Consider the following 144179-nt stretch of genomic DNA (forward strand, 5'->3'; position numbering starts at 1 on the left):
TAGAAAAAGAGTTCTAAAATCATATGAAGATATAGAAACAATAGCCAAACATGATCCCAACAGCCAAGACATTTTAAAAAACAATTTATTGGACACATACTACCCAAACAGAAGTAATACTTTGGAAAACATGTGTCTATACCAAATAGCCCAAAACTACACATACAAAAATAATATGAAACCCGATGAAAAAAAAGGTAAATATAGAGTGACAGACTGTGAAGGCAGCTTAGTTAAACTCACTAAACCAAATTTAATTAATCATATCAAATTGTCATTGGAGACTCCTCAACATAAAGAAGTATATTACATGTCCCTGCTACAACTCTTCAAACCATGGAGAAAAGAAGAACAATTACTAGATAACTATGACTCATATGAGGATGCTTTCAAAGCAAATGAAAGCACTATAACTGAGGTAAACTTTACACAGTACAAAACAATGTTGCACAATGAACAGCAACATGAAGAAGAACTCCAAGCCCAACTAGATAAGGATATTTCTGACAGTAGTCAACCTTCTGTAACAGGAAGCCAAGAACCACTGGGAGAACCACTAATAACAAATGAGGCAGAATTAGCTATGATAGAAGTAGAAAACACCATGTGTCAGTATGAAGATAAGGAAGACTTAACTATACTACAATCAAAACTAAAAAATGAGCAAAGTAGCATTTTTCAAGAAGTAACAAAACAAATTGCACATGGTGTAAAACATGAAAATAAAGAATGTTCCTGCCATAATTATAAACCTATACCACTGTACGTCAGTGGCGAAGCTGGTTCTGGCAAAACATTCCTACTCAAAATCATTAGTAAGTTCCTTCAACAATTGACAAACAACAAACTGTCAGCTGTTGTCACTGCCCCCACAGGTTTAGCTGCCTACAACATAGGTGGTGTTACATTACACCGATTACTACTATTACCAGTAGAACACCAGAACAAATTAGACTATTACAAACTTTCTGCAGAAGCTGCAATGGAATTACGCAGAGTATTGAAACAAATGAAAATGCTACTAATAGATGAAGTGAGCATGGTCTCCAACCTGATGTTAGCTTTGATTCACCTCAGATTACAAGAAGTACTCAAAACAGACTAATAAGAGCTCTTTGCAGGAAAACACATTATTGTTTTTGGAGATCTGCTTCAATTAACACCAGTAAAAGGTGAACCTATTTTTAAAACATTAGGGCACAAACTCTGCCGTAAAACTGTTGGCAGCATTGGAAATGTCAACCTTTGGCAACATTTCCAATACAGAGAATTAACAGAAAACATGCGCCAATCTGCAAATCTAACTTATGCCAACATTTTAAAAAGTTTGAGAGTTGGTATACTTTCTAAAGAAGCAGAAGCAACATTGAAAACCCGGCACATTAATGCACTTTATGGCGATAATGCATGTGCTACAGATGTTATGGAACAATTAGCCCACAAAAATGTCAATTGTATGGCCTTAATGCCAACTCTTGCAAGCTGTTTCAAATTCAATGAAATCATGCTAAGTAAAGAAATGCAACCAATAATGGAAATTAGCGCCACAGACAAACTAGATGTACATGGTATGACACTACCCATGTGTGACCAAGCCACAACAAGACTAAATAATTTAGAAAAATCAATCTCAAACACAGCAGGCTTAGAAAAGATGTTACAATTATCCTTAAATTGCAGAGTAATGCTTAAACGTAACCTTGACGTGGACCAAGGACTAATTAATGGAGCACTGGGTACAGTTGTTGGCTTTGAAACATACCCACGTGACAACAAAATTCAGTTTGTCAATATACTCTTTGACAAACTTTCAGAAGTGAAACGGATAGGACGCTCAACAGCTAGATTCCTTCTCTTCAAAGATATGTATGCACACAGAGAACAATTCTCTCTAACTCTTGCATACGCAGTCACAATTCATAAATCAGAAGGTCTTACCCTAGACAAAGCAATGATAGATATTGGTAACACAGTCTTTAAAGAAGGCATGAGCTACGTAGCACTATCACGCTTACGTACACTTGACGGTCTATTTCTAATCAACTTTGATGCAAGTAAAGTAAACGCTGATATTCCTTGCATTTTAGAATATAATAGACTTCGCTCACTATACACTCCCCATCTAAACACATATTCTGTTCCACAAAAACTAAAACGTTGTAAAAGAAAACTAAATCAAACAGAAATGCAACAGGACGTCACTGCAAATCCTCCAAAGAGAGTAAAAGAAACTAATACTTCATCAAGTACCACAAACAAAAAAGAATCAATTAGAGAAAGTAAACCAGGTACTTCTTTAAAGAAGGAAGACAAACTCCAAAAAAAGCAGTTAGATACAGAACTACCTGGACCATTTAAATTCTCAAATATAGTTGGTGTAAGTTGCTATGCAAATGTAGCAATGAATATTCTATTTCAATCACCACCAATTGTTGACAACATTTACTCACACACTACAGACCCATTGTGTTTGCAAATGTTAGTACTTCACAGAAATGCAGCAAACAATCCTGACAACACATATAGTGTTTTTGGAATAAGACGACAATTGGACTACTGTGCTGGAATGGTGAAAATCACTATAAACTCACAGGAAGATTCACCAGAATTTCTAATGTACTTACTACAAGTACTGGAAAACAAAAACATACCTATAAATGAAATCTTTCAGATTTCATACATGTGGAAACATACATGCACTCTCTGCAACAATGTGACACAAGAAGAAATCCCCAATGAACGCTTCATATATATATCAATACCAAATTGTGAATCCATTCCATTTCAGCAACTTGTACAAAATGCAAACCATGGTAGATTATGTTCTACCTGCAATTCAGATAATCGCTCCACGTTAGTAATACAAACACATAGTAAATACGTTACGTAATGCTTCTACGTTACAATGCAGATGGTACCAAAAACAACTGCAAGCTGACTGGATTCACACATGGTCAAATATCACTTGGTAAGAAAACCTTCACAACAATAGGTATAATCTACCACGCAGGAGCCACAACCAATTCAGGGCACTACACTGCATACATAAAAAAGAAATGTGGATGGTTTGAATGTAAAGATAGTACCATTACTCTAAAGCAGAGATTACCAGCAAATCTTACAAACGCTTATTTGATGTTCTTAAAACCAAAATTTGATAAATAAACTGCATTTAAACCTTTAAGTAAATTTGTGTTACAAAAATATAAACTGTTAGAATACTCCAAAAGCTATCTAACTGCTCAAAGATTCTACAAACAACTAATCAGATAAATGAATACCACTAAATTAGACCAAAAAATACACAGTTAGAATACGCCAATTGGTATCTAACTGTCCCAAAATTATAAATTTGTGTTAAAATAATATAAACTTTTAGAATACTCCCAAAGCTATCTTACAGCTCAAAGATTCTACAACAACTAATGAGATAAATGAATACCACTAAATTAGGCCAGAAAATACACAGTTAGTATACGCCAATTGGTATCTAACTGTCCCAAAATTTAACAATATCCAAATAGGTAAATCAAAACCACTAAAATATATTAAAAAAATAGACAGTTAGAATATGCCAATTGGTATCTAACTGCTCCAAAATTTTATAATATCAAAACAAATGAAGAATCTGTTACTGCTCCAAAATAAAATACAACAAAGCAAAGTATAAAGCATTAGCCAGAAACAACAAGTGAACACTGAAAACAAACAAACAAATAAACTGTAGCATAACAGAAAAAGGTTTTTTTTTTAATCCAACATGGATTTTTTTTTTCTCCCACAGACCCGATGATTTTAGCAACAAATACAGAAACTGAGCAAATTGCACAGTACTCTGATTTGTACTCTACTAAATATGAGGGTCGAAAAAAATAAAAGTATATTGCTTATAAAATGTAATAAGTCATTACAAAATACTAATACTAACATGCTATTTTCTTTTATCACAGAAATGAAGAAGAAAAACATGGACTCCCATTACTAGACCAAACAGTAAGTATACAATAATAAGGACAACCATAGCAGCATATCACATCCATAGTATATAATACCTTTGTTCCTTATACATTTGTTTTTCACCCAAAGTAATAAGCAAATATGAATGTGATATGCTGCGGTGGTTGTTGCCAGGGCATAGAGTCTTGGGTGCATGGCCAAATGGCCAAATGGCCATGCACCCAAGACTCTATGCCCTGGCAACAACCACCGCAGCATATCACATCCATAGAGTCAAACATTTCACCTATGATCTATGGGAAACTTTTAATGTCCGCGAACAATGTGAGTGTTCTTAGAACACTTTGAACTTGCCAGCGAACAATACGGACACCGTTTTCAGGACCCCCCCTACGAACATTTCAGAACAACGCGATAGTTCTTACAACACTTTCAATTTAACAACGAACAATACGGACAGCGTCCTAAGGACACCGCCTACGAACATTCCAGGACACCGGGAGTGTTCTTAGAAGCGTCTTCAGAACACCACCATCTTGTTTATTTGCAAACATTTCAGGACACTGCGGGTGTTCTTAGGACACATTCAACTTGACAAAGAACAATACAGACAGCGTCCTCGGGACACCCCCTACGAACACTCCCCGGACACCGGGAGTGTTCTTAGAAGCGTCTTCAGAACACCACCATCTGGTTTATTTGCGAACATTTCAGGACACCGCGAGTGTTCTTAGGACACATTCAACTTGACAGAGAACAATACGAACAGCGTCCTCAGGACACCCCCTACGAACACTCCCCGGACACCGCAAGTGTTCTTAGAAGCCTCTTCAGAACACCACCATCTTGTTTATTTGCGAACATTTCAGTACACCGCGAGTGTTCTTAGGACACATTCAACTTGACAGAGAACAATACGGACAGCGTCCTCAGGACACCCCCTACGAACACTCCCCGGACACCGCAAGTGTTCTTAGAAGCGTCTTCAGAACACCCCCATTTTGTTTATTTGCGAACATTTCAGGACACCGCAAGTGTTCTTAGGACACATTCAACTTGACAGAGAACAATACGGACAGCGTCCTCCGGACACCCCCTACGAACACTCCCCGGACACCGCGAGTGTTCTTAGAAGCGTCTTCAGAACACCCCCATTTTGTTTATTTGTGAACATTTCAGGACACAGCGAGTGTTCTTAGGACACAATCAACTTGACAGAGAACAATACGAACAGCGTCCTCAGGACACCCCCTACGAACACTCCCCGGACACCGCGAGTGTTCTTAGAAGCCTCTTCAGAACACCACCATCTGGTTTATTTGTGAACATTTCAGGACACCGCGAGTGTTCTTAGGACACATTCAACTTGACAAAGAACAATACGGACAGCGTCCTCAGGACACCCCCTACGAACACTCCCCGGACACCGCGAGTGTTCTTAGAAGCGTCTTCAGAACACCCCCATTTTGTTTATTTGCGAACATTTCAGGACACCGCAAGTGTTCTTAGGACACATTCAACTTGACAGAGAACAATACGAACAGCGTCCTCAGGACACCCCCTACGAACACTCCCCGGACACCGCGAGTGTTCTTAGAAGCCTCTTCAGAACACCACCATCTTGTTTATTTGCGAACATTTCAGTACACCACAAGTGTTCTTAGGACACATTCAACTTGACAGAGAACAATATGGACAGCGTCCTCAGGACACCCCCTACGGACACTCCCCCGACACCGCGAGTGTTCTTAGAAGCGTCTTCAGAACACCCCCATTTTGTTTATTTGCGAACATTTCAGGACACTGCGAGTGTTCTTAGGACACATTCAACTTGACAGAGAACAATACGGACAGCGTCCTCAGGACACCCCCTACGAACACTCCCCGGACACCGTGAGTGTTCTTAGAAGCGTCTTCAGAACACCCCCATTTTGTTTATTTGCGAACATTTCAGGACACCGCGAGTGTTCTTAGAACACATTCAACTTGACAGAGAACAATACGGACAGCGTCCTCAGAACAACCCCTACAAACATTTCAGGACACCGGGAGTGTTCTCAAAAACGTCTTCAGAACACCCCCATTTTGTTTATTTGTGAACATTTCAGGACACTGCGCGTGTTCTTAGAACACATTCAACTTGACAGAGAACAATGCGGACAGCGTCCTCAGGACACCACCTACGAACACTCCCCGGACACCGCGAGTGTTCTTAGAACAGTTTCACTTTGCTTGCAAACAAAACGGACACATATTGAGTCCTTAGAACACCCCCTAATCAGTTTATTTAGAACATTTCAGAACACCCGTGATGGCCCCAAACAAATCGAACACAAAAAGAATATCTAACACATAAAAAACACAACTTTCATCCTATCTCATACACTCCCAACCTCCCCAAACACTCCTACACACCAACACACTCTACAAAATACACATTTTGAACAAAATTTCACCGCGCTGTCCGGGGACGTCGCGAATCCAATATGGCGGGCGCTACCGAAATATCTGACGCACTTCACGCTCCACGCCGTCCAATCAGCGAACACTTTGCATGTCTGCGAGCATCACGCAAGACGATTGGCCAATCAGGACACTTTCCGTGGAGCGAACAGGGAAGTGTATCCGCAAACCGAACACAGATAGCACTAATTTTTTTTTACCTACTTTTTGGTCATTTTAAAAAAAACTACTGGACGGATTTTCACCAAATTTGCAAAAGCACGCTTTCGGGACCAAGCCGCTGCTCCTGGTCCAAATTTGGTGGAAATCCGTCCAGCGGTTTGGGCTGTATGCGCGAGCAAATTTTTTTTATCCCATTCACTCTATGGAGAGTGAGTATAATGTATACAAATATGAGCATATAGAGGGAAGGTAGAGTAATAAAAATAAAACTATGAGAAAGTGCTGATAACCAAAATGATTATCTTCATGCACAGAAAGGATTGCTCTCTTTCAAGCCTGTATCTTCCACTATGTACATGTTTCATATGATTTGACAGGACCCTAAGTCTACAAATATAGTACCTTTTCAATTTTTACTTCCTGACTGTTACTGAAGAAAACTATGTGGCTTCGATATGTCAGTAAAGGATAAAAAGGGAGAGCCAGTCATGTGATGTCATCAGTTATGTCATCAATGACATTTGTGATGTCATCTTTGATGTCCTGGGTGTTAGTGTTAGCAGTGCACGGTGGTGCGAGTTATGGTTGCTTATGTTACCATAACTGGCGAATTTCAGGAGTTTTTCGGTTTTACGTTGAGCCATAACGTCCCTTTAACAAAGTTTTTTCACTGAATTTCATAGGTTTTTAATAGCGCAACTTAACCATAACGTCCCTTTAACAAAGTTTTTTTTAATATCACGCAAACAATATACAAACATGGCGTGCAAAAACCAACTTCTACAGATGGCTTACACAGAATGTTGCAAAGTAAGAATGTATGCTCGTTCACAGTGAAGGTCAGCTGCTTCCACAACTTCTACAGATGGCTTTACACAGAATGTTGCAAAGTAAGAATTTATGCTTGTTCACAGTGAAGGTCAGCTGCTTCCATTTTTTTCTCGGGCCCCGGAGAGGCTCACGAAGCGGACTATAAGGTTGTATTGTGTTTTGACCTTGACAGACAGAGATTGTGATGAAAGACTGCTCTTGAAGGAGTGTTGCTAAAACGTAAGAGAAGATAAAGATGACATTTCTGAAACGAAACCACTTTTACATATTATATCACTATACGAAAGATCGTTGGCACACGCTGAGTCGTATTTTGGGACTGCACCACTCGTAGACAATGGAAATTGCAATTGTACTGTAAGTAACCCTTTAGATTACTTTATACCAAATATAATTACAATAGCGTAGCATTAAAGACCGCTCAAGTTCAACTTGTTCGTTGAAAGTGGCATAATGTTTTCTACCGCGCACTATCACCGCCAAATTGATCCCCTGTCGTTTAGAGGGCTCTGAAAAAGGCAGACGACACAGGGTGGGTTAATAGAAATAATTTAACCGGTCTATAGGCGGCCAAGCGCTCTACTCGCTGTGCCACTTCACTGTAGCCTGTCAAGTGGCACAGCGAGTACAGCGCTCGCTTTGACATCCGTGCACAGCTTGCTAACGCAAGTTTGAATCCCGGCAAGGCGAAACTCAGCCTTTCATCCTTCCATGGTCGATAAATGAGCACCACACAACGTGGTTAATAATAAGCACAGCTTACATACCTCACGGTTCTTAGCGCTATATGAATGGGAAAATATTATTATTTTATTATTAACATACTCTGTTGCACTATCTTCGATAGCAAATAGTTTCACGCCCTAATAAATAAAATGATGATTTTTAATGAAGATCGGCTGGTGAGACTAATTTATGTTTTTTAAAACAGGTACGTGGCCCCATTTTGTCTATGTCACGATTTACAGACTCCAGCGGATGGGGTCTTCAACTGCCAGGTGCAAGTCCAAATATGCAACTTCATGACCCTCACCATTTTATGGGACAATTGCCAAGGACCAATATTCCCTTATGCAGTACTAGCGGCTACAAACAACATACCAACCAATAGGGTGGTCTAATGGCTCGTTGTTGGAGCAACTTTCCGATTATCAGAGCGACCATTTACTGCTTTTATCATAAACCAACAGCCTATCTACCGCAAAGGAACAACGCGTGGCTCCAAATAAACTTTTGCTGATCGACAGCAGAGACAATAGCAAATCGCTGAATATTCACTAAACATTTCATGTGAAATAAATGTACTTTACCAAATGTACAATCCTGCTGTTTACTTTTAAACCACAGTTTCATATTCCGAATTGCGGCGCACTGAGTTGTAAGCTGATCTAACACTCTCTGTACCGCAAAGGAACATCACGTTTCTCAACATGAACTTTTGCGGATCGACAACAAAGACAAATGCAAATTGCTGAATATTCTCTAAACATTTGATGTCAAATAAATGTACTTTACAACATTTACAATCTTGCTCTTTGCTTTTAAATCACAGTTTCATATTCCGAATTAGGGCGCGCTGTGTTGTGACATAATGTGTGTTGTCTTCCGGGTTCTGTGTAAAGTCGCGTAGTACTGGAGACGACTGGGCGCGTTTCATTACGCACCCTGTAACGTCACGGAGAAAGGCGGGGAATATGAATGCTTTGATAATATCAGGCTTAGGGGCGGGAGATATGATTTAGTGTCGCAAAAGCAAGTCAGCCAGGTCAATAGCGCCAGTCATAGGATTATCACATAATGTCGGCGCACACCAGCCGGATTTATCGTTTCTTTAGTGGACAAAAAGTCGGTTGACGCCCCTAGGAAATTGTACTATTAGCGAACAAAAGGAGTGCTCTTAAAACACTTTCACCCTGACAACGAACAATACAAACAACGTTCTCAGAACATCCCCATTTTGTGTAATTGCAACCATTTCGGGACACTGCGAGTGTTCTTAGAACACATTCAACTAGACAGATTACAATACGGACAGCGTCCTGAGGACACCCCCAGTTTGTGTATTTACGAACAATTAAGTACACCGCAAGTGTTCATATCTCATTTTTACCTTCCTTGCGAACAAAAATGACACATACTCCGTCCTCTAAACACCCCACCATTTAGTTTATTTACAAAATGTCAGAACAGCCGTGTTCTCTGCGGACAAATCGAACGCAACAAAAAGGTCTAGCACATAAAAAAAAAAACATTGAACCTATCTCATACCCCCCCACCCTCCCCAAACACTCTTACACACCAACACACGGCCCTAAATACAATTTTTTATCCACGTTTCACTGCGCTGTACGCGGTCGACTGCGAATGCAAGATGGCGGGCACCACAGAAAATCTGATGCGCTCCACGCCCCTCGCCGTCCAATCAGCAAACACGTCGCATGTCCGCGGACATGACGCAAGCCCATGGGCCAATCGGGGTGCTGTCCGCATCTGGAAGATTTCATTTATAGGTATGCTTTTGTTTTCCAGTACTTGTAGTAATTACATTAGAAATTCTTGTGGATCTTCTTGTGAATTTATAGTGAATTTCACCATTCCAGCACAGTAGTCCATTCTTGTCTTATTTCGTGAACACTGTACGTGTTGTCAGGATTGTTTGTTGCGTTTCAATGAAGGACTAACATTTGCAAACACAATTGGTCTGTACTGTGTAAGTAAATATTGTTAACAATTGGTGGCAATTGAAATAGAATATTCATTGCTACATTTGCATAGCAATTTACACAAGTTTCATTTGAAAATTTGAATGGACCAGATAGTTCTGTATCTGAGTGCTTTTTTTGGAATTTCTGTTCCTTCTTTGAAGATGTACCTGGTTTTCTTTTACCATGTTTTACTTTTTCTGGAACAGGATATTGTTTCAGTTAGGGGGTGTACAGTGAATGCAGTCTATTGTATTCTACAATGCAAGGAATATAAGAGTTCAGTTTACTGGCATCAAAGTTGATTAGAAATAGACTGTGAAGTGTACGTAAGCGTGATAGTGCTATGTAGCTCATGCCTTCTTTAAAGACTGTCAGGCCGATTCATGGAATAATTAGAGCGGCGCAAGTGGCCAAAAACGTGCGAATCGCAGTGGAATAGCGAAAATCGCAGTGCAAGTGCGAAAATCGCACGAAAAGCAGCTCACATCGATTCATGGAAGGCCGTGCGCGAGAAAACCATCGGATGTGCGATAAAAAAGTGCGCGGCGCACGTTGGCGCACAGGCCATCTAACTGCGTGCGCCAGGTCACAGCGAAAATCGCACAGGCCACAGCGAAAATCGCACATAGCGCGGCGCACGCAACAAAAGTAGGCGGAACACGGGGCGTAACACTCGGAATGGGGAACAACTTGCCAAAATGTGGGCGTCACGGGGGAAGTACAGGGTACAAGTGCGCAGAACGCCCACACGCTCGCCTACAACACGTATTCATGGAATAGAATAGGGCAAAAAAGCGCACGCTCAAACCAGCGCACAGGCACAAACACGACCGCCACAAGAAAGCAGGCGGTAGCGTCTCTGCGCCTGTAAGAAATGTGCGCCAAAAGGTGCGCCAACAAATAGCACCTATATACAGCCATGATGAATGTCCTATACTGTGGCCCTCCAGGACAAATGACGTGCAAAGGGGTACCCATAAACACGGACACCCGCTGACAAAAAATACGTGTGCGTGTATACCGGGGTGCGCGGGAAGTCTCACACGCGATTTGTCAGGGTACGTGGATTTCAGGGGTGCGCGGGAAGTTCCACACGCGATTTGTCAGGGTACGTGGATTTCAGGGGTGCGCGGGAAGTTCCACACGTGATTTGTCAGGGTACGTGGATTGCAGGGGTGCACGGGAAGTTCCACACGCGATTTGTCAGGGTACGTGGATTTCAGGGGTGCGCGGGAAGTTCCACACGCGATTTTGCCGGGTACGTGGATTTCAGGGGTGCGCAGGAAGTTCCACACGCGTTTTGGCCGGGTACGTGGATTTCAGGGGTGCGCGGGAAGTTCCACACGCGATTTGTCAGGGTACGTGGATTTCAGGGGTGCACGGGAAGTTCCACACGTGATTTGGCCGTGTACGTGGATTTCAGGGGTGCGTGGGAAGTTCCACACGTGATTTGGCCGGGTACGTGGATTTCAGGGGTGCGTGGGAAGTTCCACACGCGATTTGGCCGGGTACGTGGATTTCAGGGGTGCGCGGGAAGTTCCACATGCGATTTGGCCGGGTACGTGGATTTCAGGGGTGCGCGGGAAGTTCCACACGCGATTTGTCAGGGTACGTGAATTTCAGGGGTGCCCGGGAAGTTCCAAACGCGATTTGGCCGGGTACGTGGATTTCAGGGGTGCGCGGGAAGTTCCACACGCGATTTGGCTGGGCACGTGTATGACAGGGGTACGCAGGAAATTCTACACGCGATTTGGCTGTGTGCTCCCAGGTATTCCCTGTACACCCTCCACGGCCCCTGCAGGCAGCACACACCACAGGGGACTACCCTGCACACCTGCTCATGTCACCCAGCACCCCCACCCCCCCAGCATCCAGGGGCACCCTCCACCAGGCCCCCACTCATGTCTCCCACTACCCCCACCCCCCAGCATCCAGGGGCACCCTCCACCAGGCCCCCACTCATGTCTCCCACCACCCCCACCCCCCAGCCACCAGGGGCAGCCTCCACCAGGCCCCCACTCATGTCTCCCACCACCCCCACCCCCCAGCCACCAGGGGCACCCTCCACCAGGCCCCCACCCATGTATCCCACCACCCCCACCCCCCAGCAGTGCAGGGGCACCCTCCACCAGGCCCCCACCCATGTCCCCTATCACCCCCACCCCCCAGCATCCAGGGGCACCCTCCACCAGGCCCCCACTCATGTCTCCTACCACCCCCACCCCCCAGCAGTGCAGGGGCAGCCTCCACCAGGCCCCCACCCATGTCTCCCACCACCCCCACCCCCCAGCATCCAGGGGCACCCTCCACCAGGCCCCCACTCATGTCTCCCACCACCCCCACCCCCCAGCAGTGCAGGGGCAGCCTCCACCAGGCCCCCACTCATGTCCCCTATCACCCCCACCCCCCAGCAGTGCAGGGGCACCCTCCACCAGGCCCCCACCCATGTCTCCCACCACCCCCACCCCCCAGCCTCCAGGGGCAGCCTACACCAGGCCCCCACTCATGTCTCCCACCACCCCCACCCCCCAGCCACCAGGGGCAGCCTCCACCAGGCCCCCACTCATGTCTCCCACCACCCCCACCCCCCCAGCCACCAGGGGCACCCTCCACCAGGCCCCCACCCATGTCTCCCACCACCCTCACCCCCCCAGCAGTGCAGGGGCACCCTCCACCAGGCCCCCACCCATGTCCCCTATCACCCCCACCCCCCAGCATCCAGGGTCACCCTCCACCAGGCCCCCACTCATGTCTCCCACCACCCCCACCCCCCAGCAGTGCAGGGGCAGCCTCCACCAGGCCCCCACTCATGCCCCCTATCACCCCCACCCCCCAGCATCCAGGGGCACCCTCCACCAGGCCCCCACTCATGTCTCCTACCACCCCCACCCCCCAGCAGTGCAGGGGCAGCCTCCACCAGGCCCCCACCCATGTCTCCCACCACCCCCACCCCCCAGCATCCAGGGGCACCCTCCACCAGGCCCCCACTCATGTCTCCCACCACCACCACCCCCCAGCAGTGCAGGGGCAGCCTCCACCAGGCCCCCACTCATGTCCCCTATCACCCCCACCCCCCAGCAGTGCAGGGGCACCCTCCACCAGGCCCCCATCCATGTCTCCCACCACCCCCACCCCCCAGCCTCCAGGGGCAGCCTACACCAGGCCCCCACTCATGTCTCCCACCACCCCCACCCCCCAGCCACCAGGGGCAGCCTCCACCAGGCCCCCACTCATGTCTCCCACCACCCCCACCCCCCCAGCCACCAGGGGCACCCTCCACCAGGCCCCCACCCATGTCTCCCACCACCCTCACCCCCCCAGCAGTGCAGGGGCACCCTCCACCAGGCCCCCACCCATGTCCCCTATCACCCCCACCCCCCAGCATCCAGGGTCACCCTCCACCAGGCCCCCACTCATGTCTCCCACCACCCCCACCCCCCAGCAGTGCAGGGGCAGCCTCCACCAGGCCCCCACTCATGCCCCCTATCACCCCCACCCCCCAGCAGTGCAGGGGCATCCTCCACCAGGCCCCCACCCATGTCTCCCACCACCCCCACCCCCAGCCACCAGGGGCAGCCTACACCAGGCCCCCACTCATGTCTCCCACCACCCCCCAGCAGTGCAGGGGCAGCCTCCACCAGGCCCCCACCCATGTCTCCCACCACCCCCACCCCCCAGCATCCAGGGGCACCCTCCACCAGGCCCCCACCCATGTCTCACACCACCCCCATCCCCCAGCCACCAGGGGCAGCCTCCACCAGGCCCCCACTCATGTCTCCCACCACCCCCACCCCCCCAGCAGTGCAGGGGCACCCTCCACCAGGCCCCCACCCATGTCCCCTATCACCCCCACCCCCCAGCAGTGCAGGGGCAGCCTCCACCAGGCCCCCACTCATGTCTCCCACCACCCCCACCCCCCAGCCACCAGGGGCAGCCTCCACCAGGCCCCCACTCATGTCTCCCAACACCCCCACCCCCCAGCAGTGCAGGGGCACCCTCCACGGGCCCCCACTCATGTCTCCCACCACCCCCACCCCCCAGCATCCAGGGGCACCCTCCACCAGGCCCCCACTCATGTCTCCCACCACCCCCACCCCCCAGCCACCAGGGGCAGCCTCCACCAGGCCCCCACCCATGTCTCCCACCACCCCCACCCCCCAGCAGTGCAGGGGCACCCTCCACCAGGCCCCCACCCCTTTCTCCCACCACCCCCACCCCCCAGCCACCAGGGGCAGCCTCCACCAGGCCCCCACCCATGTCTCCCACCACCCCCACCCCCCAGCAGTGCAGGGGCACCCTCCACCAGGCCCCCACCCATGTCTCCCACCACCCCCACCCCCCAGCCACCAGGGGCAGCCTCCACCAGGCCCCCACTCATGTCTCCCTGCACCGAGGTCCTCACAATCACCAATCATGTGCGTAATGGTCAGCCTCCACAGCCAAAAGGCCCTACCAAGTAACCCATTCACCCACATGGAAATGGAAATTACATGTTACACCCCCAACGTACATAAAGCAAATGAACCCATGTCTGTCACACACAATGGTTGCAAATGAATTGGAAAACACCCAACATGACATGCATGAAACCAATGAGATGATACCACACAGTGAAGTATGAAAACAAAATTGTATTAAAAAAATATGAATGCAAATGAAATGAAACAAACTACAATGCCAATGAAAAAAAGAAAAGGTGCATGTCCGTCCAAAAAATTAAAAACACCAAATCCAAAAAAAATGTACTTCAAAGTCACATTAAAAATGAAATCAATCCGACAGAAAAAAATTAAATCCAAACACCATTGCATCATGGAGAAGAAATAAAAAATTAAAAAATGAAACAATCCATTGAAGTACTATGTACAAAATATCCAAGGGTCCATGAGCCCAACTGAACAAAGGAAACCTACAAAAAACCCTAACAAAAATGCAACTATATACAAAAAGTGGAGCTGTGTCCGTCGACTCCAAATCATAAGAATAAACAAATGAAACCTAAAACTAAAGAACTATATACAAAGGCGGCGGGCAAGTCCAGCGGCTCACTCTGTAGTGTTCCGGGCCAGAGCATCATCAAACTCCTCGTCTATGTCCCGGAGGCGGTCCTGTTCCATGGCCCCTAGGGTCCGCAGGGACGACGCCATCTGCTCCTCCAACCCCCTGCGGATTGCCTCGAGGCACTCGGCCCGCCTCAGGGCCCTCCGCATGGAGTTCTCCGCCCTGACCATCGTGAGCCGCTCCTCTTCCGCCCGCCGCCGCTCCGCACCTATCTGCTGGCCCAACCGCAGCCACACGGAAGACACTTCCTGTCCTGGGTCCTCCTGCCCCCCGGCCGATGCCTGCCCCTCTGATGTTGATGGCCCCGAGCCATGATGCCTCCCACGTTGACTCTGCTGCTGCCTCCGACGCAACTGCCTCTGCCAGCACGACGGCATCCAGGCTGATGGAATCCACCGACACCGTCGTGCACGTGCCCTGCCTGATGATGCCGGCACATCCTCCATCTGCTGGGGTACAGTTGCTGTGCTGTCCACCCCTGCTTGACCTCCGACTCCCGACTGTGGCAGGGATGGGATCCCCACTGAGCTGGCTGCATAGGTCAGGGCAGGTCCACAGGGGGCCCTGGTGGCATCTGGGCCGGAAGACGGCAAGGAGAACGACCGGCGTATAGCCTCCACAGAGGAGGAGAGGGCCGCCAGATTGGCCGACACATGCAGGAAACCCCCGAACATGGAAGATCCCAATTGGGCCACGTCGGCATGGTGCTCTTCGTGATGATGTGCGTGCTCCTCCCGGGAAGCACGCACGTCATCACGAATTGCACCCGCGCGCATCGCAACCCCAATCAGGACCTTCTCCATAAAGACACGGGTCCCCTCGTCCGCAGGTGGAGGGGAGTCAGGTGACATGGACATCCCCTCTACCTGCGGACGGGCCTGGGACGGGGCATCCCTGCTGGTGCATGGTGGTGCACTCACAGGGTCAGGGACAGCGACATGCACAGACCCCTCCACGGTGACCTGTGCTGCCTCCTGCCCCTGGCCCTGGACTGCACCACTTGCACCAGCAGGGATGCCCCCACCAGGCCCCATGTGTGCCCCTGTGGCGGCCTCCTCCTCCTCTGTGGAAACCACCAACCTGGATGGCTCCTCACCGTCTTCCACCGTAGCAGGCCCCTGTGGGGGCTCACCCACCCCTTCCGCTGCAGCCGTGGGGGCATCCCCGCCGCCTTGCTCCACAGCGCCGTCTCCGCCCTCTTCTTCACTAGCCGCTGCGTAGAGGGAGACAAAGAACACAAGCATCAGGGTATTGTACAATGGTCCCCTAGACAGGAAGCAATAGCAGATGAGTACCACTGTCAAAGTACACTTCCATCATGTCTCTCCACAACACATGGGTCAGTCCAGGCAAAACACACACAGTAACAGGCATGGTGCATGCCATGGACATTTCCATACATGTCCAATGGACTCTTGAAACATACAATGATATGGAACTCACATGCATCATGGTTCATGCCTATCACATGCACACACTTCACCTCAGTCACATCCATCTGGCCCCATACACCCCAAACACAGCGGATACAAGGGTAACTGGGCTGCATCAGTGAATCTGTACATTGTCACACACATGTGTCATGCATCCATGGCATGCACAAGTCACAGACACGCAGGTCAGGCACACAGACATGGCTACCATATATGTACCTGGCATCAGCACCCATCCCTCACCCCCACCCATGTCCAGGAACAGAGACTGGCATGCTCTCATGTTTAAAATCTGCATAGGGCTCCCCATGTGGCATTTAAACACATGCAACAACCATGTGGTTCACACATCACTGGTCGCACATGCATTACCATGATGTCCCTGCACACATACATGCATACATGGCCTATGTCACACATACAGGCAAGTATCAGAGAACCAGCACACCGCAACATGCCCTGTCTCACACAGCAATGCTTGGACACTTACCGCTCAACTCCAGACGGGTCTCCCTCTCAAGGATCTGGGCGTTGAGCGCTGGGCGTACGCGTTCCAGGACCAGGACCCTCATCTGGATGGAACTAATGCGGCCGGAACTCATGCGGCACCGGCCCCCCTCCACGAGGCGCCGGGCCTTCACGAGGGTCCTGGACCTCAAGTCCTCCCAGCGCTTCTTGATCTTCTGGACGTCGCGGGTTGCCACCCCCTCCGCGTTGATGGCAACCACACAGTCGGCCCAGATCCTCTCCCGTCCTTCCTTGCTGGCGCGGGACGATCCAAAGAGGGCATCATACTGCCCCAGGACATGCTCCACCAGGACACCAACTTCGGTGGCAGTGAAGCTGGTGCCCCTCTGCCCCTCTGGCCTGGGGTTGCCACTGGTGCCAGATGTGGAAGTGCCCGACATGGCAACCCCAGAGGCAGGTGTGGGTGGGCAACTGGGTCCTGGGGCTGGGCTGTGGAGCGATGTAATCCCAGTCGGGAGTCTTTAGTTCCAGCAGGGGTGGACACAGCAACTGGACCCCTGCAGAGGGCTGATGTGCAGGCACCAAATGGCAGGGCACGGTGGCAGCAGGCAGGCAGGCAGGCAGCAGCAGATGGCACGTGGGAGGCTGCTCGGGGCACTGGGGGGCAGTAACTCGGCCTTCTGGGCAGGAGCGTGGTCTTCCATGTGTTTTCGCGTGGCCAGCTTGATATGGAGTGATTTGGCTCGTGAAAATCCTGCACGTCAGCGTGAAATTCGAGGAAAGGCCTAAGCGCGTAAGCGCGTCAGCATGCATACGCGATTCTATTGGACCAAAGGCCCTCAGCGCGTAAGCGCGTCTGTGACGTGACCCGCACGGGTGTTTCCCACACAGCACGTGATGACAGAGCACACGTGGAAAGACTGCACGTCAGAGTGTCATCGCGTGTAATTGGACAGCACGTCAGAGTGTCATCGCGTGTAATTGGACAGCACGTCAGAGTGTCATTGCGTGTTATTGGACAAAAGTGCGCGTACACGCGATTGGCCTATGTACGTGTATTTCAGGGGTGCGCGGGCACTTACACACGCAAGTACGTCAGCGCACCTGTATCCCGGGGTGCGCGGGAATTTCCACACGCTATTGGACTGGGTACTGGATTTCAGGGGTGCGCGGGTCACACGCTCGCCTACAACACGCGCAACGCATAAATTTGCGCGCTAACAAAATAACAAGCTCAGACCCAGGATGAACATACCGTTCCTAGCAGCAGTGGCCGTGGGCTACCAAATGAGGAGGAGGAGGATAGTCAGGGCCAGAATATTTACACCCAGAACCAGCCTTTTCGGGATGCCTGATGACCAGGTGTATGGGAGGTACAGGTTTCCACCACACATAATACTGGACCTGGTGAGTGAGTGGGAGGATGACCTCACATCACCCACCCTGTGCTCCCAAGCACTCAGCCCCCTGGAGAAGGTCCTCAATGTACTGCACTTCTTAGCCACTGGATCATTTCAGCGGACAAGTGCCATAGTGGGTGGGGTATCAGAGGCCACCCAGTCACGCTGCCTACACCAGATCTTGAACATCATCACTGCACGCCCATCAGTCCGCAGGCACATATACCTGCCCAGAACACCTGCAGAAAGGCATGCTGCCGTCCTGGATTTTTACGGTGTGGCACGATTCCCCAAAGTGCTAGGTGCCATCGACTGCACCCATGTGGCTCTACGTCCCCCCAGGGCATCAGAGCACATCTATAGGAACCGCAAGCACTGGCATTCCATCAACGTGCAGGTAGTATGTAATGCCAAGGGAATCATCACCTCAGTATATGCCAACTATCCCGGGTCCACCCACGACAGCTTCATTTACCGAATGTCCACCCTAAGCCGGGACCTAGAAGCTGGGCGGCATGGCGATACATGGCTGCTTGGTGAGTATGAATGCCACTTCACATGCATACATGTCAGATACTGAGCAAGGTCACAACCCCACCAATGATACCCATCACCACCTCCACAGGGGACAGTGCCTACCCTCTCAGCCCCCACATGATGACGCCAATTCGGAACCCCACCACGCCACCCGAGGTAAGATATAACACAGCCCACATTACAACCCGGGGCATAGTGGAGCGCACATTCGGAGTGCTAAAGTCATGCTTTCGCTCCCTTGACCGTTCTGGCGGGCAGCTGTTATACGCTCCCCCAGTAGTGTGCAGGATCATAGTGGCAGCATGTGTCCTGCACAACGTTGCAACACGCCGGGGCCTGGCCGTGGACATGGTGGTGGCCCCACATCCCAAACCACATGCACAGCCGCTGCGCATGGGAGGGGAAAGGGCACGGGGGGAGGCAGCCCGTACACAGCTAGTGGCTAATTACTTCACATAGAAATCACACCCCTGTGGAGTGCACACTGCCCTGGCACATTCCATCTGACAATCAATGATGACTCAACCTGACACTGATCCTGAATGTCTGGAGAATCAACCCTGAAAACCATATCAGCCTGAGATTGTTCACCTGGAAGTGTTACAATGTGTGCATCCCTACCCACACAGACACCACCAAGGCAGTTTTGTGAAGAAACACATTCAAGCAGCTAAAATGAATACCCACTTGCAAAATGCAACAAGAGGACAGTGCCATGTCAGCCAACCCATCCCCAGCACCGCCACACGACACACCGTGCCATGTCATGCTATTTGCAGGTAAACAAAGTAATCCCCACAACATGACACAAGTGTCACAATGTACAGTGTCCCTAATTGAAACTTGCAATACCTGAAATGCTCACAGTAATGCAGGACCAACAACAAACTTGAGCAGGTACTACCATTAACATGACATCACAAATGTAATAAATTAGTAGTCTCACCACCTGGAAATGCCTGCACTCCCACCACTTCCAACTGTACAGTGTTGGCGCCATGTAGAGTTGTAGGTGCACTGCTGCCAACATGGACCCCATCTCCAAACTAGAGGGCCTTGTGTAGACATGAGGAAGGGACCTGCAAATTGGGAGGTAGACACAGATGATGAGTTACACATCAATGCAACATGCAGTGTACAACACAACAGCAATATGCACTAGGAATGTATACACAGTATTGACTACAGACTGCCCACACAGCTCATGGGAGTCCAACGTCACTGTGTAATTCACTGTCACTTGGGCACACCCTTTGCAAGCCCATGGAAACGGGAAGCAGGAGGGGTGTGTGTGACTCAAACCCAAGCATCTGAACCAAATACATGACAAGCCTGCATGTGCCCAGCCACAATGCACCGTATGCCCACAGGAACCACGGAAGGCAACAAATTATCCCAAAAAAATTGGGAAAAATAAAAATAAAAATAAAAAATAATAAAAAATGGCAATTGATGGGCCCGGGGGGGTTGGGGAGGCCACCCAGGAGGTCCGAGGACAGGGTGCACACCAAAACCCACATGTGTGGATCCTGGGAAAAAAAAACACCTCCATCGGCTCATGGCCCACACGGCTACCCTATTGTGGGAGTATCACTGCTGTCGCTATTATCACCCTGTGCAGCTGCATGGGAGGCAGCCCACGCAAGGCCCTGGTCTGCTCCTCCATGGCTGCAAGCATGCGGGTGTGGTAGGTCTCGTTCTGGAGGATGAGTGTGCGGAGGTCCCCATGCAACAACTCACGGGATGCCCGGACCTCCGCCCTCGTTGCCTGCATCTCAGCTGAGAGCGTACGGGTGAGACGCTCCAGCTGCTGTTCTGTCCTTTGGTGTGTTGAAGCCTCAAGCTCAACAAGAGTCGTCCTGAGGTGAAGGAGCTCCTGCCTCAGGGCTTCCCTGTGGCCCTGGGACTCTATGGAGATGGCCTCCTGCAGAGTCGCCAGTGCAGCCCGCCTGTCCCTGTTGGACGCCAACATGTCCTCCCTGTGTGACTGGCAGATGGAGTCGGTTGCCTGCTGTAGTCGCTCCATCAGCCTTTCAGGGGGGACAATGGAAGTGGCCACCCTATCCATGGCCTGAGCCATCATCTCGGATGATGCTGCCTGTTGGGTTGCCATACCGTAAATGGATTGCTCCCATGCGGTATTGCCAGGTGGCGTACGGCCACCACGTCGGCGGGCACCACACCTGTCTGGGGCAAGGCGAACTGCGCCTTGCTGTGCCGGCACTGCCTGAGGCTGCAGGACTGCATTCCCCCTCTGATCTGCTGGCCCAGGAACAGGATCAGATGTCGCGGAGTGTGACCCTGCATCCGTAACCACCAAAGGTGTAGCTGCCAACACTGACATCCCCATTGAGGGTTCTGACCCTGGTGCAGGTGGGTGGGACAGAACAGAATCCCTCCCTGGAACACTCACCTGCGACGGCACGTAGGTCTCATCATCCGAATCAACACCTGAGTACAGCTCGGGGGAGGTGCAGCCAGAGACACCCCTTGAGAGCACGACCTGCAGCACTTGTGGGTTCTCACCCACCACCACACCACGTCCCTCACTGGTGGTTGGTCGGCCCTCGAACCCCTCCTGGGTCTGCACCATCTCCACAACCCCAGCAGTATCAGGTGCGTCTTCCCCTGCAAAGACATAAAAACAAAGAAATGGAAACAGGCATTAGCACCATGGCACACAATGAGGGCTGAGAAGCAAGAGAACCAGTACTTGATTGACACATGTCCCACATGACTAAAACCCTCCCATGCATGCACCCTCACTGCATATGAAGGGCAGGCAAATGGCACACACTGATGACACCAAGATGGAAGATGAACACATTTTCTGCATGCTGCCTGGCAGTGGCATCACACATTGGCCTGTGATTGCCAGGTGAAACACACATGCCATCACACAGATGGAATGTACCATTGCTATTGAGTGAAGATGGAGAGGAGGGCAGCACCTATTCATTCAGTCCAGTTCCCGCATGTAATAGCTATTCTAATTCAAACAGGTCAGATTTTTCACCTGGAGCTGCCAGTCCAAAATGGTGCAATTGCACAGGGACATGTGTGAACAAATGATATCCAGGTAACAAAGTCACTCCACTTTACCAAAGCGATGTCAGCCTTGTGACTAGAGGACTGAGAAATGCCTAGTAAACGTGGTGGAATGCAAACAATCTGCCTGAATGAACAGAGAAGAATAAGCAACAATGTTGTGGCAAGGTGACACTTCAAGGGCGACTGGCGTGCTGTTGGGCTAGATGTCTACTGTTGGCAGAAGGGATACTGCTATGGCCAAATGCAGCTGCGCAGGATGTATTGCATGAAGCACATGGCTGACCCATACGACTCAGGCGCACACACTCTCACCTGGCACACAAACAGAAGCCCTCACACACACACCATGCACATGGATGACACACACATGCATGTGCACTCACCGGACAATGCCTCGTAATCAGGCAGATCTCCCACGCCTTGGATCTGTTCCTCCGTGACATAGGTCCCAGCGACTGACTCATGTGGAGTGAGTTCCATGTCCACTACTGGAGACCCACCTCCAGTCAGTAGAGTTGCGGCATGACTTGAGGCCAGCTTATTCTTTGCCCTGCGCTTTAGGTCATTCCAGCGCTTATAGCAATCATTGGCTGTGCGCCTCACGATTCCAAGGGCACTTACGATGTCCGCAACGGTCTGCCAGTGTGCCTGGCGTTGTGCAGGTGTGGTCTTGGATCCTGCAACAATGACCATCTCGTTATCATGTCCGGACACATGCTCGACAAGTGCATTCAGTTCGTCATCCGTGAAGCTGGGCTTCCTCGACGGGCCGGACTGTGTAGCCGTGTCTGGGGCATCAGCCTGTGCCGGACGAGCACTCTTCCTCTTCCGCTTGGAAGGTGGTGGTGATCCTGAGTGTCCTGCGCCGCTCTGGCACTAGGGGCAGGAGCCCTGGTGGACTCTGTATCCGGAGTGTGGGATTGCACACTCAGCATGGGAGTTGGTGCAGGCATTGGCTCAAGTGTAATGGTGTCAGGGGGAATGTCAGCAGGATGGGCTAGGACCGACACTGTCCTGGCTGGGTGTGTGAGAGCTGGGGTGGATGGAGCCGCAGCTGCCCCTGCAGCCTCTCCGCCCTGCCTACTTGGGGCAGCAGATGACCTTGCTGCCCCAGATCCACGTGGCATGATGACATCAACGTGCACCAGCGCACGTGTCATAGGCCTGCTGACCTGGAAGTCAGCCATGGAGTCAGCCAGGTCTGGTGCCACAATGGGCTGGTCCAACAAGGGCTGAGCATGGATGGTGTCAGCCACATCAGCCTCAACGGGAGGGGGGGGATTATGGGTGCCCTTGACTGATCCTCCACACATGGGGGGACAGGCTCACCCTGCAAGTAACGACCACGTCCCCTACCGGATCCACCACGGCCACCACTTGTGGCTCTTCCACCTTTGCCACCCTTACGGAATCCTCGCCTCCCAGGCATGGCACTGATGTTAATGTGCGTATGGGAGTGGCTGTAAACTATTGTCCTGGGCAATTGGGGGTCAAAGGGGTTGGGTACCAGATGGTAATTGTACCCTAGTGCTCTAGCAAGGCTGAATGTAACCCCTGGGGAAAGATGACGGGTCACGCTACGCACAGGAGGCCCAAAAAAGGGAGATGACGTGCATGCAACCCCTCCTAGACCACGTGTGCAGAAAGAAAAACCTGCACTACGCTGTGGCACCCAGTAACACAAGAATGAACGTATGCGTGTCACACGCAGCCTAGATTGACCTCTGAAGGGGTAGGCTACACACGGGGCAAGCACAGATGTTAGATACGTGCGTGACTCACCGTCTGCCAGGTAAAAGAGCGTGAAAAAGGAGCGCGTTTGGTTGGCAACACCCCCGCCAAAAGAAGATTTGTACGCTGTCTGAGGAGACAGGACAACAGTAGAAGGGAACACTGTTTGAGGGAACAGGGCCAGGTAAACCAGTAAAAGAGAAAAAAGAGAAAAAGCTGTCAGAGGTAACAGGGAGTACGAACTTGAAACGCTGTGAAGTAAATCGCGTGTGAAACGACAATAAGTACAGAATTCACCCACTCGCTCTCCACGAAAAGCACGTACAAGGAAATGGTGTTCTACACGTACCTTTTATGCAGGCCCACACGTCCAGCGTCATTTACGCGGCGTGTACGCGCTAGGGCCATTTCCACCAATTACACGCTTTGTCACTTCTGCGTGTAGGGCCATTTCCACCAATTACACGCTTTGTCACTTCTGCGTGTAGGGCCATTTTCACCAATTACACGCTTTGTCACTTCTGCGTGTAGGTCCATTTTCACCAATTACACGCTTTGTCACTTCTGCGTGTAGGTCCATTTTCAACAATTACACGCTTTGTCACTGCCACGTGTACGCGCTAGGCCCATTCCCACCAATTACACGCTTTGACACTGGGACGTGTCTTTCATTTTTTTCACACGCAACATTTTCCAACGTGTGCCCAATTCAACGTGCACATGACTTCATAGACGCGCATACGCTGGCGACGCGTTTATGCGCTAAGGGCCTTTCATCGAATTACACGCAGACGTGTTGGATTTTCACGTGCCAAATCACTCCGTATCAAGCTGGCCAGGCGTTCACACACGGAAGACCACGCTCCTGCCCAGAAGGCCAAATTACTGCCCCCCAGAGCCCTGAGCACGCTCCCACCTGCCATCTGCTGCTGCCTGACTGCCTGCTGTCCACGTGCCCTGCCATTTGCTGCCTGCACATCAGCCAGGGGTGCTGTTGCTGTGACCACCCCTGCTGGAACCAAAGACTCCCGACTGATTTTCCATCGCCCCACAGCCCAGCCCCAGGACCCAGTTGCCCACCCACTCCTGCCTCTGGGGTTGCCATGTCGGGCACTGCAACATCTGGCACCAGTGGCAACCCCCGGCCAAGGAGGCAGAGGGGCACCAGCTTCACTGCCACCAAAGTTGGTGTCCAGGTGGAGCATGTACTGGGGCAGTATGATGCCCTCTTCGGAAGGTTGCGCGCCAACAAGGAAGGACGGACTCAGATCTGGATGGACATCGTGACTGCCATCAACGCGGAGGAGGTGGCAGTCCGCGACTACGAACGTGTCAGGAAGCGCTGGGAGGACTTCAGGTCCAGTACCCTCAACAAGGCCCGGCGCCTCCTGAAGGCAGCGGATGCTAAGGGGCGCCGGGGCCACTTGTCGGAAGATCAGATGAGGGTCCTGGAATGCATATCCCCAGCGCTCCACATCCAGGTCCTTGAGAAGCAGACCCGTCTGGAGTCGAGCGGTAAGTGTACATGCATACTGATTGTAAGCTGTCCGTGTGGTGGTGTGCCAGGAGTGTGCAGGTTGAACATGTATTTTTATGTGGCCAAGTAGGGGGGTGTACAGGGCCGTGAGGGTGACACATGCGAAGGGTCTCATGTGTGACACATGGATGGTGCTTGTGTGTGTGGGCTTGCATGGCACAGGATGTGGAGGAATGATTGTCAGGTGTGACATGGATGTCGATCAAAACACTGCGACAGTTGGCGGAGGTGTACACATGCATGCAAGTTTGGTGTTGTGTGTGCATGTGTAGTGTACTCCCTATGTTGCATGTGATGTGTGGATGACCTTTGGCTGCTCATGCTGTTGTATGTGAATGGATGGTGCTGGCTGTTGCATTATGGCTGTGGTATGGCTCATGTGTGCAAGTTGAAATGACATGTGTGTTGGGGATTGTGATGCCATGTCTGAGGTTTACCAATGCCACTCATGTATAACTGTCATGTGTGTATGAGTCCATTTTACAGTGCCCTGATGCCTGTGTTTTCTTTCTCCCTGTCTGCAGCGTCAACTGATGAAGAGGGCGGAGAAGGTGCTGTGGAGCACAGCGGCAGGGGTCGCACCACCAGCCGGAGACGCAAGGCCCGGATCCCCTCCCAGGTTTTGATCTCGTCAGGGAGTGAGGAGTCCGGTGCCGCGTCCCAGGCCGCAGCTGCCGAGGGGAGGTCCAAGAGGCAGAGGTTGGAGTTGGACTCCTCGGCAGCAGAAGGGGCAGCTGGGACCCCACAGGGCCCAACGGGGGAAGATGGCACAGAGTCATCCAGGTTGGTGGGGGGTTTGGTGGAGGAGGAGGCCGTGCAAGCGACAGTGGCGGGGTCTGGAGGTGGGGATTCCACTGGTGCTAGTGGTGCAGTGCAGGATCAGGGACAGGAGGCAGCACAGGCCGCCGCGGAGGTGCCTGTGTGCAATCCTGTCCCTGCTCCTGTCACTGCATCATCTTGCACCAGCGGGGATGCCTACCTCCAGACCCGTTCTCAGGGAGAGGATTGGCTTACGACACCTGGCCTTCCACTCCCTGCGGATGTGGCTATCCTGCACCAGGTTGTGCCTGTCCAGGGTGGGGTGGCGTTGCGTCAACGGGCCATGCGAGCTGACCTGCAGTCTTTTCATGATGAGTCTGCACGTCTTTTCGCATGGCTCGTTGACCGCGTTGACCCACTGGGACAGCTCACCAGGGCTGGATTCCTCCGTTTCCTGGACCTTGTTCCGACCCCCTTCTCCACAGAACCCCCTATGCCCCAGTCGTCCTCCATGCCATCTTCCCACCCATGTGTCACCTGGGTGCCCTGTGGAGCTGCCTCCGACCGTGCGGCCAGGCTGGTGGACAACAGATCCCTGCCACAGTCGGGAGTCGGACGTCCAGCAGGGGTGGCCACGTCAACGACTGCACCACAGCTGGAGGAGGATGAGCAGGCACCGTAGGACAGGGCACATGGACAGCAGCAGCTGCAGCAGCAGGAGGCTGTAGGTGGGAGCCACGATAGCTCGGGGCCTTCAACATCGGAGGGGCAGGCATCGGCCGGAGGGCAGGAGGACCCTGGACGGGAAGGGTCTTCCGTGTGGCAGCGGTTGGGCCACACCATAGATGCGGAGCGGCGGCAGGCAGAAGAGGCGCGGCTCACGATGGTCAGGGCGGAGAACTCCATGCGGAGGGCCCTGAGGCGGGCCGAGTGCCTTGAGGCAATCCGCAGGGAGTTGGAGGTGAACATGTCGGCGTCCCTGCGGACCCTCGGGGCCATGGAACAGGACCGCCTCCGGGACATAGACGAGGAGTTCGATGATGCCCTGGCCCGGAACACCACTAAGTAAGCCGCTGGACTGGCCCGCCGCCATTGTATATAGTTATTTAGTGATAGGTTTCCTTTGCAGTTTATTTTTAATAATAATAATTAGGCTTTTATATAGCGCTACAAACCCTCAGGTATCTGAGCGCTGCTTATTATTACCCACGGTGTGTGGTGCTCATTTATCGACCTCGGAAGGATGAAAGGCTGAGTTTGGCCCCGCCGGGATTCGAACCTGCGTTAACAGGCTCTGCACGGGTGTCAAAGCGGGCGCTCTACTCGCTGTGCCACTTGACTTTTCTTTGGAGTCGACGGACACTGCTCCACCTTTTGTATATAGTTCCATTTTAGATAGGTTTTTTGGTAGGTTTCATTTCTTCTCTTGGGATGATGGACCCTGAATACTTTGTACATAGTTGGACTTTGGATTTGGATATTTTTTTAACTATGAATATTGTTTGCCATGGAGCAATGGTTTTCTATTTCTTTTTTACCTTCATTTACTTTTCATGGACTTGAACTTTGGAAGATATTTTTTCGTATTGTCATTTATTGATTTCATTTTGAAAAGAGACAGCCTGCTTAATTTTTTAATTATTTTACTTGTGTATTTTGGTTGATTTTGATAGCCATTGCTGTTGTTTTTAATACATTATTTTGATTTTTTCATTCTTCAATGTGTGGTTTCATCTCATTGTTTTCATGCATGTCAAGATATGGGTTTTCAGGTTCCCTTGCAAACATTGTGTGTGTGTGAGACACATGTGTTGATTTACATTGTTTCCATTGGAGTAGTATCATGGGCACATGTAATACTTGGTTGTGTCTTTGGGCTGTGGTGGCTGGCCATGAGGCACATGCTTGAGGATTGTCAGGGCCTGTGGGCAGGGAGACATGAGTGGGGGCCTGGTGGAGGGTGCCCCTGCACTGCTGGGGGGTGGGGGTGGTGGGAGACATGAGTGGGGGCCTGGTGGAGGGTGCCCCTGGTGGCTGGGGGGTGGGGGTGGTGGGATACATGGGTGGGGGCCTGGTGGAGGGTGCCCCTGGTGGCTGGGGGGTGGGGGTGGTGGGAGACATGAGTGGGCGCCTGGTGGAGGGTGCCGCTGCACTGCTGGGGGGTGGGGGTCGTGGGGGACATGAGTGGGGGCCTGGTGGAGGGTGCCCCTGGTGGCTGGGGGGTGGGGGTGGTGGGAGACATGAGTGGGGGCCTGGTGGAGGGTGCCCCTGCACTGCTGGGGGGTGGGGGTGGTGGGAGACATGAGTGGGGGCCTGGTGGAGGGTGCCCCTGGTGGCTGGGGGGTGGGGGTGGTGGTAGACATGAGTGGGGGCCTGGTGGAGGCTGCCCCTGCACTGCTGGGGGGTGGGGATGGTGGGAGACATGAGTGGGGGCCTGGTGGAGGGTGCCCTGCACTGCTGGGGGGTGGGGGTGGTGGGAGACATGAGTGGGGGCCTGGTGGAGGGTGCCCCTGGTGGCTGGGGGGTGGGGGTGGTGGTAGACATGAGTGGGGGCCTGGTGGAGGGTGCCCCTGGTGGCTGGGGGGTGGGGGTGGTGGGAGACATGAGTGGGGGCCTGGTGGAGGCTGCCCCTGCACTGCTGGGGGGTGGGGGTGGTGGGAGACATGAGTGGGGGCCTGGTGGAGGGTGCCTCTGGTGGCTGGGGGGTGGGGGTGGTGGGAGACATGAGTGGGGCCCTGGTGGAGGGTGCCCCTGGTGGCTGGGGGGTGGGGGTGGTGGGAGACATGAGTGGGGGCCTGGTGGAGGGTGCCCCTGGTGGCTGGGGGGTGGGGGTGGTGGTAGACATGAGTGGGGGCCTGGTGGAGGCTGCCCCTGCACTGCTGGCGGGTGGGGGTGGTGGGAGACATGAGTGGGGGCCTGGTGGAGGGTGCCCCTGCACTGCTGGGGGGTGGGGGTGGTGGGAGACATGAGTGGGGGCCTGGTGGTGGGTGCCCCTGGTGGCTGGGGGTGGTGGTAGACATGAGTGGGGGCCTGGTGGAGGGTGCCCCTGGTGGCTGGGGGGTGGGGGTGGTGGGAGACATGAGTGGGGGCCTGGTGGAGGCTGCCCCTGCACTGCTGGGGGGTGGGGGTAGTGGGAGACATGAGTGGGGGCCTGGTGGAGGGTGCCCCTGGTGGCTGGGGGGTGGGGGTGGTGGGAGACATGAGTGGGGGCCTGGTGGAGGGTGCCCCTGGTGGCTGCGGGGTGGGGGTGGTGGTAGACATGAGTGGGGGCCTGGTGGAGGCTGCCTCTGCACTGCTGGGGGGTGGGGGTGGTGGGAGACATGAGTGGGGGCCTGGTGGAGGGTGCCCCTGGTGGCTGGGGGGTGGGGGTGGTGGGAGACATGAGTAGGGGCCTGGTGGAGGGTGCCCCTGCACTGCTGGGGGGTGGTGGGAGACATGAGTGGAGGCCTGGTGGAGGGTGCCTCTGGTGGCTGGGGGGTGGGGGTGGTGGTTGACATGAGTGGGGGCCTGGTGGAGGGTGCCCCTACACTGCTGGGGGTGGGGGTGGTGGGAGACATGAGTGGGGGCCTGGTGGAGGGTGCCCCTGGTGGCTGGGGGGTGGGGGTGGTGGGATACATGGGTGGGGGCCTGGTGGAGGGTGCCCCTGGTGGCTGGGGGGTGGGGGTGGTGGTAGACATGAGTGGGGGCCTGGTGGAGGGTGCCCCTGGTGGCTGGGGGGTGGGGGTGGTGGGAGACATGAGTGGGGGCCTGGTGGAGGGTGCCCCTGCACTGCTGGGGGGTGGGGGTGGTGGGAGACATGAGTGGGGGCCTGGGGGAGGGTGCCCCTGCACTGCTGGGGGGTGGGGGTGGTGGGAGACATGAGTGGGGGCCTGGTGGAGGGTGCCCCTGGTGGCTGGGGGGTGGGGGTGGTGGTAGACATGAGTGGGGGCCTGGTGGAGGCTGCCCCTGCACTGCTGGGGGGTGGGGGTGGTGGGAGACATGAGTGGGGGCCTGGTGGAGGGTGCCCCTGCACTGAAGGGGGGTGGGGGTGGTGGGAGACATGAGTGGGGGCCTGGTGGAGGGTGCCCCTGGTGGCTGGGGGGTGGGGGTGGAGGGATACATGGGTGGGGGCCTGGTGGAGAGTGCCCCTGGTGGCTGGAGGGTGGGGGTGGTGGGAGACATGAGTGGGGGCCTGGTGGAGGGTGCCCCTGGTGGCTGGGGGGTGGGGGTGGAGGGATACATGGGTGGGGGCCTGGTGGAGGGTGCCCCTGGTGGCTGGGGGGTGGGGGTGGTGGGAGACATGAGTGGGGGCCTGGTGGAGGGTGCCCCTGGTAGCTGAGGGGTGGGGGTGGTGGTAGACATGAGTAGGGGCCTGGTGGAGGCTGCCCCTGCACTGCTGGGGGGTGGGGGTGGTGGGAGACATGAGTGGGGGCCTGGTGGAGGGTGCTCCTGGTGGCTGGGTGGTGGGGGTGGTGGGAGACATGAGTGGGGGCCTGGTGGAGGGTGCCCCTGGTGGCTGGGGGGTGGGGGTGGTGGGAGACATGAGTGGGGGCCTGGTGGAGGGTGCCCCTGGATGCTGGGGGGTGGGAGTGGTGGGAGACATGAGTTGGGGCCTGGTGGAGTGTGCCCCTGCACTGCTGGGGGGTGGGGGTGGTGGGAGACATGGGTGGGGGCCTGGTGGAGGCTGCCCCTGCACTGCTGGGGGTGCAGGGGGACATGAGCAGGTGTGCAGGGTAGTCCCCTGTTTTGTGGGCTGCCTGCAGGGGCCGTGGAGGGTGTACAGGGAACACCTGTGAGGACCCACCCAGCCTAATCGCGTGTGTAACTTCACACGCACCCCTGTAATACACGTACCAAGCCAAATCGCGTGTGATAATTCCCGCGCACCCCTGTAATACACGTACCTGGCCAAATCGCATGTGAGAATTCCCGTGTACCCCTGTAATACACGTACCCAGCCAAATCGCGTGTGATAATTCCCGCGTACCCCTGTGATACACGTGCCCTGGCTAATCGCGTGTAAAACTTCCCGCGTGCCACTGATATGCACGTTACCAGCTTTGCGTTCCTTGTTTGGCAGCCCTGTAAACTGGTCCAGGGTTAGCGCAGCCCTTTGCGATGATTTTTTGCGATTTTGATGGCTTTTCCTAGCGCGAGGGCGTTCTTGGGGGCGTTACTGGCTCTGCTGCAGGGTCGCTGCGATACTCTGCACCACGGCTGGTTTGGGAGCCTAAAATCCATGAATACGCTCTGCGCGGAAATCGGTTTTAGCGCACGTGCCTGGCGCCGACAATCGCACGCGGACGCTCTGCGCCAGCCGCTTGCGACACTTTTCTGCGAAATTCTATGAATTACCCTGTGTGTTTCTTATATACATCAATGATTGGTCTAGACCTTGGGATTTATGAATGGTGACTGCATATGCAGGAGTTACAGAAAATGGTTCTCTACGTACATACATGTCTTTGAAGAGAAGGAATTGAGCAGTTGAGCGCCCTATCCTTTTCACTTCTGAAAGTTTGTCAAAGCGAATATTGACAAACTGAATGTTGTTGTCACATGGGTATGTTTGAAAGCCAACAACTGTACCCAGTGCCCCATTAACTAGCCCGTGTTCCATGCCAAGATTACGTTTAAGCATTACTCTACAATTTAAGGATAATTTTAATATTTTTTCCAACCAATCTGTGTTGGCGATTGAATTTTATAAGCTATTTTGTCTTGTTGTGGCTTGCTCACACATGGGTGGTGTCATACCACATGTACGTCTAGTTTGTCTGTGGCGCAAATTTCCATTATTGGTTGCATTTCTTTATTTAACATTGTGTCATTGAATTTGAAACAACTTGCAAGAGTTGGCATTAAGGCCATACAATTGACATTTTTGTGCGCTAATTGTTCCATAACATCAGTAGCACATGCATTAACACCATAAAGTGCATGAATGTGCCGGTTTTTCAATATTGGTTGTGCTTCTTGAGATAGTACACCAACTCTAATACTTTTTAACATGTTGGCATAAGTGAGATCTCTCGATTTTCCGCATGTTTTCTGTTAAGTATCTGTATTGGAAATGTTGGCAAAGGTTGACATTTCCTATGCTGCCAACAGTTTTATGGAAGAGTTTGTGTCTTAAGGTTTTAAAAATAGGTTCAACTTTCACTGGTGTCAATTGTAGAAGATCTCCAAAAACGATAATGTGTTTCCCTGCAAAGAGTTCTTCGTTTGTTTTAAGTACTTCTTGCAATCTGAGGTGAATCAAAGCCAACATTAGGTTGGCGACCATGCTCACCTCATCTATTAGTAGCATTTTCATTTGTTTTAATACCCTGCGTAGTTCCATTGCAGCTTCTGCAGAAAGTTTGTAATAGTCTAATTTGTTTTGGTGTTCTACTGGAAGGAGTAGTAATCGGTGTAAAGTGGCACAGCTGACAGTATGTTGTTTGTCAATTGTTGAAGGAACTTGCTGATGATTTTGATTAAGAATGTTTTTCCTGACCCAGCTTCACCACTGATGTATAGCAGTATAGGTTTTTAATTTTGGCAGGTGCATTCTTTATTTTCTTGTTGTACACCATATGCAATTTGTTTTGTTACGTCTTCAAAAATGGTGCGCTGATCTTTGTTACGTTTTGCTTGTTGTACAGTTAAGTCTTCTATATCTTCTTGATAGTGACACATGGTGTTTTCCACTTCTGTCATAGCTAATTCTGCCTCATTTGCTATTAGTGGCTGTCCTAGTGGTCCTTGGCTTCCTGTTACAGAAGGTTGACTACTGTCGGAAGAGTCATTATCTAGTTGGGCCTGAAGTTCTTCTTCCTGTTGCTGTTCATTGTGCAACATTGTTTTGTACTGCGTAAAGTTCACACTGGTGATAGCCCTTTCATTTGCTTTGAAAGCATCTTCATAGCAGTCATAGTTATCTAGTATATCATCCTCTTTTCTCCATGGTTTAAAAGGTTGTAGCAGAGACATTTAATATAGTTCTTTCTGTTGAGGAGTTTTTAATGACAATTTGACATGATTAATTAAGCTTCGTTTGGTAAGTTTCACTAAGATGCCTTCACGATCTGTCACTCTATATCTACAATTGCTTTCATTGGGTTTTATATTATTTTTGTATGCAAAGTTTTGAGCTATGCGGTATAGACACATGCTTTCCAAAGTGATACTCCTGTTCGGATAGTATGTGTCCAGTAAATTGTTTTTTAAAATGTCTTGGCTGTTGGGACCATTTCTGGCAATTGTTTTTATATCCTCATATGATTTCAGAACTCTTTTTCTAGATTTTGCAGGACCAAGACTTAGCCATACTATGTTGCCTGATTTTCCATACAAAGCAGTACCGGTTAAAGGATCTGCCGCTTCATAGGTGCCACATTCTCTATGAGAGAGCATTTTTATGCCTAGGCTGTACAATTTCTGAGATAGAGTTTTTTCTGATGATAGGTCATCCCAGAGGTCTTGAAGCTCTGTTTTTTTCTGCTTTTGTTAAGTAGGCTGTAACATATTGTGCAACAGCAGTGGAATTGTCTGCATTGTACTGCACATCTATGTTTGCATTCCATAAGAGGGCAATGATTGCATTGTAATCATTGATATATTTTGATTCTTCTGTTCTTTTTATGTAATACATGTTCTTAGGTGATGTACCTTTAACACTATGTCGAACTGAAGACATGAAGTTGTTCACTTCACCTATTTCTGTAACTGGTCTAGGGAAACCAAAGTGGCATTTGGTGTAGTATTTCCCTTTGTTTTTGTATTTGCGATGACAATATTTGCCACATTTGTGTCTTTGAAATTGTAAAATCTGCCCAAGCAGGTCACTATGTGTCCGCTGTGAAGGGATTTCACCAGTGACATATTTTTGGATGAACTGCAAAACAGTGGCATCACTGTCTTGACCAAATTTAGCTGCACCTTTGATCCATAAAAGCATGTGAATATGTGGTGCTCTTCTCACTTGGTATTCTTTTCTCCAAAAGAAGTGTTGCACTTCTCCGAGGGAGGAACAGTTTTATTGCAAATAATGTGTAGCATAGCAATGAAACGATGATGAAAATATCTTGATACAGAGAGCAAAGTTCTCCATGTGTTAATATATCTATGTTGGTTTTGTTGTTGTTTGATATGCGTAGGAACTCATGTAGATCTTCCCATGCATATTCTGCGCAGCTTAGTGTAATAAACCAAGTCGGTGGTCCAAGGTTTCTAATCATAAAACGAACGTGTCCATGCCGCCGGAACCAGTATTCTTTTGTACCACGCATGTTTGCAAACAGATTTGTTATACTTGATTGTCGCATTTGGTAAGTTTCTAGTGCATCATCTATGCTTTCATTGGAATGCAATGGATGAATTGTGTAATGGTCCAAAAGAGTGGATACTGCAGCAGGATCCAGAAGTTCAAATCGTCCAGTTTCTGATGACTGTAGAATTATTTCAGTTGATTCCCTTAAGCTTTCTTCAATATTTATTTCCTTGTAGTATTTGTTATTGTCTTTTAGATATTGCAAGGCTTCTCTAACGTTATGTAAGTCCACCAGTTGTTGCCACATATTTTTGTCTTTTGTTGGTACACCATTTACCAAGACAATTAAAGAATGCTCTATTGAACGTTGCACTCCTAGAGTGTGTACATTTTCTGTTAGATCTAATGCCAAATAAACTACTTTGCCACGAATGCCTTTCACCAATTCAGAGGGAGGTAATTTTGCTGTTTTTGATTGAAGGCGTATAATTGCTTGAAATGGGTCAACTCTTTGAATTATGATGCTCTCATACAAATTGAGTTGTTGCAGAGTTTTTGGTAGTGGGAACAATTCCAAATTATTTGTGATAGCACGTGAAGGAGTTTGGTTGTTGTCCAGTTTTGTACTGCAGTAACTGCAACAAATTAGGGATTCACTTATTTGGTATTTGTTTTCTGCTAAAAGGTAGAGAGCTAATTCAAACCATTTGGAATCTTTATTGTCTTCTATTTTGTATGCTATGTCTATATTTGTTGTGTATCTTTTGTAAAACGTTCTGCGGCAACACACACACACATGGTTTGGTACTTCAGCCTATGCACTTTTAAATTTGAGTATTTCTTTTTTGTATGTGTGTAATAGAAGGTTGCTGTGTGTAGAATTGTTGCTAGTCTGTTCAAAAACGATTGAATTTTGTAAGTGGCTTTCACTTCCAAAATATTTTCTCTGGATACGGTTGATTTCTTCTTGTAGGTATTTGGGTGTACCATGCAGAAAAGTGTTATTTAAATTGGCTAAATCTGAATCTGGACTTTTAGCATAGTATATTTTATACACTAGAATTCTTACATTTGAATGATGAATTGATATCCTTTTGATATCATGAAAGGTGCTTTTGCAAATAGGTCCTGAAATGCAGGCTAATGAATGTTCTTGTAGTCCTGTGTATTTGCGCACTGGACAGATATCCATATTTTGCAGCACTTTCATTTTTATTTCGTCTTTACCTTTCACATACTGATTGAGGAACTGACGTAAAGATTTGAAAGATTTGTTAGGAATGGCACATTGACGTGCAAGGCCATTTGTATACTGGACGGTCTGGTTCAGTCGAATCGAGAGGTAATTCTGAGTTTTCAGTGGATACTTTTCTAAGCAGTATTTCTTGTTCCATGATGGTATTATTGATTTTTTCATACCCTCGTCCACTGCTATGGATGGCAATTGTGTTTGTTTGATTTTGTTTGTATGCATCTTCATTGAAATATGGTTCTGTGGTTGTTGTGTGACACCATTCACCTCCACACATATGTAAGAAGTTATTTTTGTTAACATTCCGTTTATTGATGTTTCTTTTGTAGTTTGGCACTTAGTTGTGTTAGTGGTTTCATTCTATTTAACACTAATATAAACAACTTCCTTATGAGAAGGATTGCACTGTCCACTAGAGCTTGCAGGATTAATTTTCTACGGTAGGTTTTAAGGGTTGAGGATGATTTCGGTCCTCTTCTTATTAGATTCTGAAGGACTCTGTGGCGAAACATTTTTGCTAAAATACTTTTATTACCATGGGTTCTTGTTACTATATCAGGATTAATAGGAGCATCGTTAGCAGTATTGGTAGCCGATTTTTGGTGAAGAGTTTTGTGTTTTGTGCCACATTTTGATGGAAGAGGTAAAGTTTCGGTAGTTGAAGCTTCCTTTGTTTCGCTAAATGACTGTATTAGCTGTTTTGTTCCAACATTCTCTACAAACTCTGCTACAGATGGATGCTTAGTTTGGACACTTTTATTTTTATTTGCTCTATTTCTGCATTCCTTTCTACGGACTTGCTTTTTGGTAGACATTCTTTGGGGTCTGTTGAAAAAAAAGAAGGCATGGTTTGGTCTGTTGTACAATGTATGTGTGCTGTGTGCATGCGTGCATGAGTTTGATGGGTAAGCTCTTTGTGGTGGTGTGTGAATGTGCATTGCTCTCTTACAATGATTTGGGAAGGCTATTTTTCTGTTTGTATACTACTACAATGTGCTTCAGATGAGAGTACAAAGTGAGCTAGTGGTGAGGAGAAGCACTAATAGTGGACGTAATAGTATAAAATTGAAACCACTGTTTGTTTTCTAGTACTAACATTCTAAGGCTTCTGTATGTTATTTGAGTTCCAAAAACATAGGGATTTGTGAGCCATTCTGCCTGTTATTCTTTGTTTAATAAATGGGGATTTGTGGGTAAAATGGTTCAGAAATCAATGTTTGTTTTGGTGCGCAAATTAAATAAATAACCCACACAGGCTCTTTGAGGATAAGTTAGAATATATAAGTAGTACTGTACTTACTTTTTTTTTTTTGCGGAATGACCAGGTTTCTTTGGTTATGTCGTTTGCAGTGTAGATGCTGTTGATTTTCAGGAGTGTAGTCTTCACTGTGATTGTAAAAAGAAGAAGTTAGTAACTTTGTGTGTTGAAAGCAGTGATTTTACTGTACCAGTTAATTTTGCATCTCTCGTCGGAGTATTCTCCTTTGATATTTCAACACAGTTGTTAGTTGCACGTGAATCAGAAATGAGTAAAATGTTTAAGTTATGAAAATGCCTTGTTTTTTTAAGCTGTGTTATCCATAGCAGAGAGATTTGTAAGTGATAGGTCATTATAGTAGATGGGAAAAATGTCACTACTTTCATATTATAAGTACGAATCCGAAAAAAATCGGGCGACAATCAGAGGGACATGTCACCACAGCAATCGGGAGCATTTATTTTTCTCATACAATCGCATTGGAAGAAGCATTAATGTAGGCGATACACAGTAAAACATTGTGACATTTTCTAATGAAAAATCGAGTTTCGCGCAAAATAGGGAGGCTTGTAACGTATTTATAGGTTATGCGGGAGACAGTAAGAAGTAGTGTGGTTTGTCAATGAAAAATTGGACATCTTGCACTTAAAGGGGGAGTGTTGGTATGTATTGGCTATGCAGATTTAGTGGCATTAATTTGTTTAAATGAAATCATAAGGGTTGCACATGTTCTCTGATAAAATATGCATACCTGTACTTTATACTCATGCATGTGCGCATGCATGGAGCTGTACCTAGAAATCCCCAACACTTGCACAGTAGTTTTCAAAGTAGGTGCTTTGCAATATGTGACTTGCATTCAGAGTGATCAATAGTGCATTTGAAGTGTGAAATGTTGATGACAGAGTTAGATGTAGAGATGTTGAATGTGATTGGTGGATGGTTGTGTGACTGCTTAGCTGTGTCCAATGGAGGAATGGATTTGCAAGTGATGTGGAAAGGGTAGAAGGACTGGCTAAGAGTTACGTGCCACACGTTGTCAAAGCTTGTCCGCGGGTAGGGCGTGTCACATACAGGGTTCTACAGCAAATCCAGCATGGAAAGGGGACTGTAGGCATCAGCCAATCAGATGTTCACATTATACTTTTTTGTCAAAAGACGGTGCGTATACTGAAGATGGCAGAGGTGGAGAGGGTCAGGGTTTTTCTGCTTGGAGATATTTTTGTCCATGGTTTACAGCACTATGCCGAAAGTAGACATGTGGCACACAATTTTGATGTGAGAGGAGTGGAGGTGGTGTGGAGCGCTAAGACTGATCGCAATGTTGCAGCAATTCTCCAAGAGAAATGCGTAGGATGACCACTCCCCATGTGGTACTTTTGTACTACGGTGCATGCCATTTGGGCTACGTGAGTTCACGTACTTTGTTGGAAGATTTGGAACAGTTGGTTCAAGCAGTCATGATCATCTTTCCAACTGAGAAAGTCATTGTTTCTGGGTTACTTGCTAGAGGAAAATGGGACAACAGTTCTGTTTTCTGTCCTGATCAAAGTATTGGGAGGTGTAACATCAATCGCGGCATGCGTGCTTTCATGTTACGAGCTGGTATGTTTTTCTGCAGCCACGAGAACATTGTTCCCAGTAATGCGGCTTATTTTGAAGCAGATGGTGTTGCGTTATCTTCTTTGGGAAATGCCATGTTCTCTTGGAATGTAAGGCTTGCTTTGGAGAAGGTTCTGTAATGGTTGTAGGAGTAAAGTAAGAAGAAGAAATATAAAAAAATACACAATAACAGGTGTCTGTCAGGCTTCTGCCCCCAAAAAAAGGCTCTTTTCAGAGCCCACCTTAAAGGGGATAAGGGGAATAATATTTAAATGTACAGTCGTCACGCTCTGATCCTCTATGTGTCTGCGAACATGGCAGTATTTTGCAGGCAGCACGTATTACCAACGAGGATTCTGGGGTGGAGACGCATGCAAATGAGAATGTGCGAAGGTAGGGATTGGTCAGTAAAGTTCAGTGGGTATGTTCTGAACTGAGAAATTTTGTGAGAACATCTTTTTCCAGAGAGGAGAACAGACAGCTATAGCTCTGTGTGCTCGAAAACAGATTATCTGGATTTTGGGAGACTCATGGATACATTGGCTGAAGGTGCATGCAGAACGTTGTAGTATATCTGCAGATCTTGGATTTCCTTTTGTGGAAGTGCACTGGCATGGCATGTGTGGAATGAGGTGGCTGGACTTGGTACCTCTCTGTGCTACTTTACAGACAGAGCGTCATCTTGAAATACTTATCATTCTTTGCTGAGGAAACCTTTTAGGCCATGTCTCTGGAATTTCTTTGCAATGTGCAATGAAGGAAGGACTTGCGAAGGTCATGGACATGTTTCCAAATTGCCAAATAGTTTTTTCCCGAATTGTACAAAGACAAATATGGTTGCGTTCTTCTGCATTTGGTCCACAAATGGAGAAAGCAAGGCGCAATGTCAATAAGGCTGTTTCTGCCAAAAATGAGATGTTGGCATGTCCTCATTCCACAATGAAAACATTTTGTTTCGCAGCACTTTTATTTTTCACAGAGATGGAGTCCATCTCACATAAGCTGGCAATCAGACTTTTCTTTGCAATGTACAAAATGCATTGCAACCTTTTTTGAATTCATAGTCACCTATTTGACAATCAGTTTTTTCCAATGTACTGTTTTTGAAACACACAAAACACCACCATAAGGCTCTTTTCAGAGCCACCACTTACTCCAAGCGAAAAGTGCATTGATCTTGCTCCACTTGCACCCTCCATTTTGGTGCATCCTACAACTGTCCGCAGACTTTTTGAAAAATGCGCGGGGGCCTACAGCGGTCACTTGATAGTTCTATTGTTAAATGAGAAAGGCAGCTCTGAAAAGATCCTTTTTTGTAATTTTTGTTGTTTTCCAGTTTACTGCTTTTGAGCACATGACACACTAGGAGAGGAGGGCAAAAGAGGGTAAGGAAGGGACACCAACCACGGGGATAAGAAAGGACAGGTGGAGAGAGAAAGATGTAGGGTGGGCTTTACTTAGGTAGGGAGCAGTTCTTCTGGTGCTCCGTGACCGTAGCCTCAAAAGCATTTCGAAGACTCTCCCCCCTGCAGAGTAAGGTCAACAGCATCGCGAATGGCTTGTGAAGCAACTGGTTACACCTGACTAGGTTCGCACATGCTTTTGGTATGTTCCCAAAAACAGAAAACAACCGCCACACCCACGACTCCCGGCTAGTGCTTGTAGTGCGGAATTCCTCCACCTCATTCTCTTCTTCCTATTCTTCCTCGATCTCTACATCCTCACCTGTATTTCCCTCTGAAGGCCCTTGGTGAGGTGGTGGCAGTGGAGGGTTTGGGGATGGTGCTGAGCTAATGAAGCAACAGTAGCCATGGGTGCTATAAGGATTCGTTGGCTAACGGTCGCTACAGCAGTAAAGGCAGCACAACTCAATCTGCTATAGCCAGAAGCACAATGAATATGAGCTCGGGGGTGTGGCCATTTATAGGGGTGGAGGGGTGGGGCTCATGCCCATATTGATCCCTCAAAAGCGTTGCAAAAATTCTAAACAATACATTCAAAGGTAGAGCCATTCTATGGGACATGTGAAATGGTGATTTTCTACTGTAAAATAATTTCCCATGTTTGTATAAGTTCTTTTGCAATGTTGCGGAAGCAGAAAAAGTGCGCAAATTAGTCCACATGCTCAGTGTGGGTGCGGTCACATGATGACATCCTGAACACATCCGCGAGGGAAATGGGTACAAAGGACAGCAAATGCAGAGTAACGGACGTGCGCATGTGTGCATGTGTTCTATGGACAGTGTCCGGGTCCTGAAACTAATTAAAAGTGCGACACAAGTGAGAAAGACAGTTAGGGACAGGCACAATGTTTGCAGTACTTATAGGTGTAGTGAGCATGTGCATACATGATCTGCTGACTGTACGGCCAGGTACAGTGTCCTTAGGACACCTCAATTTTGTTTGACTACGGACATGCCAGCCACCGCGCCTGTTCTATGGACAGTTCCATCTTGGCTGAGGATGGTACGGACAGGTATAGTGTCTTTAGGACACTCCCATTTTGCTCATTTGCAAACATCTCGGACACCTGGTGTATTCTAAGAACATGTTTTATCTCGTTTGTGAGCGGTACAGAGAGGTATAATGTCCTTAGGATGCCCCATTCTGTTCATTTACGCACAACTTGAACAGATGGTGCGTTCTAAGATCAGTTCCATCTTGGTTGCCATTGGTACGGGTAGGTATATTGCCGTTAGAACATCCATATTCTATTGCTTACAGCTAGGTCGAACAGGCGTGCTGTCCGCTGACATTTTAACTCTTTTTTTAAAAAAATGTTTGCCTCAAACCCTTCCACTACAACTAACATAAAAAAACTTTCAATACACACATCAATCAACATAAATACAGGGGGAAGCAGATACTGAAACAAATGTAGGGGAATTAGGGTTCAACATGGGCTTGTTGTGAGGGGATGATTTGTGAGGGGATGAAGGGATGGATGTTTCATCAAAACCTTTATTTTCTTCTTGAATGCTTGGGGATGGTTCACTGGGACATGGAGAAGGGGGGCAGGTACAGGTGGGACAGTGATATCGTATTTTTCCTCTCACAAATTCCTCCACAAATTCCCTTAAACTGTTAAAATTGTCATTTAGATGTCCATTTTCAATTCTATCCTTTTCAGCCTGTCTTCCTCTGTGTCCTTTGTTGGCATTTCTTCCTCTTTTACCTGGTCTGTTAAAAATAAATATATATATGTTAAATGCCCATAACATACTGACCATTCATTTGCTTATGCAGAATACTTTGTACCATTATTATCGCTATCTTCGGACATTTCCCCATGCGGAAAATTCCCCTCTAGCCACTCCAAAGTACTGCACATATCAAAACAACAGAAATATATTATTTTTTCTGCCCCTCATACAAAAACAGTACACACACATATAAGAAACATGAAGTTCACTTACTATTTTGTATTTGTGTTCGTTGTACTGTGTGCGTCTACTGTCACTCCTGGCTGCACAGTTTCTGTGAGATAATTACGTTGGAGGCATACCTTTTTTTGTTATGGTATAATCCATTTCATTCTACACGGTCATAAAATGCATGGTTATTGTTTCAGACGTTTACGTTTATCTATTTACTCATTAGTACTTATAATGTTTTTATGTGTCCTTTTTCAAAGTTGTACATTTTTTATATAACACAATAGTACAATTTCTGGTAACCCCTGACTGTTTGGGTACTGTTGAACTCGTCCGCACCCGTCCGCAGACAGGCGCTCAGTCCGTGCCTTTCAAATATCATTAGCGAGGGGGTTGAGTGTGTTCTATGTTACATGTATATAAAGTAAGGAAATTATACTACATATCTCCCATAATCACATGAGGAAAGTGTATATTTAGCAAAAAAACTTTATTAACGAGATGTTATGATTAAGTTCCTCTTCAAAAAACCTGTGAAATTCAGTAAAATAAAAACTTTGTCAAAGGGACGTTATGGTTAAGTTGCCCTACTAAAAACCTGTAAAATTCACAAAAAAAAACTTTACACATGTGACATTATGGTTCAAACTAAAACTGAAAAACCCCAGAAATTCGCCAGTTATGGTAGGCTAAGCAACCATAACTCACGCCACCACTGCTAAGACTAACACCCAGGACATCAAAGATGACATCACAGCAATCATCGCCATCAAATTCTGATCATTTAAATCAAAGACACTTTGATCAAACCTCACTCTCTTCCTCCTCCGATCATTATTGTACAGAATTCCTAATTCTACCATTAATTAAGCCCCATTGTGAGTTCGTGGACACCACGACTGTCCGGTGTGTCCTCACTCAAAATGGGGGTGTCCCTGGACAGGGGCGGCCTCTGGACATGTCTGGTTTTGCATGACACACTTTTAATTGGTCTGCGGATATTGTGCCTGTTGTACGGTCACCCAGCGCATGCGCACTGCAAATCCCGCCCAATGGTTGTCATTGGATGGCCGTCTTGCCCCCGATGGCCGCGGATGTCATCATGTGACCGCACCCATGCAGGATGATGGCCTGTTTGTGAACAGTGTCCATAGTTAGAGACAATTTAAAATTGCATTTTCAGCCAATCTAGTGTATTTCAAGCAGAACCTTACCCTTTCACAGCTCTCAGACCCATTTTTCAAGGATCTGCAAACTCTTTACAACTTTCAAGGTCTACTTTTGACTTGGTAGTCTCCAGACAGTCGCCCAGTCAGTGGAGAGCTTGTCCGGAGATGCCCACCCATTTGTTTTCCTTATTTTCAATCTAGCTGTGCAGGAGAAAGCTTTTGGGAAATACCTTATCTGCAGATTTTTGAAAGCCTTCTGCAATGGCATCTCCTAGAGCCATCTCTGATTCCCAAACACCCCCACCACCACTACCACCCCCTTAACAACCCAGAGGGCCTGAACAGGTGAATAGTTGTGGAGATACAGATGAGAATCAAGAGGAAGAAGAGGATGAGGTGGAAGAAGTCCCTTTCTCCAGTACTCTGGTTGAGTTATGAGTGTGACAATTTTCGACCACTGTTGGAAATGTCCGGAAAGCTTGTGCAAGCAAGGTGAAATGCACTGAGATCAAAGTTGTACTCAGTTGCAGGAAACCTGTCTTGTATTCCTATGGGACAACTTCCATTATGTGCCACACCAAATCTAATCTCCTGAATGCTCTGAGAAAGGTGATACCTTTCACAGGTAAGAGTAGTTTGACATCCTCCACCCGATAATCTTCAATTTCTCCTGTTACCATAAATGGCACTTCTTTGGAGTAGAGCCTCCCTGCAGTGGCTTCACAGGACATACAAAATGCTGTTGACACTAACCTTTTGAGGGTCACAGTCCTATGGTTGTACTTTGAAGCACCAATCTGTAGGGGGGAGCAGTTTCTGAGTGCTTTTGAAGTCCCGGTCAAGGAGCATGAGAAACACTGCCACTTACCCTGATTAAGGCCCACCCAACATCTTCCTCTGTCCACCTGCCCCTTTGTCTCTGTGTTTGGTGCCCCTTCCCTCCCTTACCTCTCCCTTACCTCCATTCCCTCCCCCACCTTAACTAACCTCTCCTGGATAAAAAGACAAAAATTCATACAAAAAACCCACAAAAAATAGTTCCTTTAGAAGCCACATTTCACAGTTAAAAATAGAAGTGAGAAAAAAAGTCACAGCCCCATTTGCAGTCTGCATAGTCTGCAGAGTGTGCGGTAGTCCGTGGGTACCTGCAAAATTCCAGGCAAGGGATGGGCACATCAAAATCATTTTATTTGTTTTTCACGCAAAAATGGTGACTCTTTAAAGAACCTTTTTTTGTCTTTTTTGACTTTTAAAAATGTGTTTGATTGTTTTGATTATTTTGTTTTATATACCAAACTAACAAAGATTGTACTCAACCTAATTATTATATGTTCTGAAAAATTGCTTCAATGCATTTTGAACATTTTCCAGAAAAGAAAGTTCGATGCACTCCATCTGTCCGAACGTTTTTGACAATATGAAAAGTTCTCATTCAGAAAAGATGTGATACCAACACCTTGCAAAAAAGCACACACAGCTTTATTCATGTTGCATCTTTCTTTTTAAATTTTTGGACAAAATAAATTGGAAAGCATCCACATTTGTTCCTGAGCAATCCTAGAAAAAATAATTTTGGAATTTGTAAACATTTCCATCAATTTTCCATATGTCTCCTTCATTGCAAACTGCAATGAAGATCCAGTAATATACCCCAAACTGTTCCATCCACAATGAACAACAATGATGTCCGGATGTTTTAAGTGAACCATATCCTCACAAAATGGGAACATGTGTGCCCACTACATGTTTCGCACTCAATACCATGAAATTTCAAATTCATGGAAACCAAAATGTTCACCCAATCCACAGTACTCAGCATACACCTTCAGCCAACGGATCCTAGAGTCCCCCAAAACCAAACACTCTGCCTCCTCAAAGACATAGCCATAGCCATTTTCACTGCTCTCAAAATTCCTGCAAACAAAACTCCTGCTATCCTCTTTTCCTGTACACCAAACCCAGGACACCTAATCTGTGGACCCCCAATGTCTGCTGACACCACAACTGTCCTCTGTCTCTGCAGTCCCCTCTCCATTCCTGGCACCCACAAAATACCTTTAATGTGACACGTACCGTCCACGCGCTACCGCAGTGTATGAAGGAATCGGGCCGCTCAAAGGGGTGGGGGGAAATTAAACACAATTTCAGTTATTTACTGTAGTAGTGGCTCCGAAAAGAACTTTACATCTGTACATCTGTACATCTGTACATCTTCCCTTACAATTTTCTTACAGGAACGTTTTCAATGCATTCCTAACATTGTAAAGAAAAATTGCGTTTCTGACATCTGTAAAATGAACTCCATCTTCACGAAAAATAAATTCACACCATCAGACCTTATATTGTCATTCTCAAAAGATGACATTCCTATATAAAAAAACAGATACAGCTTTATTGACAAGATGCCTTAATTCTTCCCTTTGTGTACTGAAAAAGTTTGGACATCTCCATATTTGCTTTGAGTCAATTCCGAAAAAAAGTATCTTTGCAGTAGCAAACAGTTCCAATAGGCTTTTCAAGAAATCCTTCAGGGCAAACTGAAAATACATTGGAGACACTTACCCCAAACGCCCCCTCCACAATGCACAATTACAATGTCTGGGTATTTAAAGTGAGTCATACTCTGATAGAATTAGAACAGGCTTGCCCAGTTTAAGGTACAAACAGTATGTCACAATACCTCCACTTATGCCAATGCAATACTTCCAAAGATGCCATGATTTCAGGATACACGTTCAATGACTGTATTGAAGAATCCCCCAAAATCCACACACTCAGCTTCCTCAAAGCCATAGCCATAGCCATCTTCACTACACACAACAATCAAAACACCTACTACTCTCTCTTCCTGTACATCACAAGCAGAACACCTCAGTGGCTAATCCCCACAATTCCCTTTCCATGACAGGCATCCTTGAAAGACCAGGATGTGGCATGTGCCATCAAGATACTACTGTGGTGTCCAATCACATCCAACAACTCTACACTTAACCCTGTTATCTCAGTTCAACACATCAGATGTACACTTGAACTCCGAGAGTACATATATCCTGTTATTCACAGCCATTTGCATCAAAAACTAGTGTGCAACTCTCCAACATTTTTATGTCCAGATTCAACATCTGCATCTAGCAATACATAGAACAAGTATGTTTATATTGTTTAAAGTATTTTCTGAAACTCTTTTACAAATATATATACAGGGTTCCTGCTACTTACCCTGTAATAAACCTCTCAATAAGCATATTCTCTTTTTTAACCCCTCGAGCAAAATCCATGCATTGCAGCATTCAGCACCCGCTCACATCAAACAGAAAATTCTTCCAATGCTGTCATTTAAAAATTAATCTTTTTAGTATCATTTTCATGAAAGTTAATCAGTACATATGTGTGTTTATAGCAGCACTGTGTGTAACTTTAAAAAGAAAAAAGGAAAAGCACATTGAAAAGATGTGTACAACAATGTTTTAATGGCAATTGCTGTGTGCAAGTTCAATATGTCAACACTGCATGCATACTTGCCAACATCACCATTCCAATCTATAAGTGCTTATAAAGTGTTATTTTTTTCTTTGCATTCTGTCACTTCTAATGCCACTTCTCCCATTACAATACTCAGACTGCAACTCCCAGAATGCAGTGTCAAAACCAGGACTGCATGTAAGCTTGCAAAGTATGGCATGTACATTGAATGAAAAATGGAAAATGCTTTCCATTTAAACATATTTTTGGCAGCATTTTCATTAAAGCTAACACATGCATGCATACATTTACAACAGCACTGTGTGTATATATGTACTGCCAACATATTAAACTTCCACACAACCACTTAAAAATGTTCTACAAACCTTTTCAGTACGCTTTATTTTTCTTTTACAAAAGAGTTACAAACAATGCTGCTATCAATTCACATATCTTTTGTTTTACTTCCATTCAAATGCCAATAAAAAGAATCCTTTTTAAACGCCCTGCATTTTCCATGTTTCATTCCATATAAATGTCACACATTCCAACTTCACTCATTACATCCCTTACACTGCCACCATTCTCCACCTGCTCACACATACATTTATACCACAAAAGTATCTATATTCAACACTTGCCCTTACATATACAGTGTTCTTCTTTCCAAGCCTCTACTATATGACACCACAAACTGCTGCAACAACAATCCTCCATTGCATTACTATTATACCAGTTTCCCTATTGTTTCAAAACCGTGCAACACATTACAAATACATTGCACCAGAAACACAGCACTGCTTTCATTACAATCAGCACCACTAAAGTAACCTGCAAATGCACCTTTTTCTTACACACATTTTTTCCCTGTTCCTTCTACGCTCGCAAACAGCACTACTCATACTCCAATTGTTCTAACAACATAGTTAACATACTTTAGTAGACTATCCATAACACAACTTTATTAACTCTTTTTTCCAACAACTCCTCCTACCCTCATAGATAACCTCTTTTACTAAAAGTACTTCACCATCACCATATTTACCCTCTAAATTTATTTTTCAATTGCAGGAAAGAAGAACATTCCCGAAGACACTAACAAGAAGAAGACTACTCTTCACATCCTACAAAGTAAGTACATTACTATAGCATTAATTTATCTATTATTGTAGCAATGTAGTTTTGCTCTATATTAGTCTGCAGTATTCCTTTCAAATCAATAACCTTTATTTCACTCTTCCTCATTATATTTCAACATGCACAGTCTTTCGATTCTCATCTAAACAATTTCATAATAACACACACTGATCTCAAAACATTATCATGTTCCTACGTATTCATTCACACCACTACTCTCTTACTCACTAACCCAAATCCTTCAGGCCTCTACATACTCTTACTCTTACAACCTTTCCACCCACAACTATCAACCCACTGCACAGTCATACAGCACTGTATTCATCTCTACCATCACATTCACACACCTATTCACAATAGATCCATATACATTCCACAATATTCAAACCCAAACTAAAGCCTACTAAAAAGCAACTCCATAGACAATAAAGAATAAATAGAGCAGATACAAGTAAAAGAAAGCCATATAGTCATCCGCCCCTAAAACAATGTATAGAAAACATTAAAGCAAAACTGGTATAAACGTCACTCAATAAAACTAAACCAGTGACCACTAAAAAAAGAAAGGCCCAAAAACTAAAAGTTAAAAAAGTATAAACAAAAGCAAACCTACTGTTGAACCTACAAATGTTAATGTAGCCAGAGTAAAGCATTCCAAAAAATATATTTTACCAAAGAAATTCCACCGTAGAGTACTTCACAATCTTATGAAGACAGCTGAAAAGTAACGATCTATCATTTAAAACTAGTGCAGAAGAATAACCATCAAAGTTGTAATTGACAGCACATTTCTACTAAAAAGAAAGTTGATTATATGAATTTTAAACAGAATGTAACCACTAACTAAATTAATCACTAAATCACAAAAAGTACTTCTGAACACACAATATAGAGATATTTCCAAAAGTCTGTGAAGGTGAATGGATTCACACAAGCAGCACAGACCCATATTTCAATGAATAGGCTTACAAAGTAGAACAAACAAAAAAAACAATTGCAATAGACAGTAATGGCTAAGCATATGAAATGGCAGGAGACACCATTATGGCCCAAGAAACCATTACAAAAAAACATCCCCAACAAATCTGCAACTGTTAATGTTAATGTGTAACGTATGTCAATAATCCTTCACATTTTTACGACAATTCATCAATCACTATGTGAAACTAAAAGACACAAGTAGAATGAAAACTTTACAAACCATGCACCCATGTCCAGTGCACAACCACACAGCACTGCAAGGAGATTCATAAGCCTGCATTTCGGGAACTGCTTGCAAAAGCACCTTCCACCACATCAAAATGTTAGCAACACACCATTCCACTATATGGAATCTTGTGCATAGACGCTAAACAACTTCAAAATGTTAATAACATTCTCCTACACGTAACAGCCAAACAACTCCTTCAAGAAATAGAACACACCTAAAATAAATATTTTGGAACTGAAGTTCACTTAGAAAACCCAGTACCTTCAGAAACCGTCAGTGAAAACCATATAAACACCAACTTCCTAACAAACACATACAAAACCACATCTGCTGAAATACCAGACCAAGTATGTGTCTGTTGTCACAGAACATTTTATAAAAAGAGCAGAAAACTGTAGAAATGGCCTACAAAATAGAGGATAATGAGGAATCCCAATGGTTTCAATTAGCTTTATATTAGCTTTTTATCTAACCACAAAAATAAATACAAAATAACTGACCCCTCAATAGTTTGTACATACTGCAATACAAAGTTTGACAATAACCAAATGCCAACAAGTGCTGTCACTAATAACTTAGAAATATTTCCACTTCCAAAGGCTCTCCAATAACATAACTTGTATGAGAGCATTATAATCCAAACAGTACATCCATTTCAAGTTATAATATGCCTTCAACACAAAACAGCCAAATTGCCTCATTATGAGTTACTAAAAGGTATTAGTGGGAAAGTAGTATAGTTGCCATTAGATCTTAAAGAAAATGTAGAAACTCTAGGAGTACTATGGCCAATAGATCCATTTTTGATTGTACTAGTTAATGTTGTGCCAAGAAAAGACACAAACATTTGGCAACATCTAGTCGACTTGAACAAGGATAGACAAGCCCTACAATATCTTTAAAAAAAACAATGAATACTACAAAGATAAAAACATAGAGGAGAACTTAAGTGAAAACCACCCCAGAAATTCAGGTAACACCACCAACTGGCCGATATCAACATGTAGATCCTATTACTGCAGCCAACATTTTGGACCAGCATACAATTCACCCACTGCACTCCAAAGACACCACAGAAGATGCGTTAGAAACATATCAAATGCGTCAAGCCAAAGGATCTAAAATGAGCATATGGGAGGGAAAAGTATAGAAGCACATTCCTTTCCTCTACTCTGCTACTGGAAAAGGAGAAAAATATGATGAAAGGTCCACACAAATAACAGCATCAGCATATTGCTCTTTACAAATGTATTCTGAAGACCCCAGATTCAGACAAATTGTAGACTACATTTTCCAGCTCCTGTTCGAAAGTGAACTAGCAACTCTATGTTGTGGCTTTGCACACACATTCAAAACAGCCTCTAATTGTTTAAACATGTATGTTACTCAACTGCTTAAAAAAAAGACAAAGATAACGTTTTGCAGCCAAGTATGACAAATCTCTTGGCAAACATGCGTGGTGGAAAAGAATACTGGTTCTGACGTCATGCTCATGTACGTTCTATGCTAAGGAACCTAATACCACATGGTTTGTTTCTTTAAGATGTGCAGAATATGCATGGGATGACTTGCACGACTTCTTACACAGCGCAAACCAAAATAAAGAAGGAATAGACATAAACACATTGCAAATCTGTCAAGTAGTTATTTTTAAAATAACCAAAAAGCAGGTAAAATTAAAATTGTGTGATAACTGGTTCAGTCTGCGGACTCAGTTCCCTGTTTGGTTCCTTGAACGGGCCTTTGATTGGCCGAGAGAGGAGCGTGAGGTCCACGGACATCGGGTGTGTGTGCTGATTGGATGGTTAAAACTGTGAGGTACATCATATTTTTCGAGTCGCCCACCATGTTGGATCTGCGGACAGCCGCAGGTGACCGCGGCCAGCGCAGTGGGGAAAAAGTCTGGAAAACACCTTTTGGGTCATTTTGTGGTGGAAAGAGGGGCTGAGAAGGGTTGGGGAGTGGAACAAAGATGATATGAGGCTGTTTTTGTAGGTTGGAAAAGACCGGGCAGGTGCCGTAGCTGTCCGAGGACAACGTTATAGTTGGCGGACATCGCTGTGAATGGGCGGTTTGGAAAAGACATTTGGGGTTATTTGATGGCTGGAAGAGGGCACAGAAATGGTAGGGAAGAGGAATGAAGGTAATGTGGAGCTGGTTTTAAAGGTGAAAAAAGGGTTTGGAAATGCCACCTAGTTTGTGGTAAATTTTGGTGTCCACGGACATCCCTTCAATTGCAAGGGGGTCAGGGTGAGTTTTATCAGTTGATGGTGTATGGTGCATACTTGTTATATTGTTAAATGTGTTGTGGTCAGCGGCCAGATTGTGGGGGACATGGCCACAGGACATGGCCCCAAGAATATGTGTGCTGGGCCCAACCACCACAGTAGCAATATGTGTATACTAATTAAAGGTAATATAGTATGAGTATGGCCAGAATCACTATAGTAGCAATATGTGTACAGTAATTGTAAGTAATGTAGTGGGAGATCAAAGTGTTTGTAATATGGAGGAATGATGTAATTGAACTGTATATGGTACTAATGATTGTAGTACAACTGAGGATAGTACTCACAGAATATGTAGTTGATTAAAATTGCTGTGGTCACTTAGGGTTGTAGTGTAATGAAGCTGCAATCTCTGGTTTCTTTTCTGTGGAACAAAAACAGTACAATTGGTTCAGCATGATAGTTCAAAAGCTGTAGTGGTATACAGTTTTAAATATACATGTTCTTGTTTAGACCCTCATAAAGAGTACATTTTAAAGACTAAGTTTGGTACAACAATAGTGTATGACACTGCTGTTGTTTCCACATTATATAATCATTGAGTCGTTGGGCCAAAATCTGTACTGGATAAGAAAAGAAATGATTACAGTTACGTGAGTGCAAGGGTGATAGTGTGTTTGTTTGAAGTATGTTGTAGTTAGGGGAATGCTTGAAATAGTTAGATACATGTTGGCATATTTTAAGTACATTAGAGGTTATAAGATGTTTTGTCATATAAGAATTGAGATTGCGTATGTGAAGTGCTTTGCAATGAACAGTGTTTTTTAAGTAGTTAGATACCTGTTGACGTATTCTAACTAAATTGATTTCCAAAAGTGTATTATGGATGTAGTTATGTACCTGCTGGCGTATTCTAACTGTTAATTGTGCTACAGTTTAGTGAGTAAATTTGGCTTGATGGAATATTAAGTAGGCATTTGTTAGATTTGCTGGTAACCTATGTTTTGGGCCACATGTTTCGACGAGGTGGAGTCCATCTAACTGATGTGGGTAATGCAATGTTTCTGGAAAACATTCAAAACGCTTTGAAGCAGTTTTTGTGAAAGTGAGAAGAAACTATTAAATTCAGTGAAATATTTTCTTAGTTCCGTTTGTAAAACCAAAAATTCAAAATACATTACAGAAGCCAGAAACACAAAAAAAGGTTATTTTAAGAGCCACTCTTTTTGAACGCAAAAAAAGATTTCAACTGTCCCATTCCTAGAATGTTTGGGATGTCCGCAGACTACCGAGCTGTCTGCTGACTATGCGGGCTGCACAGGGGCCTGTGATTTTTTTTCTCAATTCTATTTTGTAACTGTGAAAGGTGGCTCCTAAAGGAACTTTTTTTTCAATGTGTTCAATTTAGTTTTTATGGGAATTTGTTCTCAGGAGAGGCGAGGTAGGGAAGGGACGGGAGGGAAGGGGCACCAAACATAGGGGCAAAGGGGCAGGTGGAGAGAGAAAGATGTTGGGTGGGCCTTAATCAGGTAGGTGGCAGTGTTTCTCATGTTTCTTGACCACAGCCTCGAAAGCACTCCAAAACTGCTCCCCTGTGCATATTGGTGCTTCACAATACATGCATAGCACTGTGACCCACAAAAGGTAAGGGTCAACAGCATTCTGTATGGCCTGTGAAGCCGCCACTGGGATATTCTGCCCCAAAGGAGTATCAATTGTGGTGACAGGAGCAGATGAAGATGATGGGGTGGAGGAAGTCAACCTGCTCTTACCTGAGAAAGGTATTGCCTTTCTCAGAGCACTCTAGTGGGCTGATTTGGTATGGCACCTCATGGAAGTACGAATACAAGCAAGCAAGCAAGGTTTTGTGCGACTGAGTACAACTTTTCACTCAATGCATCAAACCTTGCTTTCACAAGCCTTTGGGACATTTCCAATAATCATGAAAAATTGTCACACCCTGGACTCACTCTGAGTACTGGTGACAGAGACTTCCTGCACTACATACTCTTCTTCCTCCTGATCCTACTCTTCTGTATCACTCCGCCTGTTACCCTCTCCAGGCCCTCCAGATAATGATGTAATGATGGAGGTGGTGGTTGGGAAGCAGGGATGGCCAAAGTAGATGCCATTGCAGCAGGTTTTCAGAAATCTGCCAATCAGGAGTTCTCCAGATGCTCTCTCCTGGACAGCCAGATTGTGAAGGAGGAAAAGTAATGGGCGGGTACATTTAGAGGAACCGTCCACAGACAGTCATACTGTCCGCAGACTACCATGTCGCAAAAAGGTCTTGAAAAGTTGTACAAAGTTGCCATATCAACAAGGTAATATCACACAACAATGAAACATTAGAAGTACAAGCATATATTTATTCAAAAAAGGGATGTGGTATCAGAATGGGAAACATAAATGGGAGAATTAGGAATTTGTGTACAATAATCATGAGGGGAGAAAGGGAGTGAGGTTTCATCAAATCATCTTTGATTCAAATGTTCAGAATGCGATGAGGATGATTGCTGGGGATACGGGGGACAGGTGCAAGGAAGACAGTCATGGGGAAAATGTGTAATTACATGATTTTTGACGTACTGTAAAAGTTCCATAACATCATTACTTAGTTCTTTGAATTGTTTAGACAAGTTCATGATTTGAGTATTTACAGTTGGGGATAGGACTTCTTTTCTGATTCTTGGGATTGTAATTGAACTGGGGCGTGGTTTCTTCATGAAAACTATGTACTGTAAGAAAAATAAAAAATATTATTTTAGTATGGTGTGTACAACATACTTTACTTGTTGACATTAAAAAATCTATTGTATACCATTGGAGATGTTATTCTCAGTCATTTCTTCTTTTGGGAAGTTTTCCTATAACCATTCAAGTGTGCCTGCCATTTCTGTATGAAAAAAAGGGCATATGTCCTATAGCACATGTTTATGTCATGAACATTAATAAAAGAGAAATAAATACAATCCACTTACTATTTAGTGATAATGTCTTGTCCAGTAAGCACATGGTGTTTCTTAATCTGTATCCAGGGTTGTACTGAGCAGATTATATGAAGTGTACAGTTATGGTTTGTGATTGGTGCATTCCATTGCAATGTGTGTTAGATAAACAAAAATTCGGATTTTTTAACGTGAGTGTTTGTACAAAAAGGTATGTTTGCATGTTGTAAACATTAGTTGTGATTTTAGGTACATCTGTTTGTTGGTTGATGGGTACATCTTTTTTGGGTCTCCACTATGATTCTGAGACTGATGTCTGCAGATTGCAGATTCCGCGCTGTTCACGGACTCCATAGCTGCCACATTGGGGGGGATACCAAATAAGGGACGTGTAGAAGATTAAAGGTCCACTAGCAAAAACCTATAAAATTCACTAAAAAATCATTGTTAAAGGGACGCTATGGTTAAGTTGCACTACAAACACCCATGAAATTCAGTGAACACACTTTGTTAAAGGAACTTTATGGTTACAAGTAAAATCGAAAATTCACCAGTTATGGTAAACTAAGAAACGATACTTACGCCACCACTGTGCACTGCTAAGACTAACACCCAGGACATCAAATATGACATCACAAATGTCATTGATGACCTCAATGATGACATCACCCATTGCCCTATGTAATCCTTGTGAATCTTACCACATATCCCCATCATTTAAAGGCTTGTCTCCAAATTCCTGAGTCTACACTTCATGCAACATATCTTATTAAATATTTTAGTCCATGACTAGCCACTTGCCCCATATTTTTTGATGTTTCATAGGACAATCTGTAGAATTGTACACCCTCTCTTCTAATACACAACAGTGATCCATTCATTCCCTCCATTGTGCTATGCTTGGGGAATATTCATCTCTGTTTAATATGAAGCCATTTGTCTCTATCTGTAAAGAGGTTTAAAAATATTTACAAGAACACAACTCCATCTTTATGAATGCATTTAGAGTGAACAATCGAGTTTTCTCTGCTCAATGATTGGCCCACTGCATTCTGACATTGATTCCTGATAGGTATACTCCATCAATGTTTAAATGTCCATGCATCATGTGGGGGATTTGCATGTTATATTGCTTTGAAAGAGATGGCAGCTGCCTGCACTTCCTCACAGGGCCCTCATGCATAAAAGGTTAACATTATCTGACACATTTCTGAAAGGTTTTCTAAGTTCCTGGGACCCTGAAAAAACAAATATTCAGCTGTTCCAAACTTCCTTCAAATTAGGTAAACTAGTCTACTAATCACAAAATGGCACCACTGGACTGTGTTGAAAACTAATACAATGAATCCAAAATATGTGGTTGATTCATCAAGAGCAACCATCTCACAAACCTTTGGGAAAGTGTTTCTGAAGTCTATCTATGTGTTTTAAAAGCTACATTTCCCTTGCAGTCTCCATAGGTTTTCAGAGAGGCCTGAGGGCAGCGCTGGGGAAAGTTTTAGGATAGTCTGGGCAATTTGGAGATATTTACAGCCCGATTCATGGAATTAATGTGCGCTGAAAATTCCTGCGCAAGCGTGTGAAACCGTGCGAATCGCAGTGCAAGTGCGAAAATCGCAGTGCAAGTGCGAAAATCGCAGCAAAACCCGCGCACATCGATTCATGGAAGTCCGTACGTGAGTAAAATCTGGGATGTGTGCTGAAAATCTGCGTGGCGCATGCCGGCGCACAGGTCATCTAACGGCATGCGCTACGGCCACAGCGAAAGCGCACATAGCGTGGCACACATAACAAAAGTAGGCGTAACAGGGGGCGTGACACGCGGAATGGTGAACAACGCGTGAAAATGTGGGCGTCACGGGGGAAGTACAGGAGGCAAGTGCGCGGAACGCCCACACGCTCGCCTACAACACGTATTCATGGAATCGAATAGGGCAAACCAGCGCATGGGCGAAGACGCGCACAGGCCTAAACATGTCCGCCACACAAAGGCTGGCGGTAGCGTCCCTGCGCATGAAAAAAATGTGCGCCAAAATGTGTGCTAACAAAAAGCACGTATATACAGCTCTGATGATTGTCTCATACTGTGGCCCTCTAGGACAAATGACGTGCAAAGGGGTACACGAGAAACACGGACACCCGCTGTGTCAAAAATAGCGTGTGTATGTATTACGGGGGTGCGCAGGAAGTTTCACACGCGATTGGCCTTGGGCGAGCGGGGTGCGTGTAAATCTGGGGTTTGCGTGAAGTTTCACACGCGATAGGCCCTGTGCGAGAGGGGTGCGCGTATTCTTGGGGTTCGCGTGAAGTTGCACACGCGATTGGCCTGGGTATGTGTAAATCTGGGGTTCGCAGGAAGTCTCACACGCGACAGACCCTGTGCGAGTGGGGTGCATGTATTCCTGGGGTTCGCGTGAAGTTTCACACACGATTGGCCTGGGTACATTTAAATCTGGGGTTCGTGGGAAGTTTCACATGCGATTGGCCTTGGGCGAGCGGGGTACGTATATTTCTGGGGTGCGTGGGAAGTTTCACACGCGATTTCAGCAGGGTACGTGTATTTCTGGGGTTCGCGAGAAGTTTCACACGCGATTCCTGCAGGGTACGTGTATTTCTGGGGTTCGCGGGAAGTTTCACACGCGATAGGCCCTGTGCGAGTGGGGTACGTGTATTTCGGGGGTGCGCAGGAAGTTTCACACGCGACAGGCCCTGTGCGAGTGGGGTACGTATATATCTGGGGTGCAGGGGAGTCCTACACGTGAATTGGCAGTGTGGGTCCTCCCAGGTGTTCCCTCTACACCCTCTACGGCCCCTGCAGGCAGCCCACACCACAGGGGACTGCCCTGCACCCCTGGTCATGTCCCGCAGGCAGCCCATCCACCATGGGCATGCCCCCCAGGCAAGCCACATGTCAGCTTGCACTACTGATCACCAACGCATGTCCCCCTCCACCCCCACCCCCAAGCACTGAGGGGCACCTGCCAGCAGGCCCCACTCATGTCCCCTTGGACCCCCACACCCCAGCAGTCAGGGGCACCTGCCAGCAGGCCCCCACTCATGTCCCACTCATGTCCCCTTGCACCCCCACCCCCCAGCAGTGAAATGACGATCTCATGACACAAACCAAAAGTCAACTATGTACATCAACACATGTCCGCCACACGAAGGCAGGCGGTAGCGTCCCTGCACATTAAAAAAATGTGCGCTAACAAAAAGCACATATATACAGCTCTGATGAATGTCCCATACTGTGGCCCTCTAGGACAAATGACGTGCAAAGGGGTACGCGACAATCACGGACACCCGCTGTGTCAAAAATAGCATGTATGCCGGGGGTGCGCGGGAAGTTTCACACGCGATTGGGCCTGGGTGAGCTGGGTACGTGTATTTCAGGGGCTCGCAGGAAGTTTTACATGCGATTGGGCCTGGGCGAGTCGGGTACGTGTATTTCAGGGGCTCGCGGGAAGTTTTACATGCGATTGGGCCTGGGCGAGCGGGGTACGTGTATTTCAGGGGCTCGCAGGAAGTTTTACACGCGATTGGGCCTGGACGAGCGGGGTACGTGTATTACTGGGATGGGCGGGGAAGTACAGGAGGCAAATGCACGGAATGCCCACACGCACGCGCCAAAAAAGACACGCTAATCCGGAAACACGTATGCCAGCAGGAAGCAGGCATACGTGGACCCGCACAGCATAATAGTGCGCGCAAACAACAAGCAAGCTCAGACGCCAGGAAGAACATACCGTTCCTAGCAGCAGTGGTCGTGGGATACCGCAGGAGGAGGAGGAGGATAGTCAGGCCCAGAATTTTCACACCCAGAAACAGCCTTTTTGGGATGCCTGATGACCAGATGTATGGGAGGTACAGGTTTCCACCTCACATAATACTCGACCTGGTCAGTGAGTGGGAGGATGACCTCACATCACCCACCCTCTACTCCAAGCACTCAGCCCCCTGGAGAAGGTCCTCAATGTACTGCACTTTTTGGCCACCGGATCATTTCAGCGGACAAGTGCCATAGTGGGGGGGTGTCACAGGCCACGCAGTCACGCTGCCTACACCAGGTCTTGGCCATCATGACTGCACGCCCATCAGTCCGCAGGCACATATACCTGCCCAGAACACCTGCAGAAAGGCAGGCTGCCGTCCAGGATTTCTATGGGGTGGCACAATTCCCCAAAGTCCTAGGTGCCATTGATTGCACCCATGTGGCTACACGTCCCCCCAGGGCATCAGAGCACATCTATAGAAACCGCAAGCACTGGCATTCCATCAACGTGCAGGTAGAATGTGATGCTAAGGGAATCATCACCTCAGTATATGCCAACTATCCAGGGTCCACCCACGACAGTTTCCTTTACAGAATGTCAACCCTAAACCGGGATCTAGAAGCTGGGCGGCATTGCGATACATGGCTGCTTGGTGAGTATAAATGCCACAGCACATGCATGCATGCCAGATACTAAGTAATGTCACAACCCTACTAATGATACCCATCACCACCTCCCCAGGGGACAGTGCCTACACTCTGAGCACCCACATGATGACGCCAATTCGGAACCCCACCACGCCACCCGAGGTAAGATACAACACAGCCCATATTGCAACCCGGGGCATAGTAGAGCGCACATTCGGAGTGCTCAAGTCACACTTTCGCTCCCTTGACCGTTCTGGCGGGCAGCTGTTATACGCTCCCCCAGTAGTGTGCAGGATCATAGTGGCAGCATGTGTCCTGCACAACATTGCAACACGCCGGGGCCTGCCGGTGGACATGGTGGTGCCCCCACATCCCCAACCACATGCACGCCTGCTGCGCATGGGAGGGGAAAGGGGACGGGGTGAGGCAGCCCGAACGCAGCTGGTGGCTAATTACTTCACTTAGAATCACACCTCTGTGGAGTGCACACAGCCCTGCCACATACCAGCTGACAATCGATGATGACATAAGGGACAGTCAACTGTCACAACCATACCAGCCTGAGATTGGTCACCTGGAAGTGTCACAATGTGTGCATCCCTACCTACAGAAACACCACCAATGCTGTGTCATCAAAAGACACAAATGCTGCTAAGTTGATTACCCCCTTGCAAAATACAATATGAGAACAGTGCCATGTCACCCAACCCATCCCCAGCACCGCCACCCAACACACCATGGCATGTCATGCTATGTGAGAGCAAACAAAGCAATCCCGAAAACCTGACACAAGTGTCACAAAGTACAGTGTCCCTAATGGAAACTGGCCACACACAATATGCTCCCAGTAATGTTGAACTAACAACACACATGACCAAATACTTACCAACAATACAATGCAGCTACACAAGCTCAAACATAACTAAAACATGACAGTACTAAGTTAAAGTAGTCATAATCTTACAACCTGAATATGCCACCACATCGCCCCGTTCCAACTGTAGACTTGCAGGTTTCAAAACTTGTCTGTGTACTGCATACAACATGAACTCCATCTCCAAAGTAGACTGCCTTGTGAAGACATGAGGAATGAACCTGCAAATTTAGAGGGAGACATGAAAGCAGAAGCATACATAATTACAACATGCAGTGTACAATACAACAACAATATACACAAGGAATGTCTACACAGTATTGACTACAGACTGCCCACACAGCTCATGGGAGCCCAACATCACTGTGTACATCACTGTCACTTGATCACACCCTTTGCAAGCCCATGGAAACGGGAAGCAGGAGGGGTGTGTGTCTCACAAACCCAAACATCAAACCCAAACTCAGGACAAGCCTGCATGTGCCCAGCCGGAATACAGTGGATGCCCACGGGCGCCACACAAGGCAACATACTGTCAAAAAAAAATAATAAAAAATCAAAAATCAAAAATGGCCATGTGGGGTCCGGGGGGGAGGGAGAAGCCACCCAGGAGGTCCGAGGACAGGGTGCGCACCAACAGCCGCCTGTGTGGATGTTGGGAAAAAAAACACGTCCATGGGCTCATGGCCTGCACGGCTATGCCAATGTGGGAGAACTGCTGCTGTCGCTCTGAACACCCTCTTCTGCTGCCACAGGAGGTGGTGGTGCTATGGGAGGCAGCCCACGCAAAGCCCTGGTATGGTCCTAAATGGCAGCAAGCATGCGGGTGTGGAAGGTCTCATTCTGGAAGATTATAGTGCTGTGATCCCCATGCACCACCTGACGTGATGCTCGGATCTCCTCCTGAGTTGCCTGCATCTCAGCTGAGAGCGAACATGTGAGCCGCTCCAGCTGCTGTTCTGTCCTCAAGTTAGTGGAAGTCTCAAGGTCAACAAGAGTCTCCCTGAGCTGATGGAGTTCTACCCTCAGGGCTTCGCTGTGGCCCTGGGACTCTATTGATATCGATTGGCGTAGAGTCTCCAGTGCCGCCCGTCTGTCCCTGTTAGACGCCAACATGTCCTCCCTGTGTGATTGGCAAATGGAGTCTGTTGCCTGCTGTAGTTGCTCCATATGCCTTTCAGGGGGGACAATGGAAGTGGCCACCCTCTCCATTGCTTGAGCCATCATCTCAACTGATGCTGCCTGTTGAGTTGCCATACAGTACATGGATTGTTCCCATGCAGTATTGCCTGGTGGCGTACGGCCACCACGTCGGCGGGCACCACACCTGTTTGGGGCAAGGTGATCTGCGCCTTGCTGTGCCGGCACTGCCTGAGGCTGCAAGACTGCATTCCCCTCTGATCTGCTGGCCCAGGAACAGGATCAGATGTTGTAGTGTGACCCTGCACCCGTAACCGCCAAAGGCTGACTAACCAACACTGACATCCCCATAGAGGGTTCTACCCCTGGTGCAGGTGGGTTGGAAAGAACAGAACCCCTTCCAGAAACACTTACCTGCAAAGCCACATAGGTCTCATCATCCGAATCAGCACCTGAATAGAGGTCTGGGGAGGTGCACCCAGAGACACCCCTTGACAGAATCGTCTCCAGCAAGAGTGGGCTCTCACCCAACACCACACCACGTCCCCCACTGGAGGCCGGTTGTGCCTCAGGTTCCTCCTGGGTCTGCACCATCTCCTCAACCTCAACAGCATCAAGTGTGTCATCCCCTGCAAAAACATGAAAGACAAACAATGGAAAAAGGCATTAGCACCATAGCACACAAATAGGCCTGACAAGCTACAGAACCAGTACATGATTTACACATGTCCCACATGACTATAACCCTCCCATGCATGCACTGTCACAGAGTTGGAAGGGGAGGCAAAAGTCAGACACTGATGACACCAAGATGGAAGAGCAACACATTTTCTGCATGCTGGGTAGCACTCCCATCACACATTGGCCTGTGAGTGGCATGTCCTATACACATAAATGACACATGCCATCACACAGATGGCATGTGCCATAGCCATGGTACATTCCACAAGTACATCCATATGTCAGTGAATGGGTACTGTCACCCATCCATGTGAGATGGACATGAAGAGATGAAAAATGCCACATAGTGTGAAAAGATACGCCCTGTGCCACACACTGCAACACATGCAGTGTACAAAAATAAAGTGATTGTAGGGCCATGTACACATCAATGGTTGTGCACTTCAACATGACAGGAAACAATTAGCATTTTCCACATTCAAACAGGCCCAAAAACATCATGTGATCAGGACAATACTCATTCAGCCTGAATGGTCAAATCATTCAACTACCAAGGTGACACATGTGGGCCAATGTTGGGTTCTTCAATGACAGAAGCATGTCACATATGTCACAATAGGACTGAGAAATGTGTTGCAAAAGTGGGAGAATTGAAACAATCTGCCTGAAAGAACACTGAAAAATACAAACAGTGTTGTTGCATGATGCCACCTCAAGGGCAACTGCCGTAATGTTGTGCTAAATTACTAATGTGGGCAGAAGGGATAGTGTCACACCCAAATTCAAGGCCGCAGAATGTTTTGGATGAAGCACATGGGTGACCCATACTACTCAGTCACACACACCCTCACCTGCCACTCAATCAGAACCCGTCACCCAAACAACATACATATGCATTACACACACACGCATAGGCACTCACCGGACAATGTGTCATAATCGGGTAGTTCTCCCACACCTCTGATCTGTTCCTCTGTGATGAAGGTCCCAGCAACAGACTCATTTTCAGTGAGTTTGTTGTCCTCTTGTGGAGACCCACCGCCAGTCACCAGAGTAGCGGCATGACTTGAGGCCAGCTTGTTCTTTGCTCTGCGTTTCAGGTCGTTCCACCGCTTGTAGCAATCATAAGCTGAGTGCCTCACAAATCCAAGGGCACTTATGTGGTCGACGATGGTCTACCAGTGTGCCTTACGTTGACCAGGTGTGGTCTTGGACCCTGCAGTCACCACAATTTTGTGGCTATGTGCCAACATATAGCTCACAAGTGCATCAAGTTCCGAATCATTGAAGCAAGGCTTCCTTGAGGTACCAGAGTGTGTAGCCGTGCCTGGGGTCTCAGCCTGTCGTGCCAGAGCAGCCTTCTTCTTCTTTTTAGAAGGTGGAGCAGAGCCAGAGTGGCTAACGCCGCTCTGGTCAGTAGGGGCAGAATCACCGGTGGACTGGGTTGTTGGAGTGTGCGAATGCACATTGACCATAGGATTTGGTGCAGGCATTGTCCTAAGTGTGATGTTGGCAGGGGGAACATCAGTATGATGGACCAGGACCGACACTGTCCTGGCTGGGAGAGTCAGAGCTGGGGCAGATGGAGCTGCAGCTGCCCCTGCAGCCTCACCACCCTGCATACTTGGGGCAGCAGATGACATAGCTGCCCCAGATCCACGTGGCTTGGTGACAACTTGCACCGCCACACGTAGCTTAGACTTGCTCACCTTGAAGTCAGCCACGGAGTCAGCTTGTGCCAGGTCAGGTGCAACAATGGGCTGTTCCAACAAGGGCTGAGCTGGGAAGGTCTCAGCCACTTTTCCCTCAACCATGGATGGGGGGACATGGGTGTCCCTGATTGGTCCTCCACACATGGGGGTATAGGGGCACCCTGCAAATCCCAGCCACGTACCCTACCGCGCCCACCACGTCCACCGTTTGAAGGTCGGCCACCTTTGCCTCCCTTACCGCTTGGTCGCCTCCCAACCATGGCACTGATGTTGTTGTGCGTATGGGAGGAGCAGTAAACTATTGTCCTGGGCATTTGGGGGTGAAAGGGGTAGGGTACTAGATGGAATTTGTACCCTTGTGCTCTAACTAGGCTGTCTGTGACCCCTGGGGGAAGATGACGGGTCAAGCAACCCGCAGGCAGCCCAAAAACAAAAATAAAAGTGCACGAAACCCCTCGTAGACCACGTGCGTTTAAAAATGAACCCGCACTACGCTGTGGCACCCTGAAACACAAAAATAAGCGTACGCATGATACACGCAGCCTACAATGGCCTCTGGAGTGGTACGCGACACACGGGGCAAGCACAGTTGCTAAGTATGTGCAGAACTCACCGTCTGCCTGGAAAAAGAACATGAAAAATATGCGCGTGTGCGCGTTGGCAACACCCCCGCCAAAAGAAGAATTGTACGCTGTCTGAGGAGACAGGAAAAAAGGAGAAGTGAACAGTGTTTGAGAAAACAGGCCCAAAAAAAGTAGAAAAATGAAAGCTGTCAGAGGTAACAGGGAGTACAAACTTGAAATGCTGTGAAGTAATCGGGTGTGAACCGACAAGAAGTACAGAATCCACCCACTCGCTCTCCACAAAAAGCACGTACAAGGAAATGGCGTCCTACACGTACTTTTTAAACCGGCCCACACGTACACGTCACTTACGCGTGTATGCACCCTTTCCTCCAATTATACCCGCTGACACTCGGACGTGCAGCTTTCCACGTGTGCTCTGTCATCACGTGCTATGAGGGAAACACCCGCGCGCGTCACGTCACAGATGTGCTGACGCGCTAAGGGCCTTTGGTCCAATGAAATCGCGTACGTGCGCTGACGCGCTTACGCGCTAAGGGCCTTTCCTCGAATTACACGCCGACGTGCAAGATTTTCACGTGCCAAATCACTCCGTATCAAGCTGGCCACGCGTTCACACACGGAAAACCATGCTCCTGCCCAGAAGGCCGAATTATTGCCCTCAGAGCCCCAAGCACGCTCCCACCTGCCATCTGCTGCTGCCTGATTGCCTGCTGCGCACGTGCCCTGCCATTTGCTGCCTGCACGTCAGCCAGGGGTGCTGTTGCTGTGACCACCCCTGCTGGAACCGAAGACTCCCGACTGGGATTCCATCACTCCACAGCCCAGCCCCAGGACCCAGTTGCCCACCCACTCCTGCCTCTGGGGTTGCCATGTCCAGCACTAAACCATCTGGCGGCACTGGCAACCCCCAGCCAGAGAGGCAGAGGGCCACCAGCTTCACTGCCACCAAAGTTGGTGTCCTGGTGGAGCAAGTCCTGGGGCAGTATGATGCCCTCTTCGGAAGGTCGCGCGCCGACAAGGAAGGACGGACCAGGATCTGGACGGACATCGTGACTGCCATCAACGCGGAGGGGGTGGCAGTCTGCGAATTCCATCATGTCAAGAAGCGCTGGGAGGACTTCAGGTCCAGGACCCTCAACAAGGCCCGGCGCCTCTTAAATGCAGCGGATGCTAAGGGGCGCTGGGCCACCTGTCGGAAGACCAAATGAGGATCCTGGAACGCGTATTCCCAGCGCTCCACGTCCAGGTCCTTGAGAGCCACACCCGTCTGGAGTCGAGCGGTAAGTGTACATGCATTCTGATTGGAAGCTGTGCGTGTGCCAGTAGTGTGCAGGTTGCACATGTGTTTTTGTAGGTCCATGTATGGATGTGTATGTACAGGGCCGTGAGGTTGACACATGCGAGTCTTTTCATGTGTGAGACACATGGATGGTGTATTTGTGGGTAAGCATGCAGGCCAAATTCACACATGTTTGAATGACTGTGTATGTCAGTTGTCAAGGTTGTGGTGTCACACAAGGAAGTTGGTTCCAGCTGCATGTATCTGCACTGTGTACATGTGCATGTATATGTATCTGACAAGTGTGCAACTGTCATGCAACATGGATGCATGTGAGACTGATATGTAGAAGACTGATTGCCAGATGTGACATGGATGCCGATCTAATCACTGCGACACTTGGTGGAGGTGTACACATGCATGTAAGTGTGGTGGCGTGTGTGCATGTCTAGTGCACTCCCTGTGTCTCATGTGATGTCTGGCTCACCTATGCCTGTTCATGCTGTTGTATGTGTATGGATGGTGCTGGCTGTTGCGATATGGCTGTGGAATAGCTCATGTGTGTGATTTGAAATGACATGTGTGTTGGGGATTGTGATGCCATGTCTGAAGTTTGACAATGACACTCGTGTGCAACTGTCATGTGTGTATGAGTCCATTGTACAGTGCCCTGATGCCTGTGTCCTATCTCTCCCTGTCTGCAGCGTCGACTGATGAAGAGGGCGGAGAGGGTGCTGTGGAGCACAGCGGCAGGGATCGCACCGGCAGCCGGAGACGCAAGGCCCGGCTCCCCTCCCAGGTTGTCATCTCATCGGGGAGTGAGGAGTCCGGTGCCGCGTCCCAGGTCACAGCTGCCGAGGGGAGGTCCAAGAGGCGGAGGTTGGAGTTGGACTCCTCGGCAGCAGAAGGGGCAGCTGAGACCCCACAGGGCCCGACGGAGGAAGATGGCACGGAGTCATCCAGGTTGGTGGGGGGTTTGGTGGAGGAGGAGGCTGTGCAAGGGACAGAGATGGGGTCTGGAGGTCGGGATTCCACTGGTGCTAGTTGTGCAGTGTAGGGGCAGGGACAGGAGGCAGCACAGGCCGCCGCGGAGGTGCCTGTGTGTAATCCTGTCCACGATCCTGTGACTGCATCATCCTGCACCAGCAGGGATACCTACGTCCAGACCCGTTTTCAGGCAGGGGATGATCTTACGACAACTGGCCTTCCTCTGCCTGCGGACGTGGCTATCCGGGACCGGGTTGAGCCTGTCCTGGGTGGTGTGGCGTTGCGTCAACGGGCCATGCGAGGCGAAATGCAGTCTTTTCATGGGGAGACTGCATGCCGTCTCAAATGATCATTGACCACGTCGACCTACTGGGACAGGTCACCAGGGCCAGATTCCTCCGTGTGCTGGGCCTTGTTCCGACCCCCTGCTCAACTGAACCCCCTATGTGCCAGTCGTACTCTGTGCCATCTTCCCACCCATGTGTCACCTGGGTGCCCTGTGAAGCTGCCTCTGACCCTGCGGCCAGGCTGGTGGAGGACACATCCCTGCCACAGTCGGGAGTCGGACGTCCAGCAGGGGTGGCCACCTCAACAACTGCACCCCAGCCGGAGGAGGATGTGCAGGCAGCAAGAGCCAGGGTACGGGCAGAGGCACAGCAGCAGCAGCAACAAGGTGGGAGCCATGATGGTTCGGAGCCTTCATCATCGGAGGAGCAGGCATCGGCCAGAGGGCAGGAGGACCCAGGATGGGAAGTGTCTTCCATGTGGCAGCGGTTAGGCCATGCCATAGATGCGGAGCGGCAGCGGGCAGAAGAGGCACGGCTCACGATGGTCAGGGCGGAGAACTCCATGCGGAGGGCCCTGAGGCGGGCCGAGTGCCTCGAGGCAATTCGCAGGGAGTTGGAGGAGAACATGTCGTCGTCCCTGCGAACCCTCGGGGCCATGGAAGAGGACCGCCTCCGGGACATTGAGCAGGAGTTCGATGATCCCTTGGCCAGGGACATCCAAAAGTGAGCCGTCGGACTAGCCCGCTGCCCGTGTAAATAGTTAGATAGTGTTAGGTTTCCTTTGGTTTTTTCTTTATTTTGGTTGCGCTTGGACAATGCACCACGTTTCTGTATATAGTTTTTCATTAGGTAGTATTTTTGATAGGTTTCATTTCCTCAGTTGGGATCATGGACCCGGGATTGTTCATATGTATATATTTCACTATTGGATTCATCTCTTTTTTTTGGATTTCCCCATGGAGCAATGGTTTTCACTTTTGTTTTTCCCTTGGATTTGCTTTGTTGGACTGTGACTTTGGACACCTTTCTTGTTTTTCATTATTTTACAGACATGCAGCTTTTCTTTTTTTATTCCCATTGTTGTTTGTTTGATTTTAATTCCATTCATGTTGCATTAAATACATTTTTTTCTTCATACTTCGATGTGTGGTATTATCTCATTGGTTTCATGCATGTCATGATATGGGTTTTCACATTCACTTGCAACCATTGTGTGTGTGTGACGGAATTGTGTTCATTTACATACTTGCCATTGGGGTTGTTGTTAAGCGGAAAACCTGTGAAGCTCCCTCTGGGAAAACTGCAAAAGATTTAGGCTTACAGGTATTGGCAGTAAACCCACTTGGTAGCTGTCTGTACCACACAGATTCACCTGGTAGCTGTGGCTGAGCAGTCAGACTTCTCTCAAGAAAAGTTAGGCAGTATGTGGAGTATACAGAAGCTCACTGTCTCCAGAGCCCTGGTTCTCTCGAAGCTGGACTACTGCAATAGCCTCTATCTAAATCTGCCTGCCTCTACTCTCCGCCCGCTCCAACTCATCCAGAACAGGACTGCGAGACTTGTCCTTGGCCTCAAGCCAGGGAACGTATCTCTCCAGGACTGAAATCGCTACACTGGCTCCCTGTGGCTGCGGGGATTAAGTTCAAAACCCTCTGCATTGTCCACAAGGCCTTCTGGGGCCTTGGGCCAAAATACCTTCAACTCTCTCTTCCTAAATATCTTCCTTCTCGAGCTCTTCGCTCATCCGCCTCCAACTCCCTCAGGGTCAGTCGCTTCTCCAAGCAATGAGTTGGGGGGAGATCTCTCTCCGCAGCAGGGGCCTCCCTCTGGAACAGCCTTCCTGCCTCCCTGAAACTTGACGAGAACCATTTCCGGTTCCGGAAGCACCTCAAAACCTTCCTCGTTGCTTCTGCTTTCTCTCCCCTTATCCCCTGCTAAATCACTGAAACTGTACTGAATCAGCAACTGGGCCACTCGCCAATCTCGGCCCTTGGCCCAGCCACTCTCCCCTGCACTGCCTCCCTGGCAACCCCTGCACTACGGGACTGTCTCTGTATCCTACAGCCCCCCTTCCCAGCACTTGTCTGCACTTATCCTGCACTTGCCACCAGCTGGCCCTTATTATTTATCTTGTATTTTACGAATCACTTTGTACTGCACTTTCCCCTCTCCCTTTCCCCCTGCACTTTTCCCGTCGCCCCTACCCATGCACTTGCGCGATCTGAATGACACATGGCCTAGTAGGATCATTTGTCTGTCTCCCCATGTTCCCCCCTCCCTGCCTCGTCGCGCCTTGAAACACTCGTGTATAGGCGCGTTACAAATGCCATATCATATCATATCATATCATATCATACAAAATAGGGCAATTTACACCGTAGAACGAGCAAACACGGAACAGAGTTTGGGTGTAAAGATATATAGGTATTTATTTATAACAACACATCTATGAAAAACACTCTGGCACTAATACGGCGAACAACTTCAATTACAATTATTATAAGTACATCAATCCCCCTGACAATAGTTCGACAAGTCTAGGTTCAACGGCACCACTTATTTGCAGACAGAGGTGAATGCTTTAACCTAGACGGCACTCTAGTATTCGTTAGGATGGGAGAGAAAAGGCAGGGTATGAAACCAACACTTTTACGAACAAATGCAAGGCAAGTAAGGCAGGGTCTACTGTAGATCGCAAAGTTCAGAGGCTAGGCCCACTCAGAGAGAGGCAAGGCAATATGTCCCAAAAAGTATCACAGTGGAAATGCACTTCGAGTCTTTGTCGCATATTGTTATCGAAAGAATGGACCAGTTCAGAACAGAAAGTTAAGGAAGCTTGGAGGCGACCCAATGGAGAGGCGAGGATTAAGACACCTCACACTAACCGCCACAAGGGAAGCCAGGCGGACACGGTACCTTGTATGTGGAGAGACAGCTCCGGCGGGGGCAATTGTTCCTGGTGGTGGATGCAAGTCGGGGCTTTGCCAAGAGAAGAGATGATCTCGCCGTCGAAGGAAAGTTGAAAATCGTTGCACCACCAGGGAAGAGACCAGCCGTGGAGTGCTCCGTCACAAGGCACCACGGGCAATTCGACCACTACGCCCTGGAAGCGAAGAAAAAGCAAAGGGGACTGGTTGTGCCCACCAGTCAGGGGAAGAAGACTCTCCGGCGGGGAGATCTCCTCTGTCGTCGAGAAGTGGTGAGACGGTTCAGCAGGGCTCCACCGGAGGTGTCGTCGTTGCAGGTCGGCTCAGCTTTACCCTCGTCGGATTCTTAGGTCCTGTGGCGACTTCTGAAGATCCAGTCCCAAAAGCCCTGCTTTTATGCAGAAAACCCCCATTCATTCAGCCTAGCTGTCAATCAAAACACGCTAAGTGGTGAGCGGGGTGGCTCACCACTTGGGCCAATCACACCAGAGTGCGACTTGAGTTGGCAAGACAACTCAGTCCAGGGTGCCTAAACCCCCTCCCTCACCCCCTGTGGTACCCAAACAGAATGGCACCACTTTGGAGGGCTTCTGTGCAGAAGCCCGCCAAAAGTGGAACAAAGGGCTCAATCTTTGGTTTAGGAGTTACAGAGGCGAACACATACGCCATTTTAAAAACCGAGTTCTGGCAGAAAATACCAACTGATAGATTTGTTTAAGACAAATAAACCGGTGGTACGTTAGAGACTAACGAGAACAAGTATTAACCTCCAACAATGGGAAGAATCCCATAGAGTTATATTCGGGGTCGAATATAACAAGTAGTTTCCACTGCCACCAGCCAAAACTCGACGAGGGGGGATGGGACAGTGCCCCCTCGAACAACAGACCCAGGGGTAATTGAATTACCCCTACCAGTACGTCCACAATATGATGGTTTGTACTAGTTCTGTTAGTTATTGTAGGTCTAGTAAAGCCAATGGTGACTTTACATGCCCTGGGAGACAGTAGTCAGTCCCAGGGTATGGAGTCTGTGGTGGGGGTCCTCTAGGATGCCCCGGCGTTACGGCACGGAGGGTGCGGTGTAACACACATAGCAAAACATATGAGACCCTATGGAGTAAAAGACCCCATAGCCCATAGAACACATTGACATTCAAAGGAATTACCCACATTCATGTCCAAGAGTGGGAGAAAAGACTCTCACTCTTGGCAGGATGGAAAAAAAAAAACTCCAGAAATCCAGCAAAGCTGCTGGGGGACTCACTAGGTTAGGAAATTCAGCCTAAACAGAGAATTCTCCCTAACACTCGCCCCCACAGACTAAGGGACAGGAGAATTTAATCCACTCCTGGATGAATCTCATACCTCTAGTCGATGACATACATCCTAGAGACACCATCAGCATTTTGGTGGTGACACCCTGACCTGTGTTCAATGGTAAAATCAAACCCTTGCAGGCAGATCGACCATCTCAGTAGTTTTGGGTTTTCCCCTTTCATCTGCATTAACCATCTCAAGGGTTGGTGGTCAGTCTGAATGACAAAAGTAGAACCATACAAGTATGGCCTAAACTTCTTCAGAGCCCACACGATAGCAAAGCACTCTCTTTCGATTGTTGCCCACCTTGTTTCTGGATCCTTCAGCTTGCGGCTGATGAAGCAAACGGGGTGCTCCCTACCTTTCCCATCCAGTTGACTGAGTATGGCCCCTATTCCTACATTTGAAGCATCTGTCTGCACAATGAAAGTTTGGCGATAATCAGGAGCTCTGAGTACTGGGGCTTGGCAAAGAGCCTTTTTCAGGTTTTCAAAAGCCTGATTGCACTCCTCGTTCCATCTAACCTTTTTAGGAAATTTGGGCAAGGAGATGACATTCAGTGGCGAAGCTATGGTCCCATAGTTCTCAATGAAATTCCTGTAATACCCAGTGAGGCCTAAGAAGACTCTCACCTGGGTCTGAGTAGTAGGTGTTGTCCAATTTTTCACAGCTTCAATCTTACTGAGCAAAGGCTTTATTTCTCCACCTCCTACCTCGTGTCCAAGATAGACTACCTTACTCTGTCCAATTTGGCATTTACTCGCCTTTATGGTCAGATTGGCTCGTCCAAGAGCCTGCAAAACATCTCGTAGGTGGGTTACATGTTCTTCCCAGGAATTGCTGAACACTGCTATGTCATCCAAGTATGCCATGCAGAAGTCCTCCATCCCATTCAGAACCTGGTTTACCATCCGTTGAAATGTAGCAGGTGTATTTTTCAATCCGAAAGGCATTACCTTAAACTGGTATAAGCCAACGGGGGTAGAAAATGCAGTTTTCTCCTTGGCATGGTCTGTCAGGGTTATTTTCCAATAGCCTGACGTCAAGTCAAATGTGCTGAGGAACTTGGCTGCGCCAAGTTTATCCACCAACTCATCTGTTCTTGGCAAAGGGTGGGCATCAGTCTTGGTGACTGCGTTAAGAGCTCTATAATCCACGCAGAATCTAAGTTCTTTAGATCCGGCCTTTGGTACTAACACAACTGGGCTAGACCATGGACTAGTAGAGGGCTCTATTACCCCGAGATCAAGCATCTTGCTGACCTCACCTTTGATTTGGGTTCTGACATTTTCTGACATTCGGTATCCTCTGCTTTTGACTGGCAGACAGTCACCAGTGAGTATGTCATGCTGGCCCCAAGGGGTCAAGCCTGGTGAAAGTGAGAACAGAGAGGAAACTGATTCAACATAGATTTGCACTCTTCTTGTTGCTCAGGTGTCAGACTTGAACAGAGATTTACTCCTTCAATTTTTTTGTCTAAAGGTAAGCCTCTCAGGAGATCCGCACTGCTGGGGGGTGGAGGTGCAAGGGGACATGAGTGGGACATGTGTGGGGGCCTGCTGGCCGGTGCCCCTGACTGCTGGGGGGTGGGGATGCTGGGGGACATGTGTGGGGGCCTGCTGGCAGGTTCCCCGCACTGCTGGGGGGTGGGGGTGCAAGGGGACATGAGTGGGGGCCTCCTGGCAGGTGCCCCTGACTGCTGGGGGGTGGGGGTCCTGGGGGACATGTGTGGGACATGAGTGGGGGCCTGCTGGCAGGTGCCCCACACTGCTGGGGGGTGGGGGTGCAAGGGGACATGAGTGGGACATGAGTGGGGGCCTGCTGGCAGGTTCCCCACACTGCTGGGGGGTGGGGGTGCAAGGGGACATGAGTGGGACATGTGTGGGGGCCTGCTGGCATTTGCCCCTGACTGCTGAGGGGTGGGGGTGCTGGGGGACATGTGTGGGACATGAGAGGGGGCCTGCTGACAGGTGCCCCGCACTGCTGGGGGTGGGGTTGCAAGGGGACATGAGTGGGACATGAGTGGGGGCCTGCTGGCAGGTGCCCTGCACTGCTGGGGGGTGGGGGTGCAAGGGGACATGAGTGGGGGCCTGCTGGCAGGTGCCCCTGACTGCTGGGGGTTGGGGGTGCTGGGGGACATGTTTGGGGGCCTACTGGCAGGTGCCCCGCACTGCTGGGGGGTGGGGGTGCAAGGGGACATGAGTGGGGCATGTGTGGGGGTCTGCTGGCAGGTGCCCCTGACTGCTGGGGAGTGGGGGTGCTGGGGGACATGTGTGGGGGCCTGCTGGCAAGTGCCCCACACTGCTGGGGGGTGAGGGTGCAAGGGGACATGAGTGGGACATGTGTGGGGGCCTGCTGGCAGGTGCCCCTGACTGCTGGGGGGTGGGGGTGCTGGGGGACATGTGTGGGGGCCTGCTGGAAGGTGCCCCGCACTACTGGGGGGTGGGGGTGCAAGGGGACATGAGTGGGGGCCTGCTGGCAGGTGCCCCTGACTGCTGGGGGGTGGGGGTGCTAGGGGACATGTGTGGGACATGAGTGGGATCCTGCTGGCAGGTGCCCCACACTGCTGGGAGGTGGGGGTTCAAGGGGACATGAATGGGACATGAGTCGGGGCCTGCTGGCAGATGCCGCACACTGTTGGGGGGTGGGGGTGCAAGGAGACATGAGTTGGTGATCATATTGCAACGTGACATGTGGCTTGGCTGGGGGGCATGCCCATGGTGGATGGGCTGCCTGCGGGACATGACCAGGGGTGCAGGGTAGTCCCCTGTGTTGTGGGCTGCCTGCAGGGACCGTGGAGGGGGTAGAGGGAACACCTGGGAGGACCCAGACTGCCAATTCAATTATAGGACTCCCCGCGCACCCCTGAAATACACGTACCCAGGCCAATCGCGTGTGAAACTTCCCGCGTACCCCTGAAATACACGTACCCATGCCAATCGCGTGTGAAACTTCCCGCACACCCCTGAAATACACGTACCCAGGCCAATCGCGTGTGAAACTTCCCGCGTACCCCTGAAATACACGTACCCAGGCCAATCACGTGTGAAACCTCACGCGCACCCCTGAAATACACGTACCCAGGCCAATCGCGTGTGAAACTTCCCGCGCACCCCTGAAATACACATACCCAAGCCAATCGCGTGTGAAACTGCCCGCGCACCGCTGAAATACACATATCCAGCCCAATCGCATGTGAAACTTCCCGCGCACCCCTGAAATACACTTACCCAGGCCAATCGCATGTGAAACTTCCCGCGCACCCCTGAAATACACATACCCAGGCCAATCGCGTGTGAAACTTCACATGCACCCCTGAAATACATGTAACCAGCCCAATCGCGTGTGAAACTTCCCGCGCACCCCTGAAATACACGTACCCAGGCCAATCGCGTGTGAAACTTCCCGCACACCCCTGAAATACACGTACCCAGGCCAATTGCCTGTGAAACTTCCCGCGCACCCCTGAAATACACGTAACCAGCCCAATCGCGTGTGAAACTTCCCGCGCACCCCTGAAATACACGTACCCAGGCCAATCGCGTGTGAAACTTCCCGCACACCCCTGAAATACACATACCCAGGCCAATCGCGTGTGAAACTTCCCGCGCACCCCTGAAATACACGTAACCAGCCCAATCGCATGTGAAACTTCCCACGCACCCCTGAAATACACGTACCCAGGCCAATCACGTGTGAAACTTCCCACGCACCCCTGAAATACACATACCCAGGCCAATCGCGTGTGAAACTTCCCGCGCACCCCTGAAATACACGTAACAAGCCCAATCGCGTGTGAAACTTCCCGCGCACCCCTGAAATACACGTACCCAGGCCATTTGCGTTTGAAACTTCCCGCGAAGCCCGTAATACACGTACCCTGCTGAAATTGCGTGTGAAACTTCCTGCGAACCCCAGTAATACACATACCCCACTCGCAAAGGCCCTTTCGCATGTGAAACTTCACGCGCACCCCAGTAATATACGTTCCCCGCTTGGCGTTTGCTGTTTGGCAGCCCTGTAAACTGGTCCAAGGTTAGCGCAGCCCTTTGCGCTGAATTGGGAATTTTGATGGCTTTTCCTTGCGCGAGGGCGTTCTTGGGGGCGTAACTGGCGCTGCTGCAGGGTCGCTGCGCCACTCTGCACCATGGCTGGTTTTGGATGTTAAAATCCATGAATACGCTGTGCGCGGAAATCGATTTTAGCGCACGCGGCTGGCGCAGACATTCACACGCGCAAACTGTGCGCCAGCCACGTGTGCCACTTTTGTGCGAAATTCTATGAATTACCCTGTTAGAGTAGTTGAAGGGAGTGGTAGGGGGTGGCTCAGACAAAGTGAGAGAGTATGAATTAGTGTTGGTTTTGCATACACAGAATTGTGTGACACTTTCATGGAACTGGGGTGGGTGAACCACCCAAGTGTCATCTCCAGATTTAGAGAAGTCAGTAAACTTGCCAGTCAGTGGCTGTCTCTTGATGTAAGGGGCCAAGACAGGTGCCATTGGTTAACTCCTGGCAGGAGGAACAGGGAAACCCGGGGATACCTGGGGTTATCATATTTAAGAATCATGCTCACACGTACAAACATTTACACCAAGGGGAACAAAAAAAGTGATTCAAGACACACTAAATAACAAAATACTACAAAATGATCCAACAACAAATAAAACACATTCCTCAAAGTTTCTCCATAAACTCTTCAAAACCCTCAAGAATACTCCAAAAGCCTCCAAACACCCACCTAATGTGAGTAGCCCTGTGTCATGCCTTTTCACTCAGTCTGGCAAAACCCACAAAGGAATACATTATTGGAAGGGCCTCAAATAGGTGCAAAAACTACAATTTGAAAATACGTGGTCTATTTCCACAGTGAAAACCACAGGAAAATACTATAGAAATGCTTCATTGAATTCTGCCAATATTATCTTGCCACTTTGCTACCTCAGACTTAGTCCAAGGTGGTGCTCTGAAATAGAAGCACAGTTTACCTCAGATCAATTGCCCACTTCCTATTGACTTATTGGCCCCTCTACTTTCCTTACCAGTAAACTGGTGTATCTGATCAAACAGTAATGTCTCCATGTACAACCACAACATCAACCTAACCTTAACATCTTTGATAACGTTCCCAAATGTTCTCTTTATCATTGCATCCAGGTGTTATCCTATTTCTACATCAAATTCTACATCCAATTATGAGGCCATATCAATCTGGGCTCCATTAAACTCAAGAATGGATTGATGGAATGCTTGACCAGCTCAAAAGGGCTGGCTGAAAACTGGACGGAAAATGTTGCAAAATCAAAGACATACCGGCATGATGATCTACCTGCAACACCGAAGAGACTATCACTAGGTGAGTATAAGAAAAACAGATCTTATAATATATATATATATATATATATTCAGTGAAAAAACTTTGTTAAAGGGACGTTATGGTTAAGTTGCGCTACTAAAAACCTATGAAATTCAGTGAAAAAAACGTTGTTAAAGGGACGTTATGGTTAAGTTGCGCTACTAAAAACCTATGAAATTCAGTGAAAAAACTTTGTTAAAGGGACGTTATGGTTCGAAGTAAAACCGAAAAACCCTTGAAATTCGCCAGTTATAGTAAGCTAAGCAACCATAACTCGCGCCACCACCATGCACTGCTAAGACTAACACCCAGGACATCAAAGATGACATCACAAATGTCATTGATGACATCACTGATGACATCACATGTGTATGTACTTCTCATGAAATATGTGTAGAAGGGATTCTTATTATGTTGCGAAAAAAGTGTCAAGAATCATTGCAAGAAATATACCCTAATAAGTGCATTGAACGATGCATTGATATAAATAGCATCCTATTATGGGGTTCTATCTAGTATACTAAGCTACTCATACAGAAACATAACATTGTGTGCAGCATACAAGATGAAGGTATGATATTCGTAATGTTAATATGTTGAATAATGAAATGATAATTGTTTTCTTAATAGATTTTTGTGTACTGTGAAATATGTAATAAGTAGCTAATAAAACCCATGTATTACATAATTGCATTACTATAGACAAAACACAAAGACACAAGAACACATACCAATATGGGTATGTACAGGGAAAGTGAAGTTAGCAAATAAGCACAAGTAGTAGCAGAAACAATTCATAACTTAACTGATTAGTTTCATGCAAATAAATGATTGCTCTGTTTCAAAGTTGCTATTTACCCTATGTATATGTATCACTTGATGTGATTGGACCCTAAGGAAAGTAGTGTGAGTACAATTTATACAAATATGACCATATACAGGGAAAGTACAGCCATAAAAAAAAACAACAGAACTATCAGAAAGTGCTCATAAGTCTAGTGATTATCTTTATGCACAAAGAGGATTGCTGTCTTTCAAGCTTGTGTTTTCCCATATGTATATGTTTCATATGATATGACTGTACTCTAAGGGAATTACTGTAAGAACCTACTAGAAGGATACGTCTACAAATAAAATAAAATTCTTAGTTTCTGACTGTTACTGAAGAAAACCATGTGGCCTAGATATGTCAGCAAAAGAAAAAATAGTGAGCCAGACATGTGATGTCATCAGTGATGTCATCAATGACATTTGTGATGTCATCTTTGATGTCCTGGGTGTTAGTCTTAGCAGTGCACGGTGGTGGCGCGAGTTATGGTTGCTTAGCTTACCATAACTGGCGAATTTCAAGGGTTTTTCGGTTTTACTTGGAACCATAACGTGCCTTTAACAAAGTTTTTTCAATGAATTTCATAGGTTTTTAGTAGCGCAACCTAACAATAACATCCCTTTAACAAAGTTTTTTTCACTGAATTTCATAGGTTTTTAGTAGCGCAACTTAACCATAACGTCCCTTTAACAAAGTTTTTTCACTGAATATATATATATATATATATATTATAAGATCTGTTTTTCTTATACTCACCTAGTGATAGTCTCTTCGGTGTTGCAGGTAGATCATCATGCCGGTATGTCTTTCATACATGTCGAAACATACATGCACTCTCTGCAACAATGTGACACAAGAAGAAATCCCCAATGAACGCTTCATATATATATCAATACCAAATTGTGAATCCATTCCATTTCAGCGACTTGTACAAAATGCAAACCATGGTAGATTATGCTCTACCTGCAATTCAGATAATTGCTCCACGTTAGTAATACAAACACATAGTAAATACATAATACTAATGCTTCTACGTTACAATGCAGATGGTACCAAAAACAACTGCAAGCTGACTAGATTCACACATGGTCAAATATCACTTGGTAAGAAAACCTTCACAACAATAGGTATAATCTACCACGCAGGAGCCACAACCAATTCAGGGCACTACACGGCATATATAAAAAAGAAATGTGGATGGTTTGAATGTAATGATAGTACCATTACTCTAAAGCAGAGATTACCAGCAAATCTTACAAACGCGTATTTGATGTTCTTAAAACTAAAATTTGATAAACTGTATTTAAACCTTTAAGTAAATTTGTGTTAAAAAAATATAAACTGTTACAATACTCCAAAAGCTATCTAACTGCTCAAAGATTCTACAACTAATCAGATAAATGAATACCACTAAATTAGACCAAAAAATACACAGTTAGAATACGCCAATTGGTATCCAACTGTCCCAAAATTATAAATTTGTGTTAAAATAATATAAACTGTTAGAATACTCCAAAAGCTATCTAACAGCTCAAAGATTCTACAACAACTAATCAGATAAATGAATACCACTAAATTAGGCCAAAAAATACACAGTTAGAATACGGCAATTGGTATCTAAGTGCTCCAAAATTTTATAATATCAATACCCAAGACTCTATGCCCTGGCAACAACCACCGCAGCATATCACATCCATAGAGTCAAACATTTCAACTATGATCTATGGGAAACTTTTAATGTCCGCGAACAATGTCAGTGTTCTTAGAACACTTTGAACTTGCCAGCGAACAATACGGACACCGTTTTCAGGACACCCCCTACGAACATTTCAGAACAACGCGATAGTTCTTAGAACACTTTCAACTTAACAACGAACAATACGGACAGTGTCCTAAGGACACCCCCTACGAACATTCCAGGACACCGGGAGTGTTCTCAAAAACGTCTTCAGAACACCCCCATTTTGTTTATTTGCGAACATTTCAGGACACCGCGGGTGTTCTTAGAACACATTCAACTTGACAGAGAACAATACGGACAGCGTCCTCAGGACACCCCCTACGAACACTCCCCGGACACCGCGAGTGTTCTTAGAAGCGTCTTCAGAACACCACCATCTTGTTTATTTGCGAACATTTCAGGACACCGCGAGTGTTCTTAGGACACATTCAACTTGACAGAGAACAATACGGACAGTGTCCTCAGGACACCCCCTACGAACACTCCCCGGACACCGCGAGTGTTCTTAGAAGCGTCTTCAGAACACCACCATCTTGTTTATTTGCGAACATTTCAGGACACTGCGAGTGTTCTTGGGGCACATTCAACTTGACAGAGAACAATACGGACAGCGTCCTCAGGACACCCCCTACGAACACTCCCCGGACACCGAAAGTGTTCTTAGAAGCGTCTTCAGAACACCCCCATTTTGTTTATTTGCGAACATTTCAGGACACCGCGAGTGTTCTTAGGACACATTCAACTTGACAGAGAACAATACGGACAGCGTCCTCAGGACACCTCCTACGAACACTCCCCGGACACCGCGAGTGTTCTTAGAAGCGTCTTCAGAACACCCCCATTTTGTTTATTTGCGAACATTTCAGGACACCGCGGGTGTTCTTAGAACACATTCAACTTGACAGAGAACAATACGGACAGCGTCCTCAGGACACCCCCTACGAACATTTCAGGACACCGCGAGTGTTCTTAGAAGCGTCTTCAGAACACCCCCATTTTGTTTATTTGCGAACATTTCAGGACACCGCGGGTGTTCTTAGAACACATTCAACTTGACAGAGAACAATACGGACAGCGTCCTCAGGACACCCCCTACGAACACTCCCCGGACACTGCGAGTATTCTTAGAACAGTTTCACTTTGCTTGCGAACAAAACAGACACATATTGAGTCCTTAGAACACCCCCCAGTCAGTTTATTTAAAACATTTCAGAACACCTGTGATGTCCGCAAACAAATCGAACACAAAAAGAACGTCTAACACATAAAAAGCACAACTTTCATCCTATCTCATACACTCCCACCCTCCCCAAACACTCCTACACACCACCACACTCTACAAAATACACATTTTGAACAAAGTTTCACCGCGCTGTCCGCGGACGTCCGCGAATCCAAGATGGCGGGCGCTACCGAAAAATCTGACGCGCTTCACGCTCCACGCCGTCCAATCAACGAACACGTTGCATGTCTGCGAACATCACGCAAGACGATTGGCCAATCAGGACACTGTCCCGCTGAGCGAACAGGGAAGTGTGTCCGCGAACCGAACACAGATATCACTAATTTTTTTTTACCTACTTTTTGGTCATTTTAAAAAAAACTACTGGACGGATTTTCACCACATTTGCAAAAGCACGCTTTTGGGACCAAGCCGCTGCTCGTGGTCCAAATTTGGTGGAAATCCGTCCAGCGGTTTGGGCTGCAGGCGCAAGCAAAATTTTTTTCCCATTATGTCTATAGGAAAAAACACAAGTTTTGGCACCCCCCCTATAACTTTTCCCCCCGGACGAATCCTCACCAAACTTTGCAAAAAAATTCAGAGTGACCCAAATACTTTGGTGAGGATCCGTCCAGGAAGAGCGAAGTTATAAGCCACCCAAAAAGTGTTCTTCCTATGGAAACAGCAACTTAACCATAACTACATGGCCACTAACGTGGCCATGTAATATATATATATATACATGGTAGTTATGGTTAAGTTGGTGTTTCCATAGGAAGAGCATTTTTTGGGTGGCTTATAACTTTGCTCCCTCTGAACGAAACCTCACCAAACTTTGCAAAAAAAGTATATGGCCCATTTTTTTGCAAAGTTTGGTGAGGATTCGTCCGGGGGGAAAAGTTATAGGGGGGGTGCCAAAACTTGTGTTTTTTCCTATAGACATAATGGGAAAAAAATTTGCGCACGGCCACAGGCCAAACCGCTGGACGGATTTACACCAAATTAGCGGCAGGAGCGGGGGCTTGCTCCCGAAAGCGTTCTTTTGCAAATTTGGTGTAAATCCATCCAGTAGTTTTTTATAAAATGACCAAAACGTAAGGCAAAAAAATTAGTGATATCTGTGTTCGCTTCGCGGACGGCCTTCCCTGTTCGCTCCGCGGACAGCACCCCGATTGGCCCATGGCCTTGCGTGATGTCCACGGACATGCACCGTGTTCGCTGATTGGACGGCGAGGGGCGTGGAGCACGTCAGATTTTCTGTGGTGCCCGCCATCTTGTATTCGCCGTCGACCGCGTACAGCGCGGTGAAATGTGGATAAAAAATTGCATTTAGTGCCGTCTGTTGGTGTGTAAGAGTGTTTGGGGAGGGTGGGGGAGTATGAGATAGGTTCAATGTTTTGTTTTTTTATGTGCTAGACGTTTTTGTTGCGTTCGGTTTGTCCGCGGAAAACACAGCTGTTCTGACATTTTGTAAATAAACTAAATGGTGGGGTGTTTAGAGGATGGAGTATTTGTCATTTTTGTTCGCAAGGAGGGCAAAAATGAGCTATGAACACTTGCGGTGTACTTAATTGTTCGTAAATACATAAACTGGGGGTGTCCTCAGGACGCTGTCCGTATTGTAATCTGTCTAGTTGAATGTGTTCTAAGAACACTCGCGGTGTCCCGAAATGGTTGCAATTACACAAAATGAGGGTGTTCTGAGAATGTTGTTTGTATTGTTCGTTGTCAGGGTGAAAGTGTTTTAAGACCACTCCTTTTGTCCGCTAATAGTACAATTTCCTATGGGCGTCAACCAACTTTTTGTCCACTAAAGAAACGATAAATCCGGCTGGTGTGCACCGACATTATGTGATAATCCTATGACTGGCGCTATTGACCTGGCTGACTTGCTTTTTGCGACACTAAATCATATCTCCCGCCCCTAAGCCTGATATTATCAAAGCATTCATATTCCCCGCCTCTCTCCGTGACGTTACAGGGTGCGTCTTCAAACGCGCCCAGTCCTCTGCAGTCCTAAGTGACTTTACACAGAACCCGGAAGACAACACATATTATGTCACTACACAGCGCGTCACAATTCGGAATATGAAACAGTGATTTAAAAGCAAACAGCAAGATTGTAAATTTTGTAAAATACATTTATTTGACATCAAATGTTTAGAGAATATTCAGCAATTTGCATTTGTCTTTGTTGTCGATCCACAAAAGTTCATGTTGAGGCACGCGATGTTCCTTTGCGGTACAGAGGGTGTTAGATCAGCTTACAACTCAGTGCGCCACAATTCGGAATATGAAACTGTGGTTTAAAAGTAAACAGCAGGATTGTACATTTGGTAAAGTACATTTATTTCACATGAAATGTTTAGTGAATATTCAGCGATTTGCTATTGTCTCTGCTGTCGATCAGCAAAAGTTTATTTTGAGCCACGCGTTGTTCCTTTGCGGTAGATAGGCTGTTGGTTTATGATAAAAGCAGTAAATGGTCGCTCTGATAATCGGAAGGTTGCTCCAACAACGAGCCATTAGACCACCCTATTGATTGGTATGTTGTTTGTAGCCGCTAGTACTGTGTAAGGGCATATTGGTCCTTGGCGATGTCCCATAAAATGGTGAGGGTCATGAAGTTGCATATTTGGACCTGCACCTGGCAGTTGAAGACCCCATCCGCTGGAGTCTGTAAATCGTGACATAGGCAAAATGGGGCCACATACCTGTTTTAAAAAACATAAATTAGTATCACCAGCCGATCTTCATTAAAAATCATCAGTTTATTTATTAGGGCGTGAAACTATTTGCTATCGAAGATAGTGCAACGGAGTATGTTAATAATAAAATAATAATATTTTCCCATTCATATAGCGCTAAGAACCGTGAGGTATCTAAGCGGTGCTTATTATTAACCACGGTGTGTGGTGCTCATTTATCGACCACGGAAGGATGAAAGGCTGAGTTTGGCCTTGCCGGGTTTCGAACTTGAGTTAGCAAGCTGTGCACGGATGTCAAAGCGAGCATTGTACTCGCTGCGCCACTTGACAGGCTATAGTGAAGTGGCACAGCGAGTAGAGCGCTTGACCGCCTATAGACTGGTTACATTATTTCTATTAACCCACCCTGTGTCGTCTGCCTTTTTCAGAGCCCTCTAAACGACAGGGGATCAATTCGGCGGTGATAGTGCGCGGTAGAAAACATTATGCCACTTTCAACGAACAAGTTCAACTAGAGCGGACTTTAATGCTACGCTATTGTAATTATATTAGGTATAAAATAATCTAAAGGGTTACTTACAGTACAATTGCAATTTCCATTGTCTACGAGTAGTGCAGTCCCAAAATACAATTCCGCGTGTGCGAACGATCTTTCGCATAGTGATATAATATATAAAAGTGGTTTTGTTTCAGAAATTTCATCTTTATCTTCTCTTACGTTTTAGCAACACTCCTTCAAGAGAAGTCTTTCATCACAATCTCTGTCTGTCAAGGTCAAAACACAATACAACCTTATAGTCCGCTTCGTGAGCCTCTCCGGGGCCCGAGAAAAAAATGGAAGCAGCTGACCTTCACTGTGAACGAGCATAAATTCTTACTTTGCAACATTCTGTGTAAAGCCATCTGTGAGAAGTTGGTTTTTGCACGCCATGTTTGTATATTGTTTGCGTGATATTAAAAAAAGTTTGTTTAAGGGACGTTATGGTTCTAAGTACAGCCGAAAGACCCCTGAAAATCGCAAGTTATGGTAAGCTATGAAAAATAACTCGCGCCACCACCGTGCACTGCTAAGACTAACACCCAGGACATCAAAGATGACATTGCAAATGTCATTGATGAAATCACTGATGACATCACATGTGTAAGTACTTTTCATGGAATTTGTGTGCTAGGGATTTTTATTATAATGATGCGAAAAAAGTGTCAAGGATATTGCAATAAATATCATACCGTTATTAGTGCTTTGAACGATGCATTGATATAAATAGCATTGTATTATAAGATTCTATCTAGTATACTGAGTTACTAATGGAGAAATATAGCATTGTGTGCAGAGTACAAGATGAAAGTATAATATTTGTAATGTTAATATGTTGAATAATGAAATGACAATTGTCCTGAAATGTTCGAAAATTCACAAAATGGGGGTGTTCTGAGGACGTCATTCGTATTGTGTGATTGCTTAGCTGTATGCAATGAGGGAATGGCACAGAGAGTAAAGTGGACGCCGTCCGCGGACACCGCGGCTGTTCGTGGACAGGGCGTGCTACATCCGGGTTTTTCCAGGAAATCCAACATGGAAAGAAGACTGTACGGATCAGCCAATCAGATGTCGAGGTTGTGGATTTGTGTTGAAAGAGACTGTGTGTGGTGAAGATGGCAGAAGTAGAGAAAGTCATTGTGTTGGTGCTTGGAGATATGTTTGTGTATGGTTTACAACAGTATGCTCAATGCAGGCATGTTGCAAAGAACTTTGATGTGAAAGGAGTGGAGGTGGTGTGGAGCACTGTGCCTGATTCAAATGTACTGGGAATTGTACAAGTTTGTGAGGATATGGCCATGATGAACAGTCCGCATGTGGTAGTTTTGCACTATGGTGCTTTCCATTTGGGCAACGTCAGTGCCCCTACTTTGTTGGCTGATTTGGAACGCTTGGTTCAAGCCGTAATGAAGATCCTTCCAAATGCGAAAGTAATTTTTTCTGGATTACTAACTAGGGCAATATGGGACAATAGTTCAGTTTTTTGTCCTCAGCAAAACATTGCTAGGTGTGTCATCAACCGAGGCATGTGTGCCTTCATGCTTAGAGCTGGTATGTTCTTCTGTAATAATGAGAATATTGATGCCAGTAATGCTGTTAATTTTAAAGAAGATGGCATTTCTTTATCGTTTACGGGAAATGCCTTTCTATTTTGGAATGTAAGGGTTGCTTTGGAGAAGGTTATGTGAAGATTTTAGGAGTAAAGTAAGAAAAAAAAAACAAGAAAAAAAAACAAAATAACAGGTGTCTGTCAAGCATCTGTAAAAAAAACAAAAAACGGCTCTTTTCAGAGCCAACTTCAAAGGGGAAATGGGGCACACTATTTAAATTTACATTCACCACGCTCAGATTTTCGATATGTCCGCGAACATGGCGCTAGTCCGCGGACATGAAAATCACTATGAGGGGGTTAGTATGTTCTATGTTACATGTATATGAAGTCAGGGATATTATGGTTAAGTTGTGCTACTAAAAACCTATGAAATTCAGTGAAAAAACTTTGTTAAAGGGACGTTATGGTTAAGTTGCGCTACTAAAAACCTACGAAATTCAGTAAAAAAACGTTGTTAAAGTGACATTATGGTTAAGTTGCGCTACTAAAAACCTATGAAATTCAGTGAAAACACTTTGTTAAAGGGACGTTATGGTTCAAAGTAAAACCGAAAAACTCCTGAAATTCGGTAGTTATGGTAACATAAGCAACCATAACTCACGCCACCGTGCACTGCTAACACTAACACCCAGGACATCAACGATGACATCACAAATGTCATTGATTATGTTGCTTATGTTACCATAACTGCCGAATTTCAGGGTTTTTTTTGTTTTACTTTGAACCATAACGTCCCTTTAACAAAGTTTTTTCACTGAATTTCATAGGTTTTTAGTAGCGCAACTTAACCATAACGTCTCTTTAACAAAGTTTTTTTACTGAATATATATATATATATATATATATATATATATATATATATCAGCAGCATTCTTCAAGATTATGAAATAACTCCAATGTCCCCTTGAATGTTCTCCATTCACTTTCTCTCTTACACCACCGTTAGGAAGTATAATTGGGATGTGAGGGCCATCAACTTTGGTGGCCCAGCTCTGTGGTACAGCTTATTTCTATGTACCTGTTATCTGAATACATCCTGCCCAAAATCAGATAGATGCTCAATGCCCATTTATTCAAAAATCCTTAAATCGATGTCTGATTAATTATATTTCGATGTGGACGGTAGCAGCGTCTTGTTGATCGTCTCCACCGCATCTGCTGAGGTGTATTGAATTTAGTTCTCGTTATGCACGATGCAATGCCTCCATAACTGCACTTACTCAGCCTATTGTTTGAGGCCCCTCTATTGCCATTGTGTGGCACTTCACTTTCCTGGACTTTAACATTTTTCTTTTGATATTCTTCTCCTTTCTTCTCTCTTAATCCTGAAATGCCCAAGAACTGAGAGCAATCCTTTTCATGCACTCATACACCGCCCTCCTCCTTTTCGTTACACTTCTCGCTTTGGGCCACATGAAACATTCTGCTTATTGTGGTTGGTGTCATATAAATCAACAATACATATGTAAATAAATAAATAAGCACACTGGAACTCATGGTTGGAGGTTTCCATAAGGGTACACACCACCTATGCAATACACTACCCAATGACTAGGACATGTTTAGAATAATTCGGCTTGAAATCTACTAATCTTCGCGCATATAAACACTTGTGTACAGGCGAGTTACAAATGCCACATCATATCATATCATAACACACGTGTCCCTCTGTAGACAAGTCACCTCATTTTGCCCCATCACTGATACACCCTAAAGTTACATATTGGCATCGTTACACTGTGTACATGATGTGTTGATACATTAAACTGCACTGCCCGTGCACATGCACACGGTTTTAACCATACACAACACGAATCGCTGCTCTGGACCATCCCAAACAAAGCATTGATAAAAATAGAGGATTGGACAGTCGGTTATGCTGTGATCTGATCTGATCTAAAGACGAGGAATTCACTTTTGTATTTTATATTTCTTTTTTTTTATCAAAATACACTTTTCTACCTAAGAAGTCTGTACATGTTGCTTTTATTGAATTGTTGTGCAATCGAGCAGACCCTTCTGAATCCACTCATGAGTTAAGTTGCGTAAAAAAACTGGGGCTTTCCAAACAAATGTGTCATCCTTGTGAAATGGGTTTGACTGTCTTCACTGGTGCAAGATTATTTATTTATTATGTTTTTTTTTCTTAAATACTCTCTTATGACCTAACATTAAAACAAAAAATATAATGTTGTGTTTCTATTATAGGGTAGCGCTAAATCTACTCAGCCATGTGATCTATCCCGAACTGTTCCCCATTTCCCTTTTTTTTTTTTTAACTATGACTTGTAGGATCAGTTGGTGTTGTGCGTTTTTTAAGTCCCTGTAAACATTGTTGTTATGTGTTACTGACTAAGATGCTCCACTGATATGGAATCATGTGTTAACCTCCCACAACGTTCAAAGTGCTGTATTCAGGTTGTGTGGCCCGCCTGATTCTTACAAAGTGTGGATTCACATGTATAAGATGGGACATGTCAGTACACTCAGGATGCAAAGGCTACACGCCCCTCTTCCTGGGGTGCCGGTATATCCAATCATGTACTGAAACAAAGAGTACATCTCCATACTTTAGTACACCTTCTGCCCTCTCCTCATGTCATCTAAAGAATCTCGTGCACTACATCTAAGGATCACTTTTCTTCAGTGTGATTGCAATTTATGATCTCCTTATCTCTGGTTTTCTCTCCAGGTTGTTGTACTACATACATTCCTAAACTAATGTGGCTAGATATGAGAACCCAGCAGAACGAGCGTTTTGCTGCTTGGCATATCAATTTACAAAACCTAGCAGTAACTCCTAGCTCGCAATATTACCCTCATATCTTCTGCTACCACACCAGGGGAAAATTAGGATGAATACGTGTTGTGGCTGGTCTTTGGAATAAGATGCTTTAACATACTGTATATGAGAAATAATTGTACTGCATGGTTCTGATCTCTAACATTTCATTTCAAGCTATTTCATTGTATTTGTGGGAATATATGTGAAATCATTGACTCCCTTCTACAAGAGGATGGATGATGAAACTATTGTGCCACAGCTAAAATTCATAATGTTGGCATCCCCAATGTTATAAAATACATGTCGCTGTATTATCTGTGAGGGAAATGGGGCATTGCACTGAAAGTCTGAATTAACTGTGCTGTGTCATGCACACAAACCTCTTTCTTTCTGGCAATAAAATAAGCCTCCAAGGTTTTATCAAATGTTGCATGGAATGTGTACATTACCAGGCAGTCATTTGTTTTCATTATGGCTGTGAATCATTTCCTGAAAACCTGTGATGCCAGTGATTACAAACTGTCCTGTGCATTGAGAGGTATAGGGCCTCAACGTGTGAGGAAACAACAACTATAGTGTGTGTCGGTTCTTTATTTTGGGATTACGTATTGTACATTGAGGTGTCTTACGATCTCACATGTCATGTATCAAGACAGTTGATGACTTTACAAACATCCTCGTTACTGACAAAACACCCATCACACTAGAATGTTTCTAAAGGTTGGCTTTCTTCTCATGGGACACTTATCTAGTAAACCAGAACTGAAAAATATGCTTGCACATGTATGACTGGGATGGGCATGTCCAAGAATGGTCCAAACTGCATGGATGCCGAGGCTGAGTCTAAAACAAGGGGACCATTTATGTTTGCACTTTCATGCACTTTGGTCCCCTCTGTGCCATTTTGGACATTTCACTACACAGGGTGAAAGAGGTGAACACAGAGAATAAAAGATAACACTGTGTTTGCACTTCATTGGGCAAAATATGTAAAAGATTTCACAATTAACCCTTAAAATTGATTCCTATGGAATCTGCCTCGTTTAACAGGTTCTAGAAGCAAATATACTCCATAGGAATCCATTTCTTTTCCATGAGAACAAAAAAGGAATACTCATAGAAAAAAATAGCTTTTTGAAGATGGAGTGCATGGGGAGGGTGGACACTTGCATTTTGGTGCAAGCCCTAATTCTGCCTGCCAACATGTACAAAATCCCACCGAGCGAAAGAAATGATGTATAACAGGGCGATGGCTTTATGGCTGGTTTTAATATCTCTTGTTTCTTCTCCAACCGATTGGAAAATTACAATATATACCTTCTTCAGGGTGAAAAACAACCAATAGAGATGCCTCTCCTGTAGGTGACAAAGGGGCCTCATTACACGGATGGCGGTAAGGATTTACCGGTACCTGTAAAATACCGGTACCGGTAAATCCTTACCGCCTTACTACGAGGTCCCTTTGCGGGTTGCGGGATTTAACGCCTGCTTTTTGAGGCGTTAAACACCAACCCGCAAAGGGACCCAGGGAGCTAATTACGGTACCGCAATTTGCGGTACCGTAATTAGCGCCTTCCCCATTCCCATTATGCCCTATGGGGCAAAAATGGGAATGGGGAAGGGCAATGGTGGAAGGGGGAATTACCGCCCCGCCAACCTTGGAATGGGGCGGTAATTCCCCTTTCCGCCAAGGCGGTGCCGGTATTTTACCGGCATGAACCATGGCGCTAATAGCGCCATGGTTCTCCGCCATCCGTGTAATGAGGCCCTTCATTGGGTCAGGAATTCCATTAGATCACAAGAACGTAACCCACTCTAAATGGCCTGGTCCAAGTTGAACCGTTAATTGGAGCTTGTGCAAAAAGTTATGTTTTTTCAGCCAAGATGTTGGATGAATCAATCAGTTTGTGTCAGAGGTACTTACAATAACATTTACTGCAGTTGACTATTCAAACAATGGGCCTCATTATGAGTTTGGAGGTAGCCATGCTGTTTTTACCGGCATGGCTACCGCCAAACTCGGGTCCGAGTCCCGCAAAATGGGAATAACCGAGCCATTCCGACCTTTGAGGGCCTGGAAATTCCCATTCGCGGCACCCGGACCCGGTACGTCCCCATTCCCATTTGAGCCCCCATAGGGCTCAATGGGAATGGGGAGGATGGTAACAATGGACCTGTTCGTAACGGGCCCGTTGCTACCATCCTGTTCTGCTAGCAGGTGCCGCTCTGACCGTCTGGTCTGACCAGGCGTTAAGAGCAGCCCCGCGAGCAGAACTCTTAATGTGGCAGTAGAGTGATGACGGTGCCGGCAGCACTACCGGCGCCGTTATCACTCTACCGGCAGGGTCGTAATGAGGCCCTATGTCCTTCCAGTGGGCAATACACTGAATGGGGCTGGGACAATCATGTGAGCCATGATTCCCTTCGCTGTAATGAATCCACACTACTGGAATGTATTGAAACAGTGGACATTTAAATATTGTACATGTTTCAGAAAATGATTTAACATTAAACATAATGAAGATTGGGACACATGATATAATTGGGTTCTGTAGACTTGACCTCACATCATTCTCCAATGTACAACCTACAGTCAAAGACATGCCAATATCATTGTTCCCAGAATGTAATAATAAAAAGGTGATGTTGCCTCAGTTTCTCACCCCTCACCCCACCCCCTAATAATGATCTCCTTCATTATGCAGATCCAGATCTTGTGGATAGTTTGTGATAAAGTAGTGGCATAATGTGTCGATGAAATGGATGTTTCAGGTGAGCAAAAAGAGCAACAGGTCCATATGCTCCTCTCACTATTCTCTATGCCCTTTATTAAACTGCATGGTATATCTAAACAAGTTTCCCCAAGTTAGTAAAGAATTCAAACCACAGAATGAACAACATCACGTAGCAGTTGCGTGGGTTACTAGATCCACATCACAAGGTTGCCTCGGATGACTGAGGTGTGACATTATGCTGCTTTGGAATGGCATGCTGTATCCATACTGTGTACCCAGATCTTCTTCACAGCAGTGTTAGAGTTATTTTCAGCCATGCGATCTTAGCTAAATACATGCATTTCAACCTGACTGATTACTTTAAGAAGACGTCTTTCATGTTCTCGAAAGTGCTGGGCTGCATCAATTGTGTATAATTAGCTATTCAGAACCATTTACTCTACGTTTACTCAGTCTGGTACACGTAATCAATTCCTCAAAATCAAACTATGTCAGATGTTGTCCCAATTTTTCACAAATGTTACACCAGTTGGAGGTTGCATAACCACCACAGTAATACTACCATCCCAAATGGTACTGTTCCTCAATGCTATTGCATAGACTAATATATCTTACCAGTGCTGGAGGAGACGTGGGAGCAAAGGTTCCTTTTGTCATATCTGGTGGGAATGTCATGCACCTTGAAACTCCACTTGTTGTACAAATATCCATTAAATAAAATAAAATGTCTAGCATCGTGTAACTTCTGGTTGCAGGTCAGATACTGCATCATGCAATCCTAAACTATCCCTTTCCAGACATTTCTGCCTTTATCTTTCGGAGACACATAGCTGGGTATATAAATGCTGGCTGGTTCATAAACTATTGGTGGCATCCATAGAGAGAGCATACTGGGGTGTTGGAGTAAAAGTAACACACTGATGAATTAGAAGTGGCTCACCAGACTATGGGAATTTTTGGTCCTGGAAAAAGTACTAGCAAAACTGGACCACACTTCCATACTTTTTGGACTCCCTTTTTGGAATGTACTGCTATTGACTGGACATGCATAGTAGTAGGAGCAGTAGTAGTAGTAGTATACACATGTAATGCATGCGACCAACACATTAACAGTAAATCAGTTTCTAGGCACTATAACTATAACGGAAAAACATGGCTTATAATACATAGCAACATAACATTTTAAAAATACATAACACATATTAATATATTACATTAATAACACCTTGTAATAGCTGTCATAAAGAAGACCTATTGCATGGTTGTTGCATTCCAGGAAATTAAAGGATGCTTTGGCCTAAATACTTTATGAACGATACTCTATCCACCACATATCTAGACATACAAAGACACTGGGCCTCATTACACGGTAGGCGGTAAGGGTTTACCGGTACCAGTTTTTTACCGGTACCGGTAAACCCTTAGCGCCTTACTACGAGGTCCCTTTGCGGGTTGGAGAATTTAACGCCTGCTTTTGCAGGCTCAGAAACCAACCCGCAAAGGGACCTCGGAGCTAATTACGGCACCGCAATTTGCGGCACAGTAATTAGTGCCTTCCCCATTCCCATAGAGCCCTATGGGGCAAAAATGGGAATGGGGAAGGGCAATGGGAGAAAGGGGAATTACCGCCCCGCCAACCTTGGAATAGGGCGGTAATTCCCCTTTCCACCAAGGCGGTGCCGGTATTTTACCGGCATGGACCAAGGTGCTAAGAGCACCTTGGTCCACCGCCATCCGTTTAATGAGGCCCACTGACTGAATTGTTATATGTTATGGAAGGAAGTTAAAGGTATTAAAGTGTTGATTTAAAAGAGGAAACATTATCTTCCTCATATTTGTTCTGTCCACATAACCCATCAAATAATGTTTTGTTGAACAAAACAAAAATAGACGAGCATGGGCAGTGCCATGTATTTCACACAGCTTTATGCAGACAGCTCCCATACAGTTGACTGGGTCTTTTGCAGAGACCCAACAGGACCTATTTTATTACCTTTGTGGGGGATGTACAAGCTCCATTCCTTTGACACTTCTTTTTAGGCCTCAGCTTCATGGTCAGGCTATTCTGAACACATTATTACTCACACTTGTTGGTGTCAGTGTCTCAGTGTACAAATGCACACTCAAAGAGGTTTTCTGGAAGTAGGTCTAGTACTGGTATGGGTACATGAGTTGATATCTCTAATTAAAGCAGATATTTATCATGGTGATGTCATGGAACTGGCAATAAAGTCGCACACTATAGAGAGTAAGGGAAGAAGGTGAAGTTGAATAATCCTAGGGATTTAGATCTGAACTACCAGGATCCCATGTTAATGAGTAGTAATGAACATTTCTTTGGTAGTGAGTGAAGGTTTGCTTGTAAAGTTATCCAACTGAAAGACATGAGGGAACAAGCAAACAGCAAACACATTAATACAGCACGATATGCCCATGTCAAACTCCTCCAAGGTCCATTCAAAATACAGTGGATCATAATACGGAAACAGACATTAAGAACTGTTTCCCCCTTCATAAGAACTGCCATTTTCTTGGCATATGGAGGGATGAAGGCAGCACTTTTTTGGGACCATGGCTGGCAGACTGACAAGACGGACATGGGACTGTCCTTTCAACAGAGGGTGAACGAACATACCTGGCTTGAATGTTTCATAGTTTTTCATTTCAGAAGCCTGAGCTTTTCCAAACCCTGTGGCAATTTTGATGCTGTATGATTTCTTGTTGCCATTATCTGTATTTTCTTTTTTTTTCAAATGGGTTTACCTAGCCACTGGAGTAGTAGGGGTCCCCACAGCCCCTGAGGTGTGTGGGGCACTGCCATACCAGGTCTGGGAGGGGCCTGCCCAGTCCTCACCCATCAGGGTGAAGGCTGGACTGGGTCTTGCAGCGCAAGAAGGAAGTAGCACTAGGGTTTAGAGCTGACCATGACATGTGCCACGAGTCACATGCAGTGATTGAAGTGGGTGGTTGGGAGCGGTGCTCCTCCACTCTATTGTTTAAGTGTTACTGTTCCCATACTTTTAGTTTAAAAATAAACCATTCTGGAATGGTTTTGTTTTAAAATATACGTGTAGGAAGAAGTTGAAATGTGCAGTTCACTGCACTGCGCTGAAGATCCCCTTAAACAGCAGGTGTGTATGTTTGGGGGTTTTGGATTGCGCATGTGAGGGTGCGTGGTGAGGAGTTGGTAGGGAGTGGGGGCTGGCCAGCAGGGAACATAGTTCCACTACTACTTTGTGTACACATTCACCTCCAACCCCTTCTCCTCTGTTTTCCTCACAGCTCGTGTACAGGAAACAGGAATCTCTCCCAGCTTCCTGCTTCCTGTTTTTCTGCAGAACAGAGGAGCCATGGGCGGCCGGAGTGATGGACCACAGCTGGAAAAACAGCTACGAAGGCTTTTAAAAAAGAAATGTGTTTCGTATTTTGCATTTGTGAAGTGCCTGTGAGATGTATGTATGTGCTAGGGCGCGGTGGGCGTATTAGTAGACATGTGATAGTTTGAATGTGTTTGAATGTTCTGGGTGGGTGTGTACCTGTGTGGAGAATGCTGTGAGAGTGGATGTAAGAGATGGTGTATGAGTGAGTGACTGGTGGATGAATGAGTAAGACTATGTCTTGGTTTCTCTATGGAATTCTCAAATGCCACCACTTCCTGTGATGCTACCAGAAGTCAAGGGTCATGTGATGGCAATTCCGCTACCCCTGGCATTTTGGTGAAATGACTTCCCTGAGTATTGTGAGCACCATTTTCCTATGAAATGTCTCAGATGACTTTATACACTGCCGTTTTGTTTATCTAGCTAGGTAGAAAAAGAGTTTACATTCTAGAAGTGCATTTAGGTATGCTCTTACTAATAATGATAATTGCTCTTTGTTTTTTCATTACCGTTTCACATGCTTACCTGTTACGTTTTCAAAATGTAAGAGAGTATTCTATGTGCATAACTTCAATGAGTCCTAGAGACTTTTTAGAGTGTACACATTATCGAGTTCCAATGAAGGCTGTGTAGGCACATGGTAGTTTGCATAATACACACAGTCATAGGTAACCCTGAGTTCGCTGATAGGCCCATGAGAATTTTGGGCTCTATGTCTAAATGCCACAAACATAAAATCAATGCTGTGAAGGGCCACCCAGGAAGGCCGTCTGCAAGGTTGGGCCCATGTTCCCCTGCTTCTCCTCTCCTCCTTAGCGGTCCCAAACCTCTTCCAATGCATGTACCCACCACCTCACTCACTCCCTGTCCTCAGTTCTGAAATGTACTGGCCCCTACTGCCTCTTTCATCCAGTCTCAGGCCACTCTCCGGAAAAATGACTTAATGTGCATTGCACAATGTGATGCATTCTTTTCTTTATCAGGCTTCAGGGCAAACGGTCTGAAGACTGCAATGACAACTTGTTGACTAATAGTAAACATTTCTGGTCATCAGGAGCAGAGGATCTACATGTTGTAGTGCAGATAGGCCTCGCCAGTGTTAGCAGGACATTGTGCATGCACGTCGTGTTCTTTTAGCGTTTATTCTCTGACTCCCCTTCCTTCCCCGTGGCTTCTCCTCTTCCTCCTTTCGCCTCTTATCCTCATGTCCCTTTTTGTGTCTTTTCCTCGTCCCTCATAACACCCAGTCTCCTACAATCAGTGCATCAAGTATAAGCATTCTTCTATGCTTACAAAAACGATCAAATGAAAGCCACGTTTTCTGACTTTCAATGGGATTAATTTAAAGCAATGGCAGGCAGGGGATGCTTAAAAAACATGTTTCTCCCTCAAAATGACCCTGCACTTAAATGCACTATTATCACTGCAGGAAGATAAGATGGGACTTGTCATCTGGACAAAGGTTTGCATAGCACAAAAATGATTTCTGGGGTGCCACTATACTAGAGGGTATGATGAGTAACTATTCTGGGAAGGTTACAGGTGATGTCTTTTTTTATTTTTCTTCTTGTGTGTGGTGCTGAAACAAGTGAGCCCTAAAAATAGTTTGCATCTGGTTGGTCGCAGGCTTACCCTGGAAAACAGATATCTTTCACAGAGTGCAGATTTTGAGACACTGTTAATATGGCTGAATAACATTCAACATTTTACTTGTTCATGCTGAGGGAGTGGCCAACTTCACAATTATGACTGCACAGGTAATGGTGGAGTTAGTGGTAGTAATGGTGGTTTTGGTTATGTGGTTATCATTAATGACATCTTGCACTTCTGGGTAATCACCCATATTGTGTTTGAAAGAAGCACTTCAAAGGTAGGGAAGTAGCTTTGATTTCCCCTCTCATTCCTGTAACTTTGGAACTGTCTTCCATCTCCTCGAGTCTGTAGTTTACAGCACCACATGTTGTGCCTGTCTGTGTTGCGATGGGACTTATTCTCACTTGATGTTAGCAATGGAGGGGAACATGATGTTTTTCTTTACTGTTCCTTTACACAATGTACTGTCTCCGCTGATCTCGACTTGCCCTACTAGACTGTGTTTTATTTATCCAAGCTCACTACACTTCTCTACAATGTGTGCTGTTTCTCCGGGCTCATTATGCTCATCTTGATTGCATTTGTTTTACCCTGGTTCACCATCCTCTTCTACTCCTCTACTCTATGTATTGGCTGTCTGGCATCATCATTGGATGCAATCTGCATCTCTCACAGTCGTATCCAAGAAATTGAATTGCACTTCCTCCTTCTTCTGTGAACAAAATATCTAGCAATGCACTGTTATCTCTTGTGTAGCAGGTGATACCAAACAACACTGATGCCTTCCGTTTATCTGAAAAAAATGTGCCTCCTAGCTGCATAAAGATTGTACTGTGGCTGATGCAAAATGCCCTCCAGCTTGAGGCGTTCTCATTGCATGGTTAGCTGCTCCAGACATGCTTCTGCTCAATAGCGTAAGTACTCCTCACACACTGACTTACAGCAGCTTAATATAATCTCCAAAACGACATAGAATCATAAAAACGTTTCTATGCAAGGAAGGAAAATATTTGTCTGGCCTCAAAATTATGACACAACCAGTTACACCTCTGAAAACAGTTACTGGTCCATGTTCTGTCGTCATTGCTTGCAATCAACAATATGTGGTCTTGCCACAATAAAATAAGGCACGATTTTAGAAACATTGCATGCACATGTGTGCTAAAAAATGATTCCCTGTCTTTGAAAAAAAAAAAAAACTTTGCAACTGGTGACAAAAAGGAAACGCAGTTACAGCCACTAAATGCATTTTCATCTGTTAAAATAAGTCCAAGACTTTTTTCTCCCTAATTCACTAACAACAAGTGTTATCTGCTCAAGAAAAGATAATGCATTCAATATCTCCTATCTAAAAATAATTGCAATAACGTATATTCACGACTCCACAAGCACCAATTGTGTCTGTCCACAAGAGAATGCATTATGTTACCTAAAATACATTTTAAGACATGATTTTCACAGTTTTGTTACAGATGGGATTTGGGCTGCTCAGAAAAATATGTCAGGCTGAGATACAGACCCTAGATACAGTCTATCCCTGCTTTCAATGCAGTATGCACCTTTGTTGATGCAAGAAACTGTATTTGAATTGGATATAAAAAAGGTAACACACTCAATTGCAGACAGTGAAATCCCCATCTTGCCTAAATACAATTAAATGATATTTGATTTGCAACTTTACAAGCTACACATTTGTGGCTTGCCATTGAAATGTTTCACTGAACTACTGCCAATACATGTAATATGGTGCCTACATTTGCATCCAAACAATTAAGTGATGAGTTTCTACTCAATGTGGCTAGCAATGGCACATTTGTTTATGTGACACCAGCTAAGTCATGGACTTTTCTCTTTACCATATTACTGAGATGCTGATCTCACTTCCAGTCATTGAAATTAACCTAAAGGATTTTACATTTTCTATACAAGTAATACATATTTTCTCTGGCTGAAAACATGTAAGACTCACAGTTTAAGCCACTGAATGAGCTCTGCTGCCTAAAACACATTCTAAGACATAGTATTTGCAACTTCAGAAGCAACAGCTCTCTAATAAGCAACGTTGTCTAATAAGAATTCCACAACATTTTATTCATAACTACTCCTGTAATGAGTAATTGTACTGGCCACAAAATATGATTCTTGGAGGTACAGGCAGTAGATGTAATCTTCTGCCTTTAACTGGCTTCACACAAGTATGTGATGTTTGTGCACTCAATCTAATATGTAATGGCTAGTCTATTTATTTCATAAAATGTTCGCATCGGAATTCTCTCCGACACAGTACTGTAATGGCACACTCCCTTAGAGTCACAGAATATTATAGCCTCATACTTCCAAAATATATTCTAAAAGATTATTTATGCAAGCAACACATATTTGGTTTATCAACAAAAAGATGAACCACTCAGTTTCAGCCACTTAATGTACCACAAGCCTGAAAGAATTTGAGGATTGTTGTTATTCTCAACTTTCAATCCACATTTAGGATGGCCATTGAAGGATGGCGCACTGAGTTACAGATACTGTATACGATCTCCAACCTCTTCTCAAGACTGTTATGACTTTCTGATGCAAACAACATGTATTTGGTCTGGTCATGCAAAAGCAACAGACCCTTGTATAGTCACTAAATGCAATTTAATTTGCAATGTTGTGAGGAGCAAGTATTAGGTCTGGTAAAATAAAGAAAAAAAACACTAATTTAGAGTCAGTATATGTAGTGTTCTACCTTCATCAGACTACAAACACTTCTGGGACGCTGTTCTCCTCAGACTGACAAGTGATGGTGCATGCCTTTATCTCATCCAAGGGACATTTAGTCAGAGCCACTGATATAATGTCACCCTGCCTCCAATTCATATTTTAAGACAGTTTCTATACACAAAAATCACTGATTTGGTCCGGCCATTAATAGATGACACACGTAATCCACCACATTCACAAAATACTTCTATGATGTGTTTTGCAACTTCACAAGCAACAACTATTTGGCATGGACAGAAAATGATAATGCACTGATTTGCAGGCACTAAATAAACATTTCCCCTTGCTCCAAAATATCATAGGACGTGTAGCTCCTTTAGGAACCAGTATTTGATCTGAACACAAAAAGTGGACAAACTAATTTCCAGACACAAAAGGCGCCCTCTTACTTAAAAAGAAACCTAATACTTATGTTTGAAGAATCTGAAGGAAACCTTTGTTGCTGGTCACACAAAGATGACATACTCAGTAGCAGTGACTGCATTCAAATTCTTGTCTAAACATAATACTAATACGTTTTATTATTCACAGCTTTTCAATCAACAAATACTTGGTCTGGCCTTAAAAGGGTTGTACCCCAAGTTAAAAACAAAAATATAATCCACTTCTGCTTCTAAAGAATTATATGACTTTTCTATACAAGCAACTTGTACTTCATCTAGACAGTGGAGTAACGTGGTTGAAAATGTTGGGGGATGCATGACATCTAAAGGAAAGGGGCACTATCAAACAAGGGGGACAAAATGGTGTGCCACAAACAATGGTGGAAAAACACCCTTGTCCACCCTAAACTGATGTCCATGCATCTAGCCACAATCAGACACTCACTCATTTACAGTGCATGGTCCTGCCGAAAAAGAATGGTAAGACTTTTGATTTTCAACTTCACAAGAAACACATATTTGGACTGGCCACGAAAAATGGCACACTGAGTTACAGACACCAGATGCAATTTCTAGCCTGCCACTGCCTCTGAAATTTCTCTAACGTATTGACAATGGTCTGAAAATGGTCTATCTTATATGACTTTTCTGTGTTCCTTGAACAGTCCTACTTTAATTGTTTACCTCTCCCTCAATTAACTCTGACTTTAATGCAATATCTCTCCCTCAACTAATTTCCATTCAATTTTCCACCTGCCCCAACATGAAATACTATCATTTTTAAAAATGTCAAAAATCAAATGGACACAATATAACCATGCATAACATAGCGTTGCAACTTGATCCACCAATGTGGAACAATCTGTAAGAACTAATGTTCGACTTCTATAAAAATAATAATTCAGACAACCCTCAGATGTTGGTTACAGATCCATGACTAATGTACCTTTGCTGGATAAAATACCAGAAAGACTGGCCAATGTCCAACAAAATGATGGCATTCAAAATATGAACTTCACGATACCAGCTGAATTGCTGCATCAAAACCAGTCTAGTTTACAAAAAAGTATCCATCCTTAAAATGCCTGGCTTTTCATATTAGACCGTTTGCCAATGTCCAATGCCTTTCAATATGAACAATGTTTCACTGGCAATATTCCCTAAATACTTAAAGTTCCATTCGTCATTTTGAGAGGCATCATGGGGAGTTATAATGATACCTGCTCTAAATATCTTGGTAAAATGACTAACCCAATCGTGGTCTGGGATGTTACATTCTATAATGGATTCCCTATCTATGTTTTGGGTTTGTGCCCCAGACAACCAGTTGTTACAATCTATAGGAGTTCAAAGAAGTGGCAGGATTATGTATCATCTTTAGGTCTAGAATATGATTCCGTCTAGTATACTTAAGTTCAGGGGTTGAAAAGCATGACCTGATCTTATCATGACCTGATCTTTTAAGAGGGCTTCTCATCTACTAATGGGCAATTTATATCAGAAATGTGTGATTTTTTCACCTTTTCCCTCTTTCTAGATATACATAGGTTGTACCCGTATATTGCTTAGCAGAAACCTCCTCTAAATAGAAGGGCCTGCTGCCTTCTTGTCCGGATGATTTTTGTCCTATGACATTATTAACATTGTGGATTTTAGACTTTCAAATTCACGTGATATGATACGTTAAGTGTTTCAAGGCGTGACTAGGCAAAGGAGGGGGAACAAAGGGAAGACAAAGACAACAATCCTATTAGGCCAAGTGACAGTGAGATCAGGCAAGTACAGGGGAGGGGGGAATGGGAAAAGTGCGAGGGGAAAGGGGAGGGGGCAGTGCAGTACATAGGATAACAGTAAAATAAATAAAAAACAATGAATACAATAAACAAGAAGTGCAGCCAAGTGGTGGCAAGTGCAGGGGTAAGTGCAGACCCAGCATCCAGTATCAGGTGCTGGTAGGGGGCTGTAAGAGGGTTGCAGGTGTGCAACTGGTGGGGTGGGGACCTGTGCACAAGAACAGAGGGTAGCCAGGTGACCAGTGCAAATTCAGTTCCAGCCAGGAGATCAGCAGGGGAGAGGAGGAGAGAAAGCAGAAGCACAGAGGAAGGTCTTGAGGTGCTTCCGGAACTGGAGATGGTTCTCCTCAAGTTTCATTGAGGCAGGGAGGCTGTTCCCGATTGAGACCCCAGCCGAAGAAAGAGATTTACCACCAACCTGTTGCTTGGGGAAGCGACTGACCCTGTGGGAGTTGGAGGTGGATAAGCGAAGGACTTGAGAAGCAAGATATTTCGGAAGAGATAGTTGAAGCTTTTGAGGCCCCAAACCCCAGAAAGCCTTGTGGACAATGCAGAGGGTTTCGAACTTAATTCTCACAGTCACTGAGAGCCAGTGCAGAGGTTTTAGTCCTGGAAAGATGTGATCACTGGGCTTGAGGCCAAGGACAAGTCTCACAGTCCTGTTTTGGATGAGTTGCAGAAGGCAGAGTGTAGATGCAGGCAGATTTAGAAAGATGCTGTTGCAGTAGTTCAGCATAGAGAGAACCAGAGCTCTGGAGACAGTGAGCTTCTGCGGGAAGGAGAGGAAAGGAAGAATACCTCTGAGGATGTGCAGCTGGTAGTGTGACTTCTTAGAGAAGTCAGAGATGTGAGGAAAGAAAGAGAGTATGGAGTTGAAGATGACCGCAAGGATTTTAGCCCCACAGGTGGGAGCGGGGAGAGGGCCAAGAGAGGCCAGACAGAGAGTGATAGGAAAGGAGGGAGCAGTTGTACCAATAAGCAGAATCTCGGTTTTACTGGCATTAAGGCAGAGATCATTGGCAGCACACCACTCCTGGATAGCAGACAGACAGTCAGAGATGAGAGAAGCAGAAGAGGTGGCTGAAGGGAGCCTGAAAATGAGTTGAGTGTCATCCGCATAGCACTGAAAGTTGGGGCCAGGCATTGGTTGATCAGCCAGGAAGAGAGGTTAGACCCCCTGGGGAACATCACAGGTAGAGATAGAGATAGAGGAGAGGAAGTACCCAAGTTGGACCTGGGAGGGTCGATCGGAGAGAAAAGAAGTTCGCCAGGCCAGGGCCTGATCAGTGATACCAATGTTATCACGGAGATGGTTGAGCAGGATGGCATGGTTGACGGTGTCAAAAGGCAGAAGAGAGATCAAGTAAGATGAGAACACAGGGGTGTTGGAATTGAGGTTTGGGAGCAGGTCTTCACAGATGTTCAGGAGAGCAGTTTCCGTTGCTTCTGGCAGCTCTGAACCAGACTGATGATCATGGAGACAACCAAAAGATAGATTCCTTGTGGAGATTACGCTGGGAGATGGCCTGCTTTTCCAGGAGTTTGCCCAGGAAAAGAGTGATGGAGATTTGGCGATAGTTAGCTGGGTAGGATGGCTGGCAGTGGGTTTCTTAAGAAATTGGTGCACGAGGGAGTGCTTCAGATGGGAAGGGAAAACTCTGGTGGCAAAGGAGTGATTGCAGAAGTTGGCCAAAGCTGGAGCCAGCGTGGCAATGTGGTCCTTGATGGTTTTGGAGGAACAGCGGTGAACCTGTTTTGATGAGACTTTCATAGATCAGACTTGTCTAGATACCTCACCAGGGGAAAACAGGGGGAAGGCAAAGAAGGCGGGAGAGGGGTGGCCACAGAAGGGCCAGAGGAAGAGAGGGGAGTAGAGGGGGAGGAGGAGAGGAAGAGAGAGAGGACAGGAGATCATGAGTTTTAGAGATGAAATGAGAAGCCAGGGCCATTCAGAGGGCCTGGGAGGGGACAGGAGAGGGGGAGACTGCAGCACAATTGGCCAGCTCCTTACAGATCATTGTATCCAAAGTCTAGAAAACTAGATCCATGCACATTGTTGCATATTCTAGCTCATAGGATCTGATACTTTCATGTTAGTCCTAAGTTACAACATCAGAGATAATCAGCTTTAGAAACTTTACAAGGGCAAATATCGCCCGAAAAGAATGTCCAGACTGGAAAATGTTCCACAGATCTCCTGCCACCTTTGACTGTCTTCCTATTAGTACATGGCTAAGATATAAAGTTTTTTTCTCTGTCAAACCCGTACAAAACACAGTGAGATGTTTAAGAGTTTCTTGTGTCCCCTGTAGGTGACAGAATCGACAGACGTCTGTTATTCCTTGCAGATGGTACAGTGCCAAAACTTGGCGAGTCGAAAGTAGATCCATCCTAAATCGCATATATTGCCTCCTATACTAGGAATTAGGAAATTTGGTCAGGTATTTGGGGAGGGAGCCCTACATCTTGTGTTCCATTTTCTTTGTAATTTCAAGTCTGTATAGATGTTTTTCCTTAATAGTCTTTACCCAATCATCCTGCCATAATTTCCATTTTACCCTGGCCGGATTGGAAAACAAATCTTCTGGTCGGACTTCCATATGGGCTAGCAGGGCAAGACAGCTGTTTTCACATTCTGATAGGAAAGTAGCTTTCTTAGAACTCAATGCTCTTTCCAATATTTGGTAAGGTTTTGCAGGGTCCGGGACTTTGCATTTACTATTGAAGGAAAGAGTCTTCCAGGTCACCTTTGCATTTATTGATGTCAAACGCAGTTCAAACTGAATCACTGACGTTGGGATCAAATTCGAAAGGTTAACAATCTTCCGCCACAAGACTCCTTCCTGGTAGACCATAGACATCAAGGGGTTAACGGGAAACCCTTACTTTCAGGGGTAAGAACAGGCGTGACTTTCCCCTTGAAGAAGGTCATAATGGGCTTCAAGGAAAATGTCCCCAATTTTCTATTTAGCAATCTCCCTTGGGTGATCAAAGGGTTTAATTTAGCTCGTAAACCCTTTTAGCTTGGCAGATCAGCTATACTGTTGTAAATTAACGCGCCCAAGTAAGTCACTTGATCAGCCTCTATTAAAGGGCTTTGCTTAATGACCCATTTTGATCTTCTTCTCGGGCCAGGACAACGATCTCCCACGGTCATAATAGTTGATTTTGCACCATTTATCCAAGGCATTGATACTGATGTTGATATTTTATTTCTATCGCGCTCATACACCGGTGTTTGAGGATGTTTCATTCAGGTGTTTCATTAATACACCATTGCAGCCCAATAGGGGTGAGGTCAAACAAAACGATGTCATCCATATATAGTACATTTATCACTGGTTCATTAGCCTCCTTAGGCACCTTAAGTTGAACCTTTGTGCAGAGCTTCTTGAGATCAGACAGGAACAGGCCAAATAATGTCATAGCTAATGGACAGCCCTGTTTCAGGCCCCTGAAGTACAAATTGCTGGGATAGTATGCCTTGAGCCCCGAGATGAATCCTGATGTTAGTATGGTCGTAAAGGGATTTGATAGCCTCTTGTAAATCAGCCGGATATTACCATAACTTCATTTTTTTCCAAAGTAGGTGTCGGTTGACACTGTCGAAAGCCTGTTTTGTGTCTATGAATTTCTGCCCATTAAAGGCTTTTGCTTTAAGTAAATTGATCACAAAGAGGTTTACAGGCCGATTCATGGAATAATTAGCGCGGCGCAAGTGGGCATAAACGTGCGAATCGCAGTGGAATAGAGAAAATCGCAGTGAACGTGCGAAAATCGCACGAAAAGCAGCGCACGTCGATTCATGGAAGGCCGTGCGCGAGAAAACCAGCGGATGTGCGATAAAAAGTGCGCGGCGCACGTTAGCGCACAGGCCATCTAACAGCGTGCGCCAGGTCACAGCGAAAATCGCACAGGCCACAGCGAAAATCGCACATAGCGCGGCGCACGCAATAAAAGTAGGCGGAACACGGGCGTAACACTCGGAATGGGGAACAACTTGCCAAAACGTGGGCGTCACGGGGGAAGTACAGGGCACAAGTGCGCGGAACGCCCACACGCTCGCCTACAACACGTATTCATGGAATAGAATAGGGGAAAAAAGCGCACGCTCAAACCAGCGCACAGGCACAAACACGACCGCCACAAGAAAGGAGGCGGTAGCGTCTCTGCGGCTGTAAGAAATGTGCGCCAAAAGGTGCGCCAACAAATAGCACCTATATACTGCCATGATGAATGTCCCATACTGTGGCCCTCCAGGAAAAATGACGTGCAAAGGGGTACCCACAAACACGGACACCCGCTGACAAAAAATACGTGTGCATGTATACCGGGGTGCGCGGGAAGTGTCACACGCGATTTGCAGGGTACGTGCATCACAGGGGTTCGCGTGAAGTTTTTCACGCGATCGGGCCTGGGGGAGCGGGCTACGTGTATTACAGGGGTTCGCGTGAAGTTCCTCACGCGATCGGGCCTGGGGGAGCGGGCTACGTGTATAACAGGGGTTCGCGTGAAGTTCCTCACGCGATCGGGCCTGGGGGAGCGGGCTACGTGTATTACAGGGGTTCGCGTGAAGTTCCTCACGCGATCGGGCCTGGGGGAGCGGGCTACGTGTATTACAGGGGTTCGCGTGAAGTTCCTCACGCGATCGGGCCTGGGGGAGCGGGCTTCGTGTATTACAGGGGTTCGCGTGAAGTTCCACACGCGATCGGGCCTGGGGGAGCGTGCTATGTATATTTCAGGGGTTTGCGTGAAGTTTCACACGCGAATAGCCTGGGCGCGTGAATTTGAGGGGTGCGCGGGAAGTTCCTCACGCGATCGGGCCTGGGGGAGCGGGCTACGTGTATTACAGGGGTTTGCGGGAAGTTCCACACGCGAATAGCCTGGGCGCGTGTATTTCAGGGGTGCGCGGGAAGTTCCACACGCGAACAGCCTGGGCGCGTGAATTTGAGGGGTGCGCGGGAAGTTCCACACGCAAATAGCCTGGGCGCGTGTATTTCAGGGGTTCGCGGGAAGTTCCACACGCGAATAGCCTGGCCGCGTGTATTTCAGGGGTTCGCGGGAAGTTCCACACGCGAATAGCCTGGGCGCGTGTATTTCAGGGGTGCGTGGGAAGTTCCACACGCGAATAGCCTGGGCGCGTGTATTTCAGGGGTGCGCGGGAAGTTCCACACGCGAATAGCCTGGGCGCGTGTATTTCAGGGGTGCGCGGGAAGTTCCACACGCGAATAGCCTGGGCGCGTGAATTTGAGGGGTGCGCGGGAAGTTCCACACGCGAATAGCCTGGGCGCGTGTATTTCAGGGGTGCGCGGGAAGTTCCACACGCGAATAGCCTGGGCGTGTGTATTTCAGGGGTTCGCGGGAAGTTCCACACGCGAATAGCCTGGGCGCGTGTATTTCAGGGGTGCGTGGGAAGTTCCACACGCGAATAGCCTGGGCGCGTGTATTTCAGGGGTGCGCGGGAAGTTCCACACGCGAATAGCCTGGGCGCGTGTATTTCAGGGGTGCGCGGGAAGTTCCACACGCGAATAGCCTGGGCGCGTGAATTTGAGGGGTGCGCGGGAAGTTCCACACGCGAATAGCCTGGGCGCGTGTATTTCAGGGGTGCGCGGGAAGTTCCACATGTGATTTGACAGTGTGGCTCCTCCCAGGTGTACCCTGTACACCCTCCACGGCCCCTGCAGGCAGCCCACACCACAGGGGACTACCCTGCATCCCTGGTCATGTCCCGCAGGCAGCCCACCCAACATGGGCATGCCCCCCAGCAAAGGCACATGTCTCCTTGAACTAATGAACACCAACACATGTCCCCTTGCACCCCCACCCCCCAGCACTGTGGGGCTCCTGCCAGCAGGCCCCCACCCATGTCCAACTCATGTCTCCCACCACCCCCAAACCCCAGCCACCAGGGTCACCCTCCACCAGGGCCCCACTCATGTCTCCCACCACCCCCACCCCCCAGCACTGTGGGGCACCTGCCTGCAGGCCCCCACCCATGTCCAACTCATGTCTCCCACCACCCCCAAACCCCAGCCACCAGGGTCACCCTCCACCAGGGCCCCACTCATGTCTCCCACCACCCCCACCCCCCAGCACTGTGGGGCACCTGCCAGCAGGCCCCCACCCATGTACAACTCATGTCTCCCACCACCCCCAAACCCCAGCCACCAGGGTCACCCTCCACCAGGGCCCCACTCATGTCTCCCACCACCCCCACCCCCCCAGCACTGTGGGGCACCTGCCAGCAGGCCCCCACCCATGTCCAACTCATGTCTCTCACCACCCCCACCCCCCAGCACTGTGGGGCACCTGCCAGCAGGCCCCCACCCATGTCCAATCCATGCCCCCCTGCACCTGGGTCCCAACATTCCCCAATCATGTCCGTAATGCCCATCCTCCCCTGCCAAAAGGCCCAACCAACTATCACACCCACCCACATATCAAAGCCAATTACATGTTACACCCCCAATGTAAATAATGCAATTTAACACATGTCTGTCACACACAATGGCTGCAAGTGAATGACAAAACACCCAACATGACATGCCTGAAAGCAATGAGATGATACGACACATTGAAGATTAAAAAAATAATATGTATTGAACAGCAAATAAGAAAAAACACAAAGCAAATCAAACAAAACAAGATGAATGTCCAAGAAAAAATTATGAAAAATTAAAATAAGCCAATCAAGAAGATAATCCTGGGTCCATGAGCCCTACCAAATTAAACCTAACTGACTACTAACTAAAAAGGGAACTATATACAAAAAAGTGGTGCATTGTCCAATCGCAACCCAAAAAAAAATTCAAAAAAACAAAGGAAACCTAACCCTAACTATACAACTATATACAAAGGCAGCGGGCTATTCGGACGGCTCACTGGTTGTCGTCATGGGCCAGGGCATCCTCGAACTCCTGGTCAATGGCTTGGAGGCGGGCATGTTCCCTGGCCCCGAGGTCCCGCAGGGATAACGCAGTGTCAAGCTCAAACTCCCTGCGAAGACCCTCGAGGCACTCAGCCCGCCTCAGCGCCCTCCGCATGGAGTCCTCCGCCCTGACCATCGTGAGCCGTTCCTCCTCTGCCCGCTGCCGCTCCGCACCTATCCGCTGGCACAACCTCTCCCACACGGAAGCCACTCCCATTCCAGGGTTCTCCTGCCCTCCGGCCGATGCCTGCACCCCTGATGTTGATGGCCCCGAGCCATGATGCCTCCCACGTTGAGCCTGCTGCTGCCTCCGACGCAACTGCCTGTGCCAGCACGACGGCATCCAGGCTGATGGAAACCACCGACGCCGTCGTGCACGTGCCCTGCCCGATGATGCCGTCACATCCTCCATCTGCTGGGGTCCAGTTGCTCTGGTGTCCACCCCTGCTGGATCTCTGACTCCCGACTGTGGCAGGGATGGGATCCCCACCGAGCTGGCTGCATTGGTCGGGGCAGGTCCACAGGGGGCCCTGGTGGCATCTGGGCTGGAAGACGGCAAGGAGAACGACTGGTGGATAGCCTGCACAGAGGAGGAGAGGGCCGCCACATTGGCCAACACATGCAGGAAACCCCCGAACATGGCCGATCCCAATTGGGCCACGTCGGCACGGTGCACTTCGTGATGACGTGCGTGCTCCTCCCGGGAAGCACGCACGGCATCACGAATCGCAGCCGTGCGCAACGCGACCCCAATCAGGACCTTCTCCGCACGGCCAGGGGTTCCCACGTCTGCAGGTGGAGGGGAGTCAGGTGACATGGACATCCCCTCTACCTGCGGACAGGCCTGGGACGGGGCATCCCTGCTGGTGCATGGTGGTGCACTCACAGGGTCAGGGACAGCGACATGCACAGGCCCCTCCACGGTGACCTGTGCTGCCTCCTGCCCCTGGCCCTGGACTGCACCACTTGCACCAGCAGGGATGCCCCCACCAGGCCCCATGTGTGCCCCAGTGGCGGCCTCCTCCTCCTCTGTGCAAACCACCAACCTGGATGGCTCCTCACCGTCTCCCACCGTAGCAGGCCCCTGTGGGGGCTCACCCACCCCTTCCGCTGCAGCCGTGGGGGCATCCCCGCCGCCTTGCTCCACAGCGCCGTCTCCGCCCTCTTCTTCACTAGCCGCTGCGTAGAGGGAGACAAAGAACACAAGCATCAGGGCACTGTACAATGGTCCCCTAGACAGGAAGCAATAGCAGATGAGCACCACTGTCAAAGTACACTTCCATCATGTCCCTCCACAACACATGGGCCAGTCCAGGCAAAACACACACAGTAACAGGCATGGTGCATGCCATGGACATTTCCATGCATGTCCAATGGACTCTTGAAACATTCAATGATATGTAACTCACATGCATCATGCCTCATGCCCATCACATGCACACACATCACCTCAGTCACATCCATCTGGCCCCAAACACACCAAACACAGCGGATACAAGGGTAATTTTGCTGCTTTACTGAATCTCTGCATTGTCACACACATGTGTCATGCATCCATGGCATGCACAAGTCACAGACACGCAGGTCAGGCACACAGACATGGCTACCATATATGTACCTGGCATCAGCACCCATCCCTCACCCCCACCCATGTTCAGGTACAGAGACTGGCATGCTCTCATGTTCATAATCTGATTAGGGCTCCCCATGCGGCATATCAACACATGCAACAACCATGTGCATCACACATCACTGGTCGCACATGCATTACCATGATGTCCCTGCACACATACATGCATACATGGGCTATGGCACACATACAGGCAAGTATCATAGAACCAGCACACCGCAACATGCCCTGTCTCACACAGTAATGCATGGACACTTACCGCTCAACTCCAGACGGGCCTCCCTCTCAAGGATCTGGGCGTGGAGCGCTGGGCGTACGCGTTCCAGGACCCTCATCTGGATGGTACTCATGCGGCCCCGGCCCCCCTCCACGAGGCGCCGGGCCTTCACAAGGGTCCTGGACCTCAAGTCCTCCCAGCGCTTCTTGATCTTCAGGACGTCGCAGGTTGCCACCCCCTCCGCGTTGATGGCAACCACACAGTCGGCCCAGATCCTCTGCCGTCCTTCCTTGCTGGCGCGGGACGATCCAAAGAGGGCATCATACTGCCCCAGGACATGCTCCACCAGGACACCATCTTCGGTGACAGTGAAGTTGGTGCCCCTCTGCCCCTCTGGCCTGGGGTTGCCACTGGTGCCAGATGTGGAAGTGCCCGACATGGCAACCCCAGAGGCAGGTGTGGGTGGGCAACTGGGTCCTGGGGCTGGGCTGTGGAGCGATGTAATACCAGTCGGGAGTCTTCAGTTCCAGCAGGGGTGGACACAGCAACTGGACCCCTGCAGATGGCTGATGTGCAGGCACCAAATGGCAGGGCACGGTGGCAGCAGGCAGGCAGGCAGGCAGCAGCAGATGGCACGTGGGAGGCTGCTCGGGGCACTGGGGGGCAGTAACTCGGCCTTCTGGGCAGGAGCGTGGGCTTCCGTGTGTTTTCGCGTGGCCAGCTTGATACGGAGTGATTTGGCACGTGAAAATCCTGCACGTCAGCGTGAAATCCGAGGAAAGGCCCTTAGCGCGTAAGCGCGTCAGCACGCATACGCGATTCTATTGGACCAGAGTCCCTCAGCGCGTAAGCGCGTCTGTGACGTGACCCGCACGGGTGTTCCCCACTCAGGACGTGATGACGGGGCACACGTGGAGATACTGCACGTCAGAGTGTCATCGCGTGTAATTGGACAAAAGTGCGCGTACACGCGATTGGCCTATGTACGTGTATTTAATGGGTGCGCGGCCACTTACACATGCAAGTACGTCAGCGAACCTGTATCCCGTGGTGCGTGTGAATTTCCACACGCTATTGGACTGGGAACAGGATTCCAGGGCTGCGCGGGTCACACGCTGTATCCCGTGGTGCGTGTGAATTTCCACACGCTATTGGACTGGGAACAGGATTCCAGGGCTGCGCGGGTCACACGCTGTATCCCGTGGTGCGTGTGAATTTCCACACGCTATTGGACTGGGAACAGGATTCCAGGGCTGCGCGGGTCACACGCTGTATCCCGTGGTGCGTGTGAATTTCCACACGCTATTGGACTGGGAACAGGATTCCAGGGCTGCGCGGGTCACACGCTGTATCCCGTGGTGCGTGTGAATTTCCACACGCTATTGGACTGGGAACAGGATTCCAGGGCTGCGCGGGTCACACGCTGTATCCCGTGGTGCGTGTGAATTTCCACACGCTATTGGACTGGGAACAGGATTCCAGGGCTGCGCGGGTCACACGCTCGCCTAGAACACGCGCTAAGCATAAATTGCGGACTTTAACAATAACAAGCTCAGACGCCAGGATGAACATACCGTTCCTAGCAGCAGTGGCAGTGGGCTACCAAAGGAGGAGGAGGAGGATAGTCAGGGCCAGAATATTCACACCCAGAACCAGCCTTTTCGGGATGCCTGATGACCAGGTGTATGGGAGGTACAGGTTTCCACCACACATCATACTGGACCTGGTGACTGAGTGGGAGGATGACCTCACATCACCCACCCTGTGCTCCCAAGCACTCAGCCCCCTGGAGAAGGTCCTCAATGTACTGCACTTCTTAGCCACTGGATCATTTCAGCGGACAAGTGCCATAGTGGGTGGGGTGTCACAGGCCACCCAGTCACGCTGCCTACACCAGGTCTTGAACATCATGACTGCACGCCCATCAGTCCGCAGGCACATATACCTGCCCAGAACACCTGCAGAAAGGCATGCTGCCGCCCTGGATTTTTACGCAGTGGCACGATTCCCCAAAGTGCTAGGTGCCATCGACTGCACCCATGTGGCTCTACGTCCCCCCAGGGCATCTGAGCACATCTATAGGAACCGCAAGCACTGGCATTCCATCAACGTGCAGGTAGCATGTAATGCCAAGGGAATCATCACCTCAGTATATGCCAACTATCCCGGCTCCACCCACGACAGCTTCATTTACCGAATGTCCACCCTAAGCCGGGACCTAGAAGCTGGGCGGCATGGCGATACATGGCTGCTTGGTGAGTATGTATGCCACTGCACATGCATGCATGTTGGATACTGAGCAAGGTCACAACCTCACCAATGATACCAATCCCCACCTCCACAGGGGACAGTGCCTACCCTCTCAGCCCCCACATGATGACGCCAATTCGGAACCCCACCACGCCACCCCAGGTAAGATTTAACACAGCCCACATTACAACCAGGGGCATAGTGGAGCGCACATTCGGAGTGCTGAAGTCACGCTTTCGCTCCCTTGACCGTTCTGGCGGGCAGCTGTTATACGCTCCCCCAGTAGTGTGCAGGATCATAGTGGCATCATGTGTCCTGCACAACGTTGCAACACGCCGGGGCCTGGCCGTGGACATGGTGGTGGCCCCACATCCCCAACCACATGCACAGCCGCTGCGCATGGGAGGGGAAAGGGCACGGGGGGAGGCAGCCCGTACACAGCTAGTGGCTAATTACTTCACATAGAAATCACACCCCTGTGGAGTGCACACTGCCCTGGCACATTCCATCTGACAATCAATGATGACTCAACCTGACACTGATCCTGAATGTGTGGAGAATGAACCGGGAATTCCATGTCAGCCTGAGATTGTTCACCTGGAAGTGTCACAATGTGTGCATCCCTACCCACACAGACACCACCAATGCAGTTTTGTGAAGTTACACATTGAAGCAGCTAAAATGAATACCCACTTGCAAAATGCAACAAGAGGACAGTGCCATGTCAGCCAACCCAACCCCAGCACTGCCACACGACACACCGTGCCATGTCATGCTAATTGCAGGTAAACAAAGTAATCCCCACAACATGACATCACTCTCACTATGTACAGTGGCACTATTAGAAACCTGCAACACCTGAAATGCTCACAGCAATGCCGGACCAACAACATACTTGAGCACGTAGTACCATTAACATGACATCAAAAATGTAACATATTAGTAGTCTCACCACCTGGAAATGCCTGCACTCCCACCACTACCAACTGTGCAGTGTTGGCGCCATGTAGAGTTGTAGGTGCACTGCTGCCAACATGGTCCCCATCGCCAGACTAGAGGTCCTTGTGTGGACTTGAGGAAGGGACCTGCAAATTGGGAGGTAGACACAGAAGAAGAGTTACACATCAATGCAACATGCAGTGTACAACACAACAGCAATATGCACTAGGAATGTATACACAGTATTGACTACAGACTGGCCACACAGCTCATGGGAGTCCAACGTCACTGTGTAATTCACTGTCACTTGGGCACACCCTTTGCAAGCCCATGGAAACGGGAAGCAGGAGGGGTGTGTGTGACTCAAACCCAAGCATCTGAACCAAATACATTACAAGCCTGCATGTGCCCAGCCACAATGCAGCGTATGCCCACAGGAACCACGGAAGCCAACAGATCGGAGCCAACAGATCGGAGCCAACAGATCGGAGCCAACAGATCGGAGCCAACAGATCGGAGCCAACAGATCGGAGCCAACAGATCGGAGCCAACAGATCCTCCCAAAAAAATTGGGAATAAAAGAAATCAAAATAAAAATAAAAATAAGAAACAATCAAAAATGGCCATTGATGGGCCCGGGGGGGTTGGGGAGGCCACCCAGGAGGTCCGAGGACAGGATGCACACCAGAACCCACCTGCGTGGATCCTGGGAAAATCAAACACCTCCATGGGCTCATGGCCCACACGGCTACCCTATTGTGGGAGTGTCACTGCTGTCGCTATTATCACCCTGTGCAGCTGCATCCGGAGGTGGTTGCACTATGGGAGGCAGCCCACGCAAGGCCCTAGTCTGCTCCTCCATGGCTGCAAGCATGCGGGTGTGGTAGGTCTGGTTCTGGAGGATGAGTGTGCGGAGGTCCCCATGCAACAACTCACGCGATGCCCGGACCTCCGCCCTCGTTGCCTGCATCTCAGCTGAGAGCGTACGGGTGAGACGCTCCAGCTGCTGTTCTGTCCTTTGGTGTGTTGAAGCCTCAAGCTCAACAAGAGTCGTCCTGAGGTGTAGGAGCTCCTGCCTCAGGGCTTCCCTGTGGCCCTGGGACTCAATGGAGATGGCCTCCTGCAGAGTCGCCAGTGCCGCCCGCCTGTCCCTGTTGGACCCCAACATGTCCTCCCTGTGTGACTGGCAGATGGAGTCAGTTGCCTGCTCTAGTCGCTCCATCAGCCTTTCTGGGGGGACGATGGAAGTGGCCACCCTATCCATGGCCTGAGCCATCATCTCGGATGATGCAGCCTGTTGGGTAGCCATACCGTAAATGGATTGCTCCCATGCGGTATTGCCAGGTGGCGTACGGCCACCACGTCGGCGGGCACCACACCTGTCTGGGGCAAGGCGAACTGCGCCTTGCTGTGCCGGCACTGCCTGAGGCTGCAGGACTGCATTCCCCCTCTGATCTGCTGGCCCAGGAACAGGATCAGATGTCGCGGAGTGTGACCCTGAATCCGTAACCACGGAAGGCGTAGCTGCCAACACTGACATCCCCATGGAGGGTACTGACCCTGGTGCAGGTGGGTGAGACAGAACAGAATCACTCCCTGGAACACTCACCAGCGACGGCACGTAGGTCTCATCCGAATCAACACCTGAGTACAGCTCGGGGGAGGTGCAGCCAGAGACACCCCTTGAGAGCACGACCTGCAGCACTTGTGGGTTCTCCCCCACCACCACACCACGTCCCTCACTGGTGGTTGGTCGGCCCTGGGACACCTCCTGGGTCTGCACCATCTCCACAACCCCAGCAGTATCAGGTGCGTCTTCCCCTGCAAAGACATGAAAACAAAGTAATGGAAACAGGCATTAGCACCATGGCACACATTGAGGGCTGAGAAGCAAGAGAACCAGTACTTGATTGACATGTCCCACATGACTAAAACCCTCCCATGCATGCACCCACACTGCGTATGAAGTGCAGGCAAACGGCACACACTGATGACACCAAGATGGAAGATGAACAAATTTTCTGCATGCTGCCTGGCAGTGGCATCACACATTGGCCTGTGATTGGCAGGTGAAACACACATGCCATCACACAGATGGCATGTACCATTGCTATTGAGTGAAGATGGAGAGGAGGGCAGCACCTATTCATTCAGTCCAGTTCCCGCATGTAATAGCTTTTCTGATTCTAACAGGTCAGATTTTTCACCTGGAGCTGCCAGTCTGTAATGGTCAAATTGCACAGGGACATGTGTGTACAAATGATATCCAGGTAACAAAGTCACTCCCCTTTACCATACCCATGTCAGACATGTGACTAGTGGACAGCGACATGCCTAGTGAAAGTGGTGGAATGCAAACAAACTGACTGAATGAACAGTGAAAAATAAGCAAATCTGTTGTGTCAAGGTGACACTTCAAGGGCAACTGGCGTGCAGTTGTGCTAGATGTCTACTGTTGGCAGAAGGGATACTGCTATGGCCAAATGCAGCTGCGCAGGAAGTATTGCATGAAGCACATGGCTGACCCATACGACTGAGGCGCACACACTCTCTCCTGCCACCCAAACAGAAGCCCTCACACACACACCATGCACATGTATGACACACACATGCATGTGCACTCACCGGACAATGCCTCGTAATCAGCCAGATCTCCCACGCCTTGGATCTGTTCCTCCGTGACGTAGGTCCCAGCGACTGACTCATGTGGAGTGAGTTCCATGTCTACTACTGGAGACCCACCTCCAGTCACTAGAGTTGCGGCATGACTTGAGGCCAGCTTACTCTTTGCCCTGCGCTTTAGGTCATTCCAGCGCTTATAGCAATCATTGGCTGTGCGCCTCACGATTCCAAGGGCACTTACGATGTCCGCAACGGTCTGCCAGTGTGCCTGGCGTTGTGCAGGTGTGGTCTTGGATCCTGCAACAATGACCATCTCGTTGTCATGTCCGGACACATACTCGACAAGTGCATTCAGTTCGTCATCCGTGAAGCTGGGCTTCCTGGACGGGCCGGACTGTGTAGCCGTGTCTGGGGCATCAGCCTGTGCCGGACGAGCACTCTTCCTCTTCCGCTTGGAAGGTGGTGGTGATCCTGAGTGTCCTGCGCCGCTCTGGACACTAGGGGCAGGAGCCCTGGTGGACTCTGTATCAGGAGTGTGGGATTGCACACTCAGCATGGGAGTTGGTGCAGGCATTGGCTCGAGTGTGATGGTGTCAGGGGGAATGTCAGCAGCATGGACTAGGACCGACACTGTCCTGGCTGGGTGTGTGAGGGCTGGGGTGGATGGAGCCGCAGCTGCCCCTGCAGCCACTCCGCCCTGCCTCCTTGGTGCAGCAGATGACCTTGCTGCCCCAGATCCACGTGGCATGATGGCATCAACGTGCACCAGCGCACGTGTCGTAGCCCTGCTGACCTGGAAGTCAGCCATGGAGTCAGCCAGGTCTGGTGCCACAATGGGCTGGTCCAACAAGGGCTGAGCATGGATGGTGTCAGCCACTTCAGCCTCAACGGGAGGGGGGGAGGGGGGGGAGGGGGGGGGATGATGGGTGCCCTTGACTGGTCCTCCACACATGGGGGGACAGGCTCACCCTGCAAGTTACGACCACGTCCCCTACCGGATCCACCACGGCCACCACTTGTGGCTCTTCCACCTTTGCCACCCTTACGGAATCCTCGCCTCCCAGCCATGGCACTGATATTAATGTGCGTATGGGAGTGGCTGTAGACAATTGTCCTGGGCAATTGGGGGTCAAAGGGGTTGGGTACCAGATGGTAATTGTACCCTAGTGCTCTAGCACGGCTGATTGTAACCCCTGGGGGAAGATGACGGGTCACGCAACGCACAGGAGGCCCAAAAAAGGGAGATGACGTGCACGCAACCCCTCCTAGACCACGTGTGCAGAAAGAAAAACCTGCACTACGCTGTGGCACCCAGTAACACAAGAATGAACGTATGCGTGTCACACGCAGCCTAGAATGACCTCTGAAGGGGTAGGCAACACACGGGGCAAGCACAGAAGTTGGATACGTGCGTGACTCACCGTCTGCCAGGTAAAAGAGCGTGAAGAATGAGCGCGTTTGGCTGGCTAAACCCCCGCCAAAAGAAGATGTGTACGCTGTCTGAGAAGACAGGACAACAGTAGAAGGGGACACTGTTTGAGGGAACAGGCCCAGGTAAACCAGTAAAAGAGAAAAAAGAGAAAAAGCTGTCAGAGGTAACAGGGAATACGAACTGGAAACGCTGTGAAGTAAATCGCGTGTGAAACGACAAGAAGTACAGATTTCACCCACTCGCTCTCCACGAAAAGCACGTACAAGGAAATGGTGTTCTACATGTACCTTATATACAGGCCCACACGTACAGCGTCACTTACGCGGCGTGTACGTTCACCAATCACACGCTTTGTCACTCCTGCGTGTAGATCCATTTTCACCAATCACACGCTTTGTCACTTCTACGTGTACATCCATTTTCACCAATCACACGCTTTGACACTGGGACGTGTCACGCAACAATTTCCTGCACGTGCAGGTGACTATAGGCGCGCATATGCTGTTGACGGGTTTACGCGCTAAGGGCCTTTGCTGACGTGTGGGATTTCACTACCTATCAGGCTGTCCACGCGTTCACACACGAGAGACCACGCTCCTGGCCAGGAGGCGAAATTACTGCCCCCCCAGAGCCCTGAGCACGCTCCCACCTGCCATCTGCTGCTGCCTGACTGCCTGCTGGCCACGTGCCCCACAGTGCTGGTGGGTGGGGGTGTTGGGAGACATGGGTGGGGGCCTGTTGGAGGGTGCCCCTGCACTGGTGGGGGTGGTGGGAGACATGGGTGGGGGCTTGGTGGAGAGTGCCCCTGGTGGCGGGGGGTGGTGGGAGACATGGGTGGGGGCCTGGTGGAGGCTGCCCCTGGTGGCGGGAGGGTGGGGGTGGTGGGAGACATGAGTGGGGGCCTGGTGGAGGCTGCCCCTGCACTGCTGGGGGGGTGGGGGTGCAGGGGGACATGAGCAGGTGTGCAGGGTAGTCCCCTGTTTTGTAGGCTGCCTGCAGGGGCCGTGGAGGGTGTACAGGGAACACCTGTGAGGACCCACCCAGCCTAATCGCGTGTTAAACTTCCCGCGTACCCCTGTAATACACGTACCCTGGCTAATCGCGTGTATAACTTCCCGCGTACCCCTGTAATACACGTACCCTGGCCAATCGCGTGTTAAACTTCCCGCGTACCCCTGTAATACACGTACCCTGGCTAATCGCGTGTATAACTTCCCGCGTACCCCTGTAATACACGTACCCTGGCCAATCGCGTGTTAAACTTCCCGCGTACCCCTGTAATACACGTACCCTGGCCAATCGCGTGTTAAACTTCCCGCGTACCCCTGTAATACACGTACCCTGGCTAATTGCGTGTTGAACTTCCCGCGTACCCCTGTAATACACTTACCCTGGCTAATCGCGTGTTAAACTTCCCGCGTACCCCTGTAATACACGTACCCTGGCTAATTGCGTGTTGAACTTCCCGCGTACCCCTGTAATACACTTACCCTGGCTAATCGCGTGTTAAACTTCCCGCGTACCCCTGTAATACACGTACCCTGGCCAATCGCGTGTTAAACTTCCCGCGTACCCATGTAATACACGTACCCTGGCTAATCGCGTGTATGACTTCACGTGTACCCCTGTAATACACTTACCCTGGCTAATCGCGTGTTAAACTTCCCGCGTACCCCTGTAATACACGTACCCTGGCCAATCGCGTGTTAAACTTCCCGCGTACCCCTGTAATACACGTACCCTGGCTAATCGCGTGTATGACTTCACGTGTACCCCTGATATGCACGTTACCCGCTTTGCGTTCCTTGTTTGGCTGCCCTGTAAACTGGTCCAGAGTTAGCGCAGCCCTTTGCGATGATTTAGCGATTTTGCTGGCTTTTCCTTGCGCGAGGGCGTTCTTGGGGGCGTTACTGGCGCTGCTGCAGGGTCGCTGCGATACTCTGCGCCACGGCTGGTTTGGGAGCATGAAATCCATGAATACGCTGTGCGCGGAAATCGGTTTTATCGCACGTGCCTGGCGCAGTCAATCGCACGCGGACACTCTGCGCCAGCCGCTTGCGACACTTTTCTGCGTAATTCTATGAATTACCCTCTTAGTTCGGTACCAACCCCTTCCAGTTTGTCGAGGATAATCTATATTAGATTATTTAGCCCAACATTGGAGATGTTTTAAAAGGAATGCAGGCAATAGCTTATCCATTGAATCCTGCAATGTTATTGGCCGATAGTTAGAGGGGTCTGCTTTGGGACCCTGTTTATAGATAGGCACCACTATCGCAGAGCGCCATGAATTTGGAATGGTACCTGACTGCACGATTTTAGTAAACAAGGCGTGTATAAAAGAGATTCAGAATTCTGGAGTTGCTTTGATCATTGAATTCGAAATCCCATCCGGTCCTGGGGCTCTTGAGGGGTTGGCTTTTTTGATTAAAAGTTCAACATCAAGCCCGTTGATTGGAAGTATTCAGCCTCGACCTGGCTGCACTGTTGAAGTTTGAGGAATGCTGACTTTTGGCTTGAGTAGCTGCTCATAAAAGTCAAGGCAGACTTTTTTAGGCACTGTCTTCAGTAGATGATCACCTCCTCCTAACTGATGACCATTTAGTAAGCACCAGTGGATCTGGCATCTTTGTTGATGAGGACCTGGAGCATCTGTTTGGCATCTGTTTGAGACAACTCCGCTTTATACAGCAGGGTCCAGTTCTTAAAAAGTTGCTTCCTTTTCCTTATATGACTTAAATATTCGTATTTGCGTTTCTTCACCAGTTGTTTAAGATCTCTATTTAAAAGGTTGTTCTCAAAAGCTATTATTGGGTTTGACACATGTATATGAGGAATTTCAAAGAGAGATTTAGTTTTAAGGACTGTTGAAATTCCTGTAACAGTGGAACATAGTCTGTTCCCTCGTCACCCTACAGATCTCTATAGCCTTGTTTGAAAACCAAAGCATATTGTGCTCACACATATGGAGGCGGTTTGATCCTAAAGCCAGCTCCAAGTCCAAGGTGTAAACGTCTGACTTTAGCCTAGTCCCTCCATTCCATGTACATATCAATAAAGCATGGTCACTGGTGGTTTTCATGATTACTTCCAGAGAAACTATATTCTGGATTAGTTGACTGGAAACAAAGATATAATCTAGTATACTTGATTGGGAGCCATGAGTCCATGTTGGTTTAGCCAGACCGTCTCCCGCTCTTTCATCGTTCAGGATGTGCAGATGAAAGGCCATTCTGTAACTCTTGCCCCACTTTGGCTTCAGTGATCCCGTCGAGGAAAAATGGGACCTTGTTTCTTAATGCATTGACAGTTTAGATCACCACCAACAATGGTAAAATGATGCTCAAATTGAGAAGTCCAGTGGTCAATGGAAGACGCTACAAGGTCAAGGAAATGGTCTGTAGATAAGACGGCCAGGTTCCAATAGATGTTGATCAGTAAGCCTTTGGAAGCTCCTTCATGGAGAGTGTCTGGCAGGCAAATTATTTTCAGAAAGGGGCAGGGGCTTTCAAAAGAGACTGTTTTTAAGCCAGACCCGTTTCTCACAAAAGGGACTAAGCCCGCCGAGTGTCGTCCTCTCTCGGCTCCATATGCTCGGGTGAATAGAATAGTAAATCCATCAAGAAAAGGAGGCTCTCAGAGCCATGTTTCCGCTAGGCATAGTATATCCAGTCCTCTTCAGTTATATCCTTGTCTCTGGAAAGATGGGATGAGCCTCTTGTATTCCAGAAGGCAACCTTTTACAAAGAACTGTGTGGCTAGTCTTTAAATTGAGTCGCTGGACTGATAGGCCTCATGGGACCTGTTTTCTAAGCCACAGCTTTACTGGATGGATTACTCTTCGGAATCTGAAGTAGCAAATGTAATTGTCAAGGGATCTCTTGCTCCTGAAGATGAAAGCCCAGATGGACCAACCAACAAGTCTTTAATCTCTGGGCAAGAAGCATTTTGGTAAATTTCCACTTAGTTTGGTTGGAAGATGGACACCAGACCATACTTATCTCGATTGCGGACTCAAGATTGCCTGTGGGAAGTACTCTCGCTAATCAAACCCCATCGGGAGAATTATATGTACCATCTCGAGAAGCAAAGCTTTCACTACTTGTGGGAGTAGATGCAATATAACACTGTCCGTAGAGTGTTCATTGGGGAAATCAATAATTAGGATATGCTCAGTTTTGAGGAATCTTAACAAAGAAACATTAGGCAAAAGACACATTACATTTGCTCAACTCAGAATCAGACCGTCTCGGGCTGGTAAAAGGCGTTGCAATACTACCTTTGGTGATGTAGCATCCGGGTATGTGTGAGAGAAGTCATCCCGCTGTGTTCCTCTGTTAGAGGGTGGGCAATTTCTCTTTGGATTTAAGTAAAAAAACGTATTTAAAGGGATGTTATGGTTAAGTTGCGCTACTAAAATCCTATGAAATTCAGTGAGACCTGCTCACTACCCAAATAAAACCCACTCTACATCTTCCTCTATCAGCTCGCCCCTTCTTATCCTTGTGGTTGGTGTCCCCCCCTTTACCCTCCTTTTCTCTCCTCTCCTAGTGTGTCATGTATAAAAAACCAAAAAAAATACAAAATAACAAAAATCCCAAAAATTAAGGCTCTTTTCAGAGCCACCTTTCACAGTTAAAAAATAGACGTGAAGATAAATAAAGCAGGGCCCTTTGTATTTCTTGAAAGTCTGCGGACAGTTCGCGAACATAAAAAAAATTGGGGTACTACCCTATTGTAACCATTGCATTTTTCTCTGGGAGGAAGTGGTGGCTCTGAAAAGAGCCTTTGGGAGGTGTTTGTATGTCAAAAATTATAAATACTTAACACCTACTTCAAAATGGATGCTGTATTTCTAAAAAAGGTTGCAATGCATTTTGTACATTTCTCAGATAAATCTGATTGCCAGCATAAGTAAGATGGACTCCATCTCTGTGAAAAATGTATGTACTACGAAACATAATATTTTAATTGTGAAAAGAGGAAATGCCAAAATCTCTTAGGAAGGCACAAACAGCCTTATTAACATTACACCTTGCTTTCTCCATTTGTGGACCACATGAGAAAGAACGAAGCTACATTTGTCTCTGCGCAATCCATGAAAAAATTACTTTGGAGTTTGGTAACATGTCCATGATCTTCTGAAGTCCTTCTTTCATTGCAAATTGCAAAGAAATTCCAGACACATGTCCTAAACTGTTCCCTCCACAATGAATTACAATTATGTCTGGATGTTCCTCTATCTTCAAAGTTGCACAGAGAGGTAGCAAGTCCAATCACTTCATTCCATGCACTCCATGCCAGTGCACTTCCACATGTGTGAATCCAAGATCTATAGATACTCCACAGATTTCTGCATGCACCTTCAACCAATGTATCCACGAGTCTCCCAAAATCGCACAATCTGTTTTTTTAAACACTCAGCCATAGCTATCTGTTCTTCGCTCAGCAAAAAGAATATCTGAGAAAACCTCTCCTAGCACAACGCACTCACTAAACTTTACTGACCAATCCCTTGCTACATTCAATCTCATTTGCATGCCTCCCTACTCCAAATTCCCTGGATGTAATACGTGGTGTCCTAGAACTACAGCCATGTCCGCGAACATATCGTAACATGGACAGCCCTTCTACCATTTCCACTTCACTCTCTGTGCCATTCCCTCATTGGATGTAGCTAAGAAATCACATGACCATCCACCAATCAAATCCAAGACCTCTACATGTAACTACAACATCATAGATCAGCACTGCAAATGTACAGAGTACAAGTCTCATACCATTGGCAAGCACGATCTACGAGAAATACTATACAAGTCTCCAAGATTTCTACTTGCAGCTTCGTCCATATCCATTTGCATGAACACAAACTACAGGTATGCATATTTTCTATACAGTACATGATCACATTTTCTAACCGACCTTTACCTTGTATAATCTGTAAAATGAATCTACGATCATTTTTTCATTGTCCTAAAATGAACTGTGACTTACACACCTTTATACCATTTCATTTATTCACACACACACACACACACACACACGCACACACACACACACACACACACACACACACACACACACACACACACACACATGCAAATAATGTTAAACTAACATTTTTGAAATAAAATATATAGACTACATATAATAAAACAAAATTACATGCACACTCTATGATCAAATCTCAAACAATAATATTTGTACAAACACATAAGTGGTTTTAATTTTTTAATTTATATAATTACTTACATTTATATAGGACAAGCAGGCTATGACATTGACTCACTATTACGTGGAAAAGCAGGTTATGACATTGACTCACTATTACGTGGAAAATCTTAGTTACAGGAATAGTGGTATACAGTGGTACATTATGAATTTCACAAGCCATAGTAAAGATATTTTCTTTCCTACAGTTAGTCATGTCTAAATTAAAAACAGTGCTATATACAAACCAAATTACTAATTTCTTTCTTTTACAATTGCAGTGAAGACCATTCTCCTGAAAAGAAGCAGCCGAATTTGAAGTACAAAGAACAACTAAGAAGTAAACTGCTCATTTTAGAAAACAAAGTAAGTAGAATGTTACCATAATATTTGAATTATTACTCAAACACACTTTAAGGTTAATTCATGCTATTTCTGTGCCTAAAAATAGAGATTCTGCACCATTCTGACCAAAAATCCCCCGTCTTAAACAGTGATTTACTGGCAGAATGGCCCACAAATTCCTATTTTTCGACACACAAATTACCCAAATCAGCCGCTAGAATTTAGATGTTGTAGAACAAACAACTGTTTTAATTATATAGCTTTAGATATACTATTTATACTTCTCCACACCACTGGCTTACTTTTTTCTGTCATCTGAACCCCAGTTTAGTAACACATTAATTCAAGAATACCCATACCTAGTAGTTGTACTTCTCAATGCACAATCACACTCCATTACATACATCTTTATCATCTTACTCAAACACTCATGCACACAACACACATGCATTGCAGAACACCCCAACCCTTACCTTCTGTATTTTTTTCAACAGACCCTAAATAATGCCTACCAAAAAGCAACTTCGTAGAAAGGTACGCAGAAGTAGAGCAAATGAAAAGAAAATTCTCCAACATAAACATCCATCTATAGCAGAATTTGTAAACAAAAGTTGAAACACAACAGCTAATACAGTCATGTAGTGAAACAGAAGAAGTTTCTAGTACACATTTTTTGCCTCCTCTATCAAAAAGTAAAACAACCCAAAAAACAATTAATAGAAAATCAACTATCACTACAAATAAAACTTCTTCTATAAATCTTGATATAGTACAAAGTAAGCATACCAAGAAAAGTATTTTAGCCAAAATGTTCCGTCACAAAGTCCTTCAAAATCTTATAAAAACAGGAGAGAAACCAGGTTCAACACTTTAAACCTATCGTAGGAAAGTAATCTTAGAAGCGTTGATAGACAGTGCAATTCTTCTCAAAAGAAAGTTATTTATTTATTTTCTAAACAGATAAATGAATACAACTAAATTATATAAAAAAATAAACAGTTAGAATAAGCCAACTGGTATCTAACTGGCCCAAGATTTTCAATAACCAATCAGATAAATCAATGCCACTTTATTATAACATAAAATAGACAGTTAGAATACGCCAACTGGTATCTAACTGCCCCAAGATGTTCAATAACCAAACAGATAAATCAATACCACTTCATTATAACAAAACATACACAGTTAGAATATGCCAACAGGTATCTAAGTGCTCAAAAGATCTGCAACAAGCCAACATATAGAACATTAGGCAGAAACAACAAGTGAACACTGAAAACAAACAAACAAATAGACTGCAGTATACCAAAAAAAGGTTTTTATTTAATCCAACACGTGGATTTTTTTTCCCACAGACCCAATCATTTTAGCAAAAAAACACAGAAACTGAGCAAATTGCACAGTACACTGGTTTGTAATCTACTAAATATGAAGGTCAAAAAAATAAAAAAAATGTTGATTATGCAAAGTTATAAGTCGTTACAAACTACCAATACTAACATGATCTTCTCTTTTATCACAAACATTAACAAGTAATATATGTACTCCAGTTACCAAACCAAACAGTAAGTATATTATAATAAGTACAACCACCGCAGCAAATCACACCCATAGTGTCTTATAACTTCGGTGCTTATAAATTTGGTCTTGGCCATGCACCCAAGACTCTAGGCCCTGGCCACAATCACCACAGCAAATCACACCCATAGTGGCTTATAACTTCAGCGCTTATAAATTTGGTCTTGGCCATGCACCCAAGACTATAGGCCCTGCCCACAACCACCACAGCATATCACACCCATACTAGCTTATAACTTCGTTGCTTATAAATTTGTTCTTGGGTGCCACATTTATAAGCCACTATGGGTGTGGTATGCTGCGGTGGTTGTGGCCAGGGCCTAGAGTCTTGGGTGCATGGCCAAGACCAAATTTATAAGCATAGAATCAAACATTTTAACTATGCCATATGGGCACTTTTAATGCCCGCGAACAATATGAGTGTTCTTAGAACAATTTCAACTTGCCTACGAACAGTACGGACAGCGTCGTCAGGACACCCCCATTTCGTTTATTTACAAACATTACAGGGCACCGCGTGTGTTCTAAGAACAGTTTCAACTTCCCTACGGACAATACGGACAGGTATAGCGTCCTCAGGACACCCCATTTTGTTTATTTACGAACATCCCAGGACACTTGATGAGTTATTAGAACAATTTCAACTTGCCCACAAACAATACGGACAGCGTCCTCAGGACACCCCCATTTCGTTTATTTATGAACATTTCAGGACACCGCGTGTGTTCTTAGAACCTCAGAACACCCCCATTTTGTTTATTTACGAACATCCCAGGACACTTGATGGGTTCTTAGAACAATTTCAACTTGCCCACGGACAATATGGGCAGCGTCCTCAGGACACCCCCATTTTGTTTATTTACGAACATTTCAGGACACCGCGTGTGTTCTTAGGACAGTTTGAACTTGCTTGCGAACAATACGGACAGGCATAGCGTCCTCAGAACACCCCCATTTTGTTTATTTACGAACATCCCAGGAAACTTGATGTGTTCTTAGAACAATTTCAACTTGTCTACAGACAATACGGACAGGCATAGCGTCCTCAGGACACCCCCATTTTGTTTATTGACAAACATCCCGGGACACTTGATGTGTTCTTAGAACAGTTTCAACTTGCCTACAAACCATGCGGACAGGCGTACTGTCCTCAGGACACCCCCATTTCATTTATTTACGAACATTTCAGGACACCGGTATTGTCTGCGGTCAGAACGAACACAACAGGGGTGCCTGCCACCTAAATAAATACAACATTTATCCCATCTCTTACTCCCCCAACACCCCCAAACAATCTTACACGCCAAAACACTTGACTAAATAGTATTTTTCCACCAAGTTTCACTGCGCTGTCCACGGATGTCCGCAAATACAAGATGGCGGGCGTGCCCAGAAAATCTGATGCACCACACGCTGTAACGCTCACCTGACTCCCACGGAGGCGCTGGCCTGGTTCGCGCTGCTGTGACCTCTTCTAAGGTGACGCGCAGGGTTCGGATGACGGACTGGACCGGGCCCCCAAATCTGGCTTGTCTGGCTCGCAGAGGTATCCTTCTGTAGGCAAAAATAGGGGATTAACTGTCTGCGGGGTAATGCAACCAGCCTCCCACTTTCCCCTCTCACCCTCCTCGAAACCCTTCTGTGATTCCTCGTAGCATCTCACCTTAAGGTCTAGAAGGACGAGCTCTCCATCCTGCTTCTGATGCAGGGGCGCGTTGGTATCCAGTTACTTCACTGGATTTTCGGATTGGTGAGAACCAAACTTGCTTGGCTTCCAGGTAAGTTTTTTGATAAGAGGTTCACCTTGTGTCCATGCATTAATGTACTAATGCTAGTGCCTTTTTCCCCATAGGGGCCGGGGTACGGAATGCCGGGGAACAGGCACCGACCCAAGATGAGAGGTGAAATCCTTGTAGAAATCAGGTAAGTCTTTAATGAGCGTTTTTTGGTAATGTCTTTTCATTCGCTCATTAACGCTGATGTCTTTTTTCCCCTTAGGGGCCGGGGTCCAGAAATGCCAGGATGCGGCGCGGACCCGAAATGAAGAGGGAATGAATCAACAGGTAAGTCTTAACATGGAGATTTAGCTTTCCTTATTCCCTTCTCTCTCTCACCTTTTGTTCTGGTCTTTTTCTCCCTAGGCGCTGGGGCGTGACTGCGAATCCGGATGATCGCTGCTGAACATGGAGGCGCCCTGTAAAGGTGAGTGGAATGCGGCGCTGCAGCGATCGACGCGATGAGCTTTTAAATAAAAGTTTTCCTTTTCTCTTCTTCTCTTCCTTTGCAGGTGATCCAGGATGCTGGCAGGCGTGGCAGAAGTCAGGATGCAGGAGCAGACACGGTGAGCGTCCCGCTGCTAGATGCAGAACAACGCGAAGCACGTGTGGATGTTCGGGTGGGGTTTAAATAGCCTTGGAAGAAGTTCCAGGTATGTATCCTTCCTCCAATCAGGTATGTATCCTTCCCCGGCCACGCCCGGATGGTAAATTAGCCCCACAGGTAAAGTAGTTCCTTTCAGGCCTCAAGGAGGCTGGGATCCTGCAGCATGGTCTGCATCAGGTAAGTGCACCCAAGCACTTCCATAATGAGCCTGGCGGCTATGGCGCCAGGACTGATGTCTTTTATGAGCCTGGCTCCATAGGCGCCAGGACACTGTCCAAAGGGCCCCTCTATGGGGTTGCTGGGTCCTTCCTTGGGGACTGGATGTCCGCTTTCGGGGACGCAGGGCTTGAACCGGCTCCCCAGGAGCGGGCATCATGACACACGCTCTCAACCACCCAATCAGCGAACAGGTCCAATGATCGTGGGCACGACGCGCATCGCCCAGCCAAGCGGACTCTATCCGCGGAGTGAACAGGGAAGTGGAAGACCTGTTAGGGAGAATTCTCTGTTTAGGCTGAATTTCCTAGCCTAGTGAGTCCCCCAGCAGCTTTGCCGGATTTCTGGAGTTTGTTTTTTTCCATCCTGCCAAGAGTGAGACTCTTTTTCTCCCACTCTTGGACATGAATGTGTGTAATTCCTTTGAATGTCAATGTGTTCTATGGGCTATGGGGTCTTTTACTCCATAGGGTCTCATATGTTTTTCTATGTGTGTTACACTGCACCGTACTTGCCGTAACACTGGGGCATCCTAGCGGACCTCCATCATAGACGACATACCCGGGGACTGACTACTGTCTCCCCGGGCATGTAAAGTCACCATTGGCTTTCCTAGACCTAAATTTACTAACAGAAATAGTACAAACCATCCTATTGTGGACGTACTAGTTGGAGTAATTCGATTACTCCTGGGTCTGTTGTTCGAGGGGGCACTGTCCCATCCCCCCTCGTCGAGTTTTGGCTGGTGGCAGTGGAAACTACTTGTTATATTCGACCCTGAATTTGTTATATTCGACCCTGAATATAACCCTATGGGATTCTTCCCATTGTTAGAGATTGATACTGTTTCTCGTTAATCTCTAACATACCTCCGGTCTACTTATCTTAAATAAGTCTATTGGATGGTATTTTCTGCCAGAACTCAGCTTTTTAAAATGGCGTCTGAGTTCATCTCTGTGACTCCTAAACCAAAGGTTGAGCCCTTTGTTCCACTTTTGGCGGGCCTCTATACAGAGACCCTCCAAAGTGGTGCCATTCTGTCTGGGTTACCACAGGGGTGTGGGAGGGGGTTTAGGCACCCTGGACCGAGTTGCCTTGCCAACTCCGGTCGCACTCTGGAGTGATTGGCCCAAGTGGTGAGCCTTCCCGCTCACCACTTAGCATGTGTTGATTGACAGCTAGGCTGAATGAATGGGGGTTTTCTGCATAAAAGCAGGGCTTTTGGGACTGGATCTTCAGAAGTCGCCACAGGACCTAAGAATCTGACGAGGGTAAAGCTGAGCCGACCTGCAACGACGACACCTCCGGTGGAGCCCTGCTGAACCGACTCACCACTTCCCGACGACAGAGGAGATCTCTCTGCCAGAGAGTCTCTTCCCCTGACTGGTGGGAACAACCAGTCCCCTTTGCTTTTTCTTCGCCTCAGGACGCAGTGGTCGAATTGCCTGTGCAGAGCACCTCGGCAACCGGATAGCCACTACCCCTGTACTGCGACCAAAAGGTGGTGCCTTGTGACGGAGCACTCCGCGGCTGATCTCTTCCCTGGTGGTGCAACGATCTTCAACTTTCCTTCGACGACGAGATCCTCTCGTCTCTTGGCAAAGACCGGACATGCACCCACCACCAGGAACAACTGCCCCCGCCGGAGCTGTCTCTCCACAATCAAGGTACTGTGTCCGTCTGGCTTCCCTTGTTGCCGGATAGAGTGAGGTGTCTTAATCCTCGCCTCTCCATAGGGTCGCCTCCAAGCTTTCTCTAGCGTGTTGTTCTGAACTGGTTCAATCTGCCGATAACAATATGCTACAAAGACTCAAACGCATTTCCACTAAGAGACTTTTTGGGACATATCGCCTTACCTCTCTCCGAGTGGGCCTGGCCTCTGACCTTTATGATCTATTGTGGTTCTTGCCTTCTTGCCTTGCATTTTTCCCGTGAAGTATTGAACTGTGTTGATTTCGTAACCTGCTTATTTTTCTCTCCTGTCCTAACTAATATTAGAGTGCCATCTAGGTTGAGGCATACACCTCTGTCTGCAAATAAGTGATGCTGGTAGAACCTAGACTTGTCGAAATATTGTTAGGGGGATTGATCGTTTCTTCTTCGTAGAGTATTTGTAATTGAAGTGTTTGCCGTGATAGTGCCATAGTGTTTTCTATAGATGTTCCGTTATAAATAAATACCTTAATATCTTTACACTGAAGCCTCGTTGCGTGTTTGCTTGTCTCACTGTGAAGAATTGCCCTATTTTGTATACTCCACATACTGCTTAACTCTTCTTGAGGGAAGTCTGACTGCTCAGCCACAGCTACCAAGTGAATCTGTGTGGTACAGACTGCTACCAAGTGGGTTTACTGCCAAACACCTGTAGTCCTAAATCTTTTGCAGTGGTCCCAGAGGGAACTGCACAGGTTTCCGCCTAACAGGACCGAACATAGATATCACTAATTTTTTGTGACCTACTTTTTGGTCATTTTATAAAATAATACTGGACGGATTTTCACCAAATTTGCAAAAGCACGCTTTCGGGACTAAGCCGCTGCTCCTGGTCCAAATTTGGTGAACATCCATCCAGCGGTTTGGGCTGTAGGCGTGAGCAAAGTTTTTTTCCCCATTCAATCTATTGGGAAAGAAATATGTTTTGGGACCCCTTTATAACTTTGCCCCCCCTGGACCAAACCTCACCAAACTTTGCAAAGTTTGGTGAGGATTCGTCCAGGGAGAGCAAAGTTATAAGCCACCCAAAAAGGGATCTTCCTATGGAAACAGCAACTTAACCATAACTACACAGCCACTACTGTGGTTGTGTAATTACATGGACCCGTAGCGTCCATGTAGTTATGGTTAAGTTGGTGTTTCCATAGGAAGAGCATTTTTTGGGTGGCTTATAACTTCGCTCCCTCTGGACGAATCCTCACCAAACTTTGCAAAGAAAGTATATGGCCCACTCTGAATTTTTTTTGCAAAGTTTGGAGATGTTTGGTCCAGGGGTGGGGCAAAGTTATAGGAGGGGTCCCAAAACTTTTGTTTTTTCCCATAGACATAATGGGAAAAAACTTTGCACATATTGGTATGTGTTCTTGTCTCTTTCTGTTTTCTCTATAGTAATGCAATTATGTAATACATGGGTTTTATTAGCTACTTATTACATATTTCACAGTACACAAAAATCTATTAAGAAAACAATTATCATTTCATTATTCAACATATTAACATTACGAATATTATACCTTCATCTTGTACGCTGCACACAATGCTATGTTTCTGCATTAGTAGCTTAGTATACTAGATAGAACCCCATAATAGAATGCTATTTATATCAATGCATCGTTCAAAGCACTAATTAGGGTATGATATTTATTGCAAGGATCCTTGACACTTTTTTCGCAACATTATATGTTATGTTATTTTGCACTTATATAGCGCCTTATATATCATTGGTATGGTCTGAAGGCGCTGGTAGGTTGAACGCCCTTGGGAACCGAAGTTCTGGTCAGTAGAGGGAGTAGAGAGAGTCCAATGGTGTGTGTGCGCAACCGGTATGTGTGCAGCTGCTGCGGAATTCCTGTGGTAGCTGCTTCCTAGCGGTAGGTGTGGTGGCTGAGAGGTCAGGAGTATGTGTTCGATCTGGCCGGAATTATCCAGACCGAGAGTGGCAGCGTTAGGCCTGAGGAGAACGCCTGGCTGGGGGTGCGAGACCAGCAATGATTACTTAGAGTGATGGGGAGTGAGCGGTAGATGTTGATATGAGAACAGTTATACCGAATGGTGTCATAGTATCTCTGTGTTCTAGTTGAGTGGTGGTGTAAGGAGAGAGTAAGCGTGGGGTGTGATATGAGGTATGCTCTTTCAAAGGATCCATGCATTCCAAGGCATAATACGGATGTCATGCAATTCTGCAATTCGACCGCTCTCCACACTCATCCGCTCTCCACACTCATCCGCTCTCCACACTCATCCGCTCTCCACACTCCTACGCTCTCCACACTCATCCGATCTTCACACTCATCCGATCTTCACACTCATCTGCTCTTCGCACTCATCCGCTCTTTGCACTTGTCCGCTCTCCATACACATTCACTCTCTATACTCATCCGTTCTCCACACTCATCGGCCCTCCACATTCATCGGCCCTACACATTCATCCGCCCACCGCATTAATCCTCTACACTCGTCCACACTTGTCCGCTCCACACACTCATCCGCTATACACACTCATTCGCTATACAGACTCATCCACTCTACACACTCATCCGTTATATACATTTATCCACTCTATACACTCATCCGATTGAATCCCTTGTACACATATTTCATGAAAAGTACATACACATGTGATGTCATCAGTGATGTCATCAATGATATTTGTTATGTCATCTTTGATGTCCTGGGTGTTAGTCTTAGCAGTGCACGGTGGTGGCGTGAGTTATGGTTGCTTAGCTTACCATAACTTGGGAATTTCAGGGGTTTTTCGGTTTTACTTGGAACCATAACGCCCCTTTAACAAAGTTTTTTTTATTAGCACGCAAACAATATACAAAGATGGAGTGTAAAAAGCAATTTCTCAGAGATGGCTGTACACAGAATGTTGTAAACTAAGAATTTATGGTCGTTTACAGTGAATGTCAGCTGCTTCCATTTTTTGCTCGCGTGCCGGAGAGGCCCACGACTCGCACTATAAGGTTCTATTGTTTTTTTACCTTGACAGACAGGGATCGTGCTAAAAGACTTCTTTTGAAGGAGTGTTGCAAAAACGTAAGACATGATAAGAATGACATTTCTGAAACAAAACCACTTTTATATATTATATCACTATGAGAAAGATCTGTGGCACAGACGCAGTCGTATTTTGGGACTGCACTACGCTTAGACAATGGAAAATGCCAATATAATGTAAGTAACCCTTTAGATTATTTTATACCGGAATATAATAACAATAGCGTGGCGTTAAAGTCCGGTTAAGTTGTACATGTTCCTTCGATGTGGCATAGTGTTTTCTGCGGCGCACTATCACCGCCGAATTGGTCCCCTGTCGCTTAGAGGGCTCTGAAAAAGGCAGAGGACAGAGGGTGGGTTAATGGGAATAAGTTAACATACTCCGTTGGACTATCCTCGCTAGCAAATAGTTTCACGCCCTAATAAATAAAATGAATATTTTTAATGAAGATCAGTTGTTGAGACTAATTTATGTTTTTTAAAACAGGTATGTCCTCCTGCACTGTGAATGCCACGATTTTCATACCCCGGCCGACGGATTTTTTAACTGCCAGGTGCAGCTACTTCTAAACAACTTCATGACCCTCACCATTTTATGGGACAATCGCCAAGGACCAATATGCCCTTACGCAGTACTAGAGGCTAGAAGCAACATACCAACCATTATGGTGGTCTAATGTCTCGTTGCTGGAACAGCCTTCCGATTATCAGTGCCACCATAGTGCTTATTTTATCATAAGCCAACACCCTGTGTACCGCAAAGGAACAGCGCGTGACTCAAGATGAACTTTTACGGATCGACAGCAAAGACAAATGCAAATCGCTGAATATTCTCTAAACATTTGATGTCAAATAAAAGTACTTTACGAAATGTACAATCTCGCTGTTTGCTTTTAAATCACAGTTTCATATTCCGAATTGTTGCGCGCTGTGTTGTGAGATGATCTGTGTTGTTTTCCGGGGTCTGTGTAAAGTCGCGTAGGACTGGAGATGACTGAGCGCGTTTGGCTACGCACCCTGTACCGTCACGGAGAGAGACGGGGAATATGAATGCTTTGATAATGTCAGGTTTAGGGGTGGGAGATATGATTTAGTGTCGCAAGAGCAGGTCAGCCAGGTCGATGGGGCAAGTGATAGGATTATCACATAATGTCGACGCACAGCAGCCTGATTTATGGTTTGTTTAGTGGACAAAAAATTGGGTAAGAGCCATACTAAATTGTAATGTCAACAGACATAAGGAGGGTTCTTATAACACTTTTAACCTGACAATGAACAATACGAACAGCGTTCTCAGAACACCCCCATTTTGTTTAATTGCAAACGTTACCTCCACGTCCACTCTTCCTCGTCCCAGTACGTACTTCATGAGGCCCCTGCCTCCGACACAGGACCTTCTTCTATTTCTTTGAATTCCTATAACTCCTCCCCCACATCCACATCACTCAGTTTCATATTACCAAGCCGGAGCATGGGACCTTCCCCGCAGGGAGGGTGAGGAGGGTCGTCAGTACTGTGACGAAGAAGAGTAGGACTAGGAGTAATGAAGATTACCGGTAAGTAATCAGAGCATTTCAGGACACCGCGAGTGTTCTTAGAACACATTCAACTTGCCAGAGTACAATACGGACAGCGTCCTCAGGACACTCACATTTTGTTTATGTACGAACATTTAAGGACACCGCGAGTGTTCTTAGCTCAATTTTAGCTTGCTTGCGAACAAAATGGACACATATTCCGTACTCAGAACACCCCACCATTTAGTTTATATAGAACATTTCAGAACAGCCATGTTGTCCGCAGACAAATCGAACACAACAAAAGCATCTAGCATATAAAAAAAAACAGAACATTGAACCTATCTCATACTCCCCCACCCTCCCCAATTACTCTTACACACCAACACACTCCACTAAATACAATTTTTAATCCAAGTTTGACCGCGCTGTCCGCGGTCGTCCGCGAATGCAAGATGGCGGGCACCACAGAAAATCTGACGCGCTTCACGCACCACGCCGTCCAATCAGTGAACATGTCGGGTGTCCGCGGACATCGCGCAAGCCACTCGGCCAATCAGGGCACTGTCTGCGGAGCGAACAGGGAAGTCCGTCCGCGAAGCGAACAGAGATATCACACATTTTTTGCCTTACATTTTGGTCATTTTAAAAAAAACTACTGGGACGGATTTACACCAAATTTGCAAAAGCACGGTTTCGGGACCAAGCCCGTGTTAGCAGTACACGGTGGTGCAAGTTATGGTTGCTTATCTTACCATAACTGCCGAATTTCAGGGGTTTTTCGGTTTTACTTTGAACCATACCGTCCCTTTAACAAAGTTTTTTTACTAAATATATATATATATATATATATATATATATATATTAATTTGCTGCCCTCTACTGGCCGTCACATTTATTTCATAGACTTTCTTGTTCGCAGTGAAGCAACTGCTCATACATCGTTTGGCTTTGCAATAAAGTACTCCTTCCACCATATAAATACTTCACTGCATCATCATCTTACCACATAAATGTCGACGAGGACCAGGAGCACACCCATGGACCCATTAGGCAGGGTGCAACACCACCTCTGGCCCTTTTCGAGTCTCCATGTAGGTTTGCAATTTCATGGCCTCAATGGGAGTAGCTGTTCACCACTTTCCTGAATTCTGTTGTGGGCACTGACTACCAGCTAGCCAGGAAAAAGGCCATGCTGTTGAATGCCATTTGAGTGGACAACTAGAGAATTTTTGCAAGTTTAAACCCACAAAGTGACCGAAGATGAAGATGATGACATGTTTAAAGTGGTGATTTGGTGCATAGCGGGGAGAATCTCGAACAAGGATAACACTGTGATGCACTGTATAAAATATTGCACCAGGAAGCAAGAAGCTATAGAGCCAGCAGACGATTACATCACCATGATGAGAGAGCTTGCAACTTTCTGTGACTTTGGGAATCATACCAAGAGCATGATATGTGACATGGTGGTGGTCCACACAAATTGGAGGAAAGTACAGGACAAGTTCATAGTGGAAAACGAGCTGGTACTTGACAAAGCAATTCAGAACTCGAGAACTCGGACTCACAGTAAATGTCTTACATATGTTATAATGTTTAGTATTTTCAGCAAATGTGTGTATGAGTCATCTATGTGCAACAATAAATAAAGTTTAAAAAAACAAAGAAATGCCAGAGCCATCGAGGAAAACCTCAAGCAGGCACAAGGAAATGTCCAATAGTGTGCTTGGCCCTGAAGTACATGCCATGCATTTATGGGGGCATAAGGAAAAACAAAGGTGGAATGGCCAGGACAAGAGGTTCAGGAGAAAAGAACCACTGAAGTGCCACAGGTGTGCCAGCACCCGGCATCTAGCCAATGATGGAGACTGCCACACTCGAGGCAAGCAGTGTTCAAACTGTAAGGGGATAGTTCACATGGCGATTGCATGCAGATTGAGAAATAAGAAAATCACAGTGGTAGAGGCTAGTGGTGATGCAAAGAGTGGCAAGTCATCAGAGAAGGACAGGCCGCCCATCGTCATGGTTAACAGCTCTACCCAGAGGAGAGAGATGCCACACTGTACAATCAGAGTTGACGGTATTGAGAACAGGGTCATGGCAGACTCTGGTTCTGATCTAACCATTTTGCCCACTCGCACCTTCTAGGAGATGGTGGGCAAGGACATGGTTGAGGTGTTCAAAACAAAACACAGGCCCATTGTGTTTGCCGGTGCATCAGTTAGCTTACTGGGATACATCAGAAGCACCATCGCATTCAAAAGGAGGAAAACACACACCAAAGTGTACTTCGGTGATGAAGGTCCTGTAGTGCTAGGGTGGGAGGACCAGGGTAAGTTAGAAATAAAACTCGACTTGGGCACAGATGATCAAGTTCTCTTGATAATAGTAGAAGGAGCGTTGTTAGCGAAAGAGGACTTCCCAAAAACGGTGCACACAAAATTAAATGATGTCACAATGCGGGCTCAATCAAACACATTTTTCGACCAGTGCCAGCCACTGTGTGGCAAGCTTTAAAGACACAGCTGGAACGAATGGTGGAATAAGGCACCATAGAGACCGTCAAATCATCAGAATGGCTGAGCCCTGTGGTGTTAATAAAAAGGCAAGGCTTGACTTAGCTGAGAGTTTGGATAGACCTACGTAGCTTGAACCTAGAAGCTACCCGGTTCCAAGCATAAATGTACTTATCTTAATGATGAAGGAGGCAAAGATCTTCTCCAAATTATGATTATTATAATTGCTCATTTATAACGTGCTTAATACCCAGAGGTTTCTAAGCGCAGACCCGGGGATCAAACCTGTGTTGCTCCACATCGTCTTGCTTCCAAGACGAGCGCCTTGCCCCTATCCTCCTGATACATGCAAGATGCGTACCATCAGATCACATTACACAAGGAGTTCATACCACTGACTGTGATCATCATTCCATTCAGCACCTGTCAGTACAGTAGAATCCCATTTGGGCTATCATCTGCAGTGTCAGCTTTCCAACGGTAAGGTATCCTATTTCCAAGACAATATCCCTATCTATGCAGAAGACATAAAAACTCATGGCAGGGTATTCAAGAAGGTGTTGCATACACTACAAGATGCTGGCGTATGGTTGCGTTCTGAGAAGTGTGTTATCAAGGCCCTGGAAGTGGAGGACCTAGGGTATACCATAACAGAAAAGGGCATCAGTCCAAAGAAAAACATAGTAAAGGCTCCGGCACCAGCTAACAAGGAGGAATTGGGGGCATTCATTGGCTTAGCAGAATATAATGCAAAATCCGTGCCCAACTTCTCCGAAGTGACAGCACCCCTGAGAGAACTGTTAAGGAAAGGGACAGAATATGTATAATATGTCTGGTTGTAGATCCAAGATGGTGCATTCAAAGAAGTGAAAGACAAAGTAATTAGTGCACTAAGTCTTTGTCCCTTCAATCCCCACTGCAAGACCTTCATCACAACTGAAGCCAGTGCATATAGTTTGGGTGCGACACTCACACAGAATCAAGGAGACAGTGAGCATGTGGTAGCATTCACATCGAAAGCATTGTCAGATGCCGAAATTAATTACTCTACCATTCAAAAGGAGATGCTAACGTGTACCTGGGTGGTTGAATACTTCCAGACTTATTTGTGGGGTACCAAGTTCATGCTCCTGACTGACCACAAACCACTCATACACTTGTTGGGCCCAGGTTGCGCCAAAACATCCCTCCCAGGTTGGCACGCATAACGGAAAAGCTACATGAGTACACATACAACATTGGGCACATAGCAGGGTGGAGGAATGTGCAAGCCAATTGCATGTCAATACTGTCTGAGTCAAGCATATCAAAGTCGACATTAGTTTAGTTTAGTTTAGTTTCTTTATTTGTACCGTGCGCCGAACCCTGGGGTAACCGGGCGCCGGAGACTTAGAGACAGTTACAACATGGCAAAGTATATAATACAGACTGTGCATTAACAACATTAGAGTGTGTAGGACCAGGTTACAAGATGGTTGACAAGGACATGCGGAGATGAAGTGCATTAAGCAGAATTTTTGTTGGCAAGCCATGTTTTAGTATTGGCTCTAAAAGTCCAGAAAGAGGGTTCTGCTCTAAGAGTTAGAGGCATAGCGTTCCATAGTTTGGCAGCTAGGACAGGGAAGCTGGCACCACCTGCTTTTTTTAGGGAGAATTTGGGAATGGAGAGGCAATGAGAGTATGGCGTTCTCGTTGGTCTAGTAGATGTGTGGTTGTGGAACTTGTCTGCCAGGTATTTGGGTGCGTCATTGGAGCGGCATTTATGGACGATGACGAGGGATCTGAGCGTGATTCTGTCTCGTACCGGGAGCCAGTGAGCATCTTGCCTGAAGCTGGAGATGTGAGTGTGTCGAGGGATACTAAGGGCGGCTCTGAGGGCATTATTTTGAAGCACCTGTAGTTTATTCAGGTTGCGTTCTGATGTGCCGAGAAAGAGTGTGTTACAGTAGTCAATTTTTGAGAGCACTACCGCTCTGGCTAGTGTAATGCAGATGGAGGGAGATAGGAAGGGTTTGCAGGCGTTGATAAGCTTATTTGCATAAACTGTGGATGAGGCTGTGGCATTCACCTGTTTTTTGAGCGAGAGAGTAGAGTCTAGATAAAGCCCAAGGGTTTTAATTTCTTTGGCTACTGTGATTAGGTTACCGTCTATGTTGATGGACGCGTAATGGGGGTCTAGTTTGTTTAGCCGTGGTTGGGAGCCGACAAGAAGGAGCTCAGTTTTCTCGTCGTTGAGGCATAGACCGGGCTCTGCCATCCAGGCTTGGATTTCCAAATATAGGTTGCTGATTTTGGTGGAGTCCTCATCGTAGCATCCTGATAGGGTGATGAGAACCTGGGTATCGTCAGCATAGTTTGTGTATGTGACACCCAGGTTATTTAAGCGGTCAAACAATAGCTTAGTGAAGATATTGTATAGGGTCGGCGAGACGCACAAGCCTTGAGGGACGCCGCAGGTGATAGGGGCAGGGAGTGCTGAGGCCCCCGGGGAGAATACCCGGGTAGTTTGGTTGGCTAAGAAGGACTGGATCCAGGTAGTAGCCTGGTTGGAGAAGGCCGCTGAGGTCGTCAGATGTTCCGTGAGGATCTGATAGTCAACGAGGTCGAAGGCTGCTGATAGATCTAGTAGTAGGAGAAAGGCTAGATTACCCTTGTCCTTTGCCTCATCCATCTGGATTTTTAGGTCCAGTAAGGCTGACTCTGTTCCATACCTTGGCCTGAAGCCGGATTGTATAAGACCTAGGAGGTTGTTGTCTTCCAGGTGCTTCTGTATTTGCAGGTAGGCCACTCTGTCTAAGATTTTTAGGATGTAAGGAACGGTGGTGATAGGCCTGTAGTTGGTTGGGTTGTTGGGGTCTAGATTAGTTTTCTTTAGTAGTGGCATGACCCAGGCCTCCTTGAGGCTGCTAGGCACTGAGCTTGATTTGAAGGATGCATTGATAAGGGCTGTTATGAAGGGGGCCAGAATGTTGGCGCCTTCCTGGATGATGGGAGCTGGGCATGAGTCCCCTTGGCATCTGGAGGGTTTGAGGCCTTAATGATTTCTACTTCTTTAGTGGATACTGGTGAGAAGGAGAATGGGGGGCAAGTGGGAGTTTTGGGAGTGGTGGACAGTGGACGGTTTGTTTTTTTAGATAGGCTGAGCTTTTTCTGTTCGATTTTGGATTGTAACATGGTGATTTTTTCTGCTAGGGCTTTTTGAATCCTCTCACACCAGTCTGCATCTTTCACACAGGTGTCTGCCAGTGTAGGGGGGGTTTCGAATTCCCTGAGGATATTAAATTAAAGAGCTCTTTTGTTTTGGATTTGGCGCTCTCAATACTGTTGTCATATGTCTCTTTTTTTTTGCCTTGAGGATGGCGGTTTTGTAGGTGGAGGCTGCTATCGAGAGTTGTGTTTTGTTGGATAGGTTGGGTGTTTTTCTCCAGGTGGCTTCTGCAGCTCGTTTGGAGTTTCGGAGGATTTTTAGCTCTGGAGTGAGCTCGTTTGGAGCTTCGGAGGATTTTTAGCTCTGGAGTGAACCATTTTTTCATGTGGGCTGCCAGTTTGGCTTTGGAGAGTTTGAGTGGAGCGATGGTGTCTACTGCTGAATGTAACGTTTTGTTGTAGAGGTCAGCAAGTTTCTCCGCATCTAGGTTAACGTAGTTTGTGGGGATAAGGATGTCTATAAGTGGGCGGAGGTTTTGTAAGGTGATGTTGCGGTTGTTTCTAGTGAAGGTTTGGGGGATGGTAGTTGGCATGTTTGGTTGTGATTTCCCTTGGATGGAAAAGGAGATGGCGTGGTGGTCAGACCATGCAGTTTGCTCATTTTTTGTGATGGTCGTAGAGCAGTTGAGATCCGCTAGCCAGTCCAGGGTCCTGCCTTTGTTGTGGGTAGGGTCTGTGATTCTGAGCTTGAACCCTAGATGGGAGATGGTGCTTTCCAGAGAGAGCGCATTGGCATCGTTTGGGTCACCGAGACCGAGGTTGAGGTCGCCAAGTAGGATAATTTGAGATCCTGTTTTGGTGTTGGTGGTCAAAAGGTCAGATATCTCTTCCTCAAATGTGGTGATGGGGCCAGGGGGCCTGTAAAGGAGGTGTACTAGTATGGTTTGTGTAGCAGAGAGTTGGAGCTTGGCTGACAGAAGTTCTGCAGAGCGGAAACTGAGCGATGGGGTTAATCTAAGGCCAAGGGATGTTTTGGCAATGAAGGCTACTCCTCCTCCTTTACTTGTGTCCCGGTCTTTCCTAAGTTTTGAACAACCTTCTGGGATGGTGAGGGATAAGGCTGGACCTGCTGCTTGGTGCAGCCAGGTTTCAGTGATAGCCAGAAAGTGCAAGTTGTTGGTAGAGATGAGGTCTGCGATATCTAGCGCATGGGGGACCAGGGAGCGAGCATTGATCAGGGCGCCCTTGATCAATGGCTGTTCAGCGGTGTTCAAGGGGGCTGTTTGGGTGTTTTTTTAAGTTTGAGCGGTGTTGGTTTGATTGAGCATGTGATGAGGGGAGTGTCTTTTGGCGAGAGTCTTGGGGGTTATGAACCGATAGCCGAGTCTCAGGTTTCTATCTTTCAATGTGCATGGGTTCCAGGGAGTGGGCGGAGCAGCAAATCGACGGATCCATTCTATGGGGCTGAGGGTGCCGTTGGGCTGGTCCATATGTTGGGTCTCGAGAAAACCCATGGTTGAGGTGTATGAGGGATGTTGGGTTGGGGGTAATTGTGGACGGGGTTTGTGGCAAGTGGAGTTATTGAGGTGGAGCAAGGCGAGTGTGGCCGTTAAGGTGAGAATGACTACGTGGAGGTTTGCCATGGGTGGTCAGTGAGAGACCTGGATATAGTGGGTGAGGTAGGCTAGATTGCAGTTGAGTATTTTGGGGTGGAGCGGAAGCTGACTGGGTCAGGATAGGCAGGAGGGCAAGTAGTCGAGAACAGAATAAGGTACAATAGGCACAGCGGTCAATAGATTAGGGCGCAGAAGCTAGCAAGTAGACACAATCAAAGTGAGGCACATTGGTCAGTACAATGGCTAGCAAGTAGGCACAATCAGGTTAGGCACAGTGGTTAGCAGACTAGGCACAATGGCTGGCAGGCTGGCAAGATAGTTCACCGTGGGGATGGCCCTAGCAATTAATCGCAGATAGTGAACAGTGGGGGGCTCTTAGGTTCGAGGTCACAGAATGTAGCACAGATGCACTAATGCAACACTTTAAATAAGAGTACAATCAGGCACCTAGATTCGAAATCAAGGAAAGGTGCAAAAAATACACTAATGCAACACTTTAAATAAGAGTACAATGGGGCACCTAGATTCAAAATCAAGGAAAGGTGCAACAAATACACTAATGCAACACTTTAACATTCTTGCAAGATGAATGGGATCAAGCCTCCATCGGTGATCTGAACAGCATGACCTACATGGAGATGGGAGAGAACCACAGGAGATAACAGTCGGCTAAGGACCCTGTGATGCTCTTTATTCTCAGGTTTGGTCCGGGACGGATGGCTCAATGAGGATGCTGTCCCACAAGACTGAGACCATTCTGGAAAGTTGCAGATCAAATATTTGAAGTAGATGGCCTACTCCTGAGGGGAGATCAAGTTTTACCACCAGCGAGTAAGAGGAAAGTATTCTGTGCAGAGCCCATTCAGGACATTTAGGGAGCAGCAGGATGAGACGCCCGGTCAGAGAGGCAGATTGGTGGCCCTGCGTGGACCACTTTATCCGAACAATGATGGATCAGTGTCATAAATGTCTGAATCGTGACAAGCACCTCAAGTTGAGACACGCACCACTGATACCTACGGGAATACCAGACGGAATTTGTTAAAAGTTGGGATTGGACTTCATATTTATTTATTCATTTATTTGTATATTTACAAGGCACCCACAGGCACCAGGATGCCAAACAAACACAGATATACAACAGAAAGACAACAGAAAAACACTTAAACAAGACACAAACTCAAAAAACAATACAAATGTAATGCAGCAAAAAAAGTCAAACAGGCCAGGGTACAGATGGCTTAATAACATCACTAATCATAAGGCAAAACTAATTCAAGTTGAATACCAAGCTGAAGTTTGAGGAACCCCTTTGAAAGTATTAATACATATTCAAATAAAGGGGCAAATTACTAGACAGACATCCCACCCGTTTGTCTGGGTACACCAGTCGTCCAGCTCAATCCTGCGTAGAATCTTCAGGTAAGAGAATCTGACAACTCCCAGCCCAGTTCTCTGGCAAAGCCATGCAGTACTTTATTGTCTAAGGCTTCTCTAGGTTCTTTCCCTCCTGTCTTCTGGACATTCATAATAACAAAATTCCTTTAATCCATGAGGAAGGCTCCTATGGTTCTTTCCTTTATTATTGGCATATGAGGTTTTCCCATACACAGACCTCGATATGGAGCTCGGGTGATTTAAATATTTGCTGCTCGAGTAAGACGAAACGGTACTGGTAGTGGTTTACATTAAGCATCAGAAAATGTAGGAGTAGAATCCTGTAGTGGCCTATTTATTACAGTAAAAAAGATGTAAAGTGACTTCAGATATCCCACAGTCAATCACATTCTATGTGATTTGCGAAGACTGATCCACCCTTTTAGGTTGTATGACTAATTGGCCAGGATTGTCAGTTTTGACTGGATGGTTATGTACAATTGATACAGGTTGCAAGTCTGTTTGACATGAGTTCTCTGTTTTAGGGAGATGGAATTTAGCAACACAATTGACCAACAGTTCTACCCAAATGCAAAAGTCAGAAAAACTATTACACAATCAATCTCTTTTGTTATGTTAGCCTTCATTTGAGTCCACTGTGCAGGGGTAATATGTTCCTCAGATGATGTCACAGGCCCCAAAAGAGGCTAAGTCGTAGTGTGTGTTGGTGGCTCCAAGTTATCAATTTGATCTTTTCCTTCAAGTAAACATGTGGCTGTAGGAGAGAGCATCATGGGGTCATGATTGCCCTCTAGTTGAGTATCAGGAGTAGAATCTCCTGTAGTTTCCAGATTAATCACCTGGCAACCAAAGTCCTTTCTTTTACACTGAGAATCAGTAACAGCAACATGGATATGATGAATGTCAGCAACATGAATATCATCAGTGTCAAGAAACACATCTATACTCCTGGCCCGCAGTCTCTGTCTCCTCTGTGAGCTGAGTGCAAGGACCTCGGACCTATTAGGGATTGGGGACCCAGCCATAGTACTACATTCTGCAGGTGCCAGCACAGAAACACTGCTTATCATGGGAATAGAGGGCTTTTTGGATGCACATTTTCTTGTAGTGGGCATGTTGTACTATAAGCACCAGACCTATAAGCAAGCAAAAAGAAGCGCTAGATTTTATTAAAATAATACCAAGCTGATTCCAAAGTCAAGGCTGTACTGACTAATGGTGCGCTAGCAGCGGCATATTTGAGTTCAGTAGCAGGAAAGATGGAATCTCTGTGTCAGTGCTTCCCTCAACCAAGCTGTTCAGGGTTGCATAATACAGCATGACAGCAACCGAAATGCTGGGTCTTCATAGCTCATAGTCCCGCTTGAAGCCATGTGGTCGGAGTACAGGTATTGAATAGTGATGGTCGATTACCTATCCAAATGGCTTAAACCAGAATTTGTGGCAGACATCACCACTGCCATGGTCATCGAAGTATTGACTAAGGTTTTTCAAAGGGAAGGATTGCCCAGATAGTTACAGACAATGGGGTCCAGCTGGTATCCAGAGAAATTGAGAGATTCCTCATGGGAAATAATATCAAACAATGCAAAGCTGCTCTGCACCATCCCCCAGCCAATGTATTGGTCAGGAGGATGAACAGATTCTTTAAAGGAGCATTGCAGCTGGCCAGAGCCTCAGACATGGACAGGCACAAGACCGTCAAAGAAGGCATTGTGGCCCATCATCTCACTCCTAACGGGAGATGAATGGGTTGATATTCCACATGCTGCATAGAAGAAGAGCGGCATCCTGACTTGTTCCTCCATGGTTAACAAAAGGCAGAGCATATGAGCTGGTGGACATGGAAGAGATTGTGTGGAGAATCAAGAAGAGTAGGGTAACCATGAAGAGCAGAAGGGAGGAGAGAATTGCTGCCTAGAGAAACGAAGAGCAGGTGGGCGATAGGGATGTAACGGTATTACGGTATACCGTTAAAGATACCGTAAACCACTTAATTGAACAATAATAACCGTCACATTGTTTATACCGGTATACCGTTCATACCGTTAAGCGTGCTTTTCAATCTGATTTGAAAAGGCTGCAGTAAGCAAGTGCTGCACAGTCTTGGTTTTTCACTGTTGGATGTGCCGTCTGCCAATTAGTTTCAGTTGGAGCAGTTTTTAATGCCATTCCATAAACCACACATGCCTGACACAAAATCAATATGTTAGCAATAGGAAGAATAAATACAGTACCAAGAAGGAAAAGGGTTTCTTTGGGTTGGCGGCTTTGGGGTTTATATATTTATGATGGATAATGTTTTCTAAACATATGACAATGGGGGATTTCCCTAGTTCTATCATTGAATTTACATATAATAAGTCACACTGCGAAATGTACTCATCTCTGTGGGTATTCCCTGCTACCATACCAAAGGGTAACATGTCCGTGATTACTGAACACCTTTTGACCCGCAAGTAAACTAAAGGCTGTAACGTAAAGAGAGAGTGTGTGTGTTTGTGTGTATGCGCACAAGCGTAAAATACCATCAGACTCCATTGATCTGTGGAATGCAGGTTATCAAGATGGCAACATGTTCACCTTCACCAGTAGCCTGTGGGGGAGCTAAAAGCCTAAATGACCACTTAAGAAAAGCTATTCAGTTTGATTTGCCAGTCGCAGCAGGGCTCCCCCTCCACCCCCTCCTCCTCCTCTCCACACGTGTGTTTGTGTTTGGTGGAAGCAAGGGGTGGCATTTCAGTGGAAAGTATGTTGAAAAGCCCAATTCTGGCCTTGGGTGCCTGGTTTTGTTTGCGATGATAAATCGGACATTTATGACCTTTTAGAGAATATTTGTTAAGATTAGTTAACGCCACCTGCTATACCGCGATACCCATGATATACCATAATTTG

The sequence above is a fragment of the Ambystoma mexicanum genome, chromosome 6p (assembly GCF_040938575.1).
Source record: "Ambystoma mexicanum isolate Mex_15411 chromosome 6p, UKY_AmexF1_1, whole genome shotgun sequence".
Classification (NCBI taxonomy): Eukaryota; Metazoa; Chordata; class Amphibia; order Caudata; family Ambystomatidae; genus Ambystoma; species Ambystoma mexicanum.